The sequence below is a fragment of the Bubalus bubalis genome, chromosome 20 (assembly GCF_019923935.1).
Source record: "Bubalus bubalis isolate 160015118507 breed Murrah chromosome 20, NDDB_SH_1, whole genome shotgun sequence".
Taxonomy (NCBI): domain Eukaryota; kingdom Metazoa; phylum Chordata; class Mammalia; order Artiodactyla; family Bovidae; genus Bubalus; species Bubalus bubalis.
In genome coordinates this window covers 6,272,839-6,416,452 of record NC_059176.1, presented here as the reverse complement: position 1 = coordinate 6,416,452, position 143,614 = coordinate 6,272,839, and the positions used below count along the sequence as shown (strand labels likewise).

At 51.9% G+C, this 143,614-nt stretch overlaps 1 protein-coding gene across 5 annotated transcripts; it reads right to left on the bottom strand.

Annotated features, from left to right (window-relative positions):
* Positions 1–38,714: 38,714 nt before the first annotated feature.
* Positions 38,715–140,980, bottom strand: BCL11B (BAF chromatin remodeling complex subunit BCL11B). 5 transcript variants are annotated; one of them, XM_006079124.4, is made up of 4 exons: positions 139,928–140,980; positions 126,171–126,536; positions 99,276–99,491; positions 38,715–45,742 (listed from the first exon to the last, which is right to left on the bottom strand). In XM_006079124.4, the coding sequence occupies exons 1-4, from the start codon at positions 139,983–139,985 to the stop codon at positions 43,674–43,676; spliced, it is 2,709 nt and encodes a 902-aa protein (XP_006079186.2). In that variant the 5' UTR covers positions 139,986–140,980; the 3' UTR covers positions 38,715–43,673. The 5 variants fall into 5 exon arrangements, with proteins under 5 accessions (XP_006079186.2, XP_006079185.2, XP_025127423.2 ...); XM_006079123.4 differs by having other exon boundaries at positions 126,171–126,539; positions 139,928–140,979; XM_025271638.3 differs by lacking the exon at positions 126,171–126,536.
* Positions 140,981–143,614: the final 2,634 nt, after the last annotated feature.

Below are 143,614 nucleotides of genomic sequence, written 5' to 3'. Positions count from 1 at the left end.
AAATTTGCAAATGAGAATATTATAGCAGTATAAACTGGCTGGAAATGCCAACTTGGAAAGTAGTGAGCTCCCCATCATGGGAAGTGTGCAGACAGAGGCTAGGGGACTGCCTATTGGAGCTGCTTGAAAGGGGAGCCTTGTCCGGGCAAGGGAGGAATAGGGAACTGTGTGCTCAGTGACGCTTGACACTCCATCTGGGCAGCTGGCCTGCTGGGGTGGGCCAGGGAGGTACCCCTTGAATGCTGGGTGGGTCTGAGCCCAGGGCAGATGGAAGAGCAGAAGAAAGGTCAGGAGCCTCAGGAGCTGCCAGCCTGGTCTTTTAGTTCCAAGTCAGGGGCTTCAGGCCACCAGGGAACCCAGGCAGCAAGGGGATGGTCAACCTTGCTGCGGCATTCGCCCTACAAAGGGAGAAACTGCTGACCACGACACCAGCCCAGACCTTCCACCCCACAGGGAACCCCACCCAAGCTCCCTGAGACCGTGACACCAGCCAGGAGCCCTCTGCCCCACGGGGAACCCCACTCAAGCTCCCTGAGACCGTGACACCAGCCAGGAGCCCTCTGCCCCACGGGGAACCCCACTCAAGCTCCCTGAGACCGTGACACCAGCCGGGAGCCCTCCGCCCCACGGGGAACCCCACCCAAGCTCCCTGAGACCATGACACCAGCCAGGAGCCCCCTGCCCCACAGGGAACCCCACCTAAGCTCCCTGTTTGCCATGCCAGCAGCAGAGAACGAGTTCCTCTCCATGGAGTCAGCCAAACACAGATCAGGGGACGGGGGACAGAAAATGAAACTGACACCATGTTGGGCAGGCTCTGCTGGGAACCAGGGCTTGTGGGAACTTCTGCTTCCTCGTTCTCTCTGTCTGGGGAGTCAGAGTCAGAAATACCTGGTTCTGAATCCCAGCCTTGCACCCATTGGTCTGAGTGAGCCCCTTGCTCTGTCTGAGCCTTACTTTTCTCCTCTGTAAAATGGGATAACACTAAGCCCTACCTTGCAGGGTCCTTGAGAATGTTCAAGGAAATGCTGATGAGATGATGTCCCGCTCGGAATCTGACACTACGGGTACCCAGCAGATGTAAGCTTTCTTCCCTGGCTCCTGTGTGAGCCCGAGAAGAGGCGTGAGGTCCCTGATTATGGTGGCCCCCAAGTGGACTAGAATCAGACATGGTTCTGATCCTAGGCTGGCATCTGTCTGCCTCACAGAGTTGAGTGGCTTCGATCAGGGCCTTTCCCCTCCCTGGGCTTCACTTTCCCTTTGGAGGCTCAGACCTCAGAACTTCCCACAAGCAGCCCCATTGGGAGGCATCTATGGTGAAAGAAGAAATCTTTGGAATCAGTCCTTACGAAGCAGGACAGGGGAGCTGACTTCCAGAGATATCTGAGACTCACTGCCCGAGAGGATGCCCTGCCTGATGATATTTTATACCCGAGAGGCAAGGGGGCATGGGGCTTATCCCATTAAAGACAGGGAGGCAGAGGCCTAGGGAGGCTATTTCACCCCCCAGGTGGTTGGGAACACCCTTCTGTTGGCTCCCAGCTCTGCATTTCCCAACCCCTTTCTCCCTTTCCCAAAAAGATAAATAAAATCATCATCGTAAGGTCGTGACTCAGGCACTTCTCTCATCCCCAGCCATAGGGCAGGGTCTCGCCACCTCTCAGATCCATCAGGTCAGCTGTGCAGCCTCATCCCACAAGTCCTGTGGCCACAGCCTTGACTCCTCTCTGGGTGTATCTGAGAGAGACAGAAGAAGACAGGGCTCCTGTAACATTGGCGTCTTCCTTCCCTTGTCTCCAATCAGAAATAAAAGTCCTTACTCGTTTTTGTAAGACAGAACCAAGGCTGGGAGTCACAGCTGAATGGGGAGGGGGAGGGGGAGGGCAGGGAGCAGCCTATTTTTTTCCCAGTGGGGGAGGGTCCCAAACAGGTGAGCACTGTGAAACCACCCACTCTGTCTCCCCCCAAAGCAGGTCCTTATTTGGGGAGCTTTTGACTGTGATCATGGCTCCATTTGCATAAGAAGTTCTTGAGAGGAAAGAATGACTTGTCACATTTCTCGCACAAGAGTGTGTTCACACCAAGAACAAGGGAGATGCAACAGTGGCCTTTGCCGTCACCAGAAATGGCAGCTGAGTTGAAGAATTCCTTCCTCTAGGCACAATTCCCCTGGTCTCCCGATGAACCAACTTCTCTCTAGGGAACGTGGAACTCACTGTCACCAGCGCAGCCTGCCCGCACCCGCCCTCCACGCTCAGCGCTCCAGTTAAAATCACGTCCCGTCTCTGCTACAGGTTTATGAGGCCCTGTTTCAAGGATGACAGGCTCCTCTCGGGGTGAGAACAGGAGAGCCAGGGCCAACTGTTACAAAACAAGCCTCTTGGAGGGAAGCCGGCAGAGGGGGTGGGGAGGGAGACCCACAGTCAAACTAGGACAGCGTTTCCCAAGAGAAGCCAAGCAAGACTCCACATGATTTCAATCAAGGAAGGACAGCCGCCTGCTAGCCACTCCACCTCCCAACCAGAGCCAGACACATCCAGATGTCTGCATAACATCCTGTCTCCCCCAGGTGCCTGCCTCTTCCCACTGCTGGCCTTGCCTTGCCCCCGCAGGGCACACCTGAAATGCACTCCAGCCCTTGCTGCTCTCCAAGGCCGGTCGTAATTGCTCAAAGCACTCACACAGGGGTGCAGTTTACAGGGCAGTTTATAGCTCTCACAGCGTCATCCATGAAGTAATGAAACAGCACAGGCCCTGAGCTGCTCCAGGGCTGCTGCTCCTGGGGGGACGTTTCAGGGTGTTACACAGGAAGTGGCACGGTGGCCCTGTTTGCACTCAGTGGGGGGATGTGTTTCCAGACGGAACTCCCAGCAGGAAATGAAGCAAAAGCCCCTCCCAGTCAAGGAAGGGTTTAGAAGCCAGTGCCAGCAGCACAGCAAGAGGAAACCCTCCAGGCCTAAGAGACAGGGCCCTCAGCTCCCAGAGGCAGGGAGCTACAGCAGTACCCAGCCTTCCCAGCCTCCGTGCTGAGACACTGCTGTGTGTGAGTGGGTAGGGGATGAAAAACGAGGTTCAAGGGCAGACCCATGCCATTGGCTTGAGGCCAGGGCCACAGAGCTGATCTTGATGGACTCTGTGCAGTTTCCCCAACCTCTTAGGGTTAGCAGCTCTTGATGAGGACAGACAGGAGCTCTCTGTGGAGTCCCCTCAACCCATTAGAGCCTGTCATACCTGCAAGAAGTTCTCATTCTGGACTATGGAGTTTGGTCATGGTCCACCCACCCTTGAGACATTCTTGTTAAACCCCCAGATTGAGAGCCCACCCAGTATTATTGTCCAGACGGGCAGCCCCTCAGAGGATTCCAGTGGCATGGCCTCTGCAGTGTGGCTTGGTGTCCACCTTTCTATTTGAACACCCAGACACTGCTACTCAAAGAAGGTCCTCCAACTAGAGGGAATGTGGGCTGAGTCCTTTCTCTGCTTCACTGCCTGCCCTCAACAGACCCCATCCCGTCTATGGACCACATTGTCTGTGCCTGGTCCAGAGAAGCTCTGCCAAATGATGTCTGAGGCTGCTTTCTCATGGAAAACCTCCAGAACTCTGCCTTCTGAATTCAGCTGCAGGAGGAGATGGTTTCAAACCTCTGGCTCAGAGTAACACCCAGGGATAAGACAAGTTCAGGGCAAGGCAGATTCAGTCCTTTATCTCCAAGCAAAGGCATGGGGTTTTTTGGACCATAAAGCTGAGCACCAAAGAATTGATGCTTTCGAACTGTAGTGCTGCAGAAGATTTTTGAGAGTCCGTTTAACAGCAAGAAGATCAAATCAGTCAGTCCTAAAGAAAATTAACCCTGAATATTCATTGGAAGGACTGATGCTGAAGCTGAAGCTCCAATACTTTGGCCACCTGATAGGAAGAACCAACTCATTGGAAAAGACCCTGATCCTGGGAAAGATTGAGAGCAGGAGAAGAAGGGAAAACAGAGGATGAGGTGGTTGGATGGCATCACTGACTCAATAGACATGAGTTTGACCAAACTCCAAGAGATGAGCATGCTCCAGTCCATGGCGTCGCAAAGAGTCAGATATGACTTAGCAACTGAACACCAGCAAAGGCACAGGCCAGGTCTCCCAAGAAGCCACTCTCATTTTACACCTCCGGCTGTGGACACTGGAAGGAGTGTCTGTTTTCTGCTTTGTCGTGATCTCCTGTCCCTTCCGGTCTGTTATTCCCTCTTCTTGACCTTCGTCCATTAGAACGTCCCCAGAATGGCCCTGGGAGCACTCCCTCCCCTCCAAGATGAGCATGGAGGATGAACTCAAAGATCATAGAGGATGTCAACAGGGCTCCAATGGAGCCCAGAGCTTTTAGACCAGAGCCCCTTGACCTGGGGACTGGCGACAGCTCCAGAAGGGGCAAAAATCCCCATGTGTGATTATGCCCACATGCATCTTCCTGGAGGGCTTGAGTCAAGTTCTGAAAGTGTTCTGTGACCCAGAAAAGCCTCAAAGTCAAAGCAGAATAAAAGGAGGAGGAGAAAGTTGGGAGTGTTCATACATCTGTTAGTTGGCCCATCATTCCCTTCTACCTCTGGAGGGCCTGCTAAGTGCCCAGGCCCTGTGCTGGGTGCTGAACATTCTATGGAGATTAAAAACCATGTTTGTGGTGCTTACAGGCTCCTATGGGGACAAGTATTAATCAAAAGCATACAAACAAATGTAAAATGGCAACTCTGCCCAGAAGAGGTCCACCACGGAGCCCAGGAACTGGTTAGCAGCCTGCTATGATGGAGGTAGATTCAGGAAACTGAAGACAGAGAAACACCAGGATGATGCCAAACCTGAAACCAGAAACCTGAAACCAGAGCCTAGAGTAGCCAGCTCTGAGCCTGGCTTCTAGATGGCTTAGTGTAAAGAGAGAACAAAGGACTATGACAAGGCTGTATGTTGTCACCCAGCTTATTTAACCTCTATGCAGAATACATCATGAGACATGCCAGGCTGAATGAGTTACAAGCTGGAATCAAGATTGCCAGGAGAAATGTCAACAACCTCAGATATGCAGATGATACCACTTTAATGGCAGAAAGTGAAGGGGACTAAAGAACCTCTCGATGAGGGTTAAAGAGGAGTGTGACAAAGCTTGCTTAAAACTCGGCATTCAAAAAACTAAGATCATGGATTCCAGTGCCATCACTTCATGGCAAATAGAAAGGGAAAAAGTGGAAGCAGCAACAGATTTTATTTTCTTGGGTTCCCAAATCACTGCAGACAGTAACTGAAGCCATTCATTGGAAGGAAAACTACGACAAACCTAGACAGCATATTAAAAACCAGACATCATTTCGCTGACCAAAGTCCGGATAGTCAAAGCTATGATTTTTCCAGTAGTCATTTAGGGATGTGAGAGTTGGACCGTAAAGAAGGCTAAGCACCGAAGAATTGATGCTTTTGAGCTGTGCTGCTGGAGAAGACTCTTGAGAGTCCCTTGGTCCATCCTAAAGGAAATCAGCCCTTTAGGTGAGAGCTACACCAGCCTCTCATCTGAACTTCAGATAACATACTGCTTCTCAGGAAGCTCCACTGGACCGTCCACAAGTGCCTCGAACTCAGTACGGCGGACTAAACTTGTCACCTCATCCCCACCCATCCCAAACTGCCCTCTTTCCCTGGTTCCGTAAAAGTCCCACCTTCCAGCTGACCAGGATCACCTCTCAGTGGGCAGTCAAGACCTGCAGTCTTACCCTCTAACCTCGGACTCCACACTCACCCCTCTCTCCATCACAGGATAGAATATTCACAGGAAGGACTGATGCTGAAGCTGAAGCTCCAGTACTTTGGCCACCAGTTGCAAAGAGCTGACTGATTGGAAAAGATACTGATGTTGGGAAAGATTGAAGGCAAAAGGGGAAGGGGGCGGCAGAGGATAAGATGGTTAGGTAGCATTACCAACGTAATGGACATGAATTTGAGAAAATTGTGGGAGATAATGAAGGATGAGAAGCCTGGTATACTGCAGTCCATGGGGTCGAAAAGGGTTGGACACCACTTAGTGACTCAACAACAGCAAAACGAAGAGAGAGGGAACAGGCAGAGAACTAGCTGGAACATCATGGAAAGTTAAACTATGAGGGCGGGGTGAGTGGCTCCTGCCCTTGGCAGGGGAGAGAGCAGATGAGAACTTGGCAGATGAGAACACTGAGGCATGGGAAGTTTAAGCATCTGGAAAATGCATGTGGGGTCCTGTTGCCATTTCACAGGGATCTCCAACTTCCAGGTACCCCCATAGTAGGACCTGGGAGAAACCCCACCCACCTAAATAAAAAACTCATCACCCAACCTCATAACCTGCTCCTCCAGGCAAATGTTGGGTCTGTAAGCTTCTCAGAGGCAGGGCTTTCCCAGCAGAGTGTTAGGTACAAGATAGACAACACAGAGCTGCCTGGATGAAGAAAATCATTGTGGAAAGGAGGGTGGCTGTGGTCCCATCAGTGACACCCAGGGCCTCCCTCCTCACCTGAGGGCTGGAGATGACACAGGAGACAAGAGATTAGGTTCTGAATCTCAAATCAAACCCAGCCCCCAAACCACAGGATGGGAAATCGGTTCAGAGACAGACAAATTCATAGTCAAGAGTTGGACATTAAAACCCATAGCTGAGTTCACGTAGCTGTTTTCAATGGGTAGAGCCTGGAAGCATTGCTTTTTTCATTCAGAAAATATGGCCACCATCCATTTCTGGAGAGTGATTGCCCATTAGAACCACAGAATGCCAGTGCATTGCTCTCCTCACATGAAACGAGCAAACTCTTATGATTTGGAGAGAGGACTAAAAGCTCTAAGTATGACATGTGAGAGTTGGACCATAAAGAAATCTGAATGCTGAAGAATAGATGTTTTTGAACTATGGTGTTAGAGAAGACTTGAGAGTCCCTTGGATTGCAAGGAGATCAAAACAGTCAATCCTAAACAAAATCAGTCCTGAATATTCAGGGAAGGGCTGATGCTGAAGCGCCAATATTTTGGCCACCTGATGCAAAGAACTGACTCCTTGAAAAAGACCCTGATACTGGGAAAGACTGAAGGCAGGAGGAGAAGGGGACAACAGAGGATGAGATGGTTGGATGGCATCACTGACTCAATGGACATGGGTTTGAGCACGCCCCAGGAGTTGGTGATGGACAGAGAAGGCTGGCGTGCTGCAGTCCATGGGGTCACAGAGTCAGACACGACTGAGCAACTGAACTGAACTGAACTGAACTGACTGAAGTATGATATGTACAAACAGCCATGCTTTGCCAAGATGCTTGTGGAACCCATAGTCAGTAAACACCTAGAGGGTATCAGGAGGGGCTCCAAGGAAAGACCTCCTCTAAGGGATTAAAACCCAGCAGTCTGTGAGCTGGAACTCTTCCTGTCCATCCTGCTCACTTCCTCATCCATCCCCCATCCCATGAAGCCAGGTATTCAGGGTGGATTTTGTCTCCATCTCTCACCTGCTCCCCCTTCTACATCTCCATCTTCTCCCTGTTGCAGGAGCATCCTTCCAGGCCTCCCTGCCCCTAGGCCCACCCCTCTGCTCCAGACTCCCTCTGTCTACTACACATGCAAATCCAACCACAGCACTCCCAGCTCAAAGCCCACCAATGCCTCCTTGGTGCCTTCAAGATTAAGGCTGAAGCATCTCACCCAAGACTGGAATTACTGCAGCAACGTCCCAGCTGCTCTCAGCTCCACCAGCCTCTCATCTGAACTTCAGATAATGTACTGCTTCTCAGGAAGCCCCACCAGACCGTCCACAAGTACCTTGAACTCAATATGACCAGACTAAACTTGTCACCTCAGCCCCACCCACCCCAAACTGCCCTCATCCCCTGGTTCAGTAAAAGGTTCCCACCTTCCAGCCAACCAAGACCACCTCCCAGTGGGCAGGTCAAGACCTGCAATCTCACCCTCTGACCTCCGACCCCACACTCATCCCTCTCTCCGTCAGCCCAGCTCCCATCACTTCACTTCCCGCAGCCCCACAGCCTCTCACGTGACCCTCTTACTCACAACTGACCCACTTCTTCCCCACAGCAATGCCAGCTGCTGTTAGAAATAAAAGCCATGATTTCAGAGGTCTAACATAATAAAACTTTATATTCCCACATAGCTAAGGGGCCGGGGCCAGGGCTCCTGGTTACAGCAGGTGCTTTATCTGCAAATGGTGACTCAGGGTCCCATGTTCCTTCCATTCTGTGCCTCTGCCAGCCCCCAGGACTCAGACTTCTCTGTTTGGAGACAATGGAGGAGCCCTCTGAGGCTTAGAGGCCAGGTTTATCTCCAGCATCCCAACCCGTGATGGACTGAGAGCCCATCACCAGGCTACTCCTGGATGCAGGGGCTTCTGGGAAATGTAGTTCTTCCATAAACAGCCTCATCTGAGCCCTAACACCACACAGTGGGAGAAGGAGCTTGAGTTTCTTGGTCTTTGACCATCTCATACCCCACCCCCACCCCCGTGTAGAGTGAGGCAGGTCCAGCCTCCTTGAGGGAATAGGGGGTTCTCTGGACAGTGAGGCTCAGCTCCCCAGCCCCAGCCCCACCCCACATTTGCCCAGTGCCCCTAGAAGGTCCAGGAACACACTGGCCTTCTCCTCTCCAGACACGAGGCTCCCTCTGCAGACATCAGAACAGAAACACAAGCTCACTGGAGTGTGATGGTGGGCCTTCAGAGAGCAGACATGGCCCCCCTGAGCAGATCTCAGACCTGGAAAGAGCTGGATTCCAAGGTACGACCCACGATGCTTTGTCGCATTCCTGGCAGGGCCAGCTTAGGCAGGGCATTGACACACCTCACCAGGATCCAGGAAGCTGAAGCTCTGGAGGGCCGGGGGGCAACCTCAAGTGTTGCACCCATTTTCAGTGTGGCTCCAACGTGCTAGAAAACAGTGAGGACACTGGACTCAGGGGCAGGGCGCCCTTGGCCGGCACCAGCACCGGCACCCAGGGGCTCAGCCCAGAGCCCGGACCCTACACTCTGTTGTCCGAGGCAGCCCTTCTGACCTCTATCACAGGCCCTTGGGCTGCTGATGGTCCACCCTCCCTGACTGACTGCCTCGGGTTCCATCCAGAAGGGTGGAACCACCCCTACCTGCTCCTGAATCCCACAGACTCAGCAGCATCCTGGGGCCAGAGACAGGGGAAATGGCACACATGGGGGGCCTTGCAGCAGGCTGGGGGTTCGGCTCTACCTGAAAGCCTTTAACCTTAAGAGGGAAAGACCAGAAAAGTGTTCCAGGTGGAAGAAAAATGATGAAGGATGAAGGGAACTCAGAGAAGAGGCAGGATGCAGAAGGCCAAGTGTTGGAGGGAAGAAGCCCTGTGCCTGGAGAAGGGGGAGCCCAGGACTGGAGGCCAGGTGTGGGGGCATCAGGAAGGGACTCTGTGAAGCTGGCCAGCGCCCCCACCCCCAGACCAGCATCATGGCTTTAACCAGAGCAGCGACACAGTCACCACTGAATTTGTGGAGGAGAGGAGGCCAGGGGGCAGCTGGCCCCCCAGGCTTCCAGCCCTCCTGGCGACGATCAATCTCCACACCCCTCCCCCTCAGGAAGCCAGCCTGGGCTCGCTTGGAACAATCCCAAATCAATAATACATCTTAATCAAATAGTAGCAAATCTTTAATTGAAACCAATCATGGAATTGCATTCTCCTCCCATCCAAAGAGCTGTGCTTTTGATTAGGCAGACCAAAGACAGCATAATTTCCCACCCAGGGACTTGGGGTCTGCCCCGGCCCCCCTTCTCTGCTCCACGGCTGAGGAAGATAAGCCCAGTTGGGGGATTGCAGGCGCCCAGAAAGCCCGCGGTCTGGGGCTGGCTGTGGTGTGGGTTTCCCTGTGTGGTCCCAGAGTGCGGACTGTTCTGGGGACATGCCTCAGATGGGGAGAGGCTCTGGGATGAAGCCTGGCTGGGGTGGCCACCAGATGGGAGCTGCCCCCACCTGGGCCTCCAGGCTCCTGGGGTTGGGTGTTGCTGTCTTTATGTGGTTGTTCAGTCTTGTAGTCGTGTCTGACCCTTTGTGACCCCAGGGACTGCAGCACGCCAGGCTTCCCTGTCCTTCACCGTCTCCCAGAGTTTGCTCAAACTCATATCCATCGAGTCGATGATGCCATCCAACCATCTCATCCTCTGCTGCCCCCTTCTCCTCCTGCCTTCCATCATTCCCAACATGTGGATCTTTTCCAATGAGTTGTTGGCTTTTTGCATCAGGTAGCCAAAAGGATTGGAAGGACTGATGCTGAAGCTGAAGTTCCAACTTTGCTGTCTCTATAGCCCCAGGGTGAAGGACGGATGAATACCGCAGGGTCTGAAGGAGCTGGAGGGCCGCCCTGGGGGAATCTGCAAGAGGTCGGGAGGCAGAGAGCTGAGGACCTGGTGGACTGTCAGTAAATGGACTGGCCTCTGTGCCTCAAGGCCACTGTCCAATCAAGGTGTTGCCACCTCTCCCTGCTACCCCTGCCTTGAGCATCCCATACACCAGATGCAGCTCAGCATCTTTCCAGATGTGAGGGGGTTGGACCTGAGTCATTTGCTCTTTTGCAGGAAACTTTTGTGACCAAGCCTGCCCTTGGCTGTGGCTCTGGCTCTGGCAGGGTGACCCGTCCTCTAGAGACCTGAGCCCCTGCACAGCCACAGTCCTGGGCTCACCATCCTCACCTCCATGGGGACCTTCCTGGAACTGGACGTGTGTGTGTGTAACCACTTGGTGCCAATTTGTGGAAATGGGTCTCCCCAAGCCAGGTTTCTATTAGGCCTCCTGCTCACCTAGGCACCCATCAGGACTGCTGATTCTTGCTTTAGACAGTCAGGGGCCCACCTGAGGCTGCAGAATAAACAGGGTTAGTTTGTGCTGGGTCTACATGGCCCTAACCCCCACCCCTCTTTGGCATTCCTTTGGAAGACTCCCCAAATCCATATGATACTATAGGATGACTAGTCATAGGTCCAGTCCTCCATCCATCAGAGGGGCCAGGCTGCCAGAGTACCTCACCCCAGGCTATGGCAGCTGGTTCAGGGACACACTGAGCCAGATGAGACCAATCATTGGCTTCTGCCAGGACTGCTAAGCTTGGAGGATGTTGGAAGATGCTGCTGGGGTAAGCACCATCTCACCGGCTGGATGAAGTCAAGAAGTGGCCAGCAGAACGAAGACATGCTCAAGGTCATGGGGAACTTGACAGCCTTGCTTGAGGCCTTGAATCCAGCTGCACCTGGAGGCCCAAATGAGACATCTCAGTTACCGGGACAATAAATTCCATTTTTGTTTAAACCCATTTGAGTTTCACTGTCATCAAAAGACTTCTACCTAATATTCGTGGAGGGACTTCTAACCTGATCCTGATAAAAATGTCATGAAGAAGTGTGAGCAAACACTGGACTTAAAACCACCCAACATCACTACCCTCACAGTGAACTCCAGGGTCACTGGTTCCCAATCCTGCTAAGGTTGAGGACCCCTTTACAATGTCCAGAAAACCTCACAAAGTTCCACAAAATAATACCTGCACATTTACTATCCCTGGTATGACTGCAAAAACACACAAATAATTCAGTGAACTCTCTAAATGAATTTGGGTTTTTTTTCCCTATACCAACAGTATCTGTGTATGTCAGAGAAAATTAATCATGCAAGGAGATCAAGCCAGTCAATCCTAAAGGAAATAAATCCTGAATATTCATTGGAAGGACTGATGCTGAAGCTGAAGCTCCAATACTTTGGCCACCTGATGCAAAGAGCTGATTCATGAAAAAAGACCCTCATGCTGAGAATGACTGAAGGCAAAAGGAGAAGGGGGCAGCAGAAGATGAGATGGATGGATAGCATCACTGACTTGATGAACATGAGTTTGCACAAACTCCAGAAACAGTGGACAGGGGAGCCAGGCATGCTGCAGCCCACAGGATTACAAAGAGTCGGACACAACTTAGTGACTGAACAACAGCAACAACTCATAGGAGAATGTTCACTGTTATGAGTCCTGAGTGATGTTTTTGATCACATGGACTTGGGCGGGAAGTCTCAGTGGCTTCTGCCTCTCAGTCAGCCAGAACCTGAGTCTCCCAAGTCCTCCAGGGAGAGGCTGCCCATCTCAGGCTCCAGGCCCCTGCGCTGGGAAACTAGAGGATCACCACACTCTTATCCCTCTTAAGAAGCCCATGCTTCCCACAGCTCAAGGTCTGACAGCAGCATCAGGGGCCTGCTGTCTCATGCTTGTTTAAGGCAGTTCTTCAGGATTCCTGTCTTCAGTTGGTTTGTGCAGGAGCTTCATTTCCCCCCGACATGCTGTACACCAGTGCTTCTCGACTGTGGCATCAAATCACCTGGAAGTTCACTGGAAATCCCAGACCCAGATTCTGTATGGCCAAGAATTGGTATTTCTATCAAGTGTCCGAGGAGGCCTTACAAATAGAGGAGAAGAGAATCAAAAGTCAAAAAAAGGAAAGATACACCATTTGAATGCAGAATTCCAAAGAATAGCAAGGAGAGATAAGAAAGCCTTCCTCAGTGGTTAATGCAAAGAAATAGAGGAAAACAATACAATGGGAAAGAGTAGAGATCTCTTCAAGAAAATTAGAGATACAATGGGAACATTTCATGCAAAATAGGCACAATAAAGGACAGAAATTGTATGGACCTAACAGAAGGAGAAGATATTAAAAAGAGGTGGCAAGAATACACAGAAGAACTATGCAAAAAAGATCTTCACGACCCAGATAATCATGATGGTGTGACCACTCACCTAGAGCCAGACATCCTGGAATGCAAAGTCAAGTGGGCCTTAGGAAGCATCACTATGAACAAAGCTAGTGGAGGTGATGGAATTCCAGTTGAGCTATTTCAAATCCTAAAAGATGATGCTATGAAATTGCTGCACTCAATATGCCAGCAAATTTGGAAAACTCAGCAGTGGTCACAGGACTGGAAAAGGTCAGTTTTCATTCCAATCCCAAAGAAAGGCAATGACAAAGAATGTTCAAACTACCGCACAATTGCACTCATCTCACACGCTAGCAAAGTAATGCTCAAAATTCTCCAAGCCAGGCTTCAACAGTACATGAACCATGAACTTCCAGATGTTCAAGCTTGATTTAGATCAAATTGCCATCATCCATTGGATCATTGAAAAAGTAAGAGAGTACCAGAAAAACATCCACTTCTGCTTTATTGACCATGCCAAAGCCTTTGACTATATGGATCACAGCAAACTGTGGAAAATTCTTCAAGAGGTGGGAACACCAGACCAACTGACCTGCCTTCTGAGAAATCTGTATGCAGGTCAAGAAGCAAAAGTTAGAACTGGGAACAGACTGGTTCCAAATTGGGAAAGGAGTATGTCAAGGCTGTATGTTGTCACACTGTTTATTTAACTTATATGCAGAGTACATCATGCAAAATGCCAGGCAGGGTGAAGCACAAGCTGGAATCAAGATTGCAAGGAGAAATATCAATAACTTCAGATATGCAGATGATACCACCCTTATGGCAGAAAGCGAAGAAAAACTAAAGAGCCTCTTGATGAAAGTGAAAGAGGAGAGTGAAAACACTGGCTTAAAACTCAACATTCAGAAAGCTAAGATCATGGTATCTGGTCCCGTCACTTCATGGCAAATAGATGAGGAAACAATGGAAACAGTGAGAGACTTCATTTTCTTGTGCTCCAAAAATCACTGCAGATGGTGATTGCAGCCATGAAATTAAAAGACGCTTGCTCCTTGGAAGAAAAACCATGACCAACCTAGACAGCATATTTAAAAAGCAGAGATATTACTTTGCCAACAACATCCTAACATCCAACAACATTCTAACATCCAACAACATCGTAAAGGAGACCAGTCCTGGGTGTTCATTGGAAGAACTGATGCTGAAGCTGAGGCTCCAATACCTTGGCCACCTGATGCAAAGAACTGACTCACTGGGAAAGACTCTCATGCTAGGAAGGACTAAGGGCAGGAGGAGAAGGGGACAACAGAGGATGAGATGGTTGGATGGCATCACTGACTCGATGGACGTGAGTTTGAGCAAGCTCTGGGAGTTGGTGATGGACAGGGAAGCCTGGCATGCTGCAGTCCATGGGGTAGCAAAGAGTCAAACACAACTGAGCGACTGAACTGAACTGAACTGAATCTGACTGTGGCCTTGGCCACGTGATATTGCAGTTCAGCCTCAGTAACCTGAATGTTCCTAATATGCCACACCTTAGGTTCATCTGTGCCGCATCCACTGTGGTGATAGGAAGGACACACTCAAGGTAGGGAAAATCACTTCCTGGTTGGAGTCCAAACAGGAAAAGGTTCAGCAGCTTCCTGGGATGCTTCCTGTGCAACATCATGAACCTTCCCCTGGAAAACTGCTTGACCATGTCCTACCCAACACCATGAGCAAGGGCTGCCAGGCTCTCTAGGTCTCCATCACCCACCACCAGACCTTATCTCTACTCCTTCACTCCTACAACTTGTTTGCTGCTGCTGCTAAGTCGCTTCAGTTGTGTCCGACTCTGTGCGACCCCATAGACAGCAGCTCACCAGGCTTCCCTGTCCCTGGGATTCTCCAGGCAAGAACACTGGAGTGGGTTGCCATTTCCTTCTCCAATGCATGAAAGTGAAAAGTGAAAGTGAAGTCGCTCAGTCCTGTCCAACTCTTAGCGACCCCATGGACTGTGGCCCACCAGGCTCCTCCATCCATGGGATTTTCCAGGCAAGAGTGCTGGAGTGGGGTGCCATTGCCTTCTCTACAACTTGTTTAGCCAGAGCTAAACAAGTTGATTTAACAGCACTTTTACATTTCCAATTCCTGTGCAATGCCAGGCTTCCAACCTCTCTCCCCCTTATCCACCCCCCACCCCCACCTCTTTACTTTCTTATCAGATTTCACCTCCTTGAGAAGCTTTGGCTCCACACACCATCAGAGTTAGTCATTCTGTCCCCCTTGCTTCCTGGCCTTTGCACTACCGGGAACTCACACTGAAGGGTGAGGAACTGGAAGGCGGGGATGGCTTTTATCCACTTCCACTGCCTAGCACACTGCCTGACCTGCGGTGGGGACTCAGAATGTGTCGATTTGAAGAGAACAGAGTGTCCTAAGTTTTAAGGCAGGGAGTTCTAGCTTTTAGAGCAAGAAAAGTGTGGTGCTCTGAGGACAGAAGAACAAAATAAGCTGGAAGGCCCTCAGGATGCAGGAACAGAAAGCACCTTGCCCTTTCCGCCCTTCCCACCATGTTACAATTGTTCCAGAATTCTTGAGCCCTCCCTCCTGGAAAGCATAGTCTGTCCTTTCCCTATTTGATTTTAGGAAAGGTATTTGTCCCGTTCTTCTGCTTCCCCGCATAAGGCAAATATACGTACCTTACCCAATCAACAGATGACACACAAGATTCCTACCCCATTCCTTTGTTCTCTGGCTATAAAAACAGGCAGATGACCCATGTTCCTCGTTGGCTCTCCCTGGAGCCAGCCCTCTGTTCTAAACAGCATCTCCCACTCTGATAAATTCTATTCTCCTCTCATCCTTCCTCATGTCTGGGAAGTCTTTTCCAATCCACACACGGACCATGACAAAAAGAGCAAAATCTAAAACCTTCCTCATCGAGATGAAGCCACAGAAGCTCAGAGAAGTGAAGGGACTTATCTAAGTCACTCAGCAAGAATCAGAGCAGGGGGTCGAACTCAGATCTGAGTCCAGAGAACTCAGGCTCTTCTGTCTTTCCAAGGTCACCCCCTTGAAATGGTGTTTTCTGAAAAGGGATTTTAGTGTTGGGTCCCTGAACAACTGTTTTTACTTCTGATTTTAATCTAGAGGACACTGTAACCTGAGGAGGGCTTGTTTTTCCCTCTTTGCTTTGGCAGCTAGGAACCTCAGAGACAAATTTCCAGCAATATAAAGGACACATGCCAGCATGTCATGGACGGGCACTTCTCTTTTTCCTTATCACCTTCCCACCCTGGTATCCTGTCTTACAATTCTTTCCTCTTGTACTGATTGTTGCACACCTCTAGGTAGAAGATAAAAATACCTGAATGGTGATGTCACACATATGGCAGGACTGGGATCAGAGCCTCCCCTCGACACCCCACCCTGGCACCACTCAGGATCACCAAACATCCCTTGCCCTCAGGGAGCTTATGATCATAGAGATCTCCTGACCAAATCCTGGAGAACTTTCAAAGGTCTCTCTGTCCTCATTTTGTTTATCTCAAACCTTGGATATTTCTCTGAAAACCTGATTAAACATTTTCCCTACACGCAGCACACAAAAAGCAAAACCTCCCCAGCCATTCATTTTGCCAGTTATTCTGGGAGAACAAGACGAGTTCAAGGGAAAGAACACAAGTGCATTTCATTACCATAAGAAGACACCAAGACCGGAGTATGATTCACAGAGGTCCCTGAGTTCTGACAGGCACATCCAGCTAAACAATTACCAGTTTTGTGCATTGTTGTAAACCATGGCATCTTCCATAAAATGTCCAAATGTTACCGAGGGTGGAATTGGACCTTGGGGCCCTATTTCCTGCCACATTACAAGACGGTAATTAACTCAGCTCAGAGGTCCTGGTTCCCCCTCGGCACCTCCAGGTTCTGCCTTTCCTCGCTCCTTTCAAGACAGCTCAGTAGCTCACAGACTCAGAGCCTCAGGACTGTCTGTGAGGAGCTCCCCACATTCCCAGACATCACACCTCCAGGCGGCCTGATGCACCCCAGCTAACTTCCACCTGGGGTCACCCACAGGGCAAAAAGGTTCTCAGAGGTACCATTAAAGGAGCGCACATCAAGATTCCTGAGGAAATCCTATTAGCTTGGCAATACCAGGACACCAGACCCTGGTCCCTTATGCTTTCAAGAGCCAGTCAATGATTCCCTAACCAGAGCCTGAAACCCACCCCCACCCCCCACCCCCCGGAGAAGCATTCCAGCTTCCTCCATGACCTGATGGCTCCCTGTCTGTCTTCTTGTCCCACAAGTACCTACAGTCCAGCCTCACACAAGTACCAGCCAGTGCTCTGAAGGTACCGTGATGTCTATGCCTTTACCCATGTTGGCCATTCCCCGTCTTCTCTTGACAAACTCGTGCTCATCTGCAAGAATCTGCATCATCACTCGCTCCTCCAGCAGCCTCACACCCATCCCCAACCATCAGCCAGGTCCTCCTCCTCCTCCAAGTCCCAATTGAAGGCAGGAGAGGTTAATTCCAACCTCAAGCCTCAGAAGGAGGCAACATGGCTTGGTGTCCAGACCGTCTCATTCCCACTCTCACCAGAGTTATGGTTGGTAAATTCCATCCCTCCACACACATACAACAAACGACAGCTAACAAGTCACACTTTTATCTGTTTTAGCTGTTGGGGTTCCATGTCAGATTTGTTTGTCAACAAATAATAAACACTCAAATCATCCCACCCTCTCCTCACCCACTGAGTCCAAAAGTCTGTTCTTTATGTCTGTATCTCCTTTGTTGCCCTGTACATAGGATCATCAATACCATCTTTCTAGATTCCATATATGTGTGCTAATATACAGCATTTGTCATTTTCTATCTGACTTACTTCACTTCCTGGAGGGACAGGGTGGGGAGGGAGGTAGGAGAGGGTTCAGGGTGGAGAGGACATGTGTATACCTGTGGCCAATTCATATTGACATATGGCAAAAAAAAAAAAAAAAAAACCAGCATAATATTGTAAAGTAATTATCCTCTAGTTAAAATAAATAAATCAATTTTTAAAAAATAATAAACCTATGTTAGTTCCTAACATATGACAAAGTGAATCCGCTACACATATACAGAGGTATTCTCTTTTGGGGATTTCCTTCCACAACTCTATAAAGCAACTATATGCCAATAACAATTAATGTTAAAATGAAGCTAAAATAATAAAAATAAATTTGTTTTGTGCTTAAAAAAATTATGCTATAAATTTGATGCTGGTTTTCCTGGAGTGGGTGGAGAACCACGCTGTCTGGGGCTATAGAGCAGAGCACCTCTTAGATGAGAGAGCGTTGAACCAGGCCAGCCTGGGGGAGCTGGGAAGGGCATTTAGGGTAGGAGGAACAGCATGTGTGAATACCAGACTTTGACGCAGTAGTTCTTCTGCCAGAGGCCACAGCCTCTGTCTCTCTGCCCCTCTCTAGGGGTCCCTGTCCCCTTGCCCTCCCAGGCCTGGCAGGGGCTGCTCATCACGGGCCCCTGTCCTGGGACACTCACCAGCCTGTGTTGGTTTCATTTAGCTTTGCCCACAAGTCTGTAAATGTCCTCTCCTTAAACTCTCTCCAGCCCCCCTTCTGAGGGTGTCAACTGTTCCCCACCAGAACTCAGACCTTCATCGCCCATAGTCTTGATTCTTCTGCTTAACCATGGGGAAGAAAAGGATGCGAGTACGGGGTGTGCAAAGCACCCCCATCAGGCCAGGTGCCTTGCCTGTGGCATCTCATTTGATCCTCCTAACAAGTCTGTGATACATGTCATCGGTCCTTTTAAGTGAGGAGGAGACAGAGGCATTGAAGGTGACGTGACCCATCTGAAATAGCATGCCTTTTTTCTTTTAACCTTAAAAGCATCTTTCTAAACCTCTCTCTTTCACTGTGAACTGATGTGGCTAAGGACCACTCACTCTTCTTCCTGGTTTTTGTATAAAGAGAATCTTGAATGATGGCCACAATGTTAATGATGCTTGTTTGAGGGTGGGGTGAGAGACAGGATTCGTGAGGTCTGAGATTGTATTCCTTTTACGTTTGTACTTTTATATATTGCTTACATTTTCAAAATAATGAGCATGTGTCATTTTACAAAAAAACAATGATAATTATTCTAAAAAATAGAAACTGGTGCCTAGGAATCAGTGCATAACAAACAGTAAGCCCATAAGGAGCATTTCATTCATTTCTCTCTCATGACTGCCTGCCTGGAAAGGTGGGGTATAATCCCAACATCACCCTGTTATCAGACATTGAATCAGTCCACCCAAGTCTATCCCACACATTGACATGGGTACCAGGGCTACAGTTGTTTATTTTCATCCTACTCCAAAGTAATTTCATAACAATATTTATGAATTAATTTTATGATCTAGAAATTTTCCTAATTAATACAAGGTCATAAAGATGTTTCTCCTATTTTTTTTTAAGTTTTATAATTTTAACTCTTACATTGAAGCCTGTGATCCATGATGTTAATTCTGAGGTGGGAAGTAAGAAATGAGGTTCATTTTTGGCATATGGATATTACCTTGGGACCAATGTCAAAAGCTGAGTGAATATGTATGTGTGGTTCTATTTCTGAACTCTGTATTCTATCCCACTGATCTATAAATCCACTTTTACAGCAATACCAACACTCTTGATTATCATAACTTTAGAGTAAATTTTGAAATCAGGTGATGTGAGTACTCCCAATTTAAAAAAAAATATTTAAGCTGAGTCCTTAATATTTCTACATAAATTTTATTTATGTATTGTTTATTTTGTTTCTAAGAGTTATATTGGCCAACAATTTTTTTTTGAACGTTTACAACATGCCAGGGAAATGTTTTAAACCTAATACGCTTAATTCTCAGTTATCTTGGTAGGTAGTGGAGTAGCCAGCCTTCAAGAGGGCCCCTAGGGTCTCTATCTCGTAATAATTTTTTTTGGTTTTGGTTGCACTGGGTCTTCTTTGAAGCACGTAGGCTTTCTCTAGTTGCAACTCTCTGCAGTTTCTCTCTAGTTCCAGTGCAAGGCCTTCTCCTGTTGGAGAGCACAGGCTCTAGAGCACGAGGGTTCTGTAGCTGTGGCATGTGGACCTAATGGCCCCACAGAAATGTGGGATCTTAGTTCCCCACCACGAATCAGACCCGCATCCATCGCATTGGAAGGAGCATTCTGAGCCACTGGACCACCAGGAAGTCCCATCCTAGTAATTTTTTAAATATTTATTTATGTATTTATTTGGCTGTGCCAGGCCTTAGTTGCTGCACACAAGATCTCTGATCTTCACTGCGGCATGCAGGATCTTTGAGCTGTGCCGTGTGAACTCTTGGTTTCAGCATGTCGGTTCTAGTTCCCTGTCCAAGGATTGAACCTGGGCCTCTTGCATTGGGAGCACAGAGTCTTAGCCACTGGACCACCAAGGAAGTCCCTCTACATGAATCTTAGACTCAGTTTGTCAATTTCTATTTTAGAAACCCTGCTGGAATTTCAATTAGGATTGTTTTGAAAACAGAGATAAATATAGGGAGACCAAATAGTGAGTTTTGCAATCTGTGACCATAGCGTATTTCTTCATTTATTTCAATCTTCTTTAATGTCTCTCAGCAGTGTTGTGTAGTGTTTAGGGTATGCACATGCGTTTTTTGGTTAAATGTATTCCTTGAAATATCTTGGTTTGATATATCATACACTGGCAGACCTCGGAGATATTGCTGGTTCAGTTTCCATAACATCACTACAAAGCAAACATCGGAATAAAGTGAAGTCATGTGAGCTGTTTGATCTCCCAATGCAATACAAAAGTGGTGTTTACACTATACTGCAGTCTTCTTGTCATTGTTCAGTCGCTAAGTTGTGTTCAACTCTTTGCAACCCCATGGACTGCAGCACGCCAGGCTCCTCTGTCCTCCACTATCTCCCGGAATTTGCTCAAACTCATGTCCATTGAGTCGGTGATGCCATCCGAACATCTCATCCTCTGCTGCCCCCTCCTCCTCCTGCCCTCAACCTTTCCCAGCATCAGAGTCTTTTCCAATGAGTGGGCTTGTCACATCAGGTGGCCTAAGTATTAGAGGTTCAGCTTCAGCATCAGTCCTTTCAATGAATATTTAGGGTTGATCCTTTAGGATTTAGGATTCTAAATTCCTTTAGGATTCACTGGTTTGATCTCCTTGCAGTCCAAGGGACTCAACAGTCTTCTCCAGCACCACAATTCAAAAGTATCAGTTCTTCAGCACTCAGCCTGCTTTATGGTCCAACTCTCACATCTGTACATGACTACTGGAAAAACCATAGCTTTGACTGTCCAGTTCTTGGTCAGCAAAGTGATGTCTCTGCTTTTTAATACACTGTCTGGGTTTGTCTTAGCCTGTCTTCCAAGGAGCAAGTGTGACCTGCATGGTGTGACTCAGCTTCGTTGAGTTACACAAGACCCTTCACCATGACAACGCTGTGATTCATGAAGGGGATACTGTAGTCTAGTAAGTGTGCAATAGCATTATGTCTTTAAAAAGCACATACTTTAATTGAAAAACAGTTTTACTGATGAAAAACGCTAACCATCATTTGAACGCTCAGCAAGTCATACTAACATCAAACATGACTGATCACAGATCACCATAACAGATTCAATAAGAATTTAAAAGTTTGAAATATTGTGATAAGTATCAGAATGTGATGCAGAGACTGGAAAAGTGGGTAAATGCTGTTGGAAAAATGGTGCCTATAGACTTGCTGGGTGCAGAGCTGCAACAAACCTTCCATTTGTGAAAGGTGCAATGTCTGTGGAGTTCAATAAAGTGAAGCATAATGAAACAAAGTATGCTTGTATTGCTTTTTAACATTTAAATGGCAATTATTCAATGGTATTTATAGAAGTACCGCTGACTTTTGCATATTAACTCGATATTCTGCAACCTTATCAATCTCACTTACCAGTTCTATTAGCTTTTTTGTAGTCTTTGGGATATTCTATGTGGAAGATAATGTCATCTGGGAAGAAACAGTTGTGTTTCTTCCTTTCTAGTTTGTATGGTGTTTATTTCTTTTTCATATCTTGTGTCATTGTCTAGAACCACACATGTAATGATGAACAGAAGTGGTAAAGCAGACATCTTATCTTAAGGAAAAGCATTCAGTTTTTCACCAGTAAGTGGGATGATAGCTATAAGCTAACTTAGAAAGTTTCTTTCTATTGCTACTTTGCTAAAGATTTCTATTATTGTTGTTCAGTAGCTCAGTTGTGTCCAACTCTTTGTGACCCCATGGACTGCAGCATATCAGGCTCCCCTATCCTTCACTATCTCCCAACGTTTGCTCAAATTCATATCCATTGAGTTGGTGATGCTATCTAGCCATCTCATCTTCTGACGCCCCCTTCTTCTTTTGCCTTCAATCTTTCCCAGCATCAGTCTTCTCCAATGAGTCGACTCTACATCAGGTGACCAAAGTCTTGGAGCTGCAGCTTCAACATCAGTCCATTCACTGATGTTTTAATTCCAGGTGTAAAACCCACTTGGTCACGATGCATTGTCATTTTATGTATTACTGGAGTCAGTTGGTTAAAAATTTTTTTAAAGATTTGTATATCTAAGAAGGATATTAGTCTGTAGTCTTCTTTCTTGTAATATCTTTAAGTAGTTTCGGTATCAGGGTAAAGCCAGTCTCATGAAATAAGTCATATTATCCTCTCTTCTATTTACAGCAAGAGTTGTATGCAGGTAATATTATTTCTTTTTTAAATGACAGAATTCACCAATGAAGCCAGCTGAGACTGGAGGACTTTTTGTTTGTTTATTTTTGTGGGAAAGTTTTTAACTATAAATTCAGTTTATTTACTAGATGTAGAGTTATTTGGAGAAGGCAATGGCAACCCACTCCAGTACTCTTGCCTAGAAAATCCCATGGATGGAGGAGCCTGGTGGGCTGCAGTCCATGGGGTCGCTGAGTTGGACATGACTGAGCAACTTCTCTTTCACTTTTCACTTTCATGCATTGGAGAAGGAAATAGCAAGCCACTCCAGTGTTCTTGCCTGGAGAATCCCAGGGACCGGGGAGCCTGGTAGGCTGCTGTCTATGGGGTCGCGCAGAGTCGGACACGACTGAAGCGACTCAGCAGCAGCAGCAGAGTTATTTAGCTTGTCTATTTCTTCTTGAGTGAGCTTTTGTAGCTTGTGTATTTTAAGGAACTTGGCCATTTCATGTAAGCTGTGGAATATATTGGCATTAAAGTGTTAAGGTGCATTCTTTTATTATTATTTTAATATCTGTAGGACATGTCGCGATGCCTTCTCTCATTCTTGATACTGGTAATTTGTGTCTTCTCTCCTTTTCCTAATGAGTCTAGCTATAGACTTACCAATTTTATTGATCACACAAAGAACTAGATTTTGGTTTTCTTGCTTTTTCTCTATTGCTTTTCTGTTTTATATTTCAGTGCTTTCTGCTCTTATCTTTATTTTCTTTTTTCTGATTATTTTTTGTTTAGTTTGCTATGTTTTTTCTAGTGTCTTAAAGTGGAAGATTAAGTCGCTGATCTGAGAATTTTTTCCTCAAATAAATATTTAACACTGTAAATTTCTCTTTAAGCACTGCTTTAGCCGTGTCTCACTAATTTTTATGTTTTGCTTACAATTTTATTCATAGCCAAATATTTTTAAAATTTCCTTGTGATTTCTTCTTTGATGCATGATTCCTGAAGTGTGAGATTTACTTTCTATGTATTTAGCGAATATTCCAAATCTCTTTTTGTTATTAACTTAAATTTAATCCTATTGTATTTATAAAACATATTATTATGTTTTATAATCACTAACATTTATTGGGACTTGTGATTATAGCCCAGGATATCTTCTATCTTCATGAATATTCCTTATGTTCTAAAAAAGAACATGTACTTTGCTTTTGTTGTCGACATGTTCTACAAATGTCAGTTAGGTCAAGGTGATATTATTTGATAGTAGTAAAGTCTTCTACATCCTTTTTCACTTTCTATTTGTTCTATCCAGTATCAAGAGAGAAGTATTAAATTTCCATTGTAATTATAGATTTGTGTATCTTTTTAATTGCTTCAGGTTTTCTGCACATAAAATGCTACTGTTAAATACATATGCATTTAGAATCGTTACACCCTCTTCATAAATTACATTGCTATGGGTACACTGTTGGGAACTTCTCTGGTAGCTCAGTCGGTAAAGAATCTGCCTGCAGTGCAGGAGACCCAGGCTCGATCCCTGGGTTGGGAAGATCCCCTGGAGAAGGAAATTGCAAACCACTCCAGTATTGTTGCCTGGAAAATCCCATGGACAGAGGAGCCTAGCAGGCTGCAGTCCCTGGAATCACAAGAGTTGGCCATGACTTAGCGATTAAACCAGCACCACCACAGTGTTGAGGGTTATCATGGACACATTTATAGATGATTGCCAACTTTTGTCTGAGGTCCACTTAGGTGGAATAAATGATCTTGAAGTTCATTACCCTTCCCATTGCCATCTTCCAAAGCAATCACCAAGAAAAAAAAGATTAACAAAATGAAAACCTAAAAGCTATTCTACCAATATACTTACCAGTGTGAAACTAGAAACCACTGAAAAGAGCATGAATTTAAGACCACACTGATAATTCACAATAAAAAATGTATCCGGCTTGCTTAGTCACTAAGTCATGTCCGACTCTTTGCGATCCCATGGACTGTAGCCCACCAGGCCCCTCTGTCCATGGGATTTTCCAAGCAAGAATACTGGAGTGGGTTGCCATTCCCTTCTCCAGGGGATCTTCCCAGACCAGGGATCAAACCCTTGTCTCCTGCATTGGAAGGCAGATTCTTGGCCACTGAGCCATCTGGGAAGCCCAAATTAAGGAAATTTCAACTCTTTACCTAAGTTTGATCTACAGGAGTTTGGAATATTGGAGGGAAGTCAGGCTTCTTGATGGAATGCTAAGCTCTTAGTCAACTCCAATAATGTAGTAAATTTAATTTATAAGGGCTACATTTGGTAACTTTTAAGAACTCAATGCATTACTGATAAGTAAACATCAGCCATGCATGACAACAAAAATAAATGGGCTTGTGCATCATTCATGACTAAGAACTGGACCAGAATGTGCATTTCAAATTAGTTTGAGACATTCCAGGAGCCCCTTGCTTCCCACCAGTGGACAGTGGACCACACATTGAGAAACACAACTCCATACAAGGATTCATTAGAGAGACTGTTTTCAGGTTAAGGTACAGGAAACACTGCTTACCTTGAAACACTACAATGGCTCTTCTCACACCAGCGACACCAATCAATATACCCCTTTTCTCTTTGGGAGCCAGGAAGCTCAGAGACAAACTTGCCAATCAAACTTTAGAACCCTGTGTCTTGAGTGTTTTTATTCTCACTTCCTCTTTTTAAAGCAGCATTTGCCCTAATTTCATTACTCATATTATTCTAGTTTACTGAATGTCTTTCTTATCAGCCATCTCTTTATTTTTTTCTTACGTGTGTGTGGAACAGTGCACTGGAATGAATAAATCATTGACTGTCTGTGGGTCACATCAGATATTCCCACTAACCTTCCATGCGAAATTCCTGACCTCAGCTTTTCATTCTGTTTATCCACTCCAGCCCTTTGCAAACTACTAAAAATACCATTGGGTATTTAACAAGCCTAACTCTTTTAAGTTAGAAGAGCAACAAAGTCAGCTCCCTGCCAGCCATCCCTGAATTGCAGACTTGACCGGCACCTGGTGGGCATGAAAGTGAAAGTGCCAGTCCCTCAGTCATATCTAACTCTGTGACCCCATGGATTGCATGCAGCCCACCAGGCTTCTCTGACCATGAAATTCTCCAGGCAAGAATAATGGAGTAGTCTTGGTAGCCATTCCCTTCTCCAGGGGATCTTCCTGACCTAGGGATTGAACTTGGGCCTCCTGCATTGGCAGGCAGATTCTTTACCATCTAACCCACCAGGGAAGCATGGTGGGCACGAGACGATGGAGAAATGAGAACTTGTCCTGGCCCCACCGGGACAGTCATGCCTTAGATATGACTGAGGCATGGCAGTGGAAGCCGGCTGCCGGGGGAATGCCTGGTGTGTTGTGCTGGAGTGGTTACCGGGGTCTGGAGTCCCAGCAAACATGACATTGTAATCTCAGTTATGTTTTATTTATGGGAAGTGGTGGTACAGCGAGGGTGTGTTAACAAACAAAGATGATTGCTTCTGAGCCACTCTCATCCTGAGGTAATTAACACACAGTAATGCACCAGTTGGGGGATTCAAAGAGCCGACAACCTTTTCCATAGGAAAATGATCTGCAACACCCAGGCCGAAAGGGTGGAATCTGGAGGAAGAAGGATGTGTTTTATCTTTGGTTAAAGGTGCCTCATTAAAAAACACTGGCATAAATTACCCTTCCTTTAAAAAAAAAATCCATATAACATTAAGAAAACTACAGAGTATAAAATGTCAGAGGCAGAGATGTGTGGATTTGCAGCTGTTGGTAAAGTGGGCCGGGGGCTCCCTGTGTATCTTGCATGGCATAAATTAAAAATATTGACTGCAACCCAAATAGCATTTGCAATCAGCTCAATGTGGCAATGTGTTATACAGACCATTTGCTTTTAAAAAAATTAAAATATGAATCAAACTTGGATGACAAAGAAGTTCAACTTCTCGGGAAAAATCAAATACATCATCAAAAGGTCACAATTCGTAGACAAATTGCTGTTAAAATTTATGACTTGTTTGCAAAATGTACTGTTGATCATTGGTAACTGCTAAATGCTTGGGCGCCTTCTGACAAAATAAATAAATAAATAAAGCACTCTGCATTCATTAGGGAGAAAAATATGAAAAACTACCTGGGATGCTAATACCTAGCTGAGGGAGGGTAGGATAAGGCTGCTAGTCTGGGCGGAGGAGGAGGAAGGAATCCAAAAGCAAAGAGGAAGGAGCCGCGGTCAGGCGAACACACGATCACCCCTGGGGAAAATCTGAGATGGCCAATTGTCTACAAAGCTCAGAAGTCAGAGCATCCGAACATTAAGCAGCAAGGTTCCTTAGGCCCCAGGGGAGGTGCTTAGAGATTCTGTGCCATTCTACCCTTCCCAAGGGTGCCCCCGCTGACCCTCGTCTGGGCCGGGTTCTCCAACGTCATTCCCTGCAAATCTACAAAGTCACTGGTGGCAGAGACCATGCCCAGGTCAGGACTCCCCACCAAACCCAGTGCCCAGCAGAGGACCCAGCACAGAGCAGGGCACACCAGAGGGCTGTGGGGTCTCTCGCCGGCATCTTCCGCCCTTCCCTCACTGGGTGGCACCTATAATCTGGGGTGGGGTAGAAACTGCCCCCCTTCATTCCCATCCTAGCCTGCCCCGCACCTAGCCAGCTGACTGATTTAGGAAACCAGGATTAACCAGCACCTGACTTTCTTCTGGCCCAGGAAGTGATTCAAGAACCGCCACGCGGACCGACGGCTCTGCCTTCTCTCTCAGGCGGATGAGAAGGGAGGGAAAGGCGGCTGGGGAATTCTAGGAAAGAGGGTTCCTTCCTCTTCTGAGAGAGCCCCTGGGAATCTGTGCTCTCCCTCCTGGGGACCACGTGAGGTAAGGCTGAGAAACGAAAGGGAAGGGGGTGGAATGGGGCAGGTACACGGAACCCAGCGGTGACTGAGAACTCCACGGTGAAGCCCCCGCGGTGCCCTCTGAGGTTAGGTTGAGGCCATGTCATTCGGCCTGCTCAAGGGGATATGGGGACAGAAGTGATAGTCTCCACCCCCAGTCCTGACCCAGCGGGGCACCTGCGTGTCACTCTCCATATCTCCCAATGCTGATGGCTCAGCACCGAGGATCCAGCAAAGACCCCTGAGATCCAGCAGAGACCCCCTAGGATCCAGCAGAGACCCCTGAGAAGACTAATCTTCAGAGGTGGACATGTCCTGTGTAGGCTGCCCGGTTTGATGGCCACTGGTCACCTGTGGCTACTGAGCCCTTGAAAGGTGGCCAGTGCAACTGAGGAACTGAGTCTTTAATTTTATTGATTTTAAAAATTAATTTGGATTTAAGCATTTGCCGGTGTCTACTGCAGTTCTAGAACATGTCAGCAAAGCGAGAAAGAACGGGCTGGAATCCCGGAATCTCTCCATAGGAAGCTGCCCAGCAGCCACTTTATGGGACTGTGACATTAACAAGAAATCAACCTTAATTATCATAGAATGAGTCACTGGGATTTTGAGATCGTGTCAGCAGTGAATGGTCCTGACTGGTGCTTATTGAGGGTTGACTCAGTGCCCTGTGTGAGCACGTTGCGTGCCATAGAGGCTCAGCTGGTAAAGAATCCACCTGCAATGCAGGAGACTCTGGTTCTATTCCTGGGTCAGGAATATCTGCTGGAGAAAGGAAGGCTACCCATTCCTGCATTCTTGGGCTTCCCTTGTGGCTCAGCTGGTAAAGAATCCGCCCGCAATGCAGGAAACCTGGGCTCGATCCCTGGGTTGGAAAGATCCCCTGGAGGAGGGAAAGGCTACCCACTCCAGTATTCTGGCCTGGAGAATTCCATGGACTGTATAGTCCGTGGGGTCGCAAAGAGTGGGACACAACTGAGCGGCTTTCACAGCTCACACCAACAACTGGAGGACATCAGTAGCATTATTACCCACGTGTTACAGATGAGGAAACTGAGGCCCCAGGTGGTCACTCGTATAGAAAGAAGCTGAATGGGACCCCCACCCAAGTCATCCAGCCTCAGAGCTAAAATCAAGGGACCCATGATGGATGCTGTAGTCGAGGCCCAGAAGGAAGGCAGTGGCTACAATGGAGATGATCCCCAAAGGGTTCTATCATCTAAGGGGGGTCAGAGAAGAAGGCTCATGGCATAAGAGGTGCCAGGGACCTGGTGGTCTCGGCCCTGGCTTTGACCTCCTCCCTGGCTGCTGCCTCAGAGGGACAGGCAGCTGATTCCTGGGGTTTTGTACTCCCCCTACAGCAGGCGGGTGTCCCTCCACTGAGGACAGTGGGACACCTCCTCCTTCCCGAACCCATAGCCCTTCAGGACTCAGGGTGTTAACCGCCACAGGGGACCACACCAGGGCTTAAGTGTCCATAGGTGAGAAAGCGTCAGGTGGTCTGCCAAACAGGAGGTCCGGGAGGGGGCCTTGAGCCATGAGTCCCACAGGACACGGGAGGGAGGAGGGGACAAGAGGAGGCAGGGACATCGTGGGAAAAGACTGGATGTCTGGGAAGAGCCTGCGGTGTTCCCAGGGGCAGGAGGCTTCCTCTGAGGGATGCACAGAGGCCAGTGAGGTGGACTCGGGGTTGTCATTCAGTTGCTAAGTGATGTCCAACTCTTTGCAACCCCACGGACTACAGCACACCAGGCTTAGGGAAGCCTGTCCTTCTCTATCTCCCAGAGCTTGCTCAAACTCATGTCCATTGAGTCAGTGATGCCATCCAATCATCTAGTCCTCTGTCGTCCCCTTCTTCTCCTGCCTTCAATCATTCCCAACATTAGGGTCTTTTCCTATGAGTCAGTTCTTCACATCAGGGGGCCAAAGGATTGGAGCGTCAGCATCTGTCCTTCCAGTGAATATTGAGGGTTGATTTCCAGGACTTGGGGTAGCCATCATTTATGTGGTTGTTTATTTAATACATCTGGGCTTCCCAGATGACTCAGTGCTAAAGAATCCACCTGCCAATGCAGGAGTCCTAGGAGATACAGGTTTGATCCCTGAGTCGGGAGGCTCTCCTAGAGGAGGGCATGGCAACTCACTCCAATATTCTTGCCTGGAGAATCCCATGGACAGAGGGGCCTGGTGGGCTATAGTCCATGGGGTCATAGAGTCGGGCTCGACTGAGCACACACATTTATCATATCCATCACTTCCTACCATATATCTAGGAATGTAAATCCTTCAGAGCCTTTCCTCAAGCATCAATTCATCAATCCTTCAACCATGCTGTGGGGGGAGGGGACACACATCCACCCAGTTTGCACAGAAGGAAACAGGCTGATGGGACTGGCTGGGGCGAGACCTGGGAGAAAACACAGATGAGGAGCCAGGAGGCGTGAGCTGGCAGGGGCAGGGTCTGGGGAGAGGTCAGCTCTGAGGATGAGCCCTCATTTGACCCATACGGGGCTTCTCACCTGTGAACTCCCCCAAATATCCTGCATCAGAATCTCTAAGGATTTATATTTAAAATGCACATTCCAGGCCCCAAACCTGCTGACAGAGAATCTTCAAGCAGCGTGAGCTGGGAATCTGTATTTTAAGTGCAAGCTCCATGGGTTTTATGTGGGCACTTTCCAGGTGGCACAGTGGTAAAGAACCGTCTGACAATACAGGAGACACAAGAGTCGCAGGTTCGATCCCTGGGTTGGGAAGATCCCCTGGAGGAGAAAATGGCTACCCACCACAGTCTTCTTGCCTGGAGAATTCCATGGACGGAGGAGCGTGGCGGGCTGCAGGCCCTGGGGTCACAAACAGCTGGACACAACTGAGCGACTGAGCACCATGGGTCATACTCCTACACGAAAGAGTGTGAGAACTGGCATGTGGACCAAGCTTGGGGGCTCCACGTCCTCAGGGAGCCTGTGGGGCTTTTTCCAGGGAGGAGCAGGCTTCTGGACAGGGCCACCGGTCCCTAGAGCCCTCAGGATGACCCAGATGGGTGTTGCACAGCCTCTTTGCCCAGAGGGACGCTCCCTGAGGTGTATGCACTCTGGGTGTGCAGTGCAGGGGAGGGAGGAAAGAGCAGAGACGCAAGAACAGAAGGAGAGACGGAGACAACTCAGCAATGACAGACAGACAGAGCAAGAAAGCGGAGGGCGAGGGAGGCGGGGGAGCAGGAGAGAGACAGGAAGACAGAGGGAGACTGTGCAACGTGATGGCTCCCATCTGCCAGGCCCCGGCCCCTCCCACGAGCAAGGGCAGGCCAGGCGGACCCGCACCCGCCCATGGAGCAGCCCCCACCCCACATGCCAGCCACCCCCTGCCCAGCTGCCAGGCGCTCAGGACTGGGCCATGTGGGTGTCTCCGTGACTATGCCTGGCGAGGCGCCCCCAGACATACACACGGTGGGGGCGGGGCAGGAGGGGGCAAACCTTCCCAGAGCCCAGGAGTCCAGGGTGGGAGACCTCGGATTCTCTGCAGACTGAGGGGTGTGGGCAGGGGTGGGAGGCAGGGGGCAAAGAGGCTGGGGTGTGACAAGGGACATGGTCGAGGGCTTGCTGGGAAGCTGAGACCATGACCCAAAAATGAAAGGGACAGCAAGTGGAATTTTGTTGGGCACCTTCAGGTACCAGGAGCCTTGGCTACCTTATGCTGTTCGACCCTCACAGTTCTGCAGTGAGGAGATCTTGTCCCCATAGTGCAGATATGAAACTGAGGCCAGGAGATCACAGACCCCAGAGCCAAGACTCAGTCTCAAGTGCTTCCAATTCTAAATCCCACATTCTTTCCACTGCATGCAAGTTTCCAAGTTCACAAGAAACAAAGAACAGTACAGGAGACTTTGAAAACAGTTCAGATTGACAATACCAGGGCGATCACAAGGTAGTCAGGACCAACCATAGACAGAGAAGTTCAGGGGTCTGGGGAAGCAAAGTAGTTTCAGCAGAATGTCTTGGGATGGCCCCAGGGGTGGAGGGAGTTATCTATTTATTTATTTACAGTTCTCTATCTCACCATCTTCTAAAATGTATTGAGGAGGTTACAATAAGATCACATGTCCACTGTGCGTGCTTAGGCATCAGTCGTGTCTGACTCTTTGTGACCCCATGGACTGTAGCCCACCAGGCTCCTCTGTCCTTGGGATTCTCCAGGCAAGAATACTGGAGTGGATTGCCATTTCCTCCTCCAGGGGATCTTTCTGACACCGAGATGGAACCTGCGTCCCCTGCATTGGCACTCTGATTCTTTACCACTGAGTCACCTGGGAAGCTATTACATGTCCAGTGAGGCTATCAAAATAGAAATTCAAAAATAATATTGAAGGAAGGATATGTTTTTACATCACCACATGGATCAAAGGAGCAATATCTTTTTAATCTCAACCTAATACCGACTCTGTGATTGAACATTAAATTTACACGGAGCTTCCTGGCAGCTTTGGCATGAAAGGAAATGCAACACTTCACGTGATTCAAATACAAATGAACTATATGGACTTATCAAAAGAGATATCTATTTCCCAATGCTAAGTCCCAGAAATCAGGGATAAGAGTTCCAGATGAATAAAATGTCACAAACATGTGTTTTCCTGTTACATTTTTATACACACAGACTTACATATACATAACTACATACATAAAAGATGTGTATATAACAATAGAGTAGTTATATACTTGTATATATAACTCTATGTATGCTTATAGTTTCATATATATGATCGTATAGACCTATATAGCTTTATATATAACTGTAGTTGTAGAGTTATACAGTATATAGTTATATATAGCCTATGCATGCATCTGTGTGTGTGTATCTAAACTCAAAAGAAAGGGAATCCTTTCATGATAAACCATAATAGAAAAGAATATGAAATGAATATACGTGTGCTGCACTTAGTTGCTCGGTTGTGTCTGACTCTTTGTGACCCCACAGACTGTGGCCCACCAGGCTCCTCTGTCCATGGGATTCTCCAGGCAAGAATACTGGAATGGGTTGCCATTTCCTCCTCCAGGGGATTTTCCCAACCCAGGAATTGAACCCAGGTCTCCCTCATTACAGGTGGATTCTTTACCATCTGAGCCACCAGTGTGTTAGTTCCTGGTGTGTATATATAAATCACCATGCTATACACCAGAAACTAACACAATAAAATCAACTGCAATTTAAAAAAAATTGAAGTTGGATGTAACTTGCCTTCCCTTGTGGCTTAGTGGTAAAAAATCCATCTTCCATGGAGGAGATGCAGGTTGGATCCCTGGGTCAGGAAGATCCCCTGGAGGAGGGCATGGCAACCCACTCCAGTATTCTTGCCTGGAGAATCCCATGGACAGAGGAGCCTGGCAGCCTACAGTCCATAGGGTCTCAAAAGAGTGGGACATGACTGAGCAACCAAACAACAACAATAAAAAGCAGGAATCCTGGAAAGCAAAAGGAATCACAGCCAAAGCAGAGAGAGCAGACTCCACAGCGCGTGGGTTGCCAGTCCAGGAACAGAACCTGAACTAAGGGGCTACAGTTCTGGCATCTGTCCCCAGGACGCTGGGCACCTAGAATGGATCCTTCTTCTTTAAGCCTGGATTCTGAAGAACTGCTCTGCCAACAAAAGCTGGACAAGAAATGCTACACCGTCTGGAACACGAGGCAGAAGTGTGCGATCTCTCTGGACCTTGGGTGGAAGAACTCACTGAGGCCAAGTGTATGTGGGATCCAGGTTTACACTTCCTTTCCAGACCAACTGGAGACACTGGGGCCCTGCAGAAGCAGCCATGAATGTGTTCTAAAGCAGTTTTTATAGAAGAAGTCATCAGATTCACCCAGAGGGGAACTCACAAAGATGAACTCACAATCGGAAACCACAATCACGGTGGAGTCGGATCCACACCTACACTTAGCTAGATCATTTGGAATCACAGCATACGAATATTTTCTCTTCTTCTAAAAGTTGACATCGTCTCAACTATTACCAAAGTCTTCAACCCCCTCATTTCCAATGGATATAAATATTCCACTTGAACAAACTCTTTTTCATTCACTCACTCTTTTTTTGTTGAATACAGAGGCTACTTCTAACATCTTGCCGTCGTGTATGTCATTCACCGGAATGCCTTCTCCTCATGAATAATAAGTGACGTGTCTATGTTCCTTTCCCTTTAGGTACCAAGAAATGTGGACTCAGATCTATGATTTAAGTGTAGCAACATAGAGCCTGCTTCTCTAGGCTGTAATTTTACATAGGTGTATATGCCTAGCTCATCATTTCATCTCTTACTTATTTATAACCCTGCTGCTTATTTATATTTTATTATGCTTCCTATTGGCCTCCTCAGAAGTTTGTGGACCTGTTACAAAAGAATTTAATGAAATGTCAAAGTGACCATCTGTAGGCATATAACTCTTCCTCTGGTTCAGATGGTAAAGAATCTCCCAGTAGTATGGGAGACCTGGTTTCAGTCCCTGAGTTGGGAAGATCCGCTGGAGGAGGGCATGGCAACCCACTTCTGAATTCTTGCCTGGAGAATCCCATGGAGAGAGGAGCCTGGTGGGCAATAGTCCACAGGGTCGAAAAGAGTCAGACCCAACTGAGAGGCTAAGCACAGCACAGCACATACTTAGTACAGTTGCTGAGAATAACATGACCAGATCAAATGACCACAATATCATTTAGCTCTTAATACACACTACCCCAGAGCTTTCAAAAGAAGATAGAGGAACATGGTTGAAACATGATAGAGGCAACAAAATGGAACCCTCAATTACAGCACCAAATGCAGGCCCAAAGACTGAGTCAGGCTGGTGTCAAAGATGAGGTTGGAGGGCTGGGAGTCTCACCTGTGGTCTACCTCTGAATTTCTCTCTTTCATTTACCAGCTCCTCACTGTACCATGGGGCGTGGAGTAGATGCTTTGTACAATCTTGTCAATGGAAGGAAGGAAGAAGAGCTAGGAAGAAAGAAGGGGAGGGAGATACCATCTCTGATCCTCAGTAGCTCCTGGCTTTCCTGCACGACCTGCCTACCCTTTGGAAATTTCAGCCTGCAATGCATTTTGAGCCAAAGACATTTCACATGGCTTGCCCCATGAGCGACATGTCAGGCTCATTATAGCATCGTGGAGCTTGAACAGAGACAGTGACCACCCACTTCTAGACAGGACCTCTGGGTTCACCTCCTGGGATATGTCCCACACTAGACGTTTCTCAATTTCATAGTTACACATTAAACCTCTCTTAGCTCCAGAGAAATGGCATCCTACTCCAGTACTCTTGCCTAGAAAATCCCATGGACAGAGGAGCCTGGTAGGCTACAGTCCAAGGGGTCTTGAAGAGTCAGACATGACTGAGCGACTTCACTTTCACTTTTCTCTTTCATGCACTGGAGAAGGAAATGGCAACCCACTCCAGTGTTCTTGCCTGGAGAATCCTAGGGATGGGAGTGTGGTGGGCTGCCATCTATGGGGTCGCACAGAGTCGGACACAACTGATGTGACTTAGCAGTAGCAGATGTTTCTTATTTTTTACATCTTTGATTATAGAAGGTCAAGGGACACAGGTATATTTCGATCATGTCCTGTGAGAAGGAAACCACAGTAAAGGAAACCACAGTTTGGATGGCGGCAGGACACGTGGATGCCTGGGACAAGGACTGGGTTTCCTAACCTGTAATGAAGGACACGTCTCCTCCAGCCTCCTGCTGGACTCCGAGCTCCCATCCGAAAGACAGAACTCTGACTGTCGGTTCACTCACTGCCTCCCCAGCCAACTGGGAGTCATCCAAGCCCTGGACTGCATCTCCAGGGCCTAGGAGTATGGGTCACTCAGGAGGAACTCTGGGATCATTAAGGAAACAACTGAATAGATGGGTGGATGTCCCATTCTGCCCACTAAAGGTAAACCCCAGGAAGGCAGGGGTGAGTCTTCTTGATCTCTAACTTCCGAGCAGAGTCTCTGACACAGCATAGATCTTTGATAAATGTTAATTAATGAACAACTTGTAGATGGTTGGCTGGATGGATACATAAATGGATGGATGATGGATAGAATGAATGGATAGATATATGGATAAAAGGATAAAAGGGTAGATGGATGGATGGATGGACAGGTAGATGGGTGGATGAATAGATAGATAGATGGGTGGATAAACAGACAGGTAGACAGACAAATGGATGGCTGGATAAATGAACAGATGGATGTACTATACTTTAGGGTTTGGGAGAAGATTCCTGTATTAGACAGATTTGTACTAGACGCTTTTCAGGGTCCAACTAACTATATGACTTTGCTTCTCCGTGGGCTTTACTGTGCTTTCCCAACAACCATGCCTTTTCCTGTGCCATACCCTCTGCAAGACAGGCCATTTCTCCTCACCTGTCCTCAACTTCCTGGTGAACCCTTACACATTTTTCAAAGAGCAGCACAATTTCCCAAATCCTCCCTCTCCACAGCCAATCCCTGCCTCCCTCCTCCAGGCTCCTCTCTGCCCACGTCGCCCCATCCTGCAGCCTTGTTTCATAAGGCATTTCTCTCATTAAACAAGGAGGCCCCCAAGAGCAAAGACCAGGCCTGACCTCCTGTGTGCCCAGGCCTGACCTGCAGCTCAGTCTTGGCTTTGGGAACTAAATAGACTTTTAAGCTCGCTCTGCTTTGACTTCTTTAGCACATCCTGAATGGTCTTTAACCAGAATCCTATAAAATTGTTTTGAAGGTTAGGCAGAGCAGGCAATTAGTGACTAAGATTTTACCGACACATAAGAAAGTCAGAATTTCATCTTCCCTGGCTTGAAAGTTACAAGTTTCATTGTCTGTTTCATCACATTAGCGTTCTTTATAAAAGCTCTATTCATTTCGTTTTACCTCTGAAGTAGAAGAGGATGTTTTCCAGCTTTAATTGCTGAACTTACAGCTCAAGGGTGAGCTGTTTAGAAGCCTGCTCTGAGGTCCAAGCCATGCTTGGGACCACCTGGAAAAAGAGGAGACGAGACTGTATGACTTGAGGCTGGCGACTCCGAGGTACAGCCACCAAAACCACGGGGTTTTCTGTTCTTGAGAACCCATTCTCACCCTGATTTTCACCAGCTAAACACGGAACATTTCGGACTTTAACTTTCCCATCAAATTTTATTCCTCTCTGTGCACACGGCATGCTGATCTGAAGGCTAAACGGGTCCTTCCAGATGACCTTAACGCTCCATTTTACAGATAGGGAAACTGAGGCCCAGAAAAGGGAAAGGATTGGCCTGAGGTCCCAGAGCCACTGGTGAGACAACGAGGACTGAGTGGAGCTTTTCCTGTGTTTGCCCTGCTGGTGATCTCTAAACTGGGCTTTCTTAGAAGGGCTGGGCCGGAAGAGCCCAGCTGAGTGTGAATGACATGTCATCCCAAGCACTTTTTGTGCTCAGATTAGGTGCTTGTTCCTGAACGTTCAGATGGAGGTTCTTCCCCAAATGAGCACATTCCCTCGTGCCCTAATCAGAAAGCAGCTGAACGTTTCAATTCTGCTATTTGCTCAGTTTTCTAGGCAGGAAAAATCACATGGCTCAGACACAGGCATCCTAAAGCCAGTGAGAGATAGACTTGGAGCCCAGGACCTACAGAAAAGCACATAATTCTTCGCAGGGAGTTTTTATTCTCTACACTCTAGAAATTTTGTTCATTGGAGGGACTGATGCTGAGGCTGAAGCTCCAATACTTTGGCACCTGAGGCAAAGAGCCGACTCCCTGGAAAAGACTCTGATGCTGGGAAAGACTGAAGGCAGGAGAAGGGGATGACAGAGGACAAGATGGTTAGATGGCATCACCAACTCACCAACATGAGTTTGAGCAAGCTCCGGGAGATGGTGAAGGACAGGGAAGCCTGGCGTGCTGCAGTCCATGGGGTCACAAAGAGTCCGACATGACTGAGTGACTGGACAAACAAACAAAACAAAAAAACAGCCTAGAAATCAGGGCAGGGCTTCTCCTGAATGGTTACCTACTCCATTTTGGGTGCTGGACTTTAAATCCAGCACCTGCATCTTTAACCCTGTATCCGTCCAGTGCTTAGATATGTTGGGAGAATGGTGACTTTCTGGAGATAGGACACAGAGGCACATATGGCCCTCACTCCTGCGATCACCTCTGTGGGCAGAACCCACACAGCATCTTCATAAACATAGCTCAGTGTTGTTTTCATTTTTTGCAAAGTCTTCTTGCGAAGATTCCCAGGCTGCCTACCTGGTTTGTGAATGGCGTCCAGTGAGTTTGCAGAAAAGTGACTTGAGTGGAACATTTTTTGTGTCTTAAAGAGCCAGAAACATGAGAAGAGTAGTCAAGGGGGACTTCCCTGACAGTCCAGTGTTTAAGACTCCATGCTTTCACTGCGGAGGCCGCAGGTTCGACCCCTGGTCGGGCAACTGGGATCCCACATGCCTTGGGATGTGACCAGGAAAAAAAAAAAAAAATAGTCGAGAACTCGGTGGGTCTTTGATCCCTTTTCACTCAGGGCTGGGCTCTGCCTCTCACTCGTAGAAGGAAAGCAGTGGTTTATTAAGTGGCTGAAACCCAATGGGAAGCTGTCATCTTCCCTTCCATCTTGCTGACTGCTCCAAGCCCAGCACTGGGAAAAGCCCAGTGAAAGGCTATTTCCTTCCAAAAGACCATGCATCCTCCTCTGGATCTGTGATATTATCCCCAAGGAAAGCATGCTCCAATCTATCAACCTCTCACACAGGGGACAGGAAGAAGGTGGTGCTCCTGTGTGATTCCATTCAAACTCATGGATGGGTGGAGATGCTCTGTACTCAAACAGCCTCCCTTCACGAAGGGGACCCAAGGGTACCAGACCAAGGACGCAGGCAGCCAGACCTCTGTCCCACTCATTTCTGACCCCTCGAGGCCTCACCTAGTGGCTCTCCCTGGGAATTCAGGAAATGTTAGCTGAAAGAAACTAGACCCAAGTCTTGTCATTCCCAGACGAGGGCTTTTACTTTTATACCACTTGGTCTCAAACTTGGCTGTTTGCGAGTCACCTGGGTCATTTTCAAAAATACTGATGCCTAAATCTCGCCTCGAAAGAATCTGATAGAAATTGGTCTGGGGTGGGGCCTGGACACAGGGATTTTGAAAAACTCTCACGTGATTCCAACGTGTAACCAGGAGTGAGAACCACTATTCCGCATCACAGAGCCTCACAGAGGTAAAGAAAAAGCACGGCTAGTCTCTCATGCCATTACTTCCTGTCCTCTCGGATACAAGAGTAATGGGTCTACGTCAGGAGAAAAATGGAGAGAGACCTTTACTTCACCCTTGGAAATAAGCTGTCCATCCCCTACCCTGGAAAGACACAGAAAAGGACAAGGTTTGGAGATCAAGTTAAATGTCCAATTTATTTTTATAACTTGAAACCAGAACAAACTTGGTTTTGAACAAGCGTACAAATGAAATGGCAGACACATGCTGAACAGAACATTGTGACATTAAGGGAAAAAAAAGAGGCCCAAAATCTTGTACAGAGAATAAAAGGAACAATAAATATTTTACTAAGCCATATTGAAATGACCTCCTGTCATCTCAACATTTTATCCATAATAAAAAAAAAAAAGTGCCCGTTTCTTAAACAGAGCACAAATACCAAGCAATAATAAATAGTTCCAAACTTGTAGTAAAAGACAGAACCTCCAAGTAAACAACAAAAGCTCATACAATAAGTAATAGAAAAGGTAATAAAAATATTTCGCCTTGCCAGTACAAATGCAAACAACTTAACTCAATGTAACTTTGCTTCGCAGAGCTGATACGAGGAGCACCAAAATTCATGGGTTTGCCTGTGTTCCACAAAAATCCTTGACCGTCACTTAGGACCAGAACGAAAGGCTGACTTCCCTACTTTTCACATTTTTGCTTAGAGGAAGTCAGCCTCCTCCTCCTCCCCCATGAAAGACCCTCAAATGGCAAGTGGCAGGTTCCAATTGGGGGCAACTTTGAATCAAGTTGTGGCAGTGTGGAAAACCAGCCTGGGGTCGGCGGGGTCCCCCCAGGGCCCGGGGCCTCTCTCACTGGGTCATCTGCTTCAGTGTTGGCTTTTTAAACACAAAAAAAGAGAAGCAAAAATGCTCATTTCTCTGCAGTCGACAGAGACACAATCTTTGTGCTTTAGGATGGCTTGATTCTGGCATCGTGGTGACTTTGCGGAAGCTGGTGAGAGCTGGCTAGCTTTTGTAACTACAGGAGGATTGCCTTGGAGGCTGCTCAAGGACCTCCCCAAGGCACCCGGAGAAAAGGGCAGCCCGTGGGGCTTCAGGTCAAACAGGTAGGAAACAAACATCTCAGCTTGATCTTCTGCCTCCTCCCCCCTTCTTTTTACTTTGCAAAGGTAAGTGGCAAGGAGGAAAAGCATATTAAACAGAAAAGCGCCCAGAAGAGAGATTTCTGCATTTGGTAAAGAAATTGCCCAAAAGGATGCTTGCTTATACTTTCATAACCTGAAATATAATGGTTTCTTAGAGTTCCTGAAATAAAAAATGGCTTCCTGATATAGGTATTTTTTTAAAAATGTATTATTCCCTCATCCAAAAAACCACCACTTTATTATCTTAAAGCTACTTGGCTTTACAAAAAAAAAAAAAGAGGGGCGGGGGTGGGGGGACAGAGAGGGAAAAATAAATCTGATAAACATGAGCACATCGAGGGATCGACAGAGGTGGGACGATGGAGAGGAAACACGTGGGAAGGAAAGAGAAAGAACTATGGAAAGGCACCGAATTCGTCCCAGGCCCTAGGCATTTGGAGACTGACGGAATGTAGGTTCCGGAGAGAAAGCAGCGGAGCAAGTAAGAAAGACAGCAGGCCACCACTCTCCACGGATGAAAAGGTCCTGGCTGTGATGGGGACCCCTTCCTGAAATTCAATTTGCACTGGTCCCAGCCGCAGACCACGTCACCTGCGCCTGGCTGATACGCCAGCTCCCTTTATCACATTTTGTTTTGTTTTGTTTTGCTTGATTGTTTGACGTTCTCTCAAGGACTAGAGAAAGCTCGGTTTGCATTTCTTTCTGCTCTGAAGGGTGGGAGAGGTGGTGGTGGTGGTGGTGAAGAGAAGGCGTGCGCTCTCTCCCCCACGTCTGACATCTTTACAGATGCCTCGTAGAGAAGGGAGGGCTATGTGAAATGGTACCGACATCTTGACAAAAAAACTGATTTCTCCACTCAACGCGAATAAAGAATTTCCCATCCGGTCTGCTGTGGCCACACCAGGGAGCCTTGATGCAAGGTTCAGGGCATTCAGACTGAAGCCCTATTTCGAACAGTCCTTGGTAGAGGCCAATTCTGACAAAAATATATACAACTAAAATGATTTGTGAACCAAAGCATTTAGCTACTTCCTTTTGTTTCTTTTCCTCGAAGGTTGTCAAACAACCCTTTTTTTTTTCCTCCTGTACAATAGGACTTAACATACAAATTTTTTTTTGCAATATTTTATCCTGCCAAATTAAAAAAATATATTATGGCAGCCTGCTTGTTTTTGTTTTTTTTTTCTTTTTATTTCCAAATTCACTAACAAAAAGGTACATTAAATCCCTTTAAAAGGACAAGCTTACAGTTAAAAAATTACAAGCTCCAGTAAAAATACAGCAAGTGCCTACATCATATGAACCAACCAATATATCCATTCCAGAGGGAGGTGGGAGGAGAGAATTAAGCACAGATCAGAAATGTGGGGGGTTTTTTCTGCAAAGCAATAACAATATTAAGCACTTTTTTTTCTACATACTTTTTCTACATGGTGTAGCAATCCCCTTTTAATCCCCAAATACAAGTTTCTATACATTTTTTGAAATAAAAATTCAACACCCAAGGCAGAAAAAAATGTACTAAAACTCCGACTTTACGGTTACTGCGACAAGAACAAATTATTATAGACCCACCATTTAAATTTTACTGCAACATTTTCAAGGAAAAGAAAAGGGTTTTTTTTTTTTCTTGTTTTGTCAAATGCCCAGGCATTCTCGATTATTACAAATACTGGTCCACTTTTACAGTAATCAAGAAATTTTCATATATATAATATATACTAAAACCCCGTCACCAAAAGAAAACAATATACACGCAGCCACTGTGGCATTTTTTTTTTAATAACCTATTAAGCAAACTTTGAAAAAAACGATCGCTCCAACACACATACACACAATTTTTTTTTTACCCTTGTATGTATCCAATACTGTAAACGTATTTTTAAGACAGAGTGCACTAAATTTAACTTTAGAAAAAAATTAGCCATTGTTCCTGAATTGTTTTTTCATTCAACAATATCAACTTGTACCTTGTGTCACTTGAGTTTTAATTCAGCAGTAAGTCACCTCCACTCCACATCTAAGCAGCGTTGTCCCACAGGCAAAAGGGGCTGAGGTTAATTCAGCTAATGGATATCCAGGGTTGTGCTGGGTTTATTTCTTCATTTGATTGGGTCTTATGGCATTTTCACGTCTTCAACCAGGATTTTTGAAAATTTATTTAAAGTAAATGTGGCTTTGTTTCTAAAGAAATGTACTTTTCTCGTTTTTTTTTTTTTTAAAAAGTCTTTTCATTGCAAAAGAAAAAAAAAAAAAGTTTTGCATTTGTCTCAAGAGACTCAAATAGGAAGATCAGTTTTCAAGGCACTCACATCAAATTGAATGGCAGTAGAAACACTGTCCAATAAATTATTATTTTATTTTGTTCTTTATAGTGCCAGTACTGTGAATGCCACGCTTAGCAGTACTGGCACTCCATCTCAGCCATCCCTTACAGTTTAACCCACCTCTGGGCCAAAAAGAAGAAGATGCTGCAATTTCTTGTTGAGAAGCCATTTAATTTAAATGCAAACAAAAGCTTTAAAGTGCGGGTCAACAGAATTCAAATGTCTAATCTGAACAGTCCAATGTTTAGTACCTTCCAACCTAAGGGGATAGAAAAAAAAAAAAAACGGAAGTAGCGCTGGGCACCTTCAGATGGAACTCTTCCCACTTTGCAGTAAAAGGGAACTGAAATTGGCAAGATTCCCCCCACCCCATCCGTATAATGTCATCAGTGTGCAGAGGGAATACTAACTCCCCTCCAGTCACCATCAGGACATTGTCTGCTTGAGAAACGGTCTGTTGTCACTGGTAGCAACCTATGACTTAGGATTTCTGTGGTGAGGGTGATAAAAAGAGAGAGAGAATCTGTCAAGCCAGAAGAAGCCTGAAAGAACATGGCTGGTTTCTTTCCTTTCTGTGTTATTGCAGGCCACCACCATCTATCTACCCACCAAAGTACCTTCAGCCTATTTTATTTAGTCTAATCTATGGCAAATAGCAGAAATGGCATTCCAGGGCACACCGACATCCCAAGAAACGGAGGGGATCTGCTGGGAATGCACAATTTTAGAATGCTCTTGGGCCATTTCCTGGGGCAAAGACCTCAAAAACTCCTGTTTCTCTGGCAGTGCTGAGTATTTTGTTGTTGGGAGGGGGGTGGGGCGGCGGGGAGGGAAGGCCCACCATTCAAAGGTTTCCTTATGCATGGCAAGGTTGAAGTCAACACAGAAAAGGCCTCCCTTACTCAGGACATCATCAGTGCTACATCTCCATTCCAATTCTGAAACAAAGTGCTACAACTTTAAAGATTGTTATCCGCTGTACATCCACCCCCCTCCCCCCCCCCAAAAAAACGCATGCCACTTTTTATTTCAGGACAAAAAAAAAAAAAAGAAGAAGAAGGAATAAAAAAGTAAACAACTTTAAAAGTCATTTAAGTGTTGGCTTCTTCACAAGAAATTACACATGCTTAGCTTAGATTTCAAAAAAAGCAGCGCCCTCCCCACCCCCCAAATTATAATTTAAAATATAGCTTCCCCTCTACAGAGCTCAGGAGTCATCGCTCAGGCTACTACTGGGTTAAAGGAAAAAAAAAAAAAAAAAAACTAAAGAAGGGATGGATACCCAACAAAATCTCTTAAAGAAATTTCAACAGAAAGAATAACAATAAAAAGTACCTGCACATGCCAAAAAAATTACAAAACCCAATAAATACAGAAATTATTGCACAGTTAAAAGGCTCCACAATTTTTTTTGTTTTTACTGCCTTAATCAACCCTCGGGTTTCCATAGGACTTCGCAGACACAGGTTAGGTTGGAGGGCCGCCTCCCCTGGGCCCCGGGGACCTGCGGGGGGCGCCGAGCGGCGGTGACGCGGAGGCAAGTGTCAGGTCAGCATTCTCTCGCTTGGCGACGGGGCGACTGTACAGGTGCGCAGGGTGGGGCCCGGGCCCCCGCGCGCGCGCGCGCACACACACACACGCGCACACGCGCTTAGCTCCTCTCCGCCTGCTCGATTTTGACGTCGTTAGTCAGCAAGTGCTCGCCGTGCCACTTTTTCATGTGTTTCTCCAGGGTGCTATAGACGCTGAAGGGCATTTGGCAGATGTCGCAGCGGTACACCTCCTTGCCGATCTGCCCGTGCGTCTTCATGTGGCGCGTGAGCTTGCTGCTCTGCGCGCACGCGTAGTTGCACAGCTCGCACTTGTAAGGCCGCTCGCCGGTGTGGCTCCGCCGGTGCACCGTCAGGTTGCTGCAGTTCTTGAACACCTTGCCGCAGTACTCGCACGTGTCGCTGCGCCGCCCCTCCTTGGAGCTCGGCCGCCCGGGGCCCGGGCCGCCCAGATGTGGCGTGCTGCCCCCGCTGGCCGTGCCGCTACGGCCCGACAACCCGCCATCCAGCAGGTCCCCGGGCGGCGTGGAGAAGCGCAGGCTGCCGTTCTCGGACGAATGCTCGGACGACGTGGCGAAGGGCGACTGGCGCGCGTCCGTGAAGCCCAGGAAGGGGTCCTTCATGAAGTGCCGCGACGCCGCGTAGCCCACCAGCCACTGCGAGTACACATTCTCCGACGGGATGAGCGCGGCAGGTGGCAGCTCTAGGTCCTTCTCCACCTTGATGCGCTTGGCCGCGCTGTTGAGGCCGGGGCTGGGCAGCGGTGCCGGCTTGCGCGGGAAGAGGCCCGGGAAAGGCTCGGTGCCTTGCGCGAAGCCACCGCCGCGCCCGTTGACTGCGCCCCCGGGGCCCGCGTCGCCGCAGCCCCCAGCGTCATCGTCGTCGCCTGGGTCCCCGCCGCCCCCACCGCCGGCCGCGCGCTTCAGGAAGGCGCCGCGCTTCTGCTTGTCGGCCAGCAGGTCGCCATAGGGCGGCAGCGCGCCCAAGCCCACGTTCTCCATGACCTTGCCCAGCACCAGCGCCTTCTCGTCGGCCAGCGCCTTGGCCGCGGCGCCGCCGCCCGCGCCCGGCACGCCGGCCACCCCACCGCCACCGCCGCCACCACCGTTCTCCCGGTTGCGGCTCAGCTCCGAGTCCATGCTGAAGCTCGACTCGGGCCGGCTCTCGTTCTCCAGCAGCAGCTCCTCCTCCTCCTCCTCCTCCTCTTCGTCCTCCTCCTCGGGCTCATGGCCCAGGGAAGGGTCGCTCTCGTGGTGGCGGAAGTCACCGTCGGCCGCCTTGAGGCCCTCGCCGGTCAGCTCGCTGGTGCCGGGCTCGGGGGAGCTGGCAGCCGAGAGCCCGTCGTCGGAACGGCCGGCCAGCGAGCCGGCCTTGTGCATGTGCGTCTTCATGTGGCGCTTGAGCTTGCTCGCCTGCGAGCACGCGTGGTCGCACAGCTGGCACTTGTAGGGCTTCTCGCCCGTGTGGCTGCGCCGGTGCACGATGAGATTGCTCTGGAACTTGAAGGTCTTGCCGCAGAACTCGCACGACTTGCTCTTGGCCGGCGGCTGCGGCGGCGGCGTGCCACCGGGGGGCATGGGCGGCAGCGGCGGCGTGCTCAGGAACGGGGACTTGGGGCTGGGCTGGAAAGGGTTCAGGAGCCGGTGCATAGGGTTGCCGCGGCCCGGGGACACGGGCGGCGGCGTGGAGCTGTTGCCCGCCAGCTCGCGGAGCCGCCGCGAGAAGTCCATGGCGGGCGAGTCGATGGCCATGGGGTTCAGGCGCATGACTCGGTCGAAGGCACTGGGGTGCTGGGCGACGAGCCCCATCTCCTCGGCGCTGAGGCGGTGCGGGTCCAGGTGGTGGCGTGGCGGCGGGCTGAAGAGCGGCGGCGTGCCAGGCAGGCGGCCCTCACCGAAGCCTGGGTGGTCCCGCAGGATGGGGCCCGTCATGCGCAGCAGGTTGAAGGGGTTGCTGTCGCCCAGGAAATTCATGAGCGGGGACTGGGCCACGGCCTCGGGTCCCAGCGGCGGCGGGATGGTAAGCCGCGGCGTGAGCGAGCTGCTGGCCGGCCCGGGCTCCAGGTAGATGCGGAAGCCGTGCGTGTTCTGCGCGTGCTGCAGCAGAAACCACGCGCTGTTGAAGGGCTGCTTGCATGTTGTGCAAATGTAGCTGGAAGGCTCATCTTTACCTGGGGAGACACACGGACAGAAAGAGGCAAGAGAGACGTGAGATGCGGGCGGCGGCGCGGCTCTCGGGGAGCGGCAGCAGGCCACTGCAGAGCAGGCCCAGGCCAGCGACCCCCTGGCAGACCCCCTGGCGGACAGGCTAGAGAAGCCTCTGTGTGGCTGTTACTCCAATTGGTAGACCTCACTCTGTGCCCTTATAACATGGTGTCTTTAAACCCATCATCTCAGAAGCCAAAGGAGATGTTATTTGTGAGAAAGCCTGATTCCAACAATGGGAAGTATACAAAGGCTGGGCTGCCTAAAAGATAGCAAGGCAGAGTTCAGCCATCATACAGATCCTGATAATTTTTTGGGGGTGGGTGGGCCACCTCATGCGATGAGTTGACTCATTGGAAAAGACTCTGATGCTGGGAGGGATTGGGGGAAAGAGGAGAAGGGGATGACAGAGGATGAGATGGCTGGATGGCATCACTGACTCGATGGACGCGAGTCTCAGTGAACTCTGGGAATTGGTGATGGACAGGGAGGCCTGGCGTGCTGCGATTCATGGGGTCGCAAAGAGTCGGACACGACTGAGCGACTGATCTGATCTGATCTGGGGAGTGGGAGGGGTACTGCCCTGTGCCTTGCAGGATGTTTAGAGGCATACCCACTAGAAGCCAGTCACACTCCCTCCCCTCCCAGTCACGAGGATCAAAAATCTCTCCAGGCATTGCCAAACCTCTCTGGGGGACAAAACAACTCTCCCCCTCCCCACCCAGTCATGACTAGGCAAATCTTCGATCCAAGGAAGTTCTAAGAAACACAAATCAAACTGAATCACCTCGCAAACATTTTAAGAGCACTGGCTGATAACCTCTGCGTCATTTGGGAGTTGAACTACCGGAAATCGTAGGGTTTCATACACCAGTGTCTGTGCAGAAAGCACCGTCCAAGTTAAACAGGGATGCGTGTAGGAACAGGACTTCAGCATCGTAAGAACATCACTACTGGCGGACAGCTGCCCACCCCACCCCCCATCACTGCCCTCGTGGCCTCATACACCCACATGCACATACACACACACACACCCCCACCCCTAACCACCGCATGGAATCTGGCCTTGAGACCCCCCAGGGCAGGGCACTGGCCTATATGAGGTCCCTTGCCAGAAAGCTGAATGAAAGAGTGTCATCTCCGACAGGGCGATCAGGATGAACAGTGGCAAGTGTGAGTTTGTGACAAACGGCTCTGGCATTGGGAGCCCAGTGTTCGTGGACGCTGGTGGCATGGAGCCAAAAAATCCTTGTCTTTGTCCATCATTGGGGGTGGTCACAAAATGGGAACCTGGACCTTCCAACCAGCACCTATTTCGTGGCCGACATCCTCAACCTGCGGGTAAAACTGGCTGCTTCTCCAGCCTGAAGCTCTCCTAACACTCCACATGAAATGGGACAGGTGTGGGCAGGCCCTGCCCTGCCCCCTCAGACTCGCTCACTGGCCGGATAAGGGAAAGGGAACATGGCATCACAGCCGAGGTCTTGGGAAAAAAAAAACCCTTTTTGTTTTTTCAGACTTCCTTGTACCTGGAAGATTTTAACACTGATAAAGTACAGTAGCTGCAAACTCCCCAGTGAAGCCAGAGGTGTGTGTTAGTTTCCAAACCCGGGATCAGGAAGGGAAGGGGAAGTACAGCCCCTCCTCAAAAGAGGGATTTCCGAAATCCCATACAGAGATAGAGTTTTTGTTTCTTTGATTCCCACCCGAGAAGTATGTTTCTTGGGGGCTTCACCCTTAGCAGTCAAAACTCTATGGACTCTGAGAACAAATACCCCAAGTTCCTTATGGGTTAGACTTGATGGCTTCAAAGGAGCCTGAACCTCACTGAGCCATGCAGTGTGTGGGGGGTCCTCCAGGAGTCAGGGGTCAGCGTGGAGATTCTCTGCAACACAGAACCAACTGGGCCAGATCGCCCACCGCTGGGAACTAAGACACGCCTTCCAAGCCTGGCGGTCCACAGTCATCACCACACACTCGTGTCCAACAGGACATGTGTCTCCAGGTTTGTAGTGAGGAGACCAGTGGGTGGGTGATGGGGGAACGGACAGAAAGGGGAAAAGGATTCCAAAGCTCAGCTTCCCCTCGTTTTTAAACCCAGCTCCAAGAGAACTTCTGAGGCCATTTTCTTTCTCCAGGGTGTCTGGGAAACTTCCTTCTCCCAGCATGTCTGCATTAATTCAGTTCCCCGTGCTGGAGCCCCTCGGGAGAATCTCCCCCCCCCCCCCACCCCCAGAAACGTGCAGAGAGGCCTTCCCAAGGCCCTGGGCAGCCGTGTTCCTCGCTTTGGGAGCGGTAAGGCCACACCGACACTTCAGCCTTCCCTTCCTGTGTGCCTCCCCACTGTCACAACAAAAGGCCATTTTTTGGGGGGTGCATTTCATCGTCACATGACCGCTGAGGGAGGCCAGGCCAGGACCACGTCCCTGCTGGCACATGACGATGCTACAGCCCAGAGATGCACAGCCTTCTTGGAGGTGCCATCTCCTGTCCTGGCTTACTAGGTGATATATGTGGAGAACAACAGAACGGTTCACCTCAGTCTCACGGGAGAGCTGGCCAGACGCCATAGTGTTTTGTCCTCCTCAAATTCTTTTCTGGAACAAGGCAGAATAAATAAGTAATAAATAAGAAGATAAAGAAAACATCCCTCTCTGACATCAGGAGCTAATAACACAAATGAAGCGCCACCTCCCACAAGGCCATAGATTTTCCAATTAAAGAGCCCTGGACTTCCCTCGTGGCTCGATGGTAATAAAGCCGCCTGCCAGTGCAGGAGACGTGGGTTCAATCCCTGATCTGGGAAGAGCCCACATGCGGCAGACCAACTCAGCCCGTGCACCTCAACTATTGAGCCTGTGCTCTGGAGCCCAGGAACCACAAATACCTACCGAGCCCAGGCGCCCTAGAGCCATGCTCTGCAACAAGAGAAGCCACCACAGTGAGAATTCAGAGCACCGCAACTAGAAAAAGAACGCACACAGCAGCAAAGACCCGGCACAGTCAATAAACAACTTTAAAAATCCATTGGTTTCAACTGTAATTCAATAAAAATAAAATAAAAAAGAGCACTCTGGACTCTGCACCTGGGCTCCAGCCACTCTCAGTAACCGAGTTCCACACACACAGCAGCTCTGGTTCCTTGTGTTTTCAAGTTGGGCCACCTCCCTTCCCCTAATCTCTTTTTTCATCATCTTCATTTCCTTGGGTCTCTCTGGAGCACTTCCTGTTTCTTGTTCTGATGACCCCACACTTTCTAGAAAGTTCTATTGCCCCTGAGGAATGCGGGTATCAGAAGACAGTGCAAAATTCTCAGGCAGGCCAGGAATGAAATGGCTGATTAAAATATATTTTTTTAAACTCAAGCAGCAGCTGCTGAGAAGCATGTAGCTGCACGTTCTAAAGAACTCAGAGGTTTCCATTTCTTGTATTTTTTTTTTAAAGACAAAACAAAAAGAGTGAAAGACATTTATAAGACTCTATCTTAGAAAAGTCTAAGGAGGAAGTTTTGCTTGCTGTAGTTTCGTCCTTCAGTCCTGTCCAACTCTTTCGCGACTCCATGGACTATAGCCAGCCAGGCTCCTCTGTCCATGAGATTTCCCAGGCAAGAATACTGGAGTGGGTAGCTATTTCCTCCTCCAAGGGTTTCTTTCCGACCCAGGGATCAAACCTGTGTCTCCTGCATTGGCAGGCGGATTCTTTACCACTGAGCCACCAGGGAAGCCGGAGGAGGAAGTTAACCTGTTCGGAATTTATCATCAGGTGGGGAAGAGCTCTGTGCACCCACCAAATCGGACTCCAGGGTCCCAGATCATGCCACGGTAAACGCTTTTCCTTGCCTTTGAACAATCTGGTCCCCTCACTTCCCTCCACACCAGGGCAAGATTCACAGCAGGGGACAGTCTATCCCAGGATCTGACAGCTTCCAGTGTTTTTAAATCTCCCAGTCCTCAAAGGCCCTTCCTATGCAACACTCTTTCCACTCTCCCCCGTAACTTTCTTTTTTAAATAAAATGTTCATTTCCATACTTCCACTTCACGGTTATCTGTTGCCTAGAAGTAGCCTTGAGCACTGGGACTGCTCACTTTTGAAAATTGAACAATGTCAGAAAGGCTTTGAAGAGCCACTCAGAATATTCTTCTATTCAAAAACTCACTAAATATTTTAAAAGGCAGCACACAGTCACGGACGGCTCATTTTTAAACATGGCAGAAGCCCCTTGGTGAGAGGGCTGCTTCGGACGTGGGGCTGTCCCTGCTCCTGGAGCTCAGGGCCACTTGCCCAGAGGTGAGTTGGAAGCTCCAGCTGGTGCCAGCTTTGCTGATGGCCCAGACAGTGGCCATGCCCCAACACGCTGCCACCGTGGCTGCCACCAAGGTTCCAACCGAGAGGTCAACGCCTAGATTATTTTGAAGCGACTTGGAAGTTGAAAAGTGTTAGTTGTTCAGTCGTGTAGGACTCTTTGCAACCCTGTGGGGTGTAGCCCACCAGGCTCCTCTGTCCATAGAATTCTCCAGGCAAGAATCCTGGAGTGGGTTGCCATTCCCTTCTCCAGGGGATCCTTCCGACCCACGGATATAACCCACATCTCCCGCAATGCAGGCAGATTCTTTACCATCTGAGCCACCAGGGAAGCCCTGAAGCAACTTACCCAGCAACATCAAGCCTGGCCTACAGACCTAGAAATGTCAGCTGCATTGGGATCACTACATCAGGCTTGGCGACTCAGAACCCAAGGCCAGCGTGTTTCCTTGTTTGCTTCCTTCCCTTTTCCTTCCTCAGACGTTTTTGGTATCCATTGGCAGAAACCCACACCGGATCTTCTTTGCTGTACTGGCTTTCAAGAGAGACCCTTGTGTTTTTCTTTAATTCAAAACCCTCCCTGAGATCACTGTTACAAGAACCCTGAACAGCGGCACGAGTTCATACCTTGCCATTCCCTGCAGGAAGATGTCAATCAAGGGGCTTCCCAGGTGGCTCAGTGGTAAAGAATCTGCCTACAATGCAGGAGACACAGGTTCAATCCCTGGGTCAGGAGAAGGAAATGGCAACACACTCCAGTATTCTTGCCTGGGAAATCCCATGGACAGAAGAGCCTGGCAGGCTATGTGTGTTGTGTCTGTTAATTGCTTAGTCGTGTCCAACTCTTTGCAACCCATAGACGGCAGCCCACCAGGCTCCCCCGTCCATGGGATTCTCCAAGCAAGAACACTGGAATGGGTTGTCATTTCCTTCTCCAAAAGGAACTATAGAAATAAAGAAAGTGAAGTCGCTCAGTTGTGTTCGACTCTTTTTGACCCCATGGACTGCAGCCTACCAGGCTCCTCCATCCATGGGATTTTCCAGGCGAGAGTACTGGAGTGGGTTGCCATGCCTCCATCCATGGAGTTGCAAAAAAAGACTCGGACATACCTAACAATTAAACAACAACGTCAACCAAGTCACTTTACCTCTCTGAGCTTCATTTCCTCATCGGTAGAGTTGGAGAAGGCAATGGCACCCCACTCCAGCACTCTTGCCTGGAAAATCCCATGGATGGAGGAGCCTGGTAGGCTGTAGTCCATGGGGTCGCTAAGAGTTGGACATGACTGAGCGACTTCACTTTCACTTTTCACTTTCACGCATTGGAGAAGGAAATGGCAACCCACTCCAGTGTTCTTGCCTGGAGAATCCCAGGGACAGGGGAGCCTGGTGGGCTTCTGTCTCTGGGGTCGCGCAGAGTCGGACATGACTAAAGCGACTTAGCAGCAGCAGCAGCAGAATGGGAATAGCATGCCAGCTTCCGAAGAGGGCTGGGGGAGCAAATGAAATCCCATGCGATCCCTATAAAATCCACACATCCCCATGCATGCACGTATTATGGGTGGGCTTTGTATGTTTCGTGTTTTATTATCCACCTTGTACCTGGCAGTGGATGTTTCAGATGGTGCCCTTCTGTGTAACTCTGGCTGTAATAAAACCCTGGAGGAATTTTAATGCAGCCGGCCTAATGCATTAGAGGTTCCAGGGAAATAGAAACTTGAAAACATTGAGGAAACATCATTTTTTATTGTGACCCTTGGGAACCAACACACAACTAGGCTCCTGCAATGAAACGCTGCTCTCCCTCTGCTAGCAGGGGTGTGTGTGTGTGTGTGTGTGTGTGTTAATAAGCACTGAAATAATTGTTCCTCCCTATTATGCTGGTTACTCTAATAATACCAATAAAGGTATCAGGGATGTTCAATAAAAAGCACACCTTTAATTGAGTTATTATTCAATAAAAAGGCCGTAATTGAGAGCAATAGTTTAAAAGGGCTCTCCTAAGGCCGAGTGATACCAACTAGAAGGGTACTGCTGCCTGTGGGGGATTTAGTGGTTCAGGGCTTCTCCAGAGCCACAAGCGGACACTGCCACCCAGCTCAAGCAGGGCCTGCAGTGATCGCCAGCCAGGGCCTTCCTCTACCCAAAGGTAGAGGCAAAAGTGAGAGTCCTGACACTGAATGCTGAAGAACGAACTGAGTCTTGGCCTCACATGTCCCTCTACGGCTTGCGAAGCACTTGACAGTTGGTTTGGCATTTTCACAGCCGTCAAGGCATTTCGCTCACATATGGCCTCCGAGGGGGCCAGGCCAGGTCCACATCCCTGCCGGCACACAAGAATGCTGCAACTGAGAGGCAAGAGCCCCCCTCCCCTCAAGGGCAAAGGCAGGGCCACGCCCCTGCATAGGCCTCCCCACCCGTGGCTCCATCCCAGCTGCCCCCCAGCAGCACCTGAGAGATGCACTGTTCTCTGCACACTTGTCGGGGCCTGTTTCACAATGAAAAGGTCCTCCTGCCACACTGTGTGTGTCCTCCCAGTGAAGGACATCAATTACCCTTTGGTGGAAGCCAATCGGGTCCACCATGGGCTTGTCCCGGGAGTGGAGATGTTTCACAAGAGCAGGTGAGTCCCCAGGACAACAGGCCACTCAGGACCTGGAGAAGAGGTGATGAGATGCTGGGCAGTCAGATGGAAGGGCAGGCTGCTGGATCCAGGGTCCCCGACCCTGGCCGCTTTCCCTCTCTGGGTTTTACGATGCCCAATGCCCAAGGAGAGGGCTGGATTTACTGGCCAACCACCTAGTCCTCCAACAGAATCTATGCCTGCTAACAGTGCCATCTCTTCAGTCCCAAAATGATAATAATTATTATCACTATTATCAGATCCCCTGGATGAGGGCATGGTATCCCACTCTAGTATTCTTGCCTGGAGAACCTCATGGACAGAGGAGCCTGCTGGGCTACAGTCCATGGGGTTGCAAAGAGTCGGACACAACTGAAGCAAGTGAAGGACATTATCTCTAGATATGTAGACCCCTTATTGAAGAGTGTCTCCCCTTTCATGATCCCAGAAAGAAAACTGTCAATTGGTTTCCTTGGGTCAGGGGGGAACCTTTGTAAGTTTCATGTTCATATCATTTCTGAGCATAGTCATCTACAAAATCTACAAGCACCCCTGCTCCTTCTGAAACAGTTCGGTTCAGTCGCTCAGTCGTGTCCAACTCTTTGCGACCCCATGGACTGCAGCACACTAGGCTTCCCCGTCCATCAGCAACTCCCGGAGCTTGCTCAAACTCATGTCCATTGAGCCGGTGATGCCATCCAACCGTCTCATCCTCTGTCATCCCCATCTCCTCCTGCCTTCAATCTTTCCCAGCATCAGGGTCTTTTCCAGTGAGTCCGTTTTTAGTGTTAGGTGGCCAAAGTACTGGAGCTGCAGCTTCAGCATCAGTACTTCCAACACACGCTACCAGACAAACCTCAGCCTCTCCAGGAGAAGTGGTGGAGACGGGGGGGAAATAATGGCAGCAGTAACAATCAACCGTCGTTAAACCCTTCCATGAGCCGCACACAACTAAGGCGGACTGTCTTCACAACAACCCCCGAGGTCAAGGACTGTTATCAGCACCACTTCACAGATGAGGAAACTGAGGACTGGAAGAGAGAAGGCGATCCGCCCAGAGCCACACAGCCGGCTGTGGTCTGGATAGAAGCCTGGTCATAAGAGGAAAGGGTGCAGACTATGGGGTCGCAGAGCCGGACGCGGCTGTGCGACTTGGCACACAGTAGTGGTGCTACTGCCATTACCACCAAGCAGCAGCGACACCCACCAGGGCACACCCACTGCCTCTGCACGAGGTAGTCAGCAGGGCTTCACTGAGTTCCTGCAGTTGTCGCCAAGAACAACACGTCTCCACATTGCCTAGTATGTGGCTGGGAGGAAAAGGAAGCGATCCCAAGGTGTACACGGCTGCCCCGTCTCCTGCCCCGCGTCCCTTGACTTGGGACCCTGGGGATCCTCTTGAACCCAGAGCTCTGGACAGCTGCGACTGCCATCCCTGGACCTCAGCTCGCACAAGCCCAGGAAGTGGGGAACCAGGATACAGGGCTGAATGGGCAGGCAGCAGGGTGTGGCCTACACTTGCCTTTCATTCACTCACTAAACAAGCAGGAGCTGGCCACCCTGGATCCACCAGCTATTCTGCTGGTCTCCAGGGATGCAACTCTCGAATCCCGGAGGAGATGAGAGCGCCTGGTAACCCTCTCGATTATTTCATGAAAAATATGAGTGCTAGGGTCAAGTTCAAGGTGCTGGGAGAGAGAAGCATGCAGGGGCTTGGCAGACTTGGGGGCTGAGAACCTGCATCACTCCATGTAGTCCGCCAGCTCTATGCCTGTGACCATTTGCGATAGAGGCGGCTCAGAGAGCGCAAGCAAGCTGTGCGAGGCCACCCGACTGGCCTTGGGTTATTTATTTAAAATCCATCACCGGAACGGGAGTCCAGGCTCCCTGAGAACCGAGCTGACCCTGTCCACTGCCAGGACTCTGGCCACGCACAGGGTGATGAACACACACGTGCTTCAGAGTCAGGCGTGCCTGTGTTAGCTGGGTTCTGTCTGCTTGCTCCCCTGCAGTCGGGGTCCCTGGAGTCATCAAAGGTAGGAGAAGGGCATCTGCCCAGGTCTGGGTGAACCTGCCCTCCAGGTGAGGCCCTCTGGGCGAGGCCGCCTGGGGAGCAGGGCTCAGCTCGGCGTTCAACAACACCCCGCTCCCCCGGCTCGCCGGGCAGGGCCCCACCCAGCACGCCCACGCCTCCCTGCTGGCTGTGTTCCACCCACCGGAGCACGCTGGGATCCAGGTGACTCCAAAGAATCTAGACACTCTTCCATCGCCCCGACCCACCTCTGAGCCACCCTGGCAGAGTGAGCAGGTAGGCGGGCCAGCAACCCTCCTGAGTCACAGCCTTGATGGTCCTGTTGCCCAGAGGAAACGCCAGGCACTCAGCCTTCAGCATCTGGCTGGACTCACTGCCCACCAGTGCCCTGGCCCCCCCCAACCCTCCTGGTCCTTGCCTTGCCCATGCGTCTCACAGCTCCGTGCAGCTGCCATCCCTGCCACCTGGAAGACCTGCCCTTCCTTCTCACCCTGCAAGCATCTTCTGAAACCCGGCCCCAGGACGGCCCCTCTGTATCCACAGCCTTGCAGGTTTAGCTGCTCAGTCGTGTCCAACTCTTTGCAACCCTATTGACTATAGCCTGCCAGGCTCCTCTGTCCATAAGATTTCCCAAGCAAGAATACTGGAGTGGGTTGCCATTTCCTCCTCCAAGAGCTCTTCCCAACCCAGGGATCGAACCAGGGTCTCCTGTGCCTCCTACGTTGGCAGGCAGATTCTTCACCGCTGAGCCACCTGGGACGCCCCCACAGCCTCGGGGGATTGCTACTTGACGTTCATCACTGCCTGCCATCACCTTTCCTTGACTTTGATGGGCTTGACCCACATACAACCCGCACGAGCCAGTGGTGGCCTTGTGTTCTCCAAGGGGCACTCACAGAGACTCTGAAAAGTGGGTTCTAATCCAGGTTCTGCATAAAAAAGAAACTCAGTCTCATCACAGTTAAGTGAGGGGCCCCAGGGCAGACACAGCTGGGTCGCAGAGCCCAGATTCACACCTGGGTCTGAGCCCCGGGCCTGGGTTGTATCCAACACACACCTGGCTGCCCCTCCATCGGGCCTGCAGATTCTGCTGTAACCGGCCTTGAGGTGGGGCCTGAACCCACCACGGCAAACCATTCCGCCGGCTTCCGTGCACAATGGCGAGCTGACCGGTGCCGCAAGCTGCAGGCTGTGTGCAGGAAATGCCACGCGGAGCCTGGCTGAGAACAGAGCGGCCTAACATGTGAGAAACCTCACTCCACCGCAGTCCACTCACTCTGAGAGCATCCTGTGGCAGAGGTCACCTCTGTGCTCCAGGTGCCCGGAGTTACCTCGGGCTGGGGGACTGGGCCTCCAGCCTCCACCACAGCCTCACACTGAGGCCCTGCCGTCCCCTGAGACGGCCCAGGTGCACAGAAACACCAGCGGAGCGAGAGTGGCATCTTGGGAAGTTACTCCACCCAAGGAAATCTAATCTTGTCCCAAACGGTTTAGGGACAGGCCTTTCCCATTCATTCATTCATTCATTCGCTCATCCATCCGGTCGCCATGTGCTGGGTGCTAGAACCCACAACAGGACCTACTTGGAGGGATCAGCCGCGACCCCTCCCCATCCCCAGGAGACCACAGGTGGGGACCGGGGAGCAGGAGTGGGCTAAGCAGTGACACAAAGGATTCTGAGGCACACCAGGGCTGCCGAGTGACCCCAGAGCATCCAGGGAGCAGGCAGGCAGGAAACACCATGTGGAGGTGAGTTCCAGACAGACAGAGGGAAAGCGTCACCTGCCCAGATCCAGGGTGGGGGGGCCGCGCACGAGCACCTTTGGGTGAACTGAACAGAAAGCAGCGCTGGTGGCTGCAGACGGAGGCAAAGGGGAGCAGGAAGGGAGAGGCGATGAGGAAGGCCAGGCTCTGCGGAGAATTCTGCAGGCGTTTTCATCCAAGGCATCCCCCGCTGGCTCTGCAGGGTTCCAGCGCAGGACTGTCCGCCCTCACCCACACACGCCATCCAAAGCCAGGGCTAAACGGTCAGTGTGAAGAAGGTGCCCAGCTTTCAGTATTCTTAGTCTCCTCCTAAAAAGCCAGGAGCCCTTCAGGACAGCACCCAAGGTCACACTCCATCTCTACCCAGAGACCATACCGAGGAAGCAAAAGCCAGGAGGCTCTTCTCAACACATCTATCCCTTTGTTCCTTCCTCCTTTCTTTCCTTCACACAGGCAGGCAGTGTGTTCTGTGTGCTAGGCCGAAGCTGAGCAGAGGGATGCCCACACGGAGCCTGCACTCCAGAGCAAGAGGCTACTGACTCCATAAGCATCCACTAAGGCTTAGACCACTAGGTCACCAAGAAAGCATGTGCCCAGACCCAGAGAAGGAGAGGGTAACAGGCTGGGAGGACAAGGGGGACTTCTCCCGAGAGGAGACCCTGGGGCTGATCTCAGAAGGAAACGTGAGTCCACACTGCAAAGAAAGGAAAGAAAGGGTGTGCCCTGCAGAGGAAACTGCAGGCCCGAAGGCATGGCGATGGGACCCTGGATTGACGGAGGGGAGGGCCTGGATGTGGAACTGAAGAGCGGACGTGAGATCCGTCTGCGGAGGCTCTGAAAACAGGCAAGACACTGAGCTGCAGAGAGACCACATTCCACTGCCGCGAATTCCATCACGATGAAAACTTTTTTTTTTTAAATGAAGATTTTCAAGCCCATAGTAGAGGCCTTACTCAAATCACAAACTGTTCAGTATAACAAAATCTCAGGGCAACGAAAGGATGGAGGTGAACCTCTGGGAGAGTTTGGTTTCAGACCAGACCTGCCCAAAGTATGCAACCGTAAGGCATAAAGACATGAAACTGGGGCGGGGAGGGGGGCGGGTAAAAAACACAAAGAGAGAATTTCAAACCCCATCTGTGAGAATCACTAGCCTAGGAAGCGCGGAGGCTTCTAAATCAGCCTCCCTACTGTCAGTTCTGTTATGCCAGCCAGCTGCTTATGCGAGCACCAAAGCCTGTGAAGCCACCTTCAGGAATGGCTCGGTCCAGACTCGGCGGAACAGGGAAGGATGAAAATTGAACCACAGCCGCGAGCACCATGCACCCCAGATTTTCCCCAAACAGTCTCGATTTCAACTGCTCGACTTTGTGGTCACACCAGGTGTGCAGTTCAGGCTCAGGAAGCAGCTGGCCGGCCCCGAAACAAAGCGACACGGCTAACTGCGGGGACATCTTGGGGCTGGGTGAGACCCGTGGTGTTTGCTAGTCAGACGGAAGAGCCGGAGGCAGGACACACAGAGTCATTTTGTATGTGGCAACTCACTTACGGCATTCTCAGAAACCTGTGGCCCGTTCCCCCAGACCATCTTTATACAGTACCCACGCCCCACGTTGCATAGGCATGCAAAGGCATTGGGAATAACATGTCTTCCCTGAGACAGACGAATACATCATCAGACTCCCCTGAAATCTGCTTTCTGTAGACTTCACTGCAAAGAACCTACACTTTCCCAGTGGGTGCTGATGAGCTGACAGATATATATATTCTTCCCCCCACCCCAATATAAGGTTTTCTGAAAGGATTCTAGAATGCTAGGGACAGGAATTTAGCAGAGAACATGAAGAGGAAGCATAGAGCAGATCATCCTTATCACTTAATGGAAAAATACAGAGCAAATTAAGAAATTAAGAGGCAAAACCAATCATGTGGTGAGCTGCTTGCATGCGTGAATGCTGGCGTGTACACACGTGTGCACACACCAAGCACATCTCACACACACGTTCTGGCTGACACAGGAAGTCTACCCTCTCTGAAATTCACGACTTCCTTCATGAAGCAGGCCTCCATCCTCCGTTTCCTTAAATCCACAAAAATCTCCACATTTCACCCCAAGAAGTATTACAGGGGCAGTAAATCTCGTTTTAATGGAGTGTACGTTTAGCTCGGAGGAGATAATTGACGTTATGGAGAGCCTCGACGCTGAGCTATATAGGTTAGCTAACGCAGAGGGGACTCATAGCCACACACCACAAACAAGCAGTAATATATGTATATTGTTCTGAGTGGCGTTACAGCAAAAGTGTTCGGGTCCGCAGGGATTGATAAAACACAAGAAAACAGCAGACACGCACTTGTAAATTTGCCTCATTTGTCTCTGAAGTTAAAGGTTATTCCCTTGTTCTGAATCTGTAATAAAAACACGCTAGCCCAAGGTTTGTGGAGAATGTTTGAATATTTAAATTGTGTATAATGATGGGCAATTATAGGGTAAAAACTGGACCTTATGAATGGGGCAGCGCTGTCTGGATCACCAAGTGTTTCCCCAACCAACGACTCATTTATATTTAATGCATAAGCACTTCCAACCCTCCCCCTCCACCCCCACCCGCCTCCCCCACGCCCACCCCGCCAAAGAGCTGGAGGGACTGTTAACAGATCTCACCACCACTAACCGGTAACCAACCAAGCTGGGCTTTGCCTAGGTGAGCAGATTCCTTTCTTTCTCTTTTCTTTTCTCTTTTTAGTTCTGTTTTCTTAAGTATGCCTAGTACGTCCCTGCAACCAAGAGCTGAGGCTGAGGTCATGACTCTCCAGGACAACTTCCAAGGCTTCATCTTTCCCGGGCGGCGGGTCAGTGCCTCTGGGTTGCCTGGGAGCCGAGGCCAGGAGGGTGGTGGAGGGGGAGGTCTCCACCCCAACGTGGGCACCTACTCCCCGGCGCCCTCCCTGGAGGAGAGTAGGGGGCCCTGCAGGGACCCCCAGCTGTGCTGCCCTCTGAGGTGGCACCTTGGCTTCTGGGCTGGAACCGAGGTGCCCGGCTGGCCCCAACCAGGTTAACCAACTGCAGTGTTAGAGTAACTGCAGCCAGCTTGTCACCGAGCACAAAAGTCATCAGCAAGTGAATGTTCTTTTCTGCACCACAATTAAGACGAATCAATACGACGTGCCACAAATGGTATTTTACTCTCAATAAGAACTCGAGCTGAGTTTATTCAGAATATTTTAGCGCTTCCCCGGGGGATTTTGGGCCGACGCAGATGGCAAATAAAGTACTCAGCCTAAGGCTACAGCACATTATGGTAATTCTAATGTCAGATGTACTTTAATATACAGCTCTATTTAATCACCCCATTATTTCACATTTCCATATGAAAAACCTGCGGCACTTCTGCGACGCCTCGCCTCTGCCACAGTGCCAGCTCCCTCCAACCTGCGGGCAGCGGGGAGATGGTCATCCTTGCCAGGCCCAGCTTCCAGCGCCGGGGTTTCCGGATGCCCTCCGCACAGTGGAGCTGCCCGGCGCCATCGGAAGTCAGAGGGTTCGGAGAGGCGCCAGACACCTCGGGAGGTGAGGGCAAAGAGGAGGCCAGCTACACACCCGCTATACACAGGTTCAAGCAAAAATGCAGGTGTACACGCACACACACACACACACACTCAGGTAGGGGACAGAATTATACCAGGCTCACCCTCAGCCACTCTCCAAACACCAACATCAAGGCTGGATGGCCCAGTAGCTAGACCCAACCAAGGATCTAGCAAGGAGGCTGGCAAGACGTGCCTCCTGCCCCGTGGCTGGAACAGCACCGCCCACCCACCGGCCCCACGAGGGCAGAGGGAGGCAGCAGCAAGGCCAAGGGTGAGAGGAAGTACGCAGGGGCGAGTGGAGGCTGTCTGGTGACAAAGGAGGTGGGGAGAGCGAGCGTGAGGCAGGCATGTGGAGCAAAGGGGCTGCCGCCCAACCCGCCTGTGTGCCTGCAGGCACGAGGCCCCCAGGACAGTCCTGTGGGCTTTGCACCGGACAGTCTGAAGCAGAGGAGCCCGGGCCCCAGGGGAGGTGGAGCCCCGTGGATTCTGAGTGGCTCGGCACCTCAAGGGCTGGCTTGGGCGGCCAGCTGGCGGGGAGAAGCCGGCGGAAGCCTGGGCTTTGGCTGAGCCCAGGAAATCGCTCACACGCTGTCACATGCAGACTTGGCCACACGGCGCTGCAGAGAGGCCCAGCACGAAACCCGCTGCCGGCCCAACGCGAGATTTCTCAAAGATGGGCTGCTGATGGGCGAAAGCAAACCCAGCACCTGGCACCTGACCCTATTGGGTGCCCCGTAAATGAGTCAACATTTAAAGGCACAGCACAGGATTCCTGGAGACGGTTACAGCAGATGTATCCACATGAGCCTCCAGCCTGCGAGCAGGCGAGGTTCCACTCCTGACACGTGCATGGGGGGCAGGGGGAGGGAACCGCCTCTCAGGGAAGCAGGGAGGCGAGCAGAGAGGAAGGGGTAGGGGGACAGAAGAAAGAAAGGCAATACAACTGAGACAGTCCTAGCATGTATCGCCAGAAACACTAGCAAATTCCTCAGAACTGTCCATTTACCAATAAGGCGATCAGATACCTAATTCTAGCAGATATGCCTCGTAAGCGCAGTCAGAGAAAATTTTTTTTTTTGATGAAAACTGCTCGATGACTTGAACGTGCAGATTCTGGCTATTGCAAATCCTGCAGGTACCACTGTGACCACAGCTGACCCGCCATCCACCACCTACCATCCACCACCCCTCAGAGTGGGATCATCCTGTGACTTCTTTATAAAACATACTTCGGGGGGGAAATTCAACAGTGGGAACTCACTCTCGATATCCAAGGCCTTTGATTCCACCCTATTATTATTGGTGATTCGTGAACCTAAAAATAGATGCTAATATTCCCCAGTTCTCTTCCTGGCTGCAACAACTGCCGGTTTGGGGGTGTGGGGGAAGAGCTAGAACAGTGGTTCTAAGTGACGACTATTCTGCCCGTCTGGGATTTTGGCAATGTCTGGAGATATTTTCGACCGCCGTGATTAGGATGCTGGGGGTGCTACCAGCATCTAATGGGCAGAGGCAAGAATGCTGCTAAACATCCTGTGGCAAAGAGTGGTCCAGCCCCAAAGGACAGCAGTGCTGGGGTGGCCAGTCCTGGGCGAGATGATCCACCTAAGTTAACAGAGCTTCCCAGGAGCACCATGGCTGCACCTAGGAAGGCTGACTGCAAGAGCAAAGTGGGACTCAGGGTGGGGCAGAGTGAGAAGGGGAGGAGAGGGAGGGTGCAGAGAAGCTCTGAGACCCGAGGGGAGAGAGAGGAGGGGCCCCCATCACTGGCTTTTGGCAGTAAGCAGACTTGTGGAATCCCAGTCAATGTCATCATTATAGAAATCATGTGAATTCCAGAACTGCCTGGAGATGCAAATATCTGGGGCTCCTAGGGAGCTCTGTGCCTTGAAAAGGGGAAATGCCACCCCGGACATGCAGAGGGAGAGCAAGCAGCCAATGTGTTAGCACCCTCTCCCCCGGGCCCACCACCAAAAAAAAAAATCCATCCGTGATGGACACCGCCCTCCAGAACAGGGCTCAGCCACCAATGAATGCCAGGACGTCAGGGGCTGCCCTAGATTCGGCTGCTCAGACGTGAGCCTTGCAACAGCGGCTGCAGGAGATGAAAACCCAAATATACTTCCTGAAGTCAAAGAGATAAAAATACAATTTCTGCTGCGTACACCACTCTTTAACGCCGGCAGCAATCCTGACACATGGGGAGCGGAGGGAGGGGGAGCATGGAGGATGACCACGCAAGCTTAAGTCCATTTAAACACACACACACACACACACACACGTACGATCTGGAGAGATTAAATAAAAAGTACAATTAAGGACCACTCAGAATCCCAAGGCCTTGGAGGACGTGCTGCCTCCGGAATATTTTTAGAACAATCACTAGAGTGATTCTTCTTAGTTGCAGAAACACTCCAAATCAGAAAGTCAATTTTTCCTCTATTTGCAGAAGTGAGCTGGCTCCACTGGACAGAATGTGTGTGTTTTGCTTGGCGGCTGTTCACAACGCTGTCTTGGCAGCGTTTCCTTGGAGCGCGCACGGCGAACCTGGCGCTCACACAGTAGCACTTTCATCTGAAGCGCCCGGGCCACGCTTCCCTAATAACAGCCTGGGAGCTGCAAAACCCCTGCAAGCCCAGCCCTTCACACGGGGAACAGAGCAGGGCTTTCGGGGCCCCTCTCGCCACAATCGGGACTGTAAACTGGGGCTGGTGCTTTGAACAAAACTACTAAAAGGCGGAAAAGAAAACAATGCCAGCGCATTCTGGCTACCTTTCGCCTCACCCCCTGCCACACACACACACACACGCACTCACACCCAACCCCAGTGGTTTCTCCATCCCTCCTGCTGCCCACACAGGTACCAGATTATCTCTGGATCTGCTGAAGTTTGGATGGGAAGGGATACGGCCGCTGCAGAACCACACTGAGGCTGGGTCCTGGGGCCTGACAGATCTGGTTCTCCTGCTTGGTGGCCTTGGCTGAACACGAATGCGTGAACTCAACACTGAGCTCTGGTTTCCTTCTTCACCAATGGGGTTAATACCTGTCTTGAGGATCTACAGCAGGCATGTCAAGAATCTTAGCATCGGGTCAGTGCCCAAGAGAGGAAGCTCCTCAAGGGTAAGGGTGTGAATGGGTGAGTCAGGGAATGAATGGAGTAACAAGTGAATTTATGAGGGAAAGAATGAGTGGGTGAATAAATGAATGAATAAATGAGTAACTGAACGAATGAGTGAATGAGCAAATGAACGAATGAGTGGGTGAATGAATAAACCAGTGAATAAATGAATGACTGGGTGAGGGAGTGAATTGAGTGAGCAGTGAATAAATGAGTGAGTGAATGAATGGCAACAGGAGGGGCTGGGGGAGGAGCAGGAGGAGAGGGAGCCCTCATGAGCCCAAGCTGCTCCATCACTGATCAGGAGCCAGGGTCCCGCCCTCCCCATCAGGGAGCTGCCACTCAAAAAAGGGACTTCAGGTACCATTTCCGCCCTGCCCTGGCTTCAAGAAACGTAGTTATTTTGGCCTCTTAGAACTGGCTCATCACCACTGTCTCTGCTTCACACGTTCCTCTTTCTTTCTCTCTGTGTTGTTTACAAAGGTTTCATTATGTTTTCAACTAATCAGAAAGGCCCCGCTAATACACAATTAACATGTGATTATAAAAAAAAATTAAAATAGCTTCCAGAAGAAGGAAATGTAATTAAGTAGAGAATGCTTTTCAATAAGTGCTTGCTTTAACCCATTGTCAGAACACAGTCTACATTCGTCCACAATGCCTGGAACAGATGCCAAGGGCAGAATGTTAAAAGCAAGTTTTAAAAAAAAAAAAAAGGTCATTATTTTCTGGGAGAATAATAACCATCAACTTGGCACAACACGCTAGAAAACTCAAGATTCCGGCTGCAGAGGGCTGACCTCCCCCCACCCCAAATCCTCTCACCACCCTTTTCTGCAAAAACGCTTCCCTTCTAAAATATAAGATAAATGATTAAACCCAAATCTAACATAATAAGTGAAACGAAGTGAAGAAACAATAGCCAAACACACACATTTACAAACTCCACCATTAACAGAAGTTCTGGTCCAGACTCTGAAGAGAGCTTGACATCACCACTTTTTAATCATGTCTGGGATCATTTTATTTCAATTATTTCAGCCAAGTTTCAGAAGGAATCTGTCTTTTAAAAAAAAAAAAATCTAAAATGGATTTTTAACCTCACGTTCAAGAAGCAATCTGACAAATCGAAGGGTTTTGTCTTCTCCTCCTTTTCCTGCAGCCACCCCAAATAAATTCTTTATGTCAATTTATGGGTCCCTATTGGAAAACTCCCTGATACTGGGAAAGACTGAAGCCAGGAGGAGAAGGGGATGACAGAGGATAAGATGGTTGGATGGCATCACTGACTTGATGGACATGAGTTTGAGCAGGCTCCAGGAGTTGGTGATGGACATGGAGGCCTGGCGTGCTGCAGTCCATGGGGGTCACAAAGAGTTGGACACGACTGAGCGACCGAACTGACTGACTGATGGGCCCCTATGTTGATGGTTTCTGCCGACCAAAATGGCGCCCCAGCAAACTGGAAGTTCAAGGAGTTCCCTTTTCCTTGAGAGGTCTGAGAAACATGTATGTCCCTACACATGAAACACCTGGTCCTCACCATAATTCTCCCAAAATAATGGAGAAAAAGCAACATTGGAAAGCTCAGGGCTGGTGACAAGGCCACCACATTGGTCACCTGCCCTCCCTCCTTCAAACCTGAGTACAGAGCAAACGCTCCCAGCCCCAGACTATGCCCAGCTGCGAGGCAGGCAGGCAGTGAACAGCCCACACCCAACCTGGCCGGCCAAGGGGCTGGGGCTTCTGGACACGCATCCCACCATGGAGGTCGCCTCTGGGCCCTTCTGGGCACCGTCCAGTGCTGCCCCCTGTACCCTGAGCCAAACACAAGGCACCAGGCTTCTGCTACTGGTATGGCAGCAGTTAGCTGGGTGACCGTGGGCGAGGTGCCCAACTCCTCTGGATCCAGCGTCCAGTGTGACAGCCCCCATCTGTGAAACGGCCCCAAGAGGAAGCAAATTTCTCTTACAAGAAGAAAAGTGAGCATCAAAAGGTTTAGGTGTTTGACCCGAGGTCCTGTAGGAAGTGAGGAAATAAGAGACCCAGGCCTGGACGATAGGGCCCAAGAGCCTGTCTTCTTAACCACGGGGCCAACTGCAGCCCCCTGGAGCCGACAAGACCCTCGGGGGTGCTGGGCACCCATGGGCACCACGTCAGCAGAACCTCATGTCATCCCACAAGGTTTGTGCTCTCACTACAATCCAGGGGTGAGGAGCCAGCCCCTGAGAGTTTATTTGTGTCTGCCCAGGGGCCACCCGAAGTGTACAAGTAAGGAGGAGACCGCAAGGTCACTCAGCCCTCCCCACGGTACCAGGTGGGGAAACTGAGACTGTCCATTGGAAGAAAGACTTCCCAAGTCACACGTGTGTTCAGCGAGTCAAGCCCTGGTTCCTAACCCGGCCTTCTGAATCCCTCGGCAAACTCACCCCAGGCACCAGTAGGCTGGTCCACTCTGACCCAGGGCTCCTTCCAAAGAAAAGGAGGTGAGGTCACCGATGGCTCCCCATGCCTTTTCCGTGAGGCTCCCCTCAGCACTCCCATTTCACAGGTGAGACATGAGAGAAGAAGGCGCACAGCAGGCCCACAGCCTGAGCTTCCCACCCAGCTCCCTGTCACCACCCCATTCCACACCCACTGAGACTCAGGACTCTTCCCTGGAACCCCTGAGACTATGACCTGCATTATCTTCATGTTTCTTCACTAACTCCTATTAGGGTCATTGCCTTGGGTTCAGATGGAGAATTCCAAAGCTCAGAGAGGTAAAGCAACCTGCCTAAGGTCACACAGCTGGAACCCATCCTGGGGCCAACAGCCCGGATGACGCTCAAAACCAAATGTAAATACATTTCCCAATAACAGCACTCCCAACTCTCCCCTAAAGGACAACAGGTCTCTCCAGAGTGGGAGCCTCGATCCATCCATTCCTGAATCCCTTCATCACTCAGCACCATCTGACACATAATAGGTGCTCTTCCAACACTGGCTGGACCGAATCCTGCCCACCATCCAGAAGAGCCGTTAAAATTCTGCAGCCGGCGCCTGCCCCACGCGTCTGCACAGCGCAGCAAGAACTGACAATTCTTCCTAGATAAATATCTGGAAAGAAGTCGGGAAACAATTAAAACTAGAAGCTAATAAATGATGGAGAAGCCCAGGAGCCAAGTCCTGGCCCACGTCCCAGTCTTCATTCATGCATCAAAAATACCCCAGCAGTCCGAGGCTTCGAGAGGGCAGCTGGGCAGTGGGGCTGTCCAGCGTAATATAAATGGGAATTAGATATGATCGAACATACTCATTGCATTCCCAACGGCAGACACTATCTCCCGACTCCCCCTCCTGTCTCTTCCCAGCCAAGCCCCCTCCTCGGGAACTCGTGACAGATGATCTTGTAACCAGGCAACCAGGAGGAGGAAAGGGTCCCGAGTTCCTCCACTGGGACGCGGACGGCTGCGTTCCGCTGAGGGCGCTCCTGGGATGCAGGGCCGTGACACCCTCTTGTGAACTTTAAAAAGTTGGGGGGAGAGGGGTGCACGAGCTATTCCCCCACCATGAACACTTTAGTGCGCTGGCTTCCTCCTTCACCTCCTGAGCCAGGCCAGCTTTGCAGGGAGACAGGTTTCCGTGTCCCCCACCCAATGACAAGCATAGCTACTGACGGACCGGCAACAGAAGGTCCCAGGACACAGTCTTTCCAGAAAAGACTCTTGCTCTGCAGCGGCCCGGCCACCTGCAGCTGTCTTGACAAATGCTCCCAAGGATCCCAGGGAGCCTCAAAGGCTCAACCCGGTCAGCTGCACTCTGGGCAAATACGAGACTGCAAAGAGAGCACTCTGTATTCGTGGGAGCATGCGTGCTTACTCCCTTAGTCGTGTCCAACTCTTTGCGACCCTATGGACTGTAGCCCGCCAGGTTCCTCTGTCCATGGCATTCTCCAGGCAAGAATACTGGAGTGGGTTGCCATACCCTTCTCCAGGATTCATGGGAAGAGACAGAAAAAGGCTCTCGGGGTTCTAGACCGATGAAACGGAAGCTCTGTGAGCAGGGCACACATATGCCCATCCGCTCTGACAAGTCAAAGTACTTTTGAGGCTGTGTTAGACACCTCGAGAGCTCTTTCGCTGGGCATCAGCCAGGTGTCTTCACATCCAAGGTGATGTTGGTCATCACAGGTTAGGTGGGTGTCGTGGTTATCACGCTGATGGTGCTAACAGCAAGGATCGGGGCTAGAGAGCAAAGAAGGAACATGTAGCACGAGCTAGGAACTGTCTAGGAACCTGGCTGGAGGGATTTGCACACATAACCTCGTGAACTTTATTCTCAGCCTGGGACGATGCTGAGACCCAAGATCTACAACCAGAAGGCAACTGCATGGCTTCCTGCCTTCCTCACTTGTGCCCTTCCCACGGTTCCGGACAGAGCTTTTTGCTACCAGTCATCTTGGGTTAGGAAACTGTGCAGGTTTATCGTTGGTGGCACCGAACAGACGAGTGAGAAGAGGACCACGGGCAGGCGGGCACATGTACACAAAGCCCGGCGCCCGCCAGGCACCGCCCCAGGGTCTAAAGAACCCTCAGCCCCTTCCTGCCAGCTAGCTGAAGTCGGTATGCAAAGCAGGGTCCAGATGCTCAGAATTCAGGGCAAAGCTGTCATTTTCCTTCTTTCTCTCCAATAACCATGGTGCACTTAATAAAGAAAAGGAGTGAAGTCGGAAAATTGAAAATTGGAAAAAGAATAATTTTTTTCCAGGAAGCAAGCCTGTAGGAGGTTCCTGTGGGTATCAGAGGGTAAGGGGCACTCAGGGAGGAAATGAAGACCCTGTCTGGGGGGTGGATATGATCCAAGTATCTAATAAGGCTCTTCTGACGATGCTAAGATACACACACAGCCCCGCACTCTCCCTCTTCTGAGCTGCATGAATAGACGCGAATCTTTCTAACATCTCTATCGAAGTGGAAATGACCGAGGCCAAAGACTGAGCAGACGCTGGAGCAGAGGGGAAGCAGAGACTTGGGTCCATCAACTCAACAGACGTCCTCACCACATGCGCCCCAGCACCTCTGGACCAGGCAGCCCCAGAAGAGGAGGCCCTCTGACTCCCAAGTTGGGGCCACAAGAAGGGAATGGAAATCATGGCAATAAAAAGAAGATACCTCCCAAACGTACAGGCCTCCAAGCCTTCCGTGTTGGTGAGCCATCCATCACCACGGGGCTGACACGAGTGTTTTCAGCTCGTATCCCCCTGTTTCATCTAAGGGCTGGATGGTTTTCTGGGAAGTGGGAGGAGCTAATAAAACCACAAGCTTGGCAGAGCCTGAGGCAGGGTGCCGGGCTAAAAACTTCTCTTTCCAATCAGCCAAAGCCACCACAACTTTAAATCCATGACACTGCATCTTCTGATTTTTAAAGGGACACTTTCTTCTTGTATTAATAGAAAACTTTACAAATATAGACCAGATACGGAAGAAAAATAGAAACCATCAAAGTAAACTGCCGTTAACAATTTGGCTGTCCCTACAGGTCCATTTCAAGTGGACTCAGACACACGGACATCTACCGATTGAGCGCTTACTGTGTACATTTTTGGTCTGTGCTTTTCTCTCTTGATATTACATTGGATGCATTTCCCCCACATCTCTGGAAACACTGTGATATCATTACTTTTCATTGCTATGTGATGTCCTGTCATATGGCTGGAATGCGGTTCATGGAGTTATTCTCCTCCTGCTGGAATCCACTTGCTTCCAAAACTTTCACTATGCCAGGTGGCGTGAGTGGTAAAGAATCCGCCCGTCAATCAGGAGACACAAGGGACGCAACTTCAATCCCTGGGGTTGGGACGATCCCCTGGAGAAGAAAATGGCAACTCACTCCAGTATTTCTTGTCTGGAAAACTCCATGGACAGAGGAACCTGGAGGGCTACAGTCCACAGGGTCCCAGAGTTGGACACGACAAGGACACTACAGGGGCATGCCCACGTTATCAGGCATATCCCCGGTTAGTCTTCAGGATGGTGGCCCTGAAGTAATAATAGAATTCCTGGTTCCAGGGGTTTAAGGGATCTCGTTTTTTATTCCCAGTTATGCCTCCGACCCTCCAAATACTGCCCTGCTTGTCAACTCACCCTTAAAGGGCACAGGAGTACCTACATGTTCTCAAGTCAAGAAAGCTTTCCATTTTTTAGTGTTTTTTTTTTTTTTTTTTATGGCTGCGAGACATGTGTGATCTTCATTCCCTGATCAGGGATTGAACCGGCAACCCCTACATTGGAAGGCGAACTCTTACCACCGGACCACCGGGAAATCCCTGAAAGCTTTCCATTTGATGGAAAATTTGGGAGAAAAACTTTCCCAGCAGGGCTGGCGGGCATGCACACATGCTCCTGGTCCCTGCCAGTCTGACATCTATGGTGCGGTTGGATGGCATCACTGATTCAATGGACATGAGTTTGAGCAAACTCCAGGAGATGGTGAGGGACAAGGAAGCCCGGTTGCAAAGAGTCGGACACGACTTGGCGACTGAACAACACCACCACCACCATCGTGCAGGACAGCTGTCTTCCCCATGGCATCCCGGAAACACGCCAGGGCACCCCAGAAGTGTGCCAGGGCACCCCGGAAGCACACCTAGCCCCAATGACCCACCAGTGTGCCTCTCTGGACACCCTGGACACCGCCTCCCTCCCCACGGAATGATACCATTGTCCACAAACAATCACTTTTCAAAAAACAAACAGAAGGAGCATGTCGGCCCGATACTTTTGCGAGATAACTCGTCCGCTTCCTGAAAATGCGAGATAATGAATAAAAATGTTCATTACGGAATTATTCACTTTCCTCCCCGATTCACGTCTTGGTAATTACCGTGACCAGCCTAATAAAAACTGCTACAAACCGAAGGTCAACTGGCAGTTAGAAGTGTTCATTTTCATTTCAATGTATTCATCTCTGGCTCCTAATGGCCTCATTTTCTCCCATGCTCCTTAATAAATACCACTGAATTACAGGTTAAATAGCTAAATTAAATTATTGCAATTACAGCGTGCAGAGCCCTGAATCTGGGTTTACCTTTCCCAGTTCAATTAGAGGCGAAGTTTCAACAGCCACGGAATTCTGATTGCTGTCAATATTCTCAATTGCTGAGAATCCGCGCGGATGCCCAGATATTTGGTGAGAGGGGCTTTTTTCCCCCCTGTTGTTTCCAAGGGGCTGACTGGAGCGCTCTAGACTGAAACAAAATCACACCATCAAAAGTGGTTTTTTGGAAAGCGACCACAAGGCATAATTGATTCTTTTCGACTGAAAAGGGAAAAAACTTAGCAGGGTTCTGGCTAAATGTTCTGTGTGTGTGTGTGCGTTTGTGTCTGTGTGTGTGTGTGTGTGTGTGTGTGTGTGTGTGTACACAAAAGAAACCCCATCTTCTGAAGGGGAAAAGTGCATTTCAATAAATCCTGACCCCCCCCCATCCACTGGCCCACAGTGATTTTACGGGTCTACATTAAACAGCCTCCTCATTATTTAAATATATTCGAACGCTTGTTGCTATTGTCTTGCCACAGGATTAATTATCCAACATCCCTTATAAGACAGAGTGTCTTAATAATACGGAGTGCCTAGGAAGGGAAAAAAAAGCCCTTGCCAGTTCCGTTTCCCCAAATCCCAAGATATGAATGTCTATTTCTTGTGAAACAGCTCCCCCTTACTTCTCCATCCCTCTGCTTCGGAAGGCACCACATTCCACCACGGACAGGGACTCTCGGCTCAGTGGGTTTGGTTTTGTTTTTGAACAATCTTATTAACACACAGCACGGGTGAGCTCGGAAACCCGCTAGGCCCACCCATGAGTGTTTAGAAACCTGTGACACTGTGGGGGTCCGCGTCACGGAGAAGAAAGCCCACCCACTTCCCTGCCCCGCTCCGAGCCCAGGAATGGTCAGACCTGAAGGGAGGACCAATCCCACCTGGGTGGGCAGGTGGGCAGGGGAGGGGGGATGGGGGGCGGCTGAAATCCCATTTGGAGCTTTCCTGTCCCTGTTCTGAAAGCCCACAGCTGAGTGGATGCCAAGCACTGCCAGGACCAGGGGGTGCGGGTGGCGACTGAGACCCCACCCACATCGGCTACCAGGGCCAGGGGTCTGCTCCCCGCACTTGGCTCGAGAACCCACATCTGGAAGCCCTCCCACCACGACAGACGTCCTCCGGAGGCCTGGGCACTTGACGGATGAAGCTCTGCCCAGGGCCCCAGGAAGACACCTTGCCCATAAAGCTGGCATGGGGGACGGGGGTGGAATCTGTGTTCACATCACGAGGCCCACCCCTCCACCCAGGATCATGGCCAGGACTCTGCCCTGCAAAGGCCTGGGCCTCAGCCCACCGGGGCCACATGCCCCAGGGCACAGGGCAGGAGGCTGGCATGACCGCTTCCAGGTCAACCCAGAAAAGAATCAGAAGCAAGGAGTCCAGACTGGGAGCTCCCTGAGGGTGGGGCCTGCATGAGGGTCACCTCTGGGGCCTTCCCCCAGGCCTGGCACAGAGAGGCCCTCGGTCAATATTTGCTGACCCATACTGAATGGGAAGCAGCCTCCCAGCTGTCCACGGGCCGGCCAGATGGAGCCAGGCCTCCCTGCCCACAGCCAGCTGCCTCGGGCAGGCCCTCCACCCACACCAAGCTTTGCTGACATAGGGAAATGGGCATAGCCAGGCCCGGCGTGGTGAAGAGAGGCCTGGGCACTGAGACAGATCAGAGAATGGACACACGTCGTCCCAACTTTCCAGGCCTCCAGCACTTTCCTAAGGATGGGATTAACACCACAGGGCATCCAGTTTCCCAGGAGAGGTGGCCAGCGGCCCAGGCAAATATTTCTACAGAGGAAAACGTAACTCCAGCCAGGGATTTCTAACCCTAGAAGCCAAACCAAGACTCATTTTAAAGAATGCCTAAAAAACAAATTGACCATTCACTGCTTAAAGCGGATCAGTAGTTGAAAAGTTGTCACATATAATTAACACGTGAAATACTGGGGCTTTGCGGGGGCAGAGGAAGACACTGGAGATACAGCAGCGCTCCCGTGTACTAGGCTGGAGCCCACCTAGATCCTCACACGAGCCTTGCAACAATCTGAGGACGCATCACCATCATCACCGTCATCCTCCAGTTTTCCGACGACAACCTAAGATTCAGAGAGGGGCAGGGACTTATCCAAAGTCACACAGCTGGGGGCCCCCATCTCCCATGGGAGGGCTGCGCCCTGGAGCAGAGCCCCCCAAGCCTGGAACCTGGGTATCCCTTGATGTGCTGCCAGCAGCCTGCTCCACCCCCTCTGCACCTTGGCCGGGCCCCGGAGTCAAGCCAGCTGCATGTAGAGTCGGAGAGCCTTCTCCCTCACACCCGGTGAGCCGTCACTCATTCCCTCTGCCTCCAGCGGCCTCCCATCCTCCGTGCAGACGGGGGAGGGACTCATGGCCACCTTCATGTCCCAGGTCAGACATGCTTGCAGAGCTCTCAGCCTCGCTTGATGGTCCCTGGACCCATCACACAGTTTCTTGGTCCTGTACCTGCTGTCTCCAGGGATCACATCCCTTGTCTCCACATCCCACTGCCCAGAACACAGAGGGGCCTGAGCATGACCCTTCCCCTCCCTGGGCCTGGGTCTCTGGCTGCAGAGGGAGCCAGGCAGACAACTCCCCCACCCTCCACCACGAACCCAGGGCCCCACAGCCCAAGTGCTCTGGGGCAGGGGCAGCCACTGCAAAGCTATGTCCAGGCAGAATCACGGGGGCACCCCTGGTCCCTGTCCTCGGCCGTCCAATACTGCTGGGTCTTGGACAGAACAGATGACAGCTGCCTTCCCCAAGCCTCCAGCACGCCCAGGCACCAGGCTAGGCCCTTCCATGGGTCATCTCAATTAACTCCCCACTACCTGGAGGAGGAAACTGAGGCTCAGAGATGGGAAAAAGGTTCCCGGCCACCGAGGGGGAAGGCAGCGGCTGCTCCTCTGCCCAGCAGCCCCACTCTCATCCCTGAGGCCTCAGTAGGCAGAAGAGGCCGCGATGGCCACGTGAGCAAGGACCCATCAGACGGTCCGCCTCCGCACATACCACCGTCATGGGTGTAGTCAGTTAATGACTCAGTTCAGTCTCTCAGTCATGTCCGACTCTCTGCAACCCCATGGACTGCAGCACACCAGGCCTCCCTGTCTATCACCAACTCCCAAAGCTTACTTAAACTTAGTTCCATCGAGTCGGTGATGCCATCCAACCATCTCATCCTCTGTCGTCCCCTTCTCCTCCCACCTTCAATTCTTCCCAGCATCATGGGTATAAACCGTGTGTAAACAGTGCAGACGTCCCCAGGCTCTGAGCTGGGCAGGGCATACAATTATAACAGGACACCCCCCCAACACACACGCATTACACACGCGTTACAGCACAGCAGGAGGCAAGCACCTCTGCCCCTGGGGACCTGATACATCCTTCTGCAGCACCCCCACCCCAGCACCTCTCACCCCCATCTTTGGGCCAAAGAACATGGCCAAAAGGTCCCAGGTACCACGCGGCCACCCAGTCTTCCCAAGACCCTGCAGATGGAAAGACTTCTTCCCCCTGGTTGGGATCGCTGCCCCTGCCCCCAACCTCCAGGCTCTGCCCAGTCCTCAGAGTGTGGGCCCTCTGGGACCCCACTCAGTCCAAGCTAACCTTGGAACAGAAAGTCTGCGTCAGGCAGGATGGTGGGGTTTGCAGATAAAGGAGGGGGTGATAGTTCGGTCCTGGGCAGTTGCTGCAGACAGCATCCAAGCCTCAGCTATGGAGTGGCCCCTGGGGAACTCTGGAGAACTGGCCATTCCCAGGGGTCTGGGGGTGAAGGCTGCATGCTCCCTGGCACAGGACAGAGGTTGAGGCTCCGGTGAAGCCCCAGCTGGCCTGAGCTGAGTGCCCTGGGCTGAGCGCCCTGAGCTTCCCCTGTCTGCAGTGACAGAAGGCATCTCACCCTACAGCGCAGGGTGGGCACAGAGGCGTGGGGCCAGGGAGGCAGGTGGGGGACCAAGGAATTTGCTCCCCCCACCCTGGCATTTCATCCCAGCAGCACACAGGTAAGGGCTACATGGAGACCCCTTTCCCCCCCGACAAGGCTCCACACATGTCCAGCCAGTGCCCACCTTGACCCCTGAGCTGCTCACCCCAGAGCTGCTCAGTGCATCCTCAGTGATGGGGCCAAGGCTGAGCAGCTGGGAGCCGGACACAGTCATGTGCCTAACAGAGTCTTGACCCTTCTCCCTGAAAGGTGACTGACTGCCTTCCTCCCATGAACCCAGGCAGAGGGAGAGCTTGAGCCCAAGTGGGGAAAGAAATGTTTCAGACTAAACTGAGAGTTAACATCTTCATCACTCCCTTGGGCCCCTGAAGATGGTCATGAAGTACACTCCTTGTTCAAAAAGGTCAAAAATGCTAAAAAAAAAAAAAAACCTTAATAAACTCACGAACTCATCCCCAGTAAGGCCACACAAGGAACATGAACAGTCACTTGAAGAGAAGTCGCTCAGTCGTATCCGACTCTTTGCGACCCTGTGGACTGTAGCCCACCAGGCTCCTCCGTCCATGGGATTTTCCAAGCAAGAGTATTGGAGTGGGTTGCCATTTCTTTCTCCAAGGCATCTTCCCGACCCAGGGATTGAACCCATGTCTCCCACATTGTAGGCAGACGCCTTTCTGTCTGAGCCACTAGGGAAGTACAACAATTACTTGGTTTGGGCCCTAACTTAAGCCCACGTGGTGTGACAGCTTCTCTTATCAAGGGTACCTGGGACAGGACAGGTAAGCCAGGCCCCAGACCTGCAGGCAGGTGTTCAGAAGATGTACCTCCATCAAATTACTTTTTTTTTTTTTTTTTTTTTAAACTTTACATAACTGTATTAGTTTTGCCAAATATCAAAATGAATCCACCACAGGTACATCAAATTACTTTTAAAGGGAGGATGAAATGATTGTTGCTTAATGAAATGTGATTTTTCACAGCAGCAGAAAGGGGGAATTAAAACAGGTCCTTGAAGGAACAATGGGATTGTCCTGGGAAGGTGAGCGTGAATTCTGGGGCTGGTAACCCTGACTGTGCTTTATTCTCGGGCTTCTCTTCAGGGTGGTGTGGCCAGTGGTTCTCCAGACCCCGAAAGTGAGAATCGGGGAACAACTCTTAACACAGACACCAGAGCCAGCTGGGCCCACGGAGAGCTCCCATCCACTCTGGGTGCCCCATCTAGGTTGTACACAGTCTGGGGAAATTCACGGATTTTCCCCAAAGCCTGCACCAGCCACTTCTGACAACAGTTAGCTAAAAGCAGCCACTCTGCAGGGTGTCGGCCACACGGACATCTAGGGAGAGGGGAAAAGTCAACTCCCGCACCTCATATGTGCCAGGCCCCACCCCAGAAGCTTTACAAACCTCCACTTTCCAGAGAAGGAAAAGGAGCTCAAAGTATATCTATGCAGTCCTGCCCCTTCGCAGCCCTTATAGAATGAGGTCAGGAATAAGTTAATAAGCAAACTGAGCATAAGTGGTAATGAGCAGAATTCACAGAAATCTACTGCCCCTAACCATCAAAAAAAAAAAAAAAATACCAGCCCAACTACCTCTTAATCGCTGTGGAGCCATAAAGCCAGCCCCAAGGTCTTACTTCAAACACCTTTCCTTTGCGGAACAAGTTGTTGAAGGAACATCAAGGTCACCCCGTGAGGGGAGCCAGGAAGCAAGCCTGTAGGACCGGGGCTGCAGTTCTGGCAAGGGAGCACACGAGCCAGCGAGGTTCACCTGCCCGGAGCTGGAGCCACTGGCGTCCTTCACCGGATCCTCTCTCTAGGGACGAAGAAGCAGAATGGCGTCTGGGGATGCGGAATAAGAGCACCAGACCCCGCAGAACACGACGGCTCTGACGGTGCCATTTAGTGTGTGCATAACGTTTCGTCTCAACTTCTGCTGGCGTCAGTCTGAGAACCTGTCTCCACTTCTGTGTGCAAAAATGCCATCGCGATCCGTCCCTGTGATACTCACTGTTTCTTATCTCAGGGATCCTCAAACTACAAGTCATGGACTGGCTGCTATTTTTGCAAATAAAGTTCTATTGAAACAGCCACCCTCATCCAGTACACATCATCCACGGATGCTCTTGCCCTGTGATGGCAGAGCTGAGTAGCTGCAGCAGAGACGGTTGGGGCCCACAGAGCCTAAAATACATACTATCTGGAACTTTATCTCAGATAAAGCCCTATCTTATCTAAAAAAAAAAAAAAAAGCCCTGTGATCAAGTCTCCCAGACTTGAAGTTGATGCAAAAAATCTCTCTATCCTAAACCATTATGCTTCCTTACATAAACAAATCAGAACTCATCATGTCTCCCTTTTTGCCAAGGCTGCCAGGAAGCTCAGAACTAAAGTCTGTGCTCCACTGAAGTGTGGGTTACTAGAACAACCTTCCCCATCCCTTGAAGGTAGGACTCCTGTTGTTTCATCATCATTCTAACGCCTCTGTTACTGGTTTACTTACAGTAAGAGACTCCATATTCCTTCGTTATGGAAGCAGCTATGGTGTAAATATTAAACAGAGAAGGAGCATGGGGACAAGAAGACACTGCAGCACAGGGGTCCCTCTGCACACCGTGATAAGCCTTTGCAGAGACCCCATTCTCAGAATTCACCCAGGGACGGGAACCCCATTCCTTCCCTTTCAATCTCAACTCCCTCCAACTGAGTCTGCTGGACCAGGAAACCCTGCATGAAGCTGAGTGAGCTCCGGGCACTTCGTGGTCTTTTCCAATGCCCTACCAGCTTCTGACGGGCACACTCATGCACTCAGACCCTCCTGGGCAGGGCCTGGGGGATAAGACCCGGGGACGGACACACAAAACGCAGAGACACAAACACAGCCCATGCCCTGGGAGCCTCCCGCTCCTCCTCACAAGGGCGCACAGTGAAGGGCTCAGTCTAGAGGTGTGTACTGAGTGCCGCCCAGCGGAGCCAATCCCATTCCAGAGATGCGTGTCTGTGGGAGCACATGGGCTGCCCAGAGTGACTCCGGAGCTTGCCGGGCAGAGTGCAGCCAGGCCAAAGGGCAGAGATAACCAGGGCCCAGAAAGGAGCCCCGGAGGCCAAGCTCAGACACTCCCCAACCACCACCAGGGAAGAACGATGGGGTTCTGGCCACGCTCCAGCATCTCACAGCTCCGCCTGGAAACCAGGCGCATGGACGGGGTCTCCCTGAGCTAACACCCTCACACCAATGTCACAGCGGCAGCCTTCGGAACACTCGAGCATTCCATCAAACCAAGCTACAACAGACGGCCTGGTACGAGGGGTGGAGCCCAGCGGCAGCTCTGGGAGGTGAACTCCAGAGGCTCCAGAGAAGCTTACTTCCCCCTGAGCACCCTGGAGGGTCCCGACGCTTAAAAGCAAGAGCTCAGGGTCCAGTCCCTTGACCTCCTAAGCAGTACAGTTTGAACCTGAGCTCAGCCAAGGCTGCCATCCCTTCCCCCTGCAGAAAAGCCCATAGGGAGTCACGAGGGTGTCGGCCACAGGCCCTGGGACTTCACTGAGCCCCGGATCCCAGGTGTGGACAGGGGCCTGCCCCCTACAGAGGCCAGAGTCTCCAGGGCCACCGTCCACCAATCACCGCATTGCTTACTCGGAGTTTATCAGGCGGTTGCTGCCACTGCTTGCTGGCAGGCTCTTCTATTTACACCTAGCTTTCTCAAGCTCTCCCCAAGTGCAGAGATAATAAAAGAGCCATTCCTTCGCAACGCAGACAGGGAGACTAACCCAAGCAAAGCCTAGCACGGGGCTGTGTTTAACAAGAGGAGAGGGGCTTTTGGGCTCCCTCTGGCTCGACTTGGGAATTCTGGTTAATAGCGCTGCCTGGGAAGTGACCTGCCCAGCTGCCTCCATTTCATCCAGGGAGGCTGGGGGCACAGCCTCCGCCCAGAATTCAGCCAGACTTGTTTGAGGCACTCCTGGCCCAGGGCACCATGGGTGACAGAAAGGGGTGTTCGCTGGAAGGACCACTCTGCCTGTCCACCCACTCGTCCCCCAGACCTCAGCAGGCCCCTTCAGTGAGCCAGGCAGGATGCTCACGTCGGAGAGGCAGAAGTGACTGAGTGGTCCCTGCCTCAGTCTTGGGGCAGGGGGCAGAGGGGAGACGGACACCCAAGCAGGAACCTACACAGCAGCCAGCAGCCAGGCCAGGACACCCAAGAGGAGAGAAGCAGCGGCTCCCTGCAGGCAGAGAGCAGAGACAGCTGCACAGGAGCGGGGAGGCTTCAAACCATGTCTGAGCGAGTGAGTGAGTGAGTGTGTTCTCAGTCGTATCCGACTCTTTGCAATCCCATGGACTGTAGCCCACCAGGCTCCTCTGTCCAAGGGATTCTCCAGGCAAGAATACTGGAGTGGGTTGCCATGCCCTCCTCCAGGGGATCTTCCCAACACAGGGATTGAACGGGCATCTCTTGTGTCTCCTGTGTTGGCAGGTGGATTCTTTACTACGTCTAGAGGGAGGGAAAGAGGGGCTGGAGCCCTAGAAACCTGGGACGAGCCTCCCTCTGCTGCTTCCTCATACCCTTGTGGTTCTACAGGAGATTCTTGACCTGTCTGAGCCTCAGTTTCCACATCTGTAAGATGGGAGTGGCCACCGCATCTCAGGGAGGCTATGATGAGGATTCAGGAGGTAAAGGGTTGGAAAGATGGGCGTCATGGGGCCCTCATCTCTCTCAGCTCACATTCCTACTGGACCCCAAAACTCTTCTTGTTGATCAAAACATACAGCCTCTGCTGACATCAGCAGGGAATTCTCAGGCGACTGAAGAGCAGGCCACGGCTCTGGGGTGGAAACCCCTGGAGACCACGGAGGCCATGTGACAGAGCAAGCCGAGTCCCAGACCAGGATCAGGTCAGCGGCAGGGCCTCCCCAGCCCGCAGCAGCTGTGATGAGCAGCAGAGAGAAGCAGGCGGCCGCACTCCCACACCCACCCCCTAGGGCTCACGATAATCTCAATCAGGGACCGGCGAACACAGGTCCCCGGCTGCCGGGTTGGGGGAATCCTCGGCCTCAGGTGGACCAGGGCCCACTTCTCCAGGCAGCCGAGTCAGAGCAAGACCCGGGAGGGCGAGGTGGGGCCAGGACGCCAATGAGCTCACCTGCAGCTCAGGAGATAGGCCCGGGATTGAACTGGCCAGGTCAACCATCCTCTCTGCCTCTAGGTCAGTGCCCTTCAGAACACTCGAGTAATTTATCAAACGAAGCTACAACAGGCGGCCTGGTGCAAGGCGTGGAGCCCAGCGGCAGCTCTGGGAGGTGGGAGGAAAGGCCAGGCCTTTCCCTCTCTGCATGTTGACTGCATCGCTGCCCCAGAGGGTCAGACTGGCCCCAATACATGCCAGCCCACAGCTGGGCAGCCATCATCTTTACAACTACATTTAAGCCAAGGCCTCTCAACTACCTCCTCCAAGGTGTCCAGTGAACCCAGAAAGACCCACAAGACCCAGAGGTTCCCCTCAGGCAATGAGGAAATGGGGCAAGGTGTGTCTCCTCTCCCATCATATTCCCTCACAGCAAACTCATGTCAGGGTGGAAATGAAATTTCAACTTCTGGGCTGATGTGGTCAACTAGTAGTGACTGCCCTTCCAGGCCCAGGCCCAAAGGAGAGAGGTGCTACGATTGACTAGTAATGTCTGCCATGGGTACAGCAAGGGGCAATGGAGGCACATGTGTGATATACACACCTGATCTTAACACATCTCTGGACAACAGCATTCCTTCAGGGAGAAATAAACACAGACAGAACACGGATAATAGAAAATAAGAAAGCTGGGACAGCTGGTCCAGAAGAATGGCCAAGACCAGGGAGGGGAGGAAGAAGAGTTGCCTACAATTTTCATAAATCTCTGAACGACTGTGGTTCAGTTGCTCAGTCGTGTCCAACTCTTTGTGACCCCATGGACTACAGCACGCCAGGCTTCCCTGTCCATCACCAACTCCCAGAGCTTGCTCAAGCTCATGTCCATTGAGTCAGTGATGCCCTCCAACCATCTTGTCCTCTGCCCGCCCCTTCTTCTCCTACCTTCAATCTTTCCCAGCATCAGAGTCTCTTTGCATCAGCTGGCCAAAGTATTGGAGCTTCAGCTTCAGCATCAGTCCTTCCAATGAATATTCAGGACTGATTTCCTTTAGAATTGACTGGTTGGATCTCCTTGCAGTCCAAGGGACTCTCAAGAGTCTTCTCCAACACCACAGTTCAAAAGCATCAGTTCTGAACTTTACCAGCCAACAATAAACGCAAGGCCACGGGTTTTCTAGTCCATCTTGCCTGCAGAGGTGTTTACAGAGAAGGTTTTCTCCAGGGAGAAATAATGGAGAATAGATCTCTCTGCTCAGCTAGCCACCTCCCTGGCTCCAGCCACTTCGCTCTGGGTCTGTAACAGGCTCCCAGAGGAACTCAAGCAGCTTGCACCCAAGGACCAAGAAACCACCATCCTGAGAACTGGGCTCATGGCAAAGTACAGATGGCCTCTCAAGGATAGAGACACAGGCAGCAAAACTGGGAAGATGGCAGAGGGCAGGGGCTCCCAAGCAGGGTTCTGAGGGCACAGCTTCCAAAGGGGCACGAGGAGGTCCAGGCAAGCCCCTCAGAGCAGCTCACACTGGTCCAGCAGGGGACACTTGGATACTCTAAAGCCTGGGGTCTCCACACACAGCATGGGGGCAGATTCCGGGGCAGGAGCCCAGCCTTCATCACCACGCCCTCCCTCAGCCCAGCTACCCCCGGCCCAGGTCACTGTGGAGAAAGAGAAGACAGCTTCCCCTCTACCAACAATGACAATGATCGTCCTAGGAGGACGGGCAAAGGCGCCCTTCCTGGGGCCTCAGTGGCAGGCCCCGGGCTAAGTGCCGTGCACACATTGGAACCTAGGTAACGCCCTCCCCTCTATTCAGTAAGTGAGGAACCCAGGCTGCAAGACCGAGGTGAAGGGCCACCCTCACCCAGTTAGCAAGGGACAGAGCTAGGACAGGCCCATGCCTGGAGACTCCCCAGTAGGGCTCTCTGCTCACCCAGCTCTGCCCCTGAACACACCAGCAGGGTGCTTTCAGCCAGCGTGCACCAGGAGAGAAAGATCCAGGGTTCCCAGGAGGGCCCGTGGTTGTGCACGAGGGCATCATCTGGGCACCTCACTCCCTCTTGGTCCTGTGCTTGTCTCACTGCTCCCCGGCCCTTCACAAAGCATCAGAGAAGCCGGCAACGGACCCTGGTCCTCAGGGTGAAGCGTGGACGCACCATTCATTCACACACATGCATCCATGCATGCAAACACACAGACATGCACACACGCGAATACACGGGTACATATGCTTATGTGTACATGCATGCACACACACATGCCTCCTTCTGGATACTCAAGTCCACAGCCCTTACTCCCCAGGGTGACCTTCCTAACATAAATAGACCTGCTGCTTTGGGTCCAAAGGTTCTGACATGCTGGCCCATTTCCCACCCAGAGGTTCTCTCCAAACACTAACCCACGGTTCTGTCCTCCACCGTGGGTACCTCCGTTCTAAACCCTTGTTTATTTTCTGGGAAATTTAATGGATAAACAACCTGCTTTTCCAGCCTGTGCTTCTCATGGTCTACATTTCTTCTTACTCATAAAACCAGGAAACTTCAACTTGACAGAGGTAAATGAACTTGAACCTGTGCCCACTCTTACTCCACCACATACATTCCCCAAAAGATGTGATGATTCCAAACTTAAGAAACCACACTCCATGTCCAATTCCAAAGCAAGAATCTTCCCCTATCCTGGTCACTGACTTCAGGTCCATCTTTCCCATCCCCTTTCATCTCGGTCTGTCTCAGATGTGTCCCAAAGCACCATCCTCATACCGGGGGTTCACCTGAGCAGTGGGCAGGCTGGAGCACCTTGCAGAATAAAGGGAAGTGGAAGCAGAATGGACCCCTTACACACACTCACACACACAAAGACTAAATTTCCAAAAAATCAAGCCAGAGAGACGCAACTCCAGGTTGGTCTGACAGCTGCACCCTACAGGGCTCAAATCTCAGGTTTCTTCAATATGCAAGGTTGCCGTTTCCCCGGCCCGGGCCCAGCCAAGACTCCCCCGAGGACCCCGCCTCCCTCCCTCCCTGCCACCCAAGCTACATGTGGGGCTGGAGGCCAGCCCGCCTGTTGCCCGGGCCCCTGGTGAGAGGGTGAGCAGGTGGGCAGCACAGGAGACCACAGCCCGGGTTGCTAACCCCAGCCTCACTGCATTCTCCATCCTTCCCGCCCGCCTTGGTGTTGTTCCCCCAAAGTGGGGTGCAGACAAGAAGTCTCTGGGTCCACCCCATCCCTTCAGGGACACCTCTCCACCTTGGTTTAGGACTTGAACACTGGAAGCTCCCAGGAAAGATATACCAAATCCAGAGGACAGTTTCTTGTTTGCTTTCTCTTTTTTATTTAAGGCTGCGCTTGGAAGCTTGCATGATCTTACTTCCCCAATCAGGGCTCAAACCCAGGATCCAGCGGTTAAAGAGCAGAGTCCTAACCACTGGACCACCAGGAAATTCCCAAGACCAGTTTCTTAGAGGGAACAAAACCTAGCCTGTTTTCTGCACCCACCACCTGAGCAGGAAACACACGAGGTAGAGGGGACCCTGAGATTCCGTGCCAGGGCCAGGCACAGAGCGGGGAGCCCACTGCACCCCACGCCCATCTGCTTCCAATTCACATAAGCAGACAAGATAGGGAGCCTTTTCAACTGGACATTAATCATTGGCAGCAATTAGATCCCCGAGACCTCGCAGTGGGTGTGCAATGAGTCCAGGAAAGCAGGAGGCCCTGGAGCGCTGAACAGCAGGGCCGTGCCAACCTAGGTGCACCGACACCCAGGGAAAGAGGGGCCCCGGGTCTGCTCCGCTCAGGTGCCGCCTGCAAAGCCCCGACTGTAATCAGATGGCAGAGGGCTGCGATGCAGAACGCCCAGCGGATTATTCAGCAATAAGGTGTAATTGAAAGGATTAACGTGAATGCGAGGTTTCCCTTCCAAAAATTCGAGGAACGCCAAAGCAACTCTCATCTGGGCTGGTATGACTCATGATTTAATAGAGGAACTTAATTTTCACTTCTGAGGAATCTGGGCTCCGGGAAACATTGTCTAAGAAACACTCATTTTGCTCCGCTGACAACAAGTACCGCCACCTCGAGAGTAAAAATAAAGATTTCCCCAGCCGGTCCCCTCCCCGCCACCTCCCAGAATCCACCGTCAGACACCGGCTGGACCCTCCATGGGCCTGGGCAGAGGCCAGGGTGTCAGAGGAAAGGGTGCGGTCTGAGGTCCACCAGGCAGGTCCTAACTCGATGGGGTGGCCGGGGACCAAGCCCTTCCCATCTCGGAGGCACTGCTCAGGCTGGCCCGCCCGGAGGCACCTGGCAACCCTGCACAGGGAGGGCCCCTGGCCCAGCGCACCGTGTGGGCAGGATGCGAGGCTGCCCACCAGCACGACGGGCACAAGGGCATCTTCCTCTGATGCCCGAAGGCTCCAGATGATGCAGCTCCCGGCGCCTCCTGAAGACAGAAGGGCTCAGTGCCTAGAGCCCGAGGCACCGCCCTCCCAGCAGCACCGGCTCCAGGAGACAGAGCCCCAAGCTCCCCACCCCCCACTGCCTGACGCTGGTCCCCACACACAACAGGGGCTGATGGGACCAGGGCTCAGAGGTCAGAGTAACCTGTCACCACCCACCAGCTGTCTAGTTAGTGGAGGTGGGATTCCCCACCTCCATGACGAGAAGCTGGAGAAACGCCCAACCCCTCCCTCCTGGCTCAGTCCCTGTGCCCACACCCACAACGTCCCTGCCTCCCAGGAACCTTCCAGACTGGCCCAACTCTGCTCCAGATTCCAATGAGCGTCAAATTTTACGGAAAAACTGGACCCATGGTGAGCATCTGGGGTGCAGATTTCTGCAAGCAGCGGTACCTGGCAGGCCCCTTGTTATCCTGCCTCTTTACCATCCCAGCTGTATTTTCTTATTTACATGGCCCCAGCAGGTCCCCGTGCCCACAGCTTCCAGCTGAGGGATGGTTCCTGAAGGGGAGGAGAGATCAAGCGAGCTAGCTTGAGGCCACAGCACCCGAGTACCACCATCACACCACGGAAGGGCCCCGCAGGTGAGAATTTCCCATCAAGCATGACTAGACACAGGATGCTCCAAGATACCACAGATCCTCAGATGCTCACTGCCGCATCCTTGCAGCTCTGTCACTCGGCCAGTTGCAGCCAGGGTCCCTTCTATATGCTGCGCACCACTCACCGAGGTTTCCACGGGACCAGGACGGGGGCCGCCACCCCTGCCCCGACCTTGCAATGGAGAACAGATACCCAGACCCCCTCCCCAACTCTTCCCCACCTCTGCTAGGGCCAAGGGAGAGGCACTCATTTATAAGTTGCTGATAATGTCACCCACCATTCATCCAAATGTGTCACTTACATCCCATTAGACTGTAATTATTTTTTAATTAAAACTAAGAAAACTGGCATGCCTGTGCCGACTTTATGCATCTGTTATGGGTTAAAATAGCTTTTAAAAAATGTTTCGGAGACCGCAGTCTATTGTGGCCACGGCCTCTGCCAAGGAAAACGCAAGCTTGCTTATTTTCTCCGTGGGGCGCGAGAGCGCCTGTGTGCGCCGGAACAGAATCGGCTGGCCGTGAAAAGAATTCTAAATAAAACACAAACATGGAATTTGGCAACGCCACAGAAGCAAGCTTAAGACTAATTCCAGCATGCGGACGGCTCTCACATAGTAAGTCTGGCTCCAGCATAAATGAAACCAGGCACTGTAAAATACCAAGCAAGTTGGAGTCTCAACTTAAAGAGACAGAACGCTGGTTCCAGGTATAAAAGCTTATTAAGCTGGGCTTGCGCTGGCTCCATAAATCCATAGGTTATTAGCTGTTTGCTTTCAGCCAATCCCTCCTTTCAGAGATGCATATGAGGAGAGAGAGAAAGAGAGAGAACAAGAAATGAAAACCATCACTTTGCACTTGACTTTTAGTGCAGCGGTTCTGGAAATACTGTGTTCATTATCTCGATTAGAGGAGAAAGATTATCAGACCTCAAATACACACAGACGAAAAGGGAGGTGGAGATGCAGGAGGGACTGAGCGATGCAAGGGAAGAATGCCCGTTGCACTGGAAGGATGAAAACGGTCCCCCTGGAAACCAGAGGCATCAGGAGGCAGGACTCAGCCACCGGGGGAAAGCCACGTGGGTGCTGGAGTCCCTCCACCCAGGGAAACGGCAATGGTGAGCCTTGTGATAATAAGTATAATTACAGCAACAATAAAAATAGTAGAGTAATACCTGCTGCTACCCCCCCTTCATGTACCATCTGCAGTTCAAGGCAGTATAGAGTTGATAAAGCAGGGATGGTTCTCAAGTCTAATCAAGCGGTTAAGGGCTCTGAAGTCAGACTCGCCTTGGTTTCCAAGTCTGCAAAATGGGGTACCAGCTCGCCCTCCTCACAGGGCTGGGCTGAGGGATACTGAGGATGGAGCCCACAGTGAGCATTTAGCAAAGCACCCCTAACAGAGTCGGGACTTTGAACCCAGCTCTCCAAGGGCAAAGTTGGACACCCCCTTCACCCCAGCACGCTCTCCTGGACGGGGCACCCTCCAGACTGGCCAGGTTTCCCAGGACTGGGAACTTCGGGCTCCCTCTGAGACTGGGGTGGGGCTGGGGACGCAGTCTCCTCCATAAGGCCCAGAGAAGGGCACTTCATCCACAGGGAGAGACTTGCCCTCAAAGGCTTCAGCGGGCCTCAGCGCTGAAACTTGATCACACACACCGCAATCCAGGAAGAACTGCAAAGTTCAGGGAGGAAAAATAATCAGAAATGTCTCCACCATAAACACCCAGTCCTGGGCGGAACAGGGGCTCAGGGGAGGGCCCTGTTCTATGCTGACAGTGCTTCCACGCCAACACACACACACACACGCGCGCGCGCGCGCACAGACATGTACACACACACACATATATGTACAGCCAAATGCACATACAGACACAGACTCACATATAAACACACACGTATACACTTACCTACCCTCACATATAGGGCTTCCCACATGGTTCAGATGGTAAAGAATCTGCCTTTCAATGCAGGAGACACAGGTTTGATCCCTGGGTCAGGAAGATCCCCTGGAGAAGGGAATGGCAACCCTCTCCAGTATTCTTGCCTGGGAAATCCCATGGACAGAGGAGCCTGGTGGGCTACAGTTCAACAGGTCTCAAAGAGTCAGACATGACTTAGCACTAAACAACAACACTCACGTGTACACAAATATACACATACCCATGAACACACAATGACACACATTCACATACACACAAGCACATACACACAAATACACAACAAGGCACAAACACTCAGGGCCTTCTATTACGGAGTCTGTGCCAGGCCCCAGGACCCTGGCAGAGGCAATGGGAAAAACCAGGGAGAAAATTACATGAAGCAACGCTTGGCTCCGAGTGAAAAAGCCACGGAACGTTTTCCCTCTAGTCTTGGTGATTCCTGCAGGTCCACTCCGACCCGGATTATCACAGCCCTGACCATCTTGGTCCCAGAGCTGAATCAGCGTCAGTCCTCCCAGTGGACCAGGTGTGGTCACCGTCAGGCCACACAGGGACTATCCTCCCAGCAAAGACACGCACGGCTACACGGCTGGGCTGCCGACGCTCTCACTCACCCATGACCCGCCTTGCTCCAAAGGCCCCTGCAGCCTGACGTGGTGACATCACACAGGTGCATCTTCCTAAAAAGACGCTGGACGTCTTAGAAGATGCACACTAAAAATACTCCTGGCTTCTTAGAGCCGGTTTACAAAAATAATAGTATTTTCTTTAAAAAAAATAATAATAAGATTATAGGCAAGTATGTGTCCACCTATTTTTAGGTTCTATTCAACTCTACTAATTTTTTTTCTCATAACAGTCATTGCAGACTAGTTTTTAAAGCCACCCCCTCTGTTAATATGTGTGCTCTGAATTGGCATGAGGCCAGAATTGGGGGGCAGGGGGCAAGGGGCGCACAGCCTTCCATAAACCACGCAGGTCTGAGTGCTGTCCAGAGAGGACCCTGTCGGAGAATCATCGCCTCCTGGGGAAAGGAACATGTGGTCATTCCACTAAAGGTCAGCTCCAAGTTCAATCCACCACACATTTGGGGGGGTGCCCTGCCTGTGCCTGAATCTGTGCCAGGCATTGGGAGTTCGCAGAGGGCACCAAACTGGGGTTCCTGCCCTGGAGGGGCTCACAACCCAGGAAGGGGACGTGTTATGGGTTGCATGGTCACCCCTGAAATGAAGCATTCTTAGATGTTTCTAACCAAATCCTTAGAATCTGTGAATGTGACCTTATTTGGGAAAAGGGTCACTGTAGCCAGAATTAAGCTCAGGATGTGAGATGACATCATCCCAGATTATCCGGGTGGGCTCTAAACCCAATGACAGTTGCCCTTTTCGTTTTAATTATCCCAGAGAGCAGACAGATCCCCAAGGAGGAGGCCACGTGACCACAGCGGCAGAGACAGGAAGGATGCGGCCACAAGCCAAGGGACGCCTGGATCCCCCGGAAGCTGGAATATTCTCCCCTTTGGAGGGAGCGCGGCCCTACTGACACCATGCTTGTGGACTGGCAGCGTTCAGAACTGTGAAATAACAAACTCCTGCTATTCGAAGGCACCCAGACTGTGGTCATTTGCTACAGCAACCCTAGGGCCACAGAGAGAGATCACAGCTCTGCATGATAACCCCCACCCTATCCCACCAGGGCTTCCCTGGTGGCTCAGGAGGAAGAGAATCCACCTGCAATGCAGGAGACCCAGGTTCGATCCCTGGGTCCGGGAGATCCCCTGGAGAAGGGTATGGCAACCCACTCCAGTATTCTTGCCTGGAGAATCCCCATGGACAGAGGAGCCTGGCAGGCTACAGTTCACGGGGTCACAAAGAGTCAGATGCAACTGAGAGACTAACATGTTCAGTCTTCCCCCTTTAACAAGGACCCGAGGCCTCTTGATCAGAGGAGCAGACGCAGGGCGTTGCCCATAGTCCAGCTCAGGATGCCTGTTCTTCAACCCCTCCCATGCCAGCAAGGCTGGTGTGACGATGACCCCCTGCAGACGGAGAGGTTCAGAGAGGAGCCACACGGACCCTCAGACACCAGCCGGCTCTCTCTGGCCCCCAAGGGTCCCCACCCTAAATACACACTCTTCCTGCTGACCTAAACCCAAATCAACACCCTGAGGACACAGCAGAAAGGACAGTGTAAACTGTCCATTTGCAAAATCTGCCCCCCAAGGCTCAAGCTAACAGAATTATACGGAATGCGTAGCTGACAGCTGAAAATCAGCACCCGGGCAGATGGGGCCATTGGGGGGAAGCCTTTACAAGTGACGTTAGAGACCCTCCAAGGGACCGAAGACACTGGCCCAGGACCACAGCCGCAGGCACCAAGTCTGAGTCCGGAGGCCGGTTCCTGCCTGGACTCTCAGGTTTACTAAACCACATAACCTGGGCCAGCTGGTGTCCACATCCCTGAGGCTTGGAGTCCTCAGCTATAAACCCCAATGGTCAGCTACGGGTGAGGAGGTGGAAATACTGGGCCCCTTGAGCACTGCCGGCGGGAGTGTAAGAGGATGCAGACGCCGTGGGAAACAGGTGGGTGCTTCCTCAATGAGCAGAATTATCGTGTGATCCAGCAATTCCACCCTGGGTACTCACCACCCTGAAAGCAGGGTCTCCAACCATTACGCACACACCCGCATTCCCAGCAGCACTATTCACAGTAGCCAAAGGTGGAAATAAACCAGTGTCCAGCACAGGATGAATGGCTCAACCATGGTCCATCCACACAGTGAGTATGACTCAGCCTTCAACAGGAAGGTGTAACGCATATGGGAAAAGAATCAGAAGAAGAATAGGTATAGGCATGAGCACAACTCAACCACTTAGCTGGACACCTACAACTCAGAGAACATTGTAAATCAACTATACTCAAGTAAAGCAAAATTCAAAAGGATAAATAAAAAGCAAGGTGATCCGAACACATGCCGTAACATGAATGAAGCTTGAGGACACGGTGCTGAGTGACCCGCAAGACCAGTACTGCATGATTCCATTCACGGGAGGCCCCCAGAGCGGTCAAGTTCAGAGAGACAGGAAGGAGTGAAAGGTGGTTGCGGGCTGGGAGCGGGGCAGATGGGCAGTGAGCGTTTAACGGGCACAGAGTTTCGATCTGGGGTGACAACGTGCGCGCGATGGACAGCGGTGATGGTAGTAGAAGAAGGTGAACGGACTTAATGCCACTTGACTAAAAACGATTAAGATGCTAAATTTCATGCTTTGTGTCGTTTACCACAATAATAAAAAAATATTTTCAACACACACAGCCTCACACTGTTGTGAGAAAGAATCGGTGGAGACGACTGTATGCAGCCCGAGCACACAGTGGGTCCTCAGGCCATGGTTTCCCTGCTGTTAAAGCAAGACAGAATTGTGCATGCCGGCTCACTCACTAAGTCACATCCGACTCTTTTTGCAACCCCATGGACTGGAGCCCACCAGGCTATTCTGTCCATGGAGTTTTCCAGGCAAAGAATATTGCAGTGGGTGGCCATTTCCTCCTCCAGGGGATCTTCCCGACCCAGGGATCGAACCTGCATCTCCTGCATTGGCAGGCGGATTCTTTACCACTGAGCCACCAGGGAAGTAAGAAAAAACTAGATGCTGGTTCATAAAACAGCGGGAAATTCACGAAGAGGGCGCCTGCATCAGGAAACACTGGTTACACACAGCTCCAAGGCCGACTCAGGCGCCGAGGGCTGGTCCCACCAGCCCTTCCTCACCTCTCATGAACAAAAGGCCATCATTAAAAATGTCTGGGCTTAGGAAGATTCCAACTGCTCCCATCTCTGCAGGGAGTGACTCCATTGTTGCATTGACCTCCTTGGAGAAGAACTCCCGAGCCCTCTGACCCCTCGTGCTGAAACCATAAAACACAGGTCCTCCAATCGGCCCAGGCTCGGCCCAGCCCCGAGCGGCTCCCCTGATTCATTACCTTGCCCCTCTCCCTCACACCTGCCAGGTGGAAGGCCAGAGGGGTGGGCAGTCCGGAGCAAGAAAGGGAGAACAGCGTGTGGCCCCCACACCCAAGGGGACCTGGGTTCAAATCCCACTTCTGCCCTCTGGCAGCTGTGCTATGTGAGGCAAGTCAAATCACCTCTCTGGTCAAGGTCACCTCACGGGTGACCTACAGAGTAGGGTACCTTCCTAAGAGAGATGCTTAAGTGTGTGGGAAGGCCCCCAGCAGAGAGCCTGAGGCTGGGGAGTGGGGGGGGAGGGACACACAGAAATGATGACCTGGCCGTGACCTGATGGCCCCCTGCTGCATGTAAGGACCCTGAAGGGAGAGGAACTCACCATGGTCGCCTCCCCCACCCCGACCACACACATGGTCACACGTCATCCCCCACCCCGGCTCTCAGATTATTATTAAATAACGCCCCCAAGGAGGGGGTGGGCGCCTCGGGCAGGCTACAGATTCCACCCCCCCACCCCCACCGGGACAACGCTGGGTGGCAGAACACCACAGAGGGACCCCTGCCCGCCAAGGGTTTCTTCCCACTGCTTTTTGGATTAAATTGGCCAGCCCTGATTATGTTTGGATAAACTTTATTTCATGGTTTAGACGATTTTGGTTTGATTGTGAAATATGTACAGCACGCAGTCCCTCCTCTGCCCCGCCCGGCCCTCGGGTTTGAAAAGTCAAGGACATCTTGTTCCCCCTACCAAAAAAAAAAAAGCAGCCACGAACACCTCCAGCTATAAGGACGACGAAAGTGGGTTTCTTCTGGAGGAGAAATTGCTTCCAGGAAACCACGTGCAAAAACAGGAGCGCATCGCACTCCGCGTGTGCCTCAGTCTGCTTGCGCCTTTGTGGGGTCTCAGCGTCCACCAGCTCCAGAGGTCTGGGCCAACTCAAGCGCTGGGAAGACTGAGAAGGGGCTCCAAGCCAACCCAGCACATGAAGGAACTCAAAGGCAATCTGATGACACAATCTTCCCCCACACTCCAGGCCTCATCTTCAATGTCAAAACTTCCCCATGGAGGGTCTGAGGGTTCGATACTCTGTGCTTTCATAAGTCACTAACAAGTCGGACCCCTTGGGGGCCAGCTGGGGCTACAGGGGGGCTCATGGGGTCAGTGGGATGCCCACGCACACATCTGTCACCCGGCCACACCTGGGAAGGAGTCTGTTCCCCACCCCACCTCACCTCCACAAGGAGAACCCCAGTGGTCCTCCGAGACCCTCCCAGCTTCCACGAGCCCAGCTGCGTAATTTCCCTCAAGCAGAGAAAGGCCTTAAGGAGAGTGTGCCTCCCAGTGTCTGTCCACCTCCACCACCACTGTGAGGTCCTCCAGGGCAGAGACCCCAGGGCGCTCATTCCTGGACCTCCATGTCCAGCCCAGATCCGGCAGCGGCATGACCCGCGGAGGAAGGAAGACATAGGGGACTCTCCCAGGACCATATCCAAACGTGACCTGGTTTCCCATGGGTGACCTGCCTTTCTGTTGCCTGCCTCTGAGCCACCAAGCGGCCCAACAACGCAAAGCTGGAGGGACAGCCAAGAACACGACTCCAGGGTGGGCCAGATCCACGTTCCAGTCTCAGTTCGGCTCTTTGTGTGCTGTGTGAGCCCTGGTGCGTTGCGCAGCCTCTCTGAGCCCCAGTATCCTCATGAGCAAAAGGATGGGGCTGGACTCCCTGTGGCCCCGCAGTTAAGACGCTGCACTTCCACTGCAGAGGGCTGCAAGTTCAATCCCTGGCTGGGGAATTAAGATCCCACATGTCACATTAAAGAGAAAAAAAAAAACCTGCAAAACAGAAAGGATGCAGCTGCCTTTCCTTCCAGGTGTCACAAAGATGGGTGCCTGAGTGAGGTACGCACGGTGCCCAGAAAGGTGCTGGGTCCTGTCAGGCCCCTGAGACACAGTGGCAAGTCTTAGGGGCAGTGATGGCACTGGGCCTTCCTCCTCTTTCATTCCTGCTAAGAAAACCTCCCAGGACAGACGTTCAAAGAGATGGCAACCAAGTCACCGGGGTACGGAGCACCCAAGGCCAGGCTTCTCCTTCCTGCCCCCCAAACTTCCCTTTGTCTGTGCTTCCCCACATGCTGGCAATCAGCTGTGGCCACCCCAGGATGGAGGCCGATCAGGGGACCCTCCAAGGCAGGGATGAAGAGTGGGTACTTCTAGGGTCCCCATTTCTCAGATGGGTAAACTGAGGCTTGGAGAAAGCCAGCGGCTAGCCCAGGGTCACATAGTAACACCAGCGCACCTTGAGAACAAGGAACGAGCACGGTTCCGTCTCTGGAGCCTCCCACGATGCCTGCAGCGCTTCCACCAATGTGTGTCCACAATGGCATTTAATTTCAAGCATAAATCCATGCCACAGAAGAGATGAGCCACAGAAGGGACAGGGCAGCCAGCAATCAAAGGACAACGACAGAAAGTCTCAAAGCTGGGACGCATGGACGCAGGTCCCCACCACAGGTGGCAAAACTGGGGGTCCAAGAGGCTAGGTTCAGGGCTCCCCAAAACAAAAATTCTAGCAGTTGCCAAATCTAACTGCATGTATCACGTGGCTTCAGCTAGATGATGAGTTTCCCTCTCCAGTTTCCAATATGAACTCAAGAGGGGCAGTGATGTCTAGTGGGCAGAGGCTGGGGGAAGGACAGAGCTGAGCCACAGCATATCTTGTGGCCTCTTCCCCCATCTATACCTCGGTGTCCCCCCTCCGGACGATGAACAGGTTGGGTAAGATGATCTCTCAGAACCCCTGGCCCCAGATCATTAAAAAATTAACTCAAGTCTTCAGGTCACTGGAGGCAGACCCATTTCTGGGCCAGTCCATCCATGCAGAGGGCGCCCAGGCTCCTCCGCCCCGTTCGGATTTCCTTTCAAGCTGCAGAACGTGGCCGCCCTGCTCTGAGATCTGTGATGTCGGTGGCCAGTGCTGGTCCTTCTCATCCACTAACAGCTTTAAAGCGCTGCACCCAGCGCTGCATTAAAAATTAATTACACATGCTATTTTATTGCCAGTGCATAATGTAATGAGCACCAGCTGTGCTAAACAGCCAAACTCCTTTTTAAGACAGCTATAAAAAAAAAAAAAGGGAAAGAAAGAAAGAAAGGAACTGCACTTCCAAATGCCTCTCCTGTCAGAGCAGAAAAACAGCAACATCTTGTGCGGATTTTGAACAGAATTCTTTGATTTAGCTCTGCCTTCAGAACGTCTGAAGGGCCGGCTCGGAGAGGCAAGTGGAATCTGGCGAGGCAGTGCAGCGGTCTCCACTTGGGGATGTTGCCGGGACCCCCCTTTTATCTAAGGACAGTCACACAAGTAGGTGCCCCAGACCCCCACTAGGCAGTACGGGCCGCTCCTGGCCCTCAAACCCCCTCTCATGCCTGATGGCGTCGAGATCTGGGTCTGCAGCTCTGGGGGACAGGGGACTTCCCTGGAGTCCACTCAAGCCCTGCTGCCCTTGGCCACCTCCACCAGGCTGGAGGGGCGGCTTCCTCTGACCGGGGAAGCCATGCAGCTCCCAGGAAGCCGGCAGACAGACACCGGAGCAGACGCCAGTCACCACTGACGGAGGGATAGCCGGCCCCCTCCAGTGATGGAGACATCAGCGCAGGGCATACAGATGACTCTTTACATTTTTAATAACTCCCCTGAGAGCCCTTCCTCCAACAGTGAGCCAACCCCCCCACGGCCCCTGGGACCTGGTGAGCCCAGAAAGACCCCACAAGGCACGTGACTCTGCAGCGAGAATCAGGAGAAAGGCAAGGGTGTGTCTGGAACCTTCCGGGACAGAGGGCTTCTGTCCACACACGTGCACCCACACTCAACTTCTCTTCCTCATCCCATACTCACCCCTCCCTCCAAGGTCTCCATGGAGGCCCCCATGCCCCAGCAGTGTGCCTCTGCACCCACCCCCGCCCCAGAATGGAGGCGGTGCCCCAGCGGGGGCCTGATGAGCACTGCCATCTATCTTGGTCCACGTCGCCCTGTGGCTGCCCACTGATCCTCCGGTGTTAATCAAACCCAGTCCGAAATGAAACTACGGCTTGCTTCTCGCTCTAGTATGAAATGTGCAAAGCGCAGACCATATCATTAACATAAAACTTCCAGAAATAAGGCCACTTTCCAGACAGACTGTATTAATTGCATCAAGCTTCCACAGCTAGGGTGGTCTCCTTCACGGCGTCCCATTGGAAGGCTCCAGTTATAAAAACCAACACAAAATGAACACTGGGATATAATTGAAGGAGGAGAAAAACGATAGATTCTACTGTGAAACCCTACTATTTACTTACAGGTATTCTTTTATCTTTATTGTCCTTTTAACCCATGCCAAGAAACCCCAGACTGGTTAAATAACACAGCAAGCACAATTTCAGTAGAAAAGTAAATTGAATTTAACTTTACAAGATTGCCCTGTGATTTCAGCATATACTAATGACTGCAACTGACTCCTTCTATTAAATCCAAACACTTCACTTCCCCGAGCCGGGATCCTGTGTGTTCTTGCTGGAGACCTTGAACTTCACCAAGTGCATGTATTAATCACTGTGGCTGATGACCATTTGCGGCTTTTAAATATGCAATGAAGTTTCTCGGTTCCTTCACCACCTCCCAAATCTGGTACACCGCCTGAGCCAGCCAAGAGGCTAAATGCCTTTAAGAATGGAAACTAGGGATCCAGCTTCAAGTAAGATTCCAAATGGAGCCAGGCAGGTAATGATATAATGATGTGAGACTCATCCTGCTTGTGCATGAATCAGAATGTCTGGAGGGTTCGCTCAGCAAGAGGCATTGTTCTCAGCACCTGGCGAGCATGACCTCATCCAAACCTCAGAACACGCTTTCAATGACCCCATTTTACAGGTGAGAAAACTGAGGCAGAGGGGTAGAAATGATTTGTCCAAGGTCACACAGCCATACAGGACAAAGCAGTCTTCACTCTGCAGTCTGATACTCTCTCTAATGACTGCCTCCCCATCATGGAAGCCTCAGAACAGGGAAAGCTTTGGGAGTCCAAAACCCAGTGGTTCTCTGAAAACCCCAGCCCCACCTCGGGAACCCTAGCCAAATCCCACACAGGCAACCCCAGCATCTCAGGAATCGAAACTGAAGATCAGTATGAGACAGGAGCCTTGCTTTTAAATGCTACACATGTACCACAGGCAGAGAAGGCACTGGCACCCAACTCCAGTACTCTCGCCTGGAAAATCCCAGGGACGGGGGAGCCTGGTAGGCTGCAGTCCATGGGGTCGCGAAGAGTGGATACGACTGAGCATCTTCACCTTCACTTTTCACTTTCATGCACTGGAGAAGGAAATGGCAACCCACTCCAGTACTCTTGCCTGGAGAATCCCAGGGACGGGGGAGCCTGGTGGGCTGCCGTCTATGGGGTCGCACAGAGTCGGACACGACTGAAGCAACTTAGCAGCAGCAGCAGCAGCAGCATGGACCACATGGGCTTCCCTGGTGGCTCAGTGCTAAAGAATCTGCCAGCCAATGCAGGAGACACAGGTTCCATCCCTGGTCTGGGAAAGTGCCCTGGAGAAGGAAATGGAAACCCAGTGCATAATTCGTGTCTGGAAAACCCCATGGACAGAGGAACCTGGAGAGCTGCAGTCCATGGGGTCACAAGAGTCGGACACACATACAAACATATATATATATATATGCATGCTAAGTCACTTAAGTAGTGTCCGACTCTGCCAGGCTCCCCTGTCCAAGGGATTCTCCAGGCAAGAATACTGGAGTTGGTTGCCATGCCCTCCTCCAGGGGATCTCCCCGACCCAGGGATCAAACCCACATCTCTTATATCTCGTACATTGGCAGGCGGGTTCTTTACCACAGGCGCCACCTGGCAAGGCCAGAAGGGGAAACTGACGTCCAGAGAAGGGAAATGACTTATTCAAGGTCACCAGCCAGGTGGAGTCAGGGCCCGGACCAGAGCCCCAGACCTTTGACTCCCCAGGCACCTTGGAGAAGTTCGTATGTGGAATTTCCCAGAGAAGACATTTCAGTTTCCAGGAACACCCCCAAGTCAACAGGCATAAAGCAAAGGGGACCCCTAGTCCCTTCTCCTTCCTGTGACGATCAGAAGGTCTGGCACTGGGGTCCTGAGAGGCAGGGCTGTTTAGGATGCTCCCAGAGGGAAAGGTACACACACACACACACCTGTGTGGTTTTCGCCCCCATAAAATCTCATCCTCCTATAAATAACCTCGAATGCATTCACAGGCATGCGATTAACCTGGGTGAACACGGTTACACCGGGGTTTCCCATATTAATTTGAAGAGAGAGGTTCAGTGCATCCTGATCCAAAAAGGGACAAAACAAAGTTAAGGACGGCAGCCCCTTTCCGTCTTTACAGAGGACCGCTTCTTCCTAACGGGTTACTGGGAATTTAATGACTCCATTCAAACTACTAATTAAACAGGCACTAAAAACACTTTAGCAAACAGTCCAGTGCCAGGGACAGAAGCCACAAAGGGACAAGCACCACTGGAATAGGATATTTTTCAGGTACTGACACTGATCTGAAAATATGATGGCACAACCTGACCCAGGCTAATTACCGCAGACCCAAGGAGGAAAGACCGGGACTAGGGATCGGGGCAGTGTCCGAAGCTGACAGACGACCCCTGAGCAGGCCAGGAGGAGAGGCCCGGGGACCCAAGGGACAGACACGGCCCCACCTCACCCCCCCTCCCCAGCACTGCCAACAACCACAGGGGCTGCTCCCAAGTTCTGAGCCCTGATGGCATCAAGTTCTAAAGTCCAGGAAGGCCTCTGAACCAGGTGGGCCAAGGCCAAAGGGGAAGCGGGTGCAGGATGGGCGGCCGGGGATCAAAGCCCACCTCTGCCCTCCCAGCCCCTCCCTCTGGTCCCCATTCCCGCTCCACCACCTGGCCCATCACACTGCAAAAGTTACAGGAGGGCTGGGACCCGCCAACGGCACCTCAGTTTGCACAAGAATGAGTGAACGAATGAGTGAACGCATGAATGGGAGCCTTGATACCTCACATCTACGGGGCTCATCCACAAAGTGGGAGCAGGAAAGCTACCTCCTAAGGTGACTGTGAGGATTAAATTCAAGAAGGCACACCACATGCCTAGCACAAGGCAGCACACAGTAGGCCCTCAGTTCATGTTCCCTGCAAGGAAAGCGGGCTGCACTGTGGCTGAGCGGGACAGAGTAAGAACATTCCCCAGGACGTCGGCAGAGGGGCCACGGCCCAGCGGAAAGAGGGGTGGCCTTGTTGGGAGACGGCCTGGTGGCAAATCCCAGGTCGCAGCCCGGGCCCAGCCACTGGCCCCCCCACCCCTGAGCCTTGGCTTTCCCATCTGTAAAAAGGGATTAATTAACTCGCACTCAGCCATAGCTTCTAAGCAGAGCCAGAGATTAAGCACAGCGGAAGGCTGAGCCAAGCCCTAGGCAACTCCACTGCCAGGGAGAGCCTGTTCCTGCACCAACTTGACCGAGTCCAGTCATGAACACTCAGGCTGACCGTCAACAGTAGAACCCCCCCGCCCAACAGCTGCAGCACGAATTACGGGAAGTCAAGAGAGCCACGCAGCCACCAGGACGGAGCAAGTGCCCTGCACTCAGCAAGCAGGGGTCACAGCACAGACCCACGGAGCTAGGACAGAATGCCCCCTCGCCCTGGGCACCCGGGCGGCTCGGGACAGGGCGCCGCCCTCTTTGCAAACTGTGCAGATGCCTTCCTGGGTGACTCAGTCTCTGCTCTGTGCATTCAGGACCCAAGCCCAGTACCTATGACATCAGCATCTGTCACAGGAAGGGACGCTGAAGGCTTCAGGCCACCATCCCACCAGCAGGAAGGCCTGGGGCTGGGCTGCCCATGGTCCTCTGCAGAGCTGCGTCTCTAACAGGGGCCACCCCTTGGGACAGCTTCAGCTAAAAGTAAAACCTGCCCCCCAAAAAACACAAGTCTCTTTTTCAGTGCTCGAGTCAAGAGAAAGCCAGCAACATGCCTAGTGCCAAAGCAGGGACACACGGAACCTGCCCTGGCGGGGCACTCACCCTGTCCTTTCCTGGTCCCTGCGGGGCACCCGCCACCACCCATGTCTGTATCAGCATCAAGGCTCCTGCAGCCTCAGTGTCTTTTACATCAGGCTCTGCTGAGATATTAAGCAGGAGAGGCTGGGATGAGGGGTCCCCGCCTGCACATTCCAGGGACCCCAGGCCGGAACAAGAGTTTGGGTTTTGTTTGTGGAGGGAGAAGGGAGGTAACACAGCACAGGTCGAGTAGCTGCATTGCCCTGTCTGCCCATCTGTATAATAGGTGGCTACGCCAACCCCGCCCCCTGCCCTGTGGGCGCCGCCCCCCTTACCCCGCACACCCCAGTATGTTGCACTCCCTCCCAGAGCCGAAGCTAAAAGGCTCCTCCAGATAAACTTTTTTCTAAAAGTTAATGGGCAACATATTCTCGCAAAGAGAAACTCAGCATTTTGGAGGGCTCCGGCGATGTACACAGACAACCAAAGGATCATCTCCTGACCTTGTATTGGAGGGAGGGGCGGGGCGGGGGCCGGGGGTAGTGGCTGGAGTGGGGAGAGCAGTGGCGAGGGCAGAAGAAAACCTCAGATGTTGAGCGTTATCCAATTAAACTTTAGCTAAACAGCCGGAAGAGATGAAATTTGGAGACTGGGAGTGAGATCTCGGAAGGGGAGGAGGCATCGTTCGGGGGGAGGACCTCCTGACCAATGGGGACCGGGGCACCGGTGTAGAGTTGTGTCATCAGCCTTGGCATCTCTCCCCTGGGCCCCCACACCTTTGCCCCAGCCCACCTGCGAGAGAGGCAGCCGACAGCCCTGCCCACGGCACCCCCGCACCCCCGGGAGCCCGCCCCCACCCCACCGCGGCGGTCGGTTACCTGACAACTGACACTGACATCCAAAGGGAGCCTCCGTCTGACCCTCACCCTGAGTCCCGTCACCCGAGCCAGGGAGCGCGCTGCAGCACGGCAGGGGGACGCAGGGCGGCAGAGCGCCCAGGGCGCGCAGAGGCGAAGTAATCGCGGATGGGTGAGGGTGGGAGGAGGTGGCAGCTATGGGGGCCATCGCTGGCAGCTGGGCAGGCCTGCACGGCCCTGGAGAGAAAACAATAGAAAAGGCTGGTCAGTCGGACCCTGGACTGTGCGAGGGCTTCGGGGAGTGGAAGGAACGGGGCCCGGGGCAGAGAGGGCTGCAGGCCGCCCTTGCAGGGTAGGGGTGCAGGGTGCCAGCCCCTGCCATGGGGGCGGGGTGGGGGTGGGCAGCCAGTGCTGGGGGCGGGGTCAGGGAAGTGGGCGGGGCCTGACGGGGTCCTGAGGCTACAGCTGCCATATGGGTACCAGACTCCCATCCCCGGGAGGTCTAACGCCGGGGCTGGGGCACCCAGGGGCCGTCAGGACCCCTGATCCCGGGAAGGTATCCGGTGGGGGTTTCTGGTGTGTCCCGGAGCAGACTCCACTGGGGGATCTGTTTTCCCCCACATCTGGGCCACCCCATCTGGAAGAGCCAGGAAGTCCCAAGCTGCCACTGTGTGCTCTGTCAGGATGGGCTGTCTGTGCAAGCCTGGGGCACCCCCAGGTGGTCCCCTCCCAGCACCTGGGCACTGCCCAGCCTCCCGCCTGGAGGAAGGCCAGCCGGTGCCCTTTCCAGCCCAGAGCAACTGACACCAACACACAGCACCCAAGCCCCAAGGTCTTTTCAAAGGCTTTGAGCCCCGTCCCCCGCCTCGCCCCAGAGAGCCCTGGCACCACTCAGCACCCCCTCTTCACACCTCCCCGTTTCTGACAGCCGCGACGCCCGGCCAGGGGCCTGCCGGTCTCCGCCCAGCCCCACAGCTAGCCCGGGCTCCCCGGCAAGGCCTGCATTTGATTTGGCCGTTTATCTTAAATGGCTAAGAGACCACCAGGGCAAAACATTTGTGTGAAGCCCTTGCCAAAACCACAAGTGAAGAAGCCCAAATTCCCTGGGTAAATAATTGAGCGGGGAAGCATCAGAGAAACAAAAGGAAAACATCAACAAGATGACGGGCAGCTGGGCTCCGGGGCCGGCTCTGCCAGGGACGCTCCCCTCACCCACAGGCTGCTCTGTGCCCCACATGGGTCTAGGGGGGTGGGGATGTGCCCACTCTACAGCCATCAAGAGGGAGCCACAGAGCCCTGCAAACCCTCTGCAAGCCAGCAGCCTGCCAGTCTTCATCATGAGGGAGCTTCCCAGCATGCCCTGGGGGCAGGGCTCAGCAGACCCATTGCACAGACCAGGAAACTGATGACATGACCGCAGAAAACTGCAGACAGCGGCAGCCAGACCCACCAAAACCCTGCTGGCTGTCTGGCTCCAGAACCAGGGCTCTTTCTCAGTACCTCCTGGGTCTCCAAAACAGGTATTATCTTGGACCAGGGGTATCAGAGCATGTGAAGACCGCCTGCACATGTCCTGCCAAGAGGCCAGAGCTTAACACCCACACCAACACCCAGTCCTTCTGGGCCAATGAGGACCGTGTGCTAGGCTAGGCTCTGGGCCGAGCCATTTCCAAGCCCATGACAGCCCTGGAAGGTGTGGCCAAGACCTCGTGTGCTGTTCCAGCCACAAATGCGGAGCAGAAGGCCGTGCCCCAGATTTGATGCAGGAACCTCAAGAAAGGTCACCTGATATGAAACCAGTGTCCCCGGCCTCCTCCCAGAAGCCTGCCCTGCCCGACCCTTGCCCGAAACTCCCCGGCGCTGGAGACAGCACGTTCATCCTTGTCCACACCTGCCCTCACACCACGGAAGGCACGGTGGCTTTGTACCAAGCACCTGTCCCAAGGAGCTGGACTCACTTCACCACGAACACCCCGCTCCACAGAGAAGACCACCTCCAATCTAGGGGGTGGGGCTGAGGGAGACCGAGGCTTGGGGAGGTCTGGACTTGAACCTGGAGTGTCTCCAAAGTGTGGAAGTGCCCTGCCTCCTCTGGGGGGTGAGGAGGGTGCTGCAGCAGGGATGGGGGGACCAGGGCACCCCAGGATCCTGAGAGGCAGGGTCATGAGGGTTGGGAGGAAGCCAGAGCGTGTTTGGGCTGAGTCGGGCCTCCAGAGCTTGCAAAGAACAACTTCCGGCCCCCAGGTTCTGGGTGAGGCCACAGCACATAAGCCACCACCGTTTCCCACGGCTGAGAAAACCAGCTGGAGCATCCAGGTAACAAGCGTCCAGTCCCAGGCTCGAAGGGAGCAGAGCCTGTGTGTCCGTGGTTGGGAGGAAGGACCAAAGAGCAGGTCCAGTCACACCCCTCTCCTTCTGGAAAGGTCGGGCTTCGGGAGGCCAGAGTCTACAGGCAAAGTCATCCTCCAACTCAGATGGGGGCGGGGGGCCGGGCCGGCCCCCAGAGGGGCTCCCGGGTGACCTGATTAGACTTCTGGCCTCCTAGAAGTCCACCTGCTCCGAGGAGCCGCTTCATGGAGACAGAGGAGGGCGCAGCAAGGGTGAGGGGGCTTCCAATTCTAATCGGCCCATAGAGGCCCCCCAGGGTGCTCTCACAAGACCCCTCTGCCCTGGGGGAGGTCCCCCTATCCCACCCAGACCAGCTTAAACCAGAACCCTGCCCACAGGCGGAACTCCAAAACAGCCTCTTTCTGAAGCTGCAAAAGCCAAAGATGATACGAGGAGCCACCTATTGTATGATGACAGGAAGTGTCCAGAAGAGCAAATCCGGGGAGACGACGGAAAAGGAGAGGGGTAGCTGTCATAGGCCTGCAGCGGGATGGGCCGAGGGACGTCAGGGCTAAAGAGCGCAGGATTTCTCTGGGGGTGATGGAGACACTCTGGCATCAGAGACTGCTGAGAGCTGCACAGCCTTGTGAACAAACTCCAAATCACGGACTGCGCACCCTAAACTGGTGCATCTTACATTATGTGAACCTTATCTCAATTTTTTTTTTTTTAAGCTCGACATGAAGACTGGCCACAGCATCTGTCCCAGACCACCTCCCAGCCCTGGGCGTAGCTACCTCGCAAAGTGCAGCCAGGGAATCCAGAATGCCCTGGACAGAGCACTCGAGACCCTGTGACCAGACCATGCACTTACAGGCGGGCAGAGCAAGCGCTGAGCGCAGAGGCCCGGCTGCCTCGGAGTCCGGCTTCTGCCCTGCCATCTCCCGGCCGCGTGACCCGGGCTGAGTCACCGTCTCAGAGCCTCGCCTTTTAAGGAAGGTCAGGACACGCCTGGCCAGAGCCAGGCTGCCAGTAAACACCCAGTAACCGTCACTATCATTCATTTATTTTCTGTTCTGGAACTTTCCCTAACTCCCTCTGCCCCCCTGCGCCACCACCACCACCACCTCCACTACAGCCTGGCAGCGAAGGCCCCCTACAAAGCCCTGCAAGTCACTCCTTTTAAAAAGACGCTTTCTTCTGAGGTCCAGGCCGGCTTCCCTCTGGACCTGTTAGAGACACACGTGCACCGAGGTATGCGGTGGAGGGACGCCCAGACGCCATCTCGGCTTTACGAGGGATCCAAGGTGGCTTAGAAATAAGGCCTCTGCTGGCTGCACTCCTTGTCGTGGAAGTTCACTTTCCTTAAAGGAAAGAGAAGCCAACAATGGCTGCGCATGTCATCTCGTTGAAGCCCAGCAGCTTTTCTATCAGATGGCTATCACATGCCTCCTGTCCACAAACAAGGAAACTGAGGCTGGATGTCCGAAACCACAAAGCCCAGAGGGCTGGGACTCTCGCTCCATGCATACAAGGAGGGACAAAATGTCCAGAAACAGGACCTCTAAAACGTTTCCGAAGCTTCAAATCTGGGAGATTCTGAACGCCTCCCTCCAGTGGGGGAGTCTGTGACCATGTCCCTTCTGGAGGGGGGCCCTGCAGATGGTCCTCCGCCCTCACTCCGCACACATGCGCAGTACCCAGCAAACACGCCCACACCGACCGAGGCAGACACAAAAAACTGCCTGGAAAAGCCCCAGCCTGGTTTCGAGGCGAAGGCTCGCCTTTTTCCCATCGCTGCATCCTCGTATCCCCTCCCACATGGGAGGATTACAGATCTCTAGCTAGCAAAGAGGAGCTGTAGAATACACGGGTGCAGGAGATGTATATTTTTCTCCCTACTGCTGCCTTTCAATTGATACATTTTTTAAGCCAAGAACTCCTACCCATAGTGCAAAAATGAGTCATAGATCAAGGAGGGGAGACAGACAGGGAGCGAGTGTGTGTGAGTGCGGACCACTGGCAAGGAGACCTGACAGTCCCCGCGCCCCCTCCCCCCATGCCAAGACATTAATTCTCACAAGTCGGAGAAAATTACTATGCATGAATGCAAAAAGCATGATCAGGAGTAATTAACATGGCTTCATATGCAAATTTTATTAATGCAGAAGTACAAAGTCATTATGCAAATGAGACTTACGTCAACTCTCTTGACAAATATTCATCTCTGAGGCTCAAGTTTCTTCCTTTTTATTTATTTATTTAATTTCTCTCTGCGCCCCCCCCCAACACACACTTTTTTTTCCTGGTTGTTTGGTTTGCTTTTCTTGTTTTGTTTTGTTTTGTTGCAGGTGGGGGTAGGTAGCGCTGGTGGCCACTTCAGTGGCAGCAAACCATGAGGACTGTTTGACAAGTTTGCAGAGTTGTTTTTCAACCAGAGAAATTTATTCTTGCATTGTTGATTTTTTTTTTTTTTTTAGAGGTGGGGGGGGCTGCTGCTGGCAGGTACAAGACAGCTCATAGGAGAAGAGGAAAAAAATTTAAAAAAAAAAAAAGCTCTGGGCAGCAGCAGCCAATCACAACGCCAGAGCCTATAATGAGGGCGATTGATGGCTGTTTGGCTTTTACTGCAGGGTAATGAACGAGACACCAGTCTGAGGAGGGGGAAAATATGAATATTCATGAGACTGTGCTCCTGCCTTTGATGATTAAAGAAATTTTTAATATTCAAATAAGCACTTGCCAAGTGATTAACAAAGAACATGCACGCAGAAATATGGAAATGGGAGCCGGGAAAGATTTGAGAGGCGAACAGACTGCAGGAAAGGCAGCCCCGAATTTCATAAACAAGATAGGCAGATAACCCAATTCGCACGCGGGCAAATAAAAACATTTCTTTCGGATCGCTTCAATATTTTGCCAGCTACTTTGTCTTAAGGATGATTAAAAAAAAAAAAAGCTATGTATTAAGCAGGGCAGAGGGGGTCGAGGGGAGACAGAAAGAAAGAGGAACCACAGGAAGTCAAATGCTGCGCTCTCACTGAAGAATCCTGGTTCTGGTCCTAGCCCAGCCCCCCTCCAACCCTGATGGGGAATCGGGACTCCTTCCGGTTAGGTAGTGGAGAAGGAAATGGCAACCCACACCAGTAGTCTTGCCTGGGAATTCCCACAGACAGAGGAGCCTGGTGGGCTACAGTCCACGGGGTCGCAAGGAGTCGGACCCAACTGAGCAAGCCGCTGGTCCAGTTTGGTAGAGAGGGAAGACGGAGGGAGGCCAGCTCAGACTTGAAAACCCAGTGCTGGAGGTTCTGGCCTGCCTGTCTGGGGCACCCCGTGGCAGGGATACAGCCTGGGGTCGCCAGGTCTATCTACAGCACGTGGTCATTTATTGCTTCGAGGCCAAAGGCACCCGGAGAGCTCAGGGCCTCCTCTACTGAGGCCCTGGTCAAATCACCTAAGGTAGGTAGTCATTGGGGAAGATGGGGACCTCTCTGGGAGGCGAGTGGACTCAGACTCCAGCATGTAGTCCGGCGTGGCCCCTATGGGGCCACAGAGGGAAAGGGCTTCATGGATCCCCCAGCCTCCCTGAGCTGTCTGCCAGGGCCACAGGCTCCTATTTTAACAGCTCCACCATGGGTTCACAGTGAAGCACATAATAAGGGTATTAGCTGGTAAAACGATCCTGCAGTTAAAATACATCTAATTAGCAGCCGATGACATCCATTTTGGCAATTTCCTATTTGAAAGAAGCAGAGTGCTACCTTAAATGAGACAGGCAGCGGGTACTCACCCGACAAGCCCTAGCTTTCCCATCCTCTGTGTTCTTTCTCTGTCTTCCTTTTTGGGGAGGAACAAGGGAGGAGGCAGGGAGTGGGGGAGTGGCAGAGATGGGGGACGAGACAAGACAGAGCCTAAGCAGTCTTTGTTACTCAGTTTCAGAGCTATATGGGTCCCCGGGGAGGGGTACTCAGAAAATAAATTCCTTCACTCTACAGGTATTATTTCATGTCTTTTTCTTAGTTTTTAATAACCAAGTTCTGGGAACCAGCAAAGACTAGAACTCGTTCTGCATTTCATTATAAAATATGTAACAGTAAGTCAAAGCAGAAAGGGAAATGGACGCGGTAAGTCACCATGAGAACCTGCAAGCCCAAGGTCAGGTCCCCAGCCCTGGGTGAGTGGGCGTGAGGCACGGCTGGGTCACTGCACCAGAGCGTTTGGGGGACCCGGAAACCCTCTATGGGAGCTGGCACTTGGGGAGTCCCAGGTCCCACTACTGGATTTAGATTTAGTCACGCGAGTCTGAACACCCATCAGGGAGTCCTGGCTGCCATGGCCTTGGGCTTGGGGATACATGGGTAAGTATCCTTTAGAAAAGAAGCAAGGAAAGGGAGAAATGAAGTCTTATGGGGTGTGCACAGCTATGTTTCAAGCGTTCCTTCAGGGTCATTCCAGGAGGGGCATAAAACCATAGCTCCCATCCCTTTTGGCCTTTACTGGGGCCCCGTGCTGCAAACAGCCACCCTCTACCTGGCTGGGAGGTGGGAATCCCAATGCAAGTGGAAGGGGCTGCTTGGAGTCCCTCATCGCAGCCTGGGTCGGGCCAGGCTTAGAGAGGAACAACCGTGGGTACCCGATGCCAGGCAGCAGAGAGGGAGGAGCCTGCAAGAACATCTCTGGGCTTAAGGCCCCGTCCACTGCCATTCCCCCAAGGACCATCCAGAGACCATTCGGAGCCCACAGTGACCTGCCCGCACATTCTTAAGAAGACCCGGCCTCTGCGAGGAGGTCAGAAGCACAGCCCTCCTGACACCCCAAGCCAGGCAGCCTCCCGCTGTGCGCGCCCCCACCGCCCTCCCCGTGCGCTCCTGAAATCCGACACGCTGAATCACCCGCTTCAACTATTTTTGCTCCCCGCACCCCAGAAAAAGGAGAAGCGAGGACAGGAACAACCATGCCCCCCAAACCCACCACCAAGCTCGCTGTCTTCCCTCCATCAGGGCTCAAAAAGGGAACACGCGCCCCCCCCCCCAGCAGCTGCGTCTTGCAATTAGAAGCAGGCACATGGTTCCCCCCGCCCCCGCCCCCGCCAGGTCCAAAAGCAACTGTTCCAATGCCTCGAATCCCAATCTCCGCAAGATGCCAGCTGCTAAAATATACCGGGCAACAAAACCCTTCCCACGCCCTGAGTCAAGGATTGGTGAGCTGAGATTACCAATTCCAGAACCTTCGATGGCCCTTCCAAAGCGCCCAGTGAGGGACAAAAGAGACTTCAGGCACTGCTGGGGAGGCAGGCTGAACCACACCCTGAGGACCATTCGGGGTAAGACAGAGGCAGCTGACCAAATACTCGGGGCTGACCAGGCCAGCCCCCAGTGGGCACCAGCAGGAGAGAGCACACAGCTTAGACTCTCCTTTTGCTGTCTTCTGCAGAAATCTGTGGAGCTCTCCAAACTGCTGGCACGCCAGTAAAGACAACCTCTTGACCTCCAACTGGGGGGTGAGGCCTGTGTACCATAGCTTCCAGCCACACACAGCTAAACAGGTATGAATCCTCTGGGGTGACCTCAGCAGGAAGGGTCGGCCAAAGGAGGACCCACAATCCTGGAATGGGCAGGCCTGGGGACAACAGAAGGTGAAACCATGTGTCTCACTAGCTAGAAAAATGTATGCATGCACATCTATTATAGAGAGATTATACATACACGCATACATGCACGCACGCGTACATCAGCAACATGGACATGTTAAAATGTCTGCATGTATTCCATGCAAACTACAGAGGCCAAGGACAAACCCGAATTGACAGATTCTATGAGTCTCGCCAGCAAAAACAGCCGACCAATACCTAGCAGAGGAATGTCCCCTTCCCCCTGATCTGGGCCTTCTGATCAGAAGCTGGGCAGTGGCTTCCATCTTTAGCGGCTTCTGCCCTGAAACACAACACATCCAAGAGCCTCCAGCAATTTTCTCTTGGGCAGCATCAGGAGCCACAAACAGTCGACTACACATATCTTCACAAAGCAACCCTGGCCAAAAAGCTCAGTCTACATGTGGAAATCAGAAACCAGTTAGATCATTCGGATTTCAAGCAGGAAGAATCTGGGACTTGGGGTCAGGACGCTGTGACTGTTTCCCTGATGGCCAGGGTCCAATGACCAGCTTGGCCAGGCAGGCCTTAGACACGTCCCCATTCATTTAGGCGGAGGGGAGGGGTGGGGAGGAATCCACAGCCAAGGCAGAAGTCACATGTCACATGAAGGGAAGTAAGCCAGGAAGTGATTCTTCAGATTTGGTGCCTACAGTGGGTTTTCAACTAAGGGCATGTTTATCTTTTGCATCAGCATCCACTGGGCCTGGCACGTGAGGGAATCCTGGGAATACTGAATCCCGACACTCGTTCACAAACTGGTGAGCTCACGGGTGGTCGTGGTTTGCAGATCCCACCAACTCCAGCACCGGCTCTGCCATGCACAGAGTACACGATGGCATCACAAGGACCGAGTCTGAACTGTGAGAGCCCCAGAGAAGTTAAGAACAAAAACAAAGCAGCACAACCAATGAGAAGAACTTCAAGTCAGCGCAGCGCCCAGCAAGGAGGTTCCCACGATCACTCAGTCCAGAGGAGCGGGCAGGCAAAGGGACCAGCAGGTGCAGATGGAGTTGTGGGTTTGAAGAAGGTAGGCATCGTGAACCTCCCAGCTGGCTCAATAGTAAAGAATCCGCCTGCCAATGCAGGAGATGCAGGTTTGATCCCTGGGTCAGGAAGATCCCCTGAAAAAGGGAATGGCCAACCCACTCCAGTATTCTTGCCTGGAGAATCCCATGCACGGAGGAGCCTGGCGGGCTACAGTCCATGGGGTCGCAAAGAATCGGACACGACTGAGCACGCACTTGCACACACAGGCATCATCAACCTCCTTTTATGATCAGACCACAAAATTCTCTACCTGGGAAGTAAGAGAATACACAACCACAAGGGCCAGCAGAGTTCCTTGTTTTATAAGGACTAGAAATTTAACTCGATTAGTGGAATGCTTAAAAAACAATAAATAATAAAGGAAGGGAATAAGAGAAGGAGTAAGGGAAAGGGAAAAAAAAAAAACAGAAAAATCTAATTGTATTTAAAAAAATTTTTTTAAACCTGCTATAGCAAAAATGCCTTTTCTGGTTTTAGCTCTATTTATTAGAGTTACATGCAATTGATCTCTACTGTTGTAATAAAACCCCAGCTCCCCACTGCATTTGTTGCTGACTGAGTCTATTTTTTTTTCCTTTCACTTCTTTTTTACCTTTTGCTAATGGACATATAGAATGTGAGGTTCAATGCTTTGCATCACGTAAGAACAAAATCTTTCTATGGCCTCTTTATGTTTCTAAGCCAAGTCTGAAATGTCACCGACTAAAACGTGAACAAGCCTGTAATTACTTTCAACAAAGTAGTTCCCTTTAACTGAGTTTTCTGTATGTAGATGGCATTTCACATACATATTGTGAGCCTTCCTTTCAACGCAGGTAGCATTTGATGGCGAAAATCACAAATTTCTCTTCTAAGGGAGCCGTCTGACAGCCACCTTCTTACTTCCTTTTTGACACGAAATCATTTTCCTCTCCCAACACACCAACGGTGACGTACAGTGTGTGCACAACAAAATTTGTAAAAATTAACACTTCGCAGGATTAATTTAATAAAGATTGTTAGCACATTAACACCAGTAACATTGCTCCTTGCGATTCAATCTAGCCTCACTGGCAGTGCCGCTCTAACAGGGGTTTACGCTCAGCTGAGGTTTACACCGCTATTTAATGTAATTAAAGAAACCGGTAATGCGGTCCTCAATGGAAATATCATTTCTGTTGCAGAGTATTCCCATTAGAAACTGGGGGGAAATCAGAGCACGCTGACTTTGATTTTGTTGTCATTTTTTTTTTCCCCCTCGGCTGTCTTTGAAGCAGAGCCGATGTCCTGCACTCAGACTGAATTCACTGCAAAGACTCCTTGATAAGGCCAGCCTCGCCTCCTGGCAGGAACACCCAACATTTCTGTACCACTGTTTTGATTTTGAAACTTAAAAAAAAAAAAAAAAAAAAACTGTATTTTTTAAAATCTGTAGTTAATATATTCGGCTGTAACTCTCTGCCCAGCGAACAGCCTCACACGGTGAAAATGACTTTTCAGAGACCGACCAAACAGCACCGTGGATAAAAACCCAGAGGAAGGGACGCCTCCCTGGCTGCTCTTCTATATAAACAATGATAGTTTAGCTAGAATCCCAACAAGTTCCCCTCTCCGAACCTGGACCAGACTCGAGCTTACAACCTGAGGGTGATCACAACCAGCACTGCTCAGGAGGCCTCTGAAACTAAACAGATACAGAACCAACCCGAAAACAGGGGGAAAAAAAAAAATCGTGTACCACATCATCCAAAATGGCAGAGAAAATTAAGTCTTGGGGCTGAAATGAACCTGTCTCAGCTCTCCAGGCCGAGACAGCCCCTTCCCATCCACTGGCTGCCTCTGGCCCCTGGGGCGGCCAAGTGTGAACAAAAGTGAGACCCTTTCTAAATCTGCTAGCCGCAGGTCCCCATGCTGTGGGGTGGGAGTGACTGGGTGGGGTTTTTTCCGCCCCCCCCCCCCCTTCCCTAAAGTGCATTTTAATACCCTCAGTCTACATCCTAATTTCTTTGGGGAGGAAAAAAAAAAAAATTAGTGTCACTTAAAAAACGTCACTCTGTTTTGCAAAATGCAGCAGCTTCCTTGGCAGAGAGAGAGGCTGGCTGGCATTATCCCCTCGTTTGAGAAAACTACTATTTCTGGGCATGTGCTCAAAAACAGGTAGGAAGCAAATGCTGAGAAATAAGGAAGTAAAAACAGCCAACAGATTTTTCACTCCCAAGAACGCCAAGCGTAAACATGATTTATTTAGCTGTGCTTAGCGTCTGTCCTCCACGCAACTACGAGCCCACTTGGGTTGAAGGAAGGGGGTGGGGGGAAGGGAGGGGGACAGTGGGGGACAGAGAGAAGACGGGGTAGGGGGGGCGCAGGGGGCGCAGCCCGGAACCCAGGATAGATGAGGACTTTCTGAATGGTTTCGTTCAGAGTTTTAGAAGAACAAGACTCTTTTTGCCCCAAAATACACGCATGTGTCAAAAGAAGGCAGCAGTAATCGGCTGCTTAATTAACGAGCTGCCATTAACAAAAGATAGAAGACACAGTTCATACAAACAGTATTTACACGGGTGCAGCACGATCCTGTACACCGCCCCCCTACCCACCCAGCCACCCATTTGCCTTCCTCTTTTGCAAACCAGGTGAGCTGGGTGCAGGGACCAGAGAGGAAGCCCTCCGGGTTGGGGGGTTCTGGGCTTCCAAGTCCAAGGGGAAATATCAGTGCCTTCGCTGCCCACCCTTGCATGCCCACGTGGAATTGACTGAGATCTGTATTCAATTAAGGAGCACCAGCCAGCTTCTGGCTCCAAGCCTGCACCAACACAGGCTACGCGATCTGCCATGCCCCCGCCACCCAACTCCAGCTCCCACGCCAATGCCAGGGAACCAGGGCTCCACTAGGTCCCCCGTGGAGAAAGCAGAGTGCCACACTCCCCACAATCCCACCCTCAAGTCTGGGGTCTTGGTCCTCCTGGAGGGAACCAACCAGATATACCAAGAAAGCATTGGTATTTTCCAACTAGCAAACTTAAAAAGCCAGAGGTTTGGGGCATTGCCAGAGGTGATTCCTATTAAAAATCGAATTCAGGTCATTCAGGATTTGCTGGAAAAAAGACTCAAAGCCTCACGGAAAGAAAAACAACAAAAATGTAAGAGGAAGCCCCAACAGGACACGTGGGCCTCCCATTTCCCTTGTGAAGGTACCATTTCAGGGGAGCCAGCTGTGTGCTCAGTGGGCATAAATGCCAATTTCTGTTAGCTTTGCAATGCAGTGGCATAGCAAACCGAGAATTTCCTCACCAGTCTGCACCGAGCACTTTCCTCACCTGCACCAAGCAAGACTGTGCACTTACAGGCTGCCTGCTGTATGCACTCCTCCCCAACCCAAATCTACACTCTCTTTACGCTCCTCTCCTGGAGCTAGACACAGAATATCAGGAAAGACACCTTTTCTGAGGTGCTCAGGTCAAGGACAACAGCTCTGTACTAGGCTTCTGAGTCACATGGCAGCCCCCAACAACAACCAGGAGCTGAGGGAGAGGGGGCAGCTCCTTAAAATGAAAGAAGATGAGGAAAGGGGTCTCCTATTGCTATCAGGTCCCTCAATTGGAAATTCAAGTCCTGCCCCTCACAGCCCTCCTCAACCCCCTAATTCCTTCCCCTGGTAGAGAATGACAGGCTACACAAGTAGCTGTTTGGTTCCTTTCCCTTTTGCAAATTAGTCACCCTGCCCCCGTGGATTAAACAAAAACAATCGACATTTTCATGATGTCTTTGCAATCAGCAATTACTGTACTTCACTCCTCCAGAATGGTGTGTTTTCATATCTGGACGGAGGCAGGAGTGTAAACAATGGAATAGCCCCATTTTACAGATGAAGAAATGAAGAGATGAACTGGTCCGCCCTGGGTTGTTTAAGAACAAACCCATTTCAGCCCTGTAGGTGTTTGTGTCTCTACATCAGGGGTGCTCCTGCACACATCAGCACAGGGCAAAGACAAGTTTGACCCAGAGTCAGATGCTGCCTTGGAGGCCACGCTCCTAGAAAACCCTCTAAGAAAATCTAGATTGCTCAAATTAGTAACACTGAAGATGCTTAATGTACCTCTGGAGGAGGCCTCCCTGGGTCCCTCCGGCTACCAATTCCACGGGTATTTCAACACGATCCAACCCACAAAATCCCTCATTCTCAAGCAAAGCTTCCACACATGACAAGGCTAGCCACTTGGGCCCTGCAGACCTGTCCCACGGCTCCGAACAACATGCCTCAAAGGCAGCCCACCAGCCACTTGGACACAGAAAGGTGTGTGTCCACCAGAGGAGGATGAGGACTCGGGGTGCTGTGGGCTCACTCTGAGGATTCTGAACGAGAACCTTCCACCACTCTGCCCCAAACCTTAACCGAAATCGAGAGGGAGAAATCACTCATAATTTTCCTCACTGTTGAGTCGTCAAAATAAAGAAAACAGAAACAAGGTGGCCTCCCCCTCCCTGTGACAGCCATTAAATCACCAATTCCACGTTTACCTGTCTCGCAAGCAAAACCTGAACAGTCACCCCACGCCCCCGCCCCCCACGCACACCTTGTCTCCAAAAATCCCGAAATGGACATCTCTCTAAAGGAACTGCACAGACCCAGGACGGGGCCCCTGGAACACACACCCATAATTAGTGTTTCTTCTTTCTTTTTGTAAAGGAATCCGGTAACATAAATATTAATCAAACACGAGAATCTGCCTCTTCAGTCTTGGACCATTATGTGTGCGGGATTGTGATCTTTACCCGTATTTACAGATATTCAAAGGCAGATTCTATCTTGTTAGAACTGTTATAAATGGACGTCTGAGAAATCAACGAGCAAGTTCAGGCACATAAGAAAACCTTCCTGTCCAGGACTGGCAGCGGCTTTGAGTTCCCAAGTGTTGAATTTGTTACCTTTTCCGTAGGCCTTTCAAAAAAAAAAATTGACAAATGCCTTCAGATTCCTCCAGCAGAAAAAAAAGCAAGCTTCTCAAAAGTTCGGGTAAGCTAAATATGAGATTTTTTTTTAAGATCAACTCTTACTCAAAATGCCATGAGGGCATTGTTTACAAAAAACGTGAGCCTCTGAGAGCAGAGAGAGTGCCATATTAATATTGTTATGATTTGGGCCAGCCCAAATCATAAATATATATGTATATACATATTTTTTCAAATTATCTTGACTCTCGTTACAGCAAATATATTCTGCTTGATTCAGACCTATTTCTGAAATAATGGAAAATAGAGACATGGTTCCAATTCTAGCTAGAAAAGCTGTCATGGTGAAGGTAAACTTTTAATCTTCTATAGGCAAACAGCATACATTTTTATTTCCAGAGCAACAGCTTTGGGAAAATGTTTGAACATTCTCTTAAGAGCTTTGTGGTAAATACATTGGGCGTCCAACCAATGCTTTTCTGGGTCTTTAAGGGCCTGTTGGAGTGCTTTAAACAATTGGAGGCCAATTTTTAGGATGCAAAAATAAAGAGAGACTCCTAGCAAGGTGACCATTTGCATTCAAATTCTCTTTGGGGGAGTTATTGTAGGAGGTCGGCCTGGAGGAAGGGCTGACATTAATTCCCTGTAATTCCAGGAGGCTTTGTGCCCCATTCTGGTGGAGGGTTGCATTCCCACACAATTGGGAAAACACTTTTGTTCTTGAGTGTTTTAAATCCCAGCCCCAGGAATTCCCTCTAGAAAAGCAGGCTCCCTCTCCTCCCCCACAAAAAAAAAAAAAAAAAACACTACGAAGAACACCACTTTCGGACAGGGCTTTTTGGCTCCGGACGGACACAAATTATGCACAACGGGACTCTTTGGGGAAGGCGCCTTCCAACCGAGCCTCACCTGAATCTAAGGAACCGCCGGGCTCTGTTGGGCCAAGGCGGGTGGATGAGGGCGGCACGACCCTCCAGAGCTTAGGCGGCAGAAGGAGAGGGGAACCCCCCCAGCCCCTCCCCAAGATCCGGGACCAAAGCCCGCGAAGGAACGCCACCCCAGCCCAGGAGGCCCGCCCCTTGAGCACGGCGGCTCGGGGAGGGGGGCCGCTAGCAGGACTTTTCATGGGTCCTGAAATACAATTCCCCACGCCCCGGGAAGGTCACCAGCGCGGGCGCCCGCCGGGGGTCCGGGGAGGGAGCAGCGGCAGCGGTGGGAGGAGGGGGCGGCCCAGAGCGCACAAAGGGGCCCCCCGGCCGGCGGCCTCCCCGCCCTTGACCTTGGGTCTCCGCCTCCATCCATCTCCGAGCGCTGGCAGGGAAGGGGGCTGGCCCGGGGCCAGGGGCGAGCTCGCTGGGCGGGTTCGGAGCAGGGGGCCGCCAGGGGGCCGCCTGGGGCCGGGGGTGGGGTGGGGGGGAGGGTCTCGGAAAGAAAGACTCCGGGGCAGCCAAGTGCTCCCAAGAAACCTGCATTCCAACTCCGCGCCTGGTGGGTCTCGGATTCACTGCACGCCTCCGCCCCCAGGGAAAAGTGGCCTGGAGGCGCGAAGGAAGCCCCCTTCCCCTAGGCCGACCCGAGAACTCGGCCTCTCCCCGCCCTCCTCGGACCCCGGGCCCCGAGGGGGGAGGGGAGCTGTCACGGGAGGAAGAAAGGAGCGCGCCTTCCCGGTGAGGCCAGACGCGGGCATGGTCAGCTGCGCCTCCTTCGCCCGCCCCTCGCCGCCCAGATCGGGCAGCTGGTCCATTAAGCCCCCGAATTATGCATGGGCCTGGAGCCCCCCTCGGCCCTCCCGCCCCTGGAAGACACAGGCTACGCGCGCCGCCGCGGCCCGGGACCTGGAGGGCAGGGAGGAATAGCTGATGGTCGCACAGCCCGCGCGCCCGGGGCGCAGGCCGGAGTGGCCGCGGGAGTCGGCCAGCCCGGCTGCCGCGAGCGGGGCCCAGACGCGCCCAAAGACCCTCGAGCAGAGCCTCGGCATGCCGGATCAGGAGAGGGGCACCGGCCGCAGGGGAGGCCCCGGAGCCATCAAGAAGTTGCCAGAGTGTCCGCCCATTTCCCGTACGGGGTCGAGGTGGAGCCCTGCGCCCCCGCCGGGGCTCGGCGTTACCCGCCACGGAAAAGGCTATTGTGTGCCTGGTCTCGGCTGGGAAGAGGGACTAAGGGACCCCCACCTTGGAGGGCCCCCCGGGGGGCGGGGCCTCAAGTGCTGTCCCCGCCCCCCTCCCACGGGGGAGCGGATGATTTGCAGGTGGTGGGCGCCGTCGGGGGAGGGGAGGGAGCCAGGCCCGGGGGTGGGGGAGCCACTGGAGACCCTGAGGGTCCGGGGGCGCGGCCAGAGGCGTCTTACACGTGGCAACCATCCGGACACACGGACAATTGCATTAGCGGTGGGGCAGGTGGCGCCCGGTTTCAGGAGAGCGGGAAAGAGGTTCAGTCTCAAGAGTTGGGCGGAGTTAAGATGTCCATCTTCCCACCCTCCCTGCTTGAGGCCGACGACCCAGGCCCCATCAGCGACCCCGGCCCCAAAGCGCGGGGGCAGCCTCGCCCGACTAGGGGAGCCAGGCATTCCCCGCACACAGCAGGCTGCTTTCTGCATCTGGGACCGAGGGGCCGCGGGCGGCACGACCCCGACGCCAGAGCGCGGATCTTGTTTGTGTCTTAGGCCCCTTTAGCGTGTCCTCCCCTCCTTCCCGATCTCAAGCAAAGGCCAGGTCAGGAAAATTACATACTTCTTTTTCCCCGGGGAATCAAGTCGCCTCGCCTCCTTCTGCAGGGAAAGTTTTACAAGCCAGTGATGTCAACGATGCCGGGAGAAGACCACACTGTTTAGATTTCTTAATTGGCTGGCTTTGAACTCGGGGTAGGAGGGGGAAAGACTCCACTGGCTCCCTTGAAGAACTTGGTTTTGTGGGGTCTAGCAGCCTCAACCTTTTCAGCCAGTCTCTGGGGTGGGAGGGGGCCATCAAAGGTTTGTCCTGCTTCTCCTTTAGGGAGAGGAAGGACCCTAGATGACTGTGGTCATACTAAACCCAGGACAGGCAGTCCCTGACCCCCAGCCCCAGGGGAGGACCCCTAGAACCCTGCTGGTTGGGGGGGGGTGGGGGAGGCGGGGCATGCTAAACTCTCCAGATGCCATTCTCTGGCCCAAAAAAGCCAGAGGACCAGGTACCAAAAAAGCAGGCGGGCTACCTGCTTCCAACGCAAGGGATGTGGGTCAGATCCCTGGTCCCTTTATTTTTTTAAATAAAGCCAGTGCTTTCTCTGCTACTTTCCTGGATCCCTTTGGTACCTGGTGTCGGGGATGACAAGCATGTTTTCTGGACACGGCTGGGTTAAACAGACGTACTCCCCCACACACCATTGCTTCCCAGGCACTGGGGCTGACAGGCTGCGGGTCTCTGCACACAAAGGTTCATCGTGGGTGGGCAAGGACCTGTTTACACCTTTGAATCTGGACTCACCTGCCTACACCTAAGGCTGTGTCCACACTGGCAACATGAAGGCCATGGATGCTGCCCAAGGGTCAGCAGCCCTGATCAAACAGTGCCCTGACTTAGAGATCGAGCTGGCTGTCGCAGGCTGGGGGGTCCACCCACTTTGGAAGTCACATCCAAGTAACTGCCCTCTCCTCTCCACCAGGAAGGGAGGATTCTGACTTCTCACCTTCAACCAAAGACCCTTGCATTGCTATTTTTCCACCCCAAGGAGCCTGGGGGTCCCAGTTTCCATGCTGTCTGAACAGCAACAGGCAACCCCTCTCCCAGAAGGGTCTCTCATTCACAAGGTCCCACCTCTCCTCCCCAGGCCTCCCCCTCCCACATGACCCAGCCTCCCCACGGACTCCTCCTTCCTGGGGACGGCCCCCTCCCCCAGGGGCGGAGGGAGGAGGCCTCCAGATCAAAACCAGTAGATGAAGAGTACCCTAAGGAAACCCACTTAAAAACAAAATAAAGCGAAGCCTTGAGACGTCCCTGGCGATTAAGACTCTGTGTTTCCAACGCAGCGGGTGTGGGTTAGACCCCTGGTCCACAACCAGGATCTTGCACGCTGCCACAAACAAGATGAAGTCTTACATTCTCCAAAAAGGCCTCCCCCACCCCCAAGTCCTGATCCACTGTGCCATCTGGAGCGCCTCCCTGGGCTCAATTCCAGCAAAGCTGACACTCCTGCCCGCTTAGGTCACTGGTTGCCGCTTAGCAGTGCCTGGGCCAGGGTGGGTCCAGATTTTGTGGGGCCTGAGGTTTATACAATGGGGGAAGGAGAGGTCCTCTTAACAACCACACCACCAGCCCCCATCTACAGGATGAGGGACAGTGCCCAGAAGGGGCCAGGTCACTCGAGGGACCGAGTCTAAACTTGATGCCTGTCACAGGGCAGCACCAAATCCTCCCAGAAGAATCGCCACAGCTTGGAGCAGAAAGAGACCCCATGTATCCTTTAATGTAATACTTACCATTTTCAGTCACCAATATCTTCTAAGAAAAATTACTTCCTAAGCCCACTATGTAACAAATGAGGAAAGTCCTGGAATGAACTTTCTTTATTCGATAAAATTAAACTTTTAGGCTTCTTTAAAAAAAAAAAAAAAAGGGAAGGGAATTTAGGTGGGAAGTTGGAGTCCGCCCCTCACCCTGCACAGGCTCTTGCACCTGTTAGAAACCGCTGGTCACTCCTTTTCCACTAAGGAAGCTCAGGCCCAGAGAGGGGGAGGGTCTGCTCAAGGTCACACAGCATGCAGGGGCCTGCCTCTCCCCAGGCTTCATGCAATGAATCCACAGGGCTGTTGCTAACCCAATCCTGACCCTGGGGGTCAGCTCCTAATAAGATGGCTTTTGCACAGACGGCAGAAGGCAAAAACAATCTACAGACAGGCACAGGACAGCGGTGGGGTGCACCCCACACTGCACCCCGGGCTCCCTCACAGAGCCGTACCCTTGGGAAACTGGGAGCAGAAGGGGCCCTGCCAGCCACAAAGACCCACAGGAACCCCGGGTGCCTGGGCTCCCCGGAGATGACCGGGTGAGGACCCCCATGCCACCCTGTGAAGGTCACTTCCTGGCTGGAAGTCAGGAGCCTGGTTTCTAGACACGACCATGCCGCTGACTCACAGGACACGGGCAGGTTAGGCAGGCATCGTCCCTCGCCCTCCGACTCAGCACAGCACAGGGTGGCTGAGCAAGGCACCTACCCTCGCTGTGACTCAGTTTCCTCATCTACAAAATGAAAGTAGGTCTGATTTACCGCCCTACTGGGGCGGAGACGGTGGATGGGAACGCGGGATGAAATATGACCACGGGCAGCACGGGCTTCACCACAGGAAAGAACATGACTGCCGGAGTTCACACCCGGGGCCCCCCGCTCACTGGCTACGTGGCCCTGGGCCAGGGACTTCAGGTCTCTGTGCTCTAGCTTCCTCTTCTGCACAGTGAGGCTGCTGGGAGCGTTACATCAGTCAACATGTGTAAAGCCCTTCAAACAGTGACTGGCACGTTGTAAGCTCTAATGAGGATGTGTTAAATTAAAAACCCAACTACGAAAAACTCAGATCTTTTTGTCTCCTCAGTGAAAGAGGACTCCAAGGGCACAGGGTGACATCCAGGCTGCCTTATTTATGGAGCTGTCTTAGCCCACTCCTGAGAGATTCTGGAGCTGCTGGTTATGCATTAGTCAGCCATGAAAATTAGGGGATGGGGGGTGGGGAGCTGTCAAAAGGCTAATAAAAAACTTAAGTCAACTGCTAACTATTTACTGCCAAATAAAAACCCTAATAATAATAATAATAATTGAGGCTGAATGTTGGTTAGGCTCTCCTCTTGAGAGCCCAGTGCCTTTTTCTCTCTCTCTTCCTTACTTCCCCTTTTCTGCACTCCTGCTGGAAGTATGGATCCACCTATATAAATCAGATTGTAAGGTCCCTAACCTAAAAAGGGGAGGAACTGACCCTTTCACTGACCAGTATTTCGCATCCTTCTTAGTTCAATACAACTTCCAGCTACGACATAGTGCTACAGTCATGCTGCGGAGCTTACTGACACTCTTTGCCATGGTGTGAACAGATTACAAAGGTTACCTGTTGTCTCCCGCCTCCCTGAGACCACCCATCCCCGTTTACAGGAGAGGAAACCAAGACCCCAAGAGAGGAAACGGCTTGCCTTGAGCTGCAGGGCTGGGCAGCCTGGTGTGGCCAGAGCCCTGCCGACAACCAAGTACGCAAGCTCAGACATGTCTCTTAACAGGCGAGGATGGGCAAAGGCAGAGATCCTTCTGGCTCAGGCCGGAACCCCGCTCACTCCACTGGCGACTACTATTTAACAGTTACAAATGCACAGGGACCTAGTCACAGGCCTGTGTGTGTGTGTGCCTGTGTGTATATGGGTGTGTTCTCAGTCGCGTCCGACTCTTTGCAAACCCATAGACTGTAGTCTGCCAGGCTCCTCTGTCCATGAGATTCTCCAAGCAAGAATAATGGAGCGGGTTGCCCTTTCCTTCTCCAAGGGAACTTCCTGACCCAGGGATCGAACCTGCGTCTCCTGCACTGGAGGCAGATTCGTACCCACTGAGCCACCTGGGAAGCCGGTATACACATACATTGTCTAAACCACACCTTAGAACAAGCTGACAGATAAGAAAGGTTAACTCCATCTAACAGGAAACTGAGATTTGGAGAGGTGGACACTTAGCTGAAGGTCCTACAAGAAGTCACCGGCAAAATACCAGTTCTAGCCCTGGTCCATTCGAATTATTGCTTTTACGTTATTGCTCTTCTGCCACCTGTCTCTCCAAACCTTTACCGGCAAGTGTGGGCAACTGTATGAGCATGCCTGGGACTGCATCAAGGTTTCTGGGGGCCTCAGGTTTCCTGGCAGTGTTTCCAAGGGTCACACCTGGGACAGGCTTCAAAGACCACCTTGAATGGGGTCTGGAGATAGTGCCCGCTGTCAACGGCTCCACCAGCCAGGCAAATTAGAATCCCTCTCCCTAAAAGCCTCCATACTCTGTGCTATATGAAGAAGCCAGGCAGACCCAAGTCTGATTCCACTTTGCTGTGTGACCTCGGGCAAGTCCTTAGCCTCTCTGAGCCCCAACTCAAAGTGGGATTAGAAACATCTATTTCAGAGTGGTAGGTTAACAGTATCTGTTTCAAGGTGAGATTTCAACCCAAGAAAAGCACCTAGCTCAGTGGGTGGCCCCTCTTACCCACCACCCACCAGCCCTGCCCAAGCTCTGAGGTCAGTCCTGCAATGCCCAGCTTACCCCAGCCAGAACCTAGGGCCATGTCCCTCAGACAGAACAGTCCACAACCGCTTGGTGCAGACAGAACTAATAATTAGCTGTCACGATTTAATAATAAAAAAATATAATCCATGCCACAACACACATGGATTTAACTAATCTTAATTTGAAGGGAAAATAACAACTCTAAATATATCAAATGCAGGGTTTTTTTTTAAGACAACCTGCGAGTGGGGTTTATCTCCAGTTGCCAGCACGAGCAAGTTATTTAGTTTCTCCCACTGGCCAAGCTAATATTCTTTTCTCACACTTATTTTATTTATTTTTTACAGTCTGAAACGAACGTTCTCCAAGCAGCAGTGTAAATCCCCTGGCTGAGCAGAAGCCCTTTTCTGCATTTTGTCGCCGGGACCCCAAACCGAAGCCTTGGTGCGTGCCCTGCCCGCCACGTGAACCCTGCCCTCCACCCCCCAGGAGCATCTCCAGTCCTTCCCGGCTGCTGATAAAGGAACCAGGTGGAGCCATCATGGCACGGACCTGCCCGCCACCTCCAGCCCAGGGGGGCCTGCCACCCCCTGTCACCTGCTGCTTGTCTCCGCATTGCTCCAGAAATCTGACACTTGGCGTTTGGAGGAAGGAGCAAAGAAAAGGCCCACCTATGGCTGACAGCTGATGGCTCATTCCTCCCTTGATAGCTTCATTTGGTTGTGGTAGGGGTGATAACGCACAAAAATGAAATACCTGTGATCAGGGGCGATACAGTGGGAATTCTAAGGCGGAATGTGGAGGGAATGGCTGAGAGACATTCATTAAAAGTTTTCAGGACACTCACTCTGAAAGGCAAGCATCTCACACCGCCAGGCGGGGTCCACGCTCTTTTCAAAGCTCTCCAGATGCTTCCATTTCTCAGGGGTCTATCTGAGCCCAGACCCTGTGCCGGGTGGGCGCTTAACACTCTCATCTCATTGAATTCTAAGCATGAAGCCAAAAAAGCAGGTGCAGACAAGGAAACTGGGATCTAGAAAAGTGAAGCGACTTGCCTGGGTGGGCTCAAAAATCCCACCCTGGGCGACTGGTACCAGAGCAACTCTCACCTTCAACCCTCCACACCGCTCCTCCCAGGCAACTTGCCCTCAAGTTGTCACCAGATGACCAGTAATGTGACCGAAGACGGGAAAGGAGGGGCCACACACCAGACGGGACACGCGGCTGTCATCCCGTTGTTTCCGACGGGCAGCCTCAGAACCCAGTGGAAATCTCTCCCAGATCCCAGGGAGACCAACGGTCACCATTCTAACACTGGGAGATGATGGAGCCAGAGAGAGACAGCAGAGCATCCCTGAAGGAAGAGGGGCCCACTCGTTTTCGCAGCATGCATGCCACACACACGTCCTTTCTAAATGTCATAATTATCGTTAGGTAGATGAGGATCCTGCAGCTCAGAAGGGCACATCACACTACAAGTGGCCGGTAGAAGGCAGGGTGGGCCGCAGACTTGAGCTCCCCAGTGCGGATGGCAAACCCAGACACCCCTAACCCCGCTTCACCGCACCCCTCCTCGGGACGCCCATCCCAGAGAAGAGCTCAGAGACTCATGCTCTTGGCAAAGCCTGGACCCTGCTCACCTCCCCTCCCAGGGTTCACTGCTCCTGCTGCCCTCAATGGACGGGTCCCCGAGTTCCATCAGAACCCTCCTCAGAGGCAGGGATGATGTGGCGGGAAGGGATCTTAAGAAACAGGAAGAACTCCTATACAGGTAGACGTGTATCAGATGCCTGCCCCTGGGTCAGATCTCCAGCCAAAGCCCCTACCTCTGGCCAGCACCAGCCCTCCATCTGCAGGGGGACCTTGGACAGAAGCTCGAGGGACCTTCTCCAGCCCCGGCACACCGTCAAAAAGCAGCACCCCGAAACTCGACCGTACACATCGAGGCAGGGCAGCTCACACCCTGCTCCCACCATGCGCCTGCCCCATGGGGGCTCTTTCCAGTGGGGATGTCCAGGGTGGCAGAAGGGCAGGAGGTTCTAGTTGAACGAATGAAGGAATGCAATAGGACAGGGGTCCCCAACCTCCAGGATCTAATGCCTGATGAGCTGAGGTGGAGCTGATGTAACAATAATAGCAGCAAAGTGGACAAGAAATGCAATGTGCTGGAATCATCCCCAAACCACGCCCCCCCACCCCGACCCTGGTCAGCGGAAAAACTGTCTTCCACGAAATCAGTCCCTGGGGCCAGAAAGGTTGGGGACCGCAGCCCTAGGAAACAAGGCTTCAGAAACATCCTCTCTCCACTCTCCTACCCCTCTATCATTAAAAAAAAAAAAGTAGTTAACTAATCTCTTTATACCCATCTCCAGAATACCATCCCAAGGAACGAGTGCCACTCTGGGGTAATGACTCACAGAATTCCAGCTCAGTTCTCACCCTGGGGATGTCCTTAATAGTGGAAGTGCACGCGTGGCTCAGTCACTTCATGTCCAACTCTTTGCAACCCTATGGACCACAGCCCGCCAAGCTCCTCTGTCCATGGGATTCTCCAGGCGAGAATACTGGAGTGGGCTGCCTTGCCCCCTCCTACAAGGGATCTTTCCAATCCAGGGATCGAACCCATGTCTCCTGCATTGACTATATTGGCAGGTGGATTCTTAACTACTGAACCACGGGGGAAGCCCCTAACAGTGGAAGGGACCCCCCACATATTTACAGATCAGCCCTGCCCAGCCCATCTCTGGAGCCCAGCCTCTGGAAGCACTTGATAGGAAGAGAGTTGGGACCTGCCTGTCTGGACCACGCTCAGACTGTGGGCTCCAGGAAAAGCAGGACCCTCACGGCCACATGGGTGCCCCACCTTAGACCACCAAGCCAGAGGCCAAGTCCTAGGAATCAGCACCACCCACACCAGCTACCACAAGGGTGCATGGGCAGGCTGGAGCATCCCCTCCCAGCCACTGCCAGGAAGCAGGGACAGGAAAGGCCTGGGTAAGACCAGCAGTGCCCGGGGCTGGGGCAACAGCTGTGTAGATTTCCGGAAGCCCGGGCAGAGAAGCGCCTGGAATTCCTAGTCCCCCTCTTAAAATATAAAGACTCAATTATCTTTGAGCAGCTTGCTTTACACATGAATTGACACATTTATTTTACAATAAATAACTAAAAGTTATCTGTGTTTCCTTTACTGTTAATCTACACAGAGAAATAATAAACAGGGCTTGTCTACAAAAATGCAACCACTGCGGTCCTCAGAATTCAATTAAAGCTAAAATAATTAATGCTTCCACCATATTAAATGACTTTAAACATTTAGCTACTGAAGTTTTTATTCTTTAATCTTTCCTTTTTATTAAATTTTTTTAAAAAAAAGAAGAAGAAGGAAAAACTTGGTGTCAAAGTAGGGAGGGGAAAAGGCAAAAAAGGAGCCTGGGAAGGAAAAATCATGACGGGCTGTTAAAACGGAATGGTCGTCTTTAGCTGACACAGCATGGAGACTGTCTCGTGCCTTTGATTAAAATAACATTTTAAATGCTTTGAACAAACATATCTCCTTAGACTTCTAAGGGATTATTTTACATATTTTTTCGAGAATGAAGAAATCCATTCGTCCTGTTGCTGAACAGAAAAGGCCAAGAATATCTTTCGTCACACACAGAATAAAACTACCGTAGGCCGCTGCAGTATTACAACCCCGAAAAAGGGAGGGGTGCAGAGGGCGGCGGGGGGTGTGGGGGTTGAGGACAAAGCCGCCTTGGAGATTAACTTTGCCTTTTATGAAATCATATTTAGTCGCTTTCTTAAACAAACCTACCCACAATGATCTGCAGCCTCTCATTGGAAAATACCTTCCTTGTGAAATGAGGATTTGGATGGGCCCTGGCGAAAGCAGAAAGCCTTCCCATTGAACCATGAATGGGGCCCCTCTCGCAGGCAGAAGCCACTCCCGAAAGGTCTGTGTGCCCTGATGCCAGGTGTCTGTGCCACCAGTGAAAACTGTCTCTCAGCGTCGGGCAAAGAAAAGAAAGACAGACACAAGGGGCCCAACACCTTCCTCCGCGTCAGGGCTCCGGCCCTAAGGAAGGCGGGACCACTCAGACCTGCTCGGCACTCTGAGAAACTGGGGCTGACGGGACTTTGGCCTGAACACGTCGGACACTTTTCTCAACGCCCTGGGCAAGTTAAGAGTGTGGGAGATTTCACGCTAGGACGCCCGCCAGAAGGCCAGCCCCACAGGCCAGTCTGGTTGCACAGGGTCTCCCCAGGGCCCAGCCCATGCCTGCAGGACTTGGCACTCCACTGCAGGCCAGAGACAGAGTTCATTAACCCCATTGTACAGATAGGCAAAGGGAGGCTCGGGTCACAGAGCTGCCCGGTGGCTGCCCTAGAGCAGCTGGGCTTGCTGCGTCACCTAACTGCCTCCTGGGTGATGGCAGGGTGGGGGTGGGGGTCTCCTGGCCACGCTCATATGTCCTAGCCATGGGAGCAGAGTGTCCTGGTTCCACCAAGTTCACCCGCCCACCCCAAGTAGCACCCAAAGCCTCAGTCCACCCAGCATCTCCGCTGGTTTCCATGACCCAGACGCAGTGGAGATGGATACAATCTTCTCGGCCAGCCACCTGCTTGCGGCTGCGGTGCCAGAAAGTACCCCCAGGAGAAAAGCCCCACTGGCAAAGCATTTATGGAGCTCCTGCTCTTTGAACCTACCTACCCGGCCCGCCAGGGCTGTCCCTCCTGGTAACACCAGGAGAAACTGAGGCTCAGACCCCGAAGGAGCTCGTCCGAAGTCTCGTGGCAGGATCCGAGCCCTGCACGTGCTCCAAGAGCGTCCCGCCACTTCTAGGAAACCCGAGCCAACCTGGGCCCTGAGCTCAGGAAGACAAACCGGAAGCCACCACTCTGTGCTGCATGGAGCATAGGCTCCCTGAAGGAGGCCCTGGCGTGCCGTGGTCTTGACCCGAACAGAACTTGAGGCCAACTCCCCAGGCCTGCCCAAGGACAGCAGCCCCTGCACCTGTTCTTCAGGTGATCAAAGCCAGCTATCCAGATGGCCCACCAGGTAGGCGTGCCAGAGGCAATGGCTAACCTCCCCCAAGGAGCACCGGCTCCAGCCAGGCTCCCACGAGCCCCTCCCTGGGTCCACTGCTAGCACCAGGCAACATCAGAAGGGGCCTCTTTAGACAGATGGAAAACTGAGGCCAGAGAGTGGACGAGAAAAACGAGGGCCCCCAGCAGGCCCTGCCCCCACGCAACATCTCATCAAGCCTCACAACAACCCCCAACAGATAGGTCTCATTCGCTCCATTTCACAGATGGGGAAATTGACTTTGTCCAAGATGTGAAGAAGAGATTCCAACGCGAGACGGTCGGGCTCCAAAGCCAGAGACTAAGCCAAGAACACCAGCAAAGTCAGGGCCAGCAAGCCTTTCCAAGGTCCGTCCTGCCCTCCCGGCCAGCTGTGAATGAGGCCCCCACCACGGAGTCCGTTGCCAAAAGCAAAGCAACCCTCAGCCCGCTGGGCCTCTCCAAGCCCCAGGCCTCTCTCCCCCTGAGGGTCACCCGGATGGTGGCCCCTCGGCAAGGGCAAGCCCATCCTGGTAGCCCCGCGGGCCCTCCCAGCACCACCACCCTCAAACAGAGGGTGAGCCCCTCTCCCGGCACAGCGAGGGGCGAGGGTGGGCCTGGGACCCGAGGGGTTGGGGTGGCTTCTACAGCGGCCAGGCGAGGGCAACGTTCCATACCTGCGAGGTTCTCCTGCTTGGGGCAGACGCCTTTCGTGGGTGACAGCAGGTGGTCATCCTCATCGGGGGTCACCTGGATCCCGATCTCCACCGGCTCGGACACTTTCCTGAGCTCAGAGCGTGAGGAGGGCGGAGGGCTGCCCTTGTCCAGGCCTTTGTCATAGCAGGCCCCCAGGCTGCCGCCACACTGCTTCTTCTTGTGCTCTATAAAAACCAGGATGTCTCCCAGGGGGAAGTTCATCTGACACTGTCCACAGGTGAGCAGGTCAGGGTCGGGGCCACCCACCATCAGCCCCAGGCTGCCGGGCTCCTCTATCTCCAGACCCTCGTCTTCCTCGAGGATGGCGGCCTCCACATGCTCAGGCTCTGCTGGAGAGAGAAAGCACAGGGGAGGGGCAGAGAAGACAAGATGGGCTTAAGGAGTCACAAGACCCATCGTTCATTCCAACCCTTCCCCACCGAGAGGCAGGCCCCTCCGCTGCGGGATGCGAAGGGTTTACCACGTTCCCCGCCCAAGACTCCTGGAGGTAAGGGGTTCGCCATCCTGCGTGCCACAGATGGGCAAACTGAGGCTCTGGGCACAGCCCTTGCAGCTCCCAGAGGTTGCCCCTTAAGCAGTATGGATCTTACGGCTTTCTAGTTTATTTCCTGCCAATTTCCCCTCAGTTCAGCATACGGACACGCATATGACCGCCTGCACATCCGCACACATCCTGGTTCCACCGGGGGCTGGACCATCCCCAGCCTGGTGGCAGCATGATGGAGAGGCATCTCGAAAACTCTGCAACATCTCAGAACCACCTGGGAGCTTTGAAAACCCCCGGGCACCCAGGCAGTACCCCAGACCAATGACACTGGGAGTCAAGCTTCAGGCTGTCTTTTTTTTTTTTTTTTTTTTTTTTTTTAAGGCTCTCAGGTGATTCCGATGGGCAGCCAAGGCTTAGAACAGTGAGCCAGAGCTATTTCTCCCTGCTCTGGCGGGAGTCGCACACCCCTCTTCCCTCCCACCTTTCATTCAGGTCCTCCCCATTCATGAGCGCCCCTGCTCGCATTCCTCTACCTGAGACCTGGCTGCACACCAGACAGGAAAACAGAAACCCAGACGGGCGTCCCGGGGCTGGTCTTTCCGAGAGAAAGAAAGGACCCGGGCTCAGAAAGCAACAAGTGAGCATTGGTTCAGAAAGAAATATCGAAGGGGGAAAAAAAAACGCAGGGAAGAGACGCGGCTAGTCGGCTGAATGAGGCAGCCAGCTCCCCTGCCAAACACTCTGCTCCTGGTCAGACTTCCATTGCTTTGTAGATTTTGCCGACACTCACCAACTCCCTACTGTCTTTTTTTGTTGGTCGGTTTTTATTTCACTCCCAGTAAAAAGAAAAGAAAAGAAAAAAAAAGCTCTTCAGACTCCAAAAGCATTTCTTGGCAGATGACAAACCACACTTGCAATGGGCTGTACGTTTTCATATTTCTTTAGCAGCCGATCTACCTACCTCCTTTCATTTTTGTTTTGTAGGGGGCAAGGGACCCAAATATTTTGAAGCTAATAAACACCTCAAAAAGCAGCAACCCCCTCAGGAAAACCTGGGAGACGCGGCCAACCAACAAGTCATAAATAAAGCAACTGGACAGCGAGGTTGCATCCACGCTCAGGGTCTGAGCAAACTCGAGGTGGGATTTGTCAAGAGCAAATGTCAATGGCCGTGTAGACAGCACCGGTGGGGGGGTCTTCCGAGAAGCCAAGGGGCAGCCAGGGGTCTGAAACCCGAGGAGGCAGGTACGTTTTAAGTTGTGTGGCATTTAAGAAAGGATGATGAAAACCACAGAAGAACAGAGGGAAGAAACAGAGTGGAGGAAAACACATTCCGTGGCAGTGAAGTTATTGACGGGCCAGAGCCAAAGAACAGATAATTTAAGGAAAAAATCCTGTGGCATCTTCCATCCTACATTATAAATCACGGCTCTGTGTGTTCTGAGCACAAGCTTCTTCAGGGCCTGTGAGAGTCCGTGTGGAAGACCCAGCAGACGGCACAGGACACGGAACACGCATGAACCATGCACGCACGGGTAGGCGCCCAGGTGTTGCGGAGAAGGGAGGTGACAATCTGAGATCCCACCCGTGCTCCTAGAAAAGCAGACAGAGCCCTCGATGAATTACATGTAGAAATGCACTGGCAATGTGGCTGCCCAAAAACACCCCACAGATGAAGAAATCCAAAATCTCTTGTCTGCATACCTCTAACAAAAAAAAAAAAAAAAAAAGAGCCTAGAAGGTCAGAGAAAACAGTGTGCACAAAGGCGGCCCCAGAAACCATTAATTACACTTTAAAAAGAAACCAGAGTTTACTTAAAAGGGAGTTGGAAGACAATGCTACATAATTAATTTACCAATTTATTTTATGAAAAGATGCTTTGCTATGGTTAAAATGTAATCACAACCCTCAACGCCGAACCGTGTTTCTAGGGGTACCCGGTTCCCCGCACACGGTCTGTCAGAATGTTAAAGGTAATTATTCGATGCCTCTTTTCCCTTTAATGATCTAACATTGAGCAATACTGTTTATATTGAAAAGCTCGCACCTTTAATTACCAATTACATATACATAATTTCAGAGCCAAAGGAGAAGGGCTGTAAAAACAGTTCTTTAGAAATATAAGGACGTATTGTGCACCATTGCTAGAGAAGGAACTCTTAATAAATGGGAGGAGGATGTCAAAATATTGTTTTGTTAAAAAAAAAAAGAGAGAGAGAGAAAGAAAGAGAGGCACAAAGGAAATGAGCTGAAAAGGCAAAAAAAAAAAGGACAAAATGAAATTGAGAATTCAAATCAAACAGGGATGAGTTCTGTGGTAGGAAGAGTGGAGGTACCTGGCCCTCCTGAGCGGACCTGGCACTCGGCGGCATCTGTAAGGGCATTTGATAAAAAATAAAAGACAATAGTTCATCCATCCGAACTGCAACCTGATCATCCTTTCTGTGGACAGGGAGATGTTTTCTGTCATCTAATTTCATCTTGGCTTCCCCTGTCTTGGTTTTGCTTTTCATTAAACTTTTTCAGCCGAGTCCGTCAGTCCGTTCTCCCCGGTGGGAATTTTTAGAAGAAGCCTGAATAGTTCCTCTCTGCTGGGGGATTTTAAGCTAGATAATCTCAAACTTCTTTTTTCTTGCAAAAGAAACAGGCTAATTTAAAAATGAGCAAAGGTCACGCAGGCCTGTTCATAGGTATTCATCCTTCTCCTCTCCATCTTTTGCTAAGGGACTCTGTACCAGCACTTTTTCATTTTCCTCCTTTTTTTTTTGTTTTGTTTTGTTTTGGTAACATCTGGTATTCCTTCCTTTATTTGGCAGTCTCTGCCTTTTCACTTTCCTCCTGCTGCAAGCCTCGTGAGCCCCAGTAACTGAGTTTGAAAGTATCCGAAGCCGTTGACTGGGCTGCAGGTCTGAGTTCTGCCTCCAGGCCTCTTGCAGCCAGCCAGCCTGGGCAGCCAGGCTCCGCTGGAGTCCTATCCCTAAGACAGCTCTGAACTCGGATCCCTAGACCCGGGGTCCAGCCCTCTGCCTCCTCCAAAGGGGGCCAGGAGGAAAAGAAACAAAAACATCTCCTTCCCCTCCCACGTGCGGTGCTGAAAGTAAAACTCCTGGAGATGACAGGGGGTGTTCACCCAACTTCAAGGATTGGGGTTTCCTCTGCCCACCCCACCCCACCCCACCCCCTCGGGGCGTGGAGCCCTGGGCTTTGGCTGCTGTGGGAGGCACTTCCCAGGAAGGCAGCAACGTCACCCCAAACCCCCAAACTGTCAAGCTTTTAGGTCAGAGCGGGTGGACCAAGACAGTTTGCTGAATCTCATGCTTGAGGCCTTCGGAGACACCCCCAAAGGCGGGCTGTGGTTTCATTTCCGCTGGCAGGCGGATACCGAGCTGGGCGTAGGGGTGCATGTGTGTGCGTGTGTGCCTGTGTCCCTTCTTAGAAGCCGATCACTCACAGAAGAAATAAAAGGAGAAAGAACCACTTGCCCAGGCTCAGAGAAGGGCACAGTGAGACGGGGCCTGCCCCCCCAAACCCTCCTTCCTCAGTCCTGTGGGCACGGGTGGAGACCCACTATCCCGCACAGCCTCAGAGGACCGGGCCCCTGCCTGACAGGCAGAGTCGCCCAAACTGCCACCCACAGATGATAAAGCACCAGGAAAGAGAAAAGTCACATATACACAAAACAGCCTTTCAAACTCCCAGACCCTACCAACCAGCCCCTCCGGCTGCCTCATTCCACAAACTCCAGCCTTTTAAAAAAAAATAAAAAAAAGAAGGCAAAGATGAGGTCCTTTCCTCGGAGAGGATTTCCGCTTTCACGCAAAGCTCCCCCAAGAGTCAGCAGCTCTGGAAAACCCTGCTGCCCTCCTGTCATGAGCCGAATAAAGTCGGCGGATCACTGAGACATTCGACTCAACAGGAGGAAAGATGACTGAGTGCAGCTGATGACTCGTCCTAGCAGCAGGTACCTGGCTGGGGTGGGCTCTGAAACGTGACATCCTGAAGCACGTGGACAAACATATATTTGCACACACACACAGTTACACGTTTGTTGTCATTTTCTTTTACAACAAAACCACATTTCATTTACAAGGCGAGGCCTCCTCACGGCTCATCAATACACTTAGAAGCAGTGAAATCAGGGTTCACAGATACTAATGGACATTCCTGTTAAGTGGACAGGGAAACACTTGATCCTCAGACCAGTTCCCTCATGCCTCGGGCTGGCCGGGAAGGAATTTGGGCAGAAGACAGAAATGGAAAGACATCATTAACACCAACCAGGCCAAGCACCCCACAGGCCCCCCCCCCCAGCAGCTGCAGAGGCTTAGCGGGCCTTACCTGGCCAGGGACTCCCACCGCCCTCACACGCTGGGCTCCAAGGGCCCTGCCCGCCCTGGGTCTCCTCTAACAATTGCCCCTGCACCTGCCCTTCGGGGAATTCCAACCAAGGGGCCAGCCTCCTGCTGTCCCCAGAGCCCAGAGCATGTGCCCTGCCGCACACACAGCACACAGGCCTGCGTCCCCTTAACCCTGCGTTGATTCAAATCCAAATCTCTGTCCTTAATGGCTAAGCCACAGACCAGGAGAAACCCATGGAGAATCACTGTTTCGGTAATGGGGGTGGGGTGGGTAGGGGAAGGAGGTGGGGGGAGGGGTGCCAGGCTCTCAAAATCCTTTGCCACCGACGTCACCGCCGCCATCCTATTTGTACGCATGTTTACAAGAGACGCTGAGCATCCACACGCCGGAGCGCTGCATCCGACGGGAGGACACGTTACACCTGCTTCCTACGAAGACAGCCTCCGCCAGCCAGTTCCAAACCAACAATCTGCGAAAGGATTTGTCACTCTCCTCCGCGTGAACATCCAAGGAGGGGCCGAGACCCCTAAACGCCACCAAAATGCACCCCTCGACGGAGCACACTTTCTGAACCGCCATCAACGTTTAATTTATTGGATCCAAGAGAAAATGACAGTCGTTGCAGGCGGGGGTCGGGGGGTGGAAGGGGGGGCAGTGGAGACGGGAGAGAGAAGGAATCAATTCCTGGCAGAGAAAATAATCTATGACTAGAGGACGCCTAAAGGCTCGACAAGAGGTTTATGAAGTTCTCCGCTCGAAGGGAATCACGCGGGGCCGGCACAGGAGTCGGAGAGGAGCCTCAGCCGAGCCAGGCACGTGTTTCCAATGTCCTCAAGGGGCCATGAACGGTTAGGACGCAGCCCCGTCTGGCCTCCAGGGAAGGCTTGGGGCTGCTGCTGGACCCGGGGAGGGGGCAGCCCGGCTGGTCCCAGGCAGGTCCCACAGGTCTGGGCTCTCTCTTCCTGGACCACCCGTCCTCCCGGGAGGAGCAGGAGGAGGACTCCAGCCTGCTCCAGGTGTCACATCGCTGGGGGCCCAGGCCCCGAGCCACATTCACACTGGAGGGCAGGGCACAGGCCGGGGCCTGCCACCAACCCCACCAGGCCCTGCCTGCTCCGTGCCAAAAGCAGCACCCGCCTCAAAGTGAAATCTTCCATATTTCTGACATCTGGACAGAAAGAAGGAGGCCGGGGCACAACTTATCTGTAATGTGGATTTCCCTGTCCGTGAAGATGACCTGGGGTCTGGCTGACCGGGCCTATCGCTGCAAGACCCAGGCTTGACCTGCATTTCAGGGAAGTGGGGACTCCTGATCCGAGGAGATGTTTGGGACGCAGGAAGAACCCAGTCAACACTCTTCAAGAAGTGAGGGGGGGGGAGCGTTCTAAGGGTAGGAGGAACACCCCCCGCCACATACACACACTGTCCTCTATGCCCCCAGCCTGGTTTCAGGATACTTAAGCATGTTAAAATCAGCTCCCTGAAAACTCCCCTAATTTGCTCGACAGACTTAAGTCCAAACTCCCCACCTCCCCCAGTGTACCCGCCTCTCCAGATCCCCCAAAACTGAGCTCCAGAGGCCGGGTCTCACATCCAAAAGCAGGAAAAAGACGCCACGAACAAGGAAAGCACCGCTCAGGTGTATTCGCAGAGCCCATCCAGTACTACAAGGTGACTGAGAAAAGAGTCAAGCCCATGATACCAGGCAATGGAGTGACCTATGTTTTGAGAAATCAGATAGTTCTTTAAAGAAAAATGCTTTGCTATAGAAATCCTTCTAAACACATTCAGAAGAGTCAATAAACCTGCAAACACCTTAAATTTTCAGACACAACAGAGCTCGTAATAAAACATATAAAAGCACTCTTCGAGGCCCAATGAAGAGATTTGTTTTATTTAATGCTGCGCCTTTTCAAAGGCGTTAAACAGAAGAGAAGGACCGTCCACACAGGATGCTGAACTGAGAGCCTTTAACTGGAGGCAAGGCTCTGAGCTTCACAGCAGAACAGCAAGAGTGGAAGCTGCTTCCAACATCTCGTTTCCAAGGTAGAAATTTAAACCTGATTCCCCCCACTTTTTAATTCTCAGCAGTGCATCCATTTCTGAGGCGCACGTTCACCACAATAACGCTGGCACTCAACTTTCCTGAGTCATTTTTGCTTGCTGTTTTAGTATAGAGCTCGTTAGAACATTCTCAAGTGTATTTGCATTTCAGCAGTTCAGTCGAAGGGGGTCATAAAAAAGTTGTGTAAAACAGAGGATTTTTTTTTACTTTGAAGTTACCTAATTCGGTGTGGTCTGGGATTTCATTATCGTAGCAGAGCTCAGGCTGGCTAATTCAACACCCAAGCAGATTATCAGCTGCCTCAGAAAAAAAGAAATAAAGAATGAATTTCTTGAATTTCAGCAACTACACAAAAGACTTGCATATGTCAAAATGCCGGACGAGAGTCCCCGTGAATGTAGCACCATTAATCAAACCGCGATCTGGTGTCACTTTTGCCAGTATAAAAACGGTGCTTCTCCCCTCGCTCCCCTCACTGGCTCGTGCGGAAGACGCTCGAAGTGTGCCCCTCTGCTTTCGCATCTCCAAATAGCCTGCTCTCGGCACTTTTTATACACGCCTGGGGAAAACCACTGCTCAAGGGAGCTGGTCAGCAAATGGCTTTTCTTGGGGAGGGGACCACAGCTCGGGTAGATCTCACTGACGTTTGGCTGTCCGGGAAGGAAGGGTTGTGGGATGAGGAACAGGGGCTGGGGGACAGAACACTCAGGCCCCCAGGCCCCGTCGTGGGATTAAACAGAGAGCTGGAAAGTGACAAAGCCACACTCACAGCAGCCGGGTGACACAGACATCCACCTCTGATGTTCTGCTGGGCCCTCTCCCTTAAAAAAAAAAAGAAAACAGCCAGTAGGCCCAAAGCTAACACTACCTTCAGAGAAGGATGCGTGGCCAGCATCAAGAACTTGACTGTGGCCACAGTCCCCAAAGAGCATTTATTTTCCTTCGTCCTCCCAAACGTGAAAACAGCATGAAACCCAGTCCAAAGTGCCTGGAGAGTTTTAGCTAAAGGTAGACCTAACCGGACAGCCAGAGGGTCCTTCCTCAAGCCATAGGAGATGCAGGAGATGGTCCCCAAAGGTCAGGAACCCCATCCTGACCCTCCTCCTCGTATAATTCTTTTCTTCACACGCTGTCGAACCTGTAGTCTGTATTTAGTTACAGCTTGTGAAACTCCCCCAAGTTCCAAGGCAAAGGATTGGGGATTTTTGAAATGACTTTTTTTTTTAACGGTTTTCTGCAGGCCAGAGGCCACGGCCCCAGCCCAAGGGTTCAAGACAACAGTGATGCTTTATCTCTGAGTTGTCAAATGAGCTCACTGCGGCAATGTGCTTACAACAGGCTTGATTCAAACATTAAATGAAGTAGAGAAATCATCAGATAAATTGCTGGCCCTCTGTACTGCAGAGTGAAGGCTCTTTCCCCGGCTGATGACAGCGTTAGGCTTTTGTCTGACCTAATTTATTTCTCTTTCAGGTTAGAATAAAGCACTCCTTTCCTGTCTCCACGTAACCTCTTCTGCCCATGGACTGAACTCAATACAGGAGACTCAGGGTTAACTGTGCTGTCTGCAGATTTCTTGAACTTGGAGAATAAGACGGTATAGATCCAGAAATCCTGTGATCAAAAGCACCCATATTCCCTAGCACGAAATTACACGGTTAGGGGAAAAATCGTCTCATTAAAGGCCATCCATGAAGGGCACCATTCGGGGTGAAAAGCATTAGCAAAGCTGGGTCTCGCAAGCACATACTCCTCTCAAACAAAGTTTTACATGTTATGTGAGTTGGCATTTTATCTCTTTGGGGACTGATGCTTTTTCCCTTAGTACAGTGGGAACATTACCTAATAAATGGAATTGAGAATCCGAGTGTTATAAAATCTGAGCTGAAAGGATTTCCATTCATCAAGCTGTTTTAGACACATGACTCCCCAAGGCAGCGGCAGATCCCGGGGTCTATGACATACAACACAGGAACGGACAAAACAAGCTTCACGTTTCCCAGACACTCCCCCACAGCCCATCCCGTGTGCCTCGACGACCTAATGGAATTCATAAAGTCAAGACCACAGAGGAACCAGAGGAAACACACCCGTTCAAAACTAAGCATTGCAATTGTTTTCAAAAAAAAAAAAAATTAAAAAGAAAAATTGTCCCCCCATCTGCCTAGCGAAGGCTTGTAAATCAATGCCGATAGCTTGAAAATAGATTTCTCAAACTTATATTCTCATTTTGTCCTGCTCGACTCTCTGCAGGAAAATCAATATTACAACTTCACACTTAAGACATTTTGCAGCAACGTAAACGGCTCTCGCGGCTGATGGAAGCCCGGTCCCGGCCCCTCGCTGCGCCGACTCGGCGCATGACACGGGCACCGAGCTCCCCCTAGCTGCCAAATGGCGCCAGGCTTCGCTGGGCGTTGCAGCCTTGCCATCCACCAAAAGCCAATTCAACTGAAAGTTTATTTTGGAAAGTCTTTTTTATCACAACGAGCAACAGAGAATGCAAAGCGATCGGAGAAAGGAGATGAAAAGGAAAAAGGGAAGGTGAGGGCAAGCCGTGTTCTGAGCCCAAAGGCAAGCGCCAAGAGCTCGATTCTGACAAGCAGCTAGAAACTGGTGCGCTCTGCAGCGGGAAACTGGTATGTGGGAACCCAACTGTTCTGCCTGCTTCCAGTTCCCCTGAGACAGAAGGCTAATTACTGCCCAGTGCACCCGAAGCTGGCCTGCCCTTTAGAACCCTAAGACCCAGTTAGCCCTGCACAGTGGCCACCAAAGCATCCCTGACCTCAGCCTCCGTCCATGTTCCGAAGGCCGGCTTCCCCAAAGCAGCTGTATTCACTCCGGCGTTTGAGAAATGACTCGCTTTTCTCTTACGACATGTTTTGAAGGCCAGACAAAAATCGCCAAGGCCAAAGCACAGACAGAGAGCAACACCCCACCCCCCACCCGACCCCCCACCCTCAATTAAAAAAAAAAAAATGCCACTGTACATAATTTTCAGGGAGGGAAAGACTACCCATTAAAAATACTAGGGGTTGTTAAAATATGCTCATGGCTGTCTCTTCAGGTGTGAATTACAAATGAATAAAATCAGCCTGGCATAACACCTTGGATGAAGACGGTTTTACTCTCCCTTAGAATCAGAGCAGCTGACTTATGTCACACTTCTAATGATATGGGGTTCCCTTCTGTGCAGAAGGGGGACAAACTTCACCCCCCCCCCCCAGAATTATCAAAAAAACAGAGGGGCCCAGATCTGATGAAATTTATCAGAGGCCCAATTTTGAAACATACGTGGACACCTGGAGATACACTCTACCCTGGGGAGTTAAGATAATTGTAAGCACAGCGGCCTTCAAAACATACAGCTACAGCAAAACCTAATTTAAAAGGCAACCATGGAATTAACACGGTGAGCCTAACTTCTGCATCAAATCTTGGGTCTCTTTAGTTGTTTTGCAAAATCGTGAACTCATACGGAAAATTACTAATCTTCCAAGGAAACCTATTGGGGGGGTTGTTGAAAAATAAAATCACCTGCACTGGAACTGAGTTATCCACCCCGGGCTTGTTATTTCCTTCGGGAAGTCTCAGGCTGGGGTTCATTTGCCTCTCCACTCACCCTGCCTGGCACAGCCGGCTCACGGCCCTTCCCTCTCCGCCTGGTCAGTCCACTGTCCCTCATCCTCCCCTCTTCACTATTGTCACTGAGTTGTTTTGTGTTTGTTTTTATTAATAGCTGTGTCTGTCCTCTGGCTTTAAAAGCCACATCCATCTGGGTCAAACATTTTGAAACAAACCAGAAGCCTAGGTCTTCATCCCCAGCTGTCTCCCACACTCTCCTCCCGGGCTCCTCTTCTCTCTGGCCCTGTCTGTAAATTTAACTAGCTCATTATGGTGTCCTTCTCCGCCTTGCCAGCCCCCCACCCCCACCCCCAAGATTATCGACACCGTTTGTGTGCTCTTCTGTGTCTCAGACCATCGGTTATCCCAAGTTGCATCATCTCGAAAGAATCTGAAGCCAGCAGGCTGCCACCCAACTAAAGATGTACCACGCTTTAGGTGATTTCTTTCCACATTTACAAGCTAAAACGTGGGTCCCCGATCAGGGCCATGACAGCACCCATTTGGCGGGCCAGGGCTCCAGAGCACCTGAGACCCACAACTCCTGCATCATTGAGGAGACACACTTGAATAGGCCCTAAGCCTAAACTGCATCCCATTCTTGCCTTTCCCCTGCCTGCATTCCCACCTCCTGGGTGACACAGGACAGACAGAAAAGCCAGCTGCTTTGGGGATAATAAATAGCCTTGTCTGAGAACTGGTTGGACCACTCTCCCTTCTTAAACCCCTGCACATGCCCTGGGCTCCATGGGCCCCTGAAAAGCAGGCAGGATATCCTTTGCCCCCCACCCCCTGGTCTCCTTCTCCCCATCTCTCCTTCCCAGCCACTGCTCCAGTGTCAGCCGGGCTTTCCCCAGCACTGCTCTGAGCAAGGCTGAGACAGCCATGGAACCAACGAAGGAGGGAAGGATGTCGTACCAGGCACCCCTGGCCCCCCACGCCACCCAGCCGCCACCAGTGCTCCCGGCCAGGGCTTGTTCCCGAGGTCCCAGGAATGCCAGAAGGGGAGAGAGCAAAAGCAAAGCGAACCTACCTGCTTCTTTCCCCCTTTACACACAGGTGCAAACACTCCTGGATTCTTCACTGCTGCCAGCTTGGCAATGCACCCCCCATAACTCCCCCTTACCGGAGCACCCCCCCCAACTTCCCCCTCCTCAAAAACAACCCTTGCAATTATACAGAGGCTCTGTGGGGCAAATTGCCTCCTGGAGAAATTAGGTGTCTGCAACTACAGACGTCCTAACAGCCGCTCCACCATCTAAAGGGGGGAGTGGGGGTGTAGAATAAGAGATTGCTAAAGGCTCCATAAAGGACTAAATGTCAATGGGCGAAAAGGACCTTGATCAAACCAGGCTCAAATCTGGTTGCAAAACATTTTGTTTTAAATGCAACCAGCAAGTCTTCTTTGATGTAACAATGGTGAAAAATATAGGAGAAGCCCTCTTCCCTCCCTCCAGAAAGGCGTCCCTCTCCCAAGGCAAGCCCACTTTCATATCTATTCCCCTCCCCAAAAAATAATCATAAATCCACAAATTCTTACTAATGTATGTGCTGTAACAAAGGAGAGATGGCAGCAGCGGAGGCTCCGAGCAGATGGCTCCTATGCTGGGTTTTCCGGGGAGAGGAGAACCCCTTTATATATTTATTTATTTATTTAAATTTTTTAAAATATAACATAAATATTCGGCTCTCGGCCGCCCCGCAGCCAGTCCTTGGCGACGGATGGGCGCACAGCCCTCTCCAGCTCCGCGCCGGCAGCCGGGCCCCAGCCTGACAAAGTGATCGGAGGATGGCAAGGAACACAACCTGCCCGCGGTTTCGATGGCACCAAGAGGATGTTTTATTTCTATTGCAATTTAAAACAAAAATTAAAAAAAAAAAAAAAGCAACGGCGACTCCGATACCGCGAGAGAAAGGACCTCGGGGAAAGCTTTGCGCGCGGCGGAGCAGCGGCCCCGCGGGCTGCGGTGGGCAGGGAGCGCGGCGAGCCGACCTTCCCGGTGCAAGTTGCAGGCACCCGGGCGAGCTCCCCTGCCAACCCCGTACCTGGCCCGCTCCCGCACGCTTCTTCCCTTCGCTAAATAAACCCGACCGGGACGCTGGAAGCTGCTGCGTCTCTGCCCCCTTGCCTGACTTCGCCTTCCCCGCCACTTGCTTGAAATCCACACGATTTCAGCGGGTGGATTTCCACTGCGACCTGCCTTGTTTATTTAGATAGGGGAAGATGAAAGATCTGAGATAGGCGGATGGGTAAGAGATGGATAGGTCTCTTTCCCTTTTTTTCCTCTTTTCTTTCTTTTATTTTTTTTCCACTATTTTATAAGCACGTCCCTCTCTTCCCACTCCGAGCTGACAACCCTTTCCCCCCAGCCCCCTCGTGGCGGGGATTTTTCACCAGCCCCCGATGTCCCCCACCTTTTTTTTTTTTTTTTTTTTTTTTTTGGAGTAGTGGGGGAAAGAAGACAAGAACATCCCAGGAGACAGACGGAGGTGGGGAAATGGGGGTGGGGGTGCAGGAACCCAGCAAACAGCCGCGCAGCTGGATTCTTTTGCAAATAGCACGAGGAGGGGAGAGAAAGGCGGCAGCGGAATCCGAGAACCGGCGTGGCCGGCGCCCTGCCCAGCCGGGTGCCGCGACTGGGGGGACTCGGAGCCGGCGGCCACCCCTCGCCCTGCGTCTCCCCCAGGCCCGAGCGCACCCCGCTCCCCTCCGCCCGCGCCGTCAGCGCGGACCCACGCGCTCGCCAACTTTTCCCCACTTCCCGGCTCCCCCCTCCCCCTCCGCTCCCCCAACCCCCTCCCCCCTCCTCTCCAAACCCCGCCACCAGCGCCGCCGCCGCCACACACGCCGCTCGGAGGGGCGAGCGTCCAGCCGGGCTCCGCGCGCACACACACACCTCCTCCAGCCTGCGCGCCCCCTCCCCGGCCCCGGAGCCCGCTCCGCAGGCCCTCGAGCCCCGGGCGCATCAGACTGCGCAGCGCCCGGACTCCCTGGGCTGCAACGAAACTTTCCTAAGGCCCTCCCGCCCCCCCAACCAGGCTCTGGGCCGACGCCGCTGCCCCTGTGCAAGCCCGCGGGCCGCCCGGGCACCCGGCCCGGCTGTGCCCGGCTCGGTGTCCCCAGCCCTGGGCGCCGGAGCCCCACGCTCCGGCCCCTCGCGCGCACGCCGCAGACACTTACGGGTGATGATCTCCCTCTGGGACAAGTGCTGCGGGTTGCCCTGTTTGCGGCGGGACATTGCCCCGGCATCTATTCTGACATCGCCCGGAGAGCTGGACCGATGGGGGGAGCCGGGGGAGGGGGTCCGAGCCGCCGCCGCTGCCGCCGCGCCGCTGCCGCCGCCGCGCCTCCTCCTCTGCCCGGGTTGGTGTTTTGGGTTGTTTTTTTTTTTCCTTCCTCTCTTGCCCTCTCTTCCTCCTCTTCTTCTTTATTTTGCGCTTTCTTCTATGCTGTTTTTTCTTTTAATTGCAAAAAGAAAAAGAGAAGGAAAAAGAAAAAGCAAAACCTCTCGATCTAAAATAGGAGAAAGGCAAAAAAAAAAAAATCTGCTGCGGCTTGCCGCGGACTGGCTGGCTTCTTCAAAAATATATTCTTTTCAAGGAAAAAAAAATTGCATACACTTCTTCAAACTGCTTGGCCTCCTGGACTTCCAAATGTCTCGAACTTAAACCGGGTTTTGCACCGGCTCCTGACACTTTCAGGGTCTGGTAGGTGTAAAGCGCACTTCTACCAGGAAGGGCGGGGGGAGGGGGGGGAATGCAAACAAATAAAAAATAAAAGAAAAAGAAAAGAAAAGGAAAAAAGCCAAGAAAACTTGAGGACTTGTCTCGTACCCCCTCACCCCGCCCCCTCAAAAAACCCAAAGCAATGTAAAACTGCCCCGGTTCGGTGGTTTCTGGGTTTTCTGCGGGCTGCCTGTTTTTTTCTCGGAGACTGACCCTTCCGAGGCTCTGGGGGGACTCCAGGAGCGGCTCCTTCCCAGTTCACCTGGCAGGCTGGCGCCGGCCGGAGAGGCTGCCGGGTCCCCGCGAGCGCTCCCCAGCGCTCCCCTGGAGCCGCTGGCCCGGGGGGAGCTGGGCTGCGGGGCGGCTCGCCCAGTGCGCCTGGGTCGGTGCGGGCGCGGACTGGGAGCTATAGATTGCAACGTGAAGATGGCGGAGTCCGGGTTCTCTGGGAGCTCTCGGTCTCTCTATGGCTGGGGCTGCCTCTGTACAATGGGATAAAATTCAAGTTCAAGTGCGGACGTGACGTTTAATCTGCACTAGAGACAAAAAGACCCAGAGAGTCGGAGCACTGGGGGCGACTAGCGGTGGCTTTTTAACATTGTACCCTGTAAGAGAACAAGAAAGCACACACACACAGAGACACACTCGCGCGCGCGCGCGCACACACACACACACACTCGCCCGTGCGCACACCCGCAGTTCAGGCCGGCCATACGTGCGGCGTTTTTTGTGTGTGTGCGCTCCTCTCCTCCCGGTGCACTGGCAGCGCAAAATGGGGGGAGGGAGGGAGGGCCGTGGGCAAGATATTTTTAAATAAAAGAAAATCCTCTCCATCCCTCCTCCCTTCTAGGGAGCTGGACCCCCAGAGAAGGGGGGCGGAGTGCGGTGTGCGTGGAAGTAAGTTGAAGCAACGCAAATCCCCACCCACTCATTCGAAAGCTCTTGGGGGGTGGGGGATGGCTATGAAAGAGTGTTGGGGTCGACACGGGGACTAGGACCACATGGTCAATTACTCCATCTCCCGAGGAAAGTAGTTTGGTTGTTTTCACTTTGATTTTATTGAGGGGTCGGGGTTAAACTTCCAAAAAGTGTCTCCATATAAATCCTGATATTTCAAACTGGGAGAGCCAAGGGGACAAGATAAAAGATACTAAGAGGAGAGAATCCGGGGCACACTGAGGGGCGGAGAAACGTGAGACCTTGTTTGAGTCCCATTCCGAAGGCATGTCCACCCGAAATCTTTGCGCTCCCTGCACCTCATCCCATTCAGTCTCGGGGTCAAACACGGAGCCCACCCCTAACGCCAAGGTTTCTCGGAAGCATGGGGGTGAGGGGCAGGGGTGCTCCACGTGGGAGAGCGTCTCATAGTTGCCGACCCAGAGGTAGGTGTGGCCGGATCTTTGGACACACTCGCGTGGGTGACCCCCCTCGTCCCCCAGTCCCCTCCCACCCCTTGACAATTACTGCAGCCTGGAAGTAACGCCCCCCACCCCCAGGGCTCCTCCGCCCAGGGCAGGACTTGAAATCGCCCGTCAGTCTGGAAAGGAAGGACACAGCTGCCTTGTCAGCCGTTTGATCTCCAGCCGGCGAGGCTGTGAGGAGGTGTGGGGGCCTGTCCGTGGCCCGGGGACAAGGCCAGGACGCGGTTCGCGTGGACATCCACAACCCCCTCCCCCAACCTCCCCGTCCCTCCTCCGGCCACGGCCAACTTCATCCGTTTCGCGACTTGACCTCCCGGCTGGACGCGCCACGCGGCCGGCCCCCTCGCCCTTCCCAGGTTTCTCGGGTCTGGGCCGGGAGGCGGCCAGGGCGGGTCGGGGCCTGGCTCGGGGCTGGGCTTCGCGGGCGAACCCAGCTGCACCCACCCCACCCCGCCCCCAGGCCGGGCTCTGGCGGCCTCCTGGGAGCGCGAGGCTGGGCCGTGACGCCTCCGGGCGCGCCGCCTCCCTCGGGGCCTTTTCCTTGGAGGGGTACGGGGCGGGGGCGGGAAGGGGGGCGTTGTTCGCCCCCAAGGTCTTGGGTGGGGCGACGGCACCAACAACTTACCGGAGCGCAGCGCCCATTAGCGAGGACAGAAAGAGCTCCCTGCCCAAGCCACCCCCCCCACTAAAAAATAACAATAAAATATGTTCTAGCAGGCAGTTTGCGGACCGGGCTGCAGGGTCGGGGGACGAGCTGGTAGAGACTGGGCGGAGGGGGGTGAAAGGGGGCAAGCGAAGAGCCAGTCCGCATGACCTCCCCACCAGGGGCTGCATGCCCACCACCCACCACCGACACCCCACCTCCACGTGGTCCAAAGTCTGGAAGTACCTCCCTCTCCTCCCATCCAGCCCCGCCACGAAAATCTTTCCAGGAAAGTGGCCTAAAAAAGAAAAAAAAAAAAAAAAATGCCGACACGCACCTTTAAAAAACTTCTCAAGAATACCATACACCGGCCATCCCAACTCGCCCACATTCTTAAACTTGGGAGAGCTTTTTTTTTTTTAAGCTGAGAACTGGCGGTGTGAAGTCCAGAGAGGGTGAGCGTGTGGCCCAAGGTCACACAGCGCACGGAGGCAGGTCTGGACTCAAATTGCCGGCGGTTCCCCACTGCCTGCGCCCAGGCGCCCGAAATCCCAGCACGCCGACCCTCGCCCTCCCGGGGTTGATTGCAAGGATGGGGACTCGGGTCTGCGGGTAATGGGGGTGGGACTGGGTACCCCTCTCCAAAAAAGGGACCCCCCCCTCCTGTGGACTGCGCGAGGCGCCCGGGGTCGGGGGTTGGGGGGCGCAGCCGCAGCTGCCAAGTCGCGCGCGCTCGAGCGGCGGCGTCTGGGGAGGGGGCACCCTGCCCCACCCCCAGCAGGAAGTAGCGGGCGAGGGGCGGCGCGGGCCGCGACTGACCCGGGGAGCACTTCCTCATTGGCCCCGCGCTGCCCCGACGGCGGGAAGAAGGACGCGCGGGCGGGCCGGCGCAGGGCTGGACACGCCGCCGCCCGCCGGCGCGCTCCACCTCGCGGCGGCCGGGGAGAGGCTGCCCTGCCCCTGCCCGGCCCTGCGCTGGCCCCTTCGCCTTCCTCCTCCTCTCGGGAGAGGCGGCCGGGCGCAGGCAGCGAGCAATCCCAGCTGCCGCTCCAGTCTCCTTTTTTTCCCTCTGCCCGTC

Bases quoted from the DNA above. Each gene is read 5' to 3' on its own strand.
- BCL11B (XM_006079123.4), bottom strand. From the start codon at position 139,985: ATGTCCCGCCGCAAACAGGGCAACCCGCAGCACTTGTCCCAGAGGGAG. The intron at 126,540-139,927 runs GTAAGTGTCTGC...TTCTCTCTCCAG, and splicing joins CCAGAGGGAGATCATCACCC to CAGAGCCTGAGCATGTGGAG. The intron at 99,492-126,170 runs GTATGGAACGTT...TTTTCTCTCCAG, and splicing joins CAAGCAGGAGAACCTCGCAG to GGCCGTGCAGGCCTGCCCAG.